This window comes from Ursus arctos, unplaced genomic scaffold (assembly GCF_023065955.2).
Source record: "Ursus arctos isolate Adak ecotype North America unplaced genomic scaffold, UrsArc2.0 scaffold_13, whole genome shotgun sequence".
NCBI lineage: Eukaryota > Metazoa > Chordata > Mammalia > Carnivora > Ursidae > Ursus > Ursus arctos.
Genome location: NW_026622797.1, coordinates 43,134,407 through 43,236,278, shown reverse-complemented (window position 1 = coordinate 43,236,278; position 101,872 = coordinate 43,134,407). Strand labels below are relative to the sequence as shown.

The 101,872-nt window shown below is 42.7% G+C and overlaps 1 protein-coding gene across 3 annotated transcripts; it reads left to right on the top strand.

Annotated features, from left to right (window-relative positions):
• The first annotated feature begins 31,555 nt into the window (after positions 1-31,555).
• DCBLD1 (discoidin, CUB and LCCL domain containing 1) lies at positions 31,556-101,077 on the top strand. Of its 3 annotated transcripts, none has more exons than XM_057311120.1 (16): positions 31,556-31,746; positions 54,221-54,433; positions 69,365-69,499; positions 71,355-71,406; positions 74,868-74,940; positions 75,413-75,493; positions 81,015-81,148; positions 86,191-86,231; positions 87,456-87,665; positions 88,233-88,357; positions 88,633-88,780; positions 88,869-88,976; positions 90,790-90,874; positions 91,105-91,154; positions 92,048-92,167; positions 94,924-101,077. In XM_057311120.1, the coding sequence occupies exons 1-16, from the start codon at positions 31,668-31,670 to the stop codon at positions 95,424-95,426; spliced, it is 2,157 nt and encodes a 718-aa protein (XP_057167103.1). In that variant the 5' UTR covers positions 31,556-31,667; the 3' UTR covers positions 95,427-101,077. The 3 variants fall into 3 exon arrangements, with proteins under 3 accessions (XP_057167103.1, XP_057167104.1, XP_026360474.2); XM_057311121.1 differs by lacking the exon at positions 75,413-75,493 and adding an exon at positions 72,152-72,202 and having other exon boundaries at positions 94,924-101,076; XM_026504689.4 differs by lacking the exon at positions 75,413-75,493 and having other exon boundaries at positions 31,557-31,746; positions 94,924-101,075.
• The last annotated feature ends 795 nt before the right edge of the window (positions 101,078-101,872 follow it).

The following is a 101,872-nucleotide window of genomic DNA, read 5'->3' as shown; positions in this document are numbered from 1 at the left end:
TGAAATGCAAAAGTGGGCTATGTAACATTCTGGTTCTCTGCGTTCCTTCCCTGAGGCTTGAGATGGAAATGGGATCCACCAGTGTGTGCCTCCCGCTTGGTATAATGAAAGATAAAAATCACAATGTATCCCAGAGTCCACAGTCTCTCATGTTCTGGGAAACAAACTGAGGACTTCAGAGGGGGGGGGGGGGGGGATTGGGATAGGCCGGTGATGGGGATTAAGGAGGGCACGTATTGCATGGAGCACTGGGTGTTATACGCAAATAATGAATCATGGAACGCTACATCAAAAACTAAGGATATACTGTATGGTGATTAACATAACATAATAAAAATTATTATAAAAAATCACAATATTAAGGTATAATTTGGGGTCTTTTTTTGACTCTTCTCAAATATTTATTTACCTCTAAGTGTTTAGGAGATTTCATTACTGTTGTTGTTACTGTTACTATCCTGGTTCACAATCTTTCCCCTGGTACTGGCCTGTCTAGAGCTTTTTCAGAAGCCGTAAATTCTAGAAGGCCGGTGTTAAGTGGTTGCTTTTTCTTTGTATGAGTTATTTATAGTCGTTAAAAATCAGCCCAGGGGCAGTGGGGAGGCTCAGTCCATTGAGTGTCTGCCTTCTGCTCAGGTCATGACCTCAGGGTCCTGAGATCGAGCCCCATGTCATGCTCCCTGCCCAGTGGGGAGCCTGCTTCTCCCTCTGCCTGCCGATCCCCCTGCTTGTGCTCACTCGTGCTCTCTTTCAAATAAATAAATACAAAATCAGCCTAGATTTCTGCAAGAAGAGCTGGCCCTTGAACAGCGTGAGAGTTAGGGGCACCCCACGCCCTCTGCAGTCAAAAATCTGCATATAACTTTTAACTCTACAAAAATTTAATTCCCGATAGCCTACTGTTAACCAGAAGCCTTACTAATAACATACCCAGTTGATTAGCACATGTTTTGCATGTTATAGGTATTATATATTGTATTCTTACTATAAAGTAACCTAGAGAAAAGAACATTTTAAAAATCAGCCCAATGAAGAGTTTTTAATGGCTTGAGGGACTTTACGCCATAATATTAGGCAGAAAGAAGTACATAAAACTGTATTATGTATTTGGAGACTGGCTCAACTATGAAAAACAAAACAAAACAAAAATGGATAGAAATACCAAAGTATTTTTCTCTGAGTGGTGTTCTGGTTTTTTGTTTGTTTGTTTTTTTAAGAAAATCTTCTGTTTCTTGACACTTGCTCTGTTTCGCATATTGCCTGCAAGTCTTCCGCTACAATACGGGTGTGTTACTTCCACCGCGATCTTCAGACGTTTCTTCATATGCCTTTCACATCATCCTCTCTTATCTGCTCCCCTCCCTCCCTGTGTCCATGGTCCCCACCTTCTCCCAGGTGACACTCAATAGCTGACTCACCTGTGTCGCCTAGTTGAGCTCTCAGTCCTACCATTGGCTAGAATTTAGGGCACCCTCATTCCAAAGATGAGGACTGCATGGAGTTAACTTTTGCTGGATTTCTCCGTCAATTTATGACTCACTTCCCACTTCTGAGCTTCTGCCCAGAGTCTGGGGTTCCATAAACTTCCGATAGACATCTCTAGGTTTGTATCTTCACAAAGAATGTGCTCCTGGACTCCTGGTTCCCAAGATGCACTCGCTGCTGGCTGAACGTCCTCCCGTCCCAGCCACCAGGCTCCAAGGCTCACATTTGTGTTCAGAGTGCTGACACCCCTCAGGTTTGTTCTGACCCTGGTGTCTATATAGATTAAGGACAGCCCACCACCACTCCTTCCAGGCACCCAGGGCCTTAACCCTTGTTCTTAATAAAAGCATTGCTTTTTATTTAATTCTCTCAAATGTTTGCATTTTTGAGACTTTTAATCTGATCGTAGGTTAAAAGACATTGGGGCTTCCTGGACAATATTTTCAGTGATTGAGACCGGATATTGGATGACCGCTTAGACATTTTACCGAAAGCCGGGCCTGGAGTGAAACTGCTTTAGTAATAGAGAGCAGAGGTTTTCAAACGCAAAGTCAGCCTCCTAAAATGTCCCTCTTCTCCCAGCCTCCAGATGTAGAGGAGCCAGAGTCTATAGAGCGGTTTCACAGTTCCTCCCTCAGGAGCTCTGCAACCTTTGTCTTAACTGCAGTTTCTCCACCCCCTGGGGCACCGAGGCCCAGGAGTCCCTTATCACAGGCATCACCAATGACCCTGCAGATTGCGCCCCACACTCCACCATCCCCACCACCCTCTGGGGCTAGAATTGCTGCTGTTTCAAACCCTTACCCCAGGCAGGAAATTTGGGACAGAGAAAAGAAAGCAACTGCCCAAGGACAGAGGGTGGGCAGAGGTCAGGGAAGGCACTGATGCAGGGAATGGATGGGAGATGGGGGCAGGGGAGGGGGGCAGAGGTGGGAAGCAGGGACTCTGACCCAAGAGAGCCGAGTCCTATGACTTTCTTCTTCTAATGAAGTCACACATTTTAAGAAATGTATGATCATAGTTGTAATTACTGAGTGACATGAGAAAAACTCCAACATTGACCTTATTCCAGATACTGAGAAAACAATAAACAGAGGAAGAAAAAAGAAACGCTAATTACATCACTTATATTATTGACCGTTTATGACTAAGTAGTCTGAGCACAAAACCAGTTAGCTTTGAAGACCAACTTCAGACTTAAAAATGTCCTCCCAATATATCAGAGCTCACGGAGGAAAGAGAAGAATGGGAATCTTTAAAATTTCTTTGCTTCAAAAATTATTGCAGTGGTAAAGAGAGGTTCTTGGTGCAGCAGGAAATGGGTCTTGACCCTTAATGCGCATGGAGAGTTTATGAGGTGGTAGCCATAGTAATAGGTTCCAGCACACTTTATTTCTCTTCCCCCCACAACACGTCACTAAAGCCAAAGCCCCCACCCTCTGTCTTCGGGAAATAGTCAAGTAGCTAGAACACGTACTCCCAGCTATCCCGACGTCCAATCCTGCCTCCACCTGTGAGCTAAGTGACCTTGGGAGGTCCTGCTGTTCTGCCTATCTCAGTGTCCTCGTCTGAAGAGGCAGATAACCGATTCAATCTCAAAATTCTAATACCTGTCACGTGGTAAGTTCTTAATCAATTTCTCCGTGTTTAAGAATTTTGTCACTTGAGACACTCAAGTTGTTCCAGTTAAATTAGTCATAATGATTTGTTGAATGAATACTCAACAGTTATTGGGTACCTACTATTTGCCAAAGATCCTGCAAGACACTATGAAGACAAGAGTGAACCAAACAGATAAAAACCCCTGTCCTTATTTGGGTAGGGGCCAGAGGAGGACAGAACAGATGCACACGGGTAAAACATGTGCTAAGTTATTATATGGTAATAAACTCTGAAGAGAAAGAAAGGGAAGGTTTGCAGGGATCGAGGACTAAGTTTGCAAGTTGCTATTTTAGATACTATGCCATTACGTAAACCCTATATAATTTTGTTTATTAAGTGAGATACAAAATTGTAATTTTAATTTGAATGGTGAGCTAGCCTTTGCTGATAAAAAAAGGTTATCTGCTCACAAATTACACACATTTGTACTAACGTTGCTTTCTTTATATATAATAAAAAGGTTTCTCAATCTCTTCACCTACTTTCAATGAGAGTACTTTGATCACTAACAAGTAAAGATTACAGCTGAGAGCAAAGTGCTTTCTTGAAGAAGTTCTTATGGCTATAATGATGACAGACACACTATTTAAACTCAGGGAGAATGAAGAACTAGCAAACCATGACTTCGGATTTAGCAAAGGTCTGCTGTTCCTCATTAAATCACCTGATCTGCGTTTGCAAATATTGTAACACACATGGCAGACAAAGGTTCCAATTGTGTCCTTTGCTACAAAGAAAGAAATTTGACAATGCAAAATGACTGCAAAGCCCCTCTAAAATGGGGGTTTATAATAATATAATTTTACATTTAGAATAATGAATATTTATTCAAATTATTATTACTCTTAAGCTGTTATGTTTAAATTCTTAATTATTGAATTTTTAAAATATTTTAATTCATTATTATTAAAACATAATTTATTATGTATTATTAATTGTAACAATAATATAATATATAATATACTTAAATATTATTAAATGTGTTAAATAGTGTAATTTAGTATTCGTGAACATATATTTAACAACATAATTTAAAATAATATAATATTAACTTTCCTATTTCAAAGACTGGCCTTGGAGAAGGAGGTGAGTTCAAACCCCAGACCTCAGAACGTTAGTAGCAGAACGCGGAGAGACTGGGACCTACGCAGAGCCGCAACATCACGGAGCAAGCGTGCGTGCTGTTCCCTGCCTGATTAGAGGGAGGTGGACTGCTTTGGGAGCCTAAACCAGGGTTCCTGTTTAAAAGCTAATCATTAAGGAAAAGAGAGTTGGCAATTAGAGTTTTGAAGATATGCTGTTTAAATTTTTTTTTTTTAAAGATTTTATTTATTTATTTGACAGAGATAGAGACAGCCAGTGAGAGAGGGAACACAAGCAGGGGGAGTGGGAGAGGAAGAAGCAGGCTCATAACGGAGGAGCCTGATGTGGGACTCGATCCCAGAACGCTGGGATCACGCCCCGAGCTGAAGGCAGACGCTTAACCGCTGTGCCACCCAGGCGCCCCAAAATTTTGTAGTTATGTATCTCAGTTCAATGTCCCTGTTTTGAAATACATATATGATTCAGAAGGGTCCTGTTTTCTTCTACCACGCATTTTGGATTGACACAATCATAGCTGTTGTAAAACAGACATAGGGCGCATCCTCTTAACCCACGCTTAATGAGTAGTGTTCATGTACCACACACTGAGAAGTGGTTCATGTGTATTAATTATCTCATTCTATTCTCTTAAGACACAGTAAAATAATAATTAACGTATCCATTTTATAGTTGAGAAAACTGAGGCCTGTGAAGTTTAAAAATTTCTTGGGTTTGCACAGATAGGACATAGAAGAATTGGACAAAAATCTATATTTATCTGACCCTAAAGTCCATAACCTTGACCTTGACCTTGACCTTAACATTATCATTAAACTGCCCTTAGCTAGGTAATGTTTTCAGTGGACCATAAGCATTCATCTCTTTGGACTGGAATATCTAACTAGAATGGTTCTAGGAGGAGATATATTTTATTTAGCACTCTCAATTTGAATATTAAGTAGCCCCCACCCCCTGCCAAAAACAAACAAACAAACAAAAACAATAATCAAACATAGGAGAGAAGTAATCCCTGAACTACAGGAGATTGCGTTCCAGTTATTGCTGTAACTAATCATATCTCAATTTTTTTATTTTAATAAAGTTCTTGGGGGTAATGGCAATATTTTAAGTGCATTATTATCCATTGTAGTAGTAATATTCCTTAAATAAATATTTACACTGTACTAGGTATTTCTCAGAATATGTGAAATATGCTACCTATTTTTCAAAGGAATTACCAATAGAGGTTGAAGACTGAATAGGGTTTGGGCAGTATACTAAGCTTTGGTTTGGAAACTAAAATTGTCCTTATGAACTTGAACTTGGGTTTTCTTATTTAACTACAGATATGTCATTAGATAACTAATCAGATTGTTCTTCCCTGGTCTCTAGAATTGTGAAAAGTTGATCCCCTTAAATCGCTTTAACATGTGTAAAGTGACTAGATCTCACTGGTCTATTCTATTGCAATCACGAAGACCACCATGTTCTCAAGATCTCCCTGCCCTGTGTTTTTGAAACTTCTCCCTGGGAGAACCCTGACAGCAAAGGAGAATTAATGAGTTAGATGGGGATGATGGCCATTGCTGGACTTAGGTTTCGAGTTTTGAGCTTTGAGTTTCTCATGGGCTCAAATTTTCTTTGTATCTCCAATTTTGGCTTTAAAATTCATGCCAGTTTAGCATTTTGCTCCATTACAAGTTTTAACATAAAAAGCAATGAAAAATTGAATGAACTCTGGGCCCACCTACTTCCAGACTTCTTTGAGATCATGTTTGCGTTTAAGACATTTTCAGTTGCTTAGTCTGATTCTTAGTCAAGACCTTCTAAATGGATACACTATAATACATGTAAGAAGAATGTAAAATGATAACAGATAAAAATGAAGCCCTTGCTTCACCAGAACCTTGCAGGGGATACAAAAATGTTTGTGGGTGATGACTACAGGTATCAAATGGGAAAAGTTTTAATGTCAAAAATGCAAACTAAGAAATCTATATTTTCCCTGGTTGCTTATTCCACCCACATGGGAAGGATAGGTTCTAATTAAGCCTCAGGAACACAGAGCTGTTATTTACTAGTAAGATTTGTCCCAGATATTAAGCAGTCTTACCCAACCACAGTGTACTGTCTTCAGCCAAGATGGCTGTGTGTTCTAACATTGAGTGTAGCATGATTGCACAAAGCATATCAGCTGCAGTGGTCATTATTCTGCTTTTCCAGTTGAATTTTTCCAGAATTCTCACTGAAATATTCACTCCAAAACCCTGGCCCAGTTCTTTTTAGGTTTCTTCTAAAGAGCCAAGCAATCCACTGCAAGTGATTTATTTCAAGTGCATTACAAGAGAACTATGACGTCTTCCTTATGCCATCTCCATCCTGAATCTCTACTTCCATCTGTTCCTCTGGAAATGGAATAGTCAGAGTTTCTCAGAGGAACAAGAGGGCCTGTAAATGAATCTCAAGTGACCCAGCTGGGAGGACTGTGGTAGGAGAGCTGCCTCCCTGTTCACCAGGACAAGCGCTGCCCTCATCAGGAGCGGATGCTCTGTCTAGATCGACAGGTGCAGTTTTGGCCCTCCCAGGGCTTGGGAACTGCAGTCCCAGTTCAGACTTTGGACATTTCTTTCTGTTCAGATCTTACTGCAGCACTTGGAAATGTCAACAAGACAGTCAGCTGAAATGAATTCTATACCAATACACAGTGTGAAACTCAGTTGCTTCCTGCTTAAACTGCTTTGGTGCCTTCCCATTTCCCTTGGGATTGCTAAAAATTAGACTCAAGTGGCTCTAACGCTTTAGTTGCCTAAGTAAGCAAACCCAAACCGAAGCCTGTAAATTCCTCAAGGTTAAGAAGTCAAAACCTTAAGGACAACCAATCATAAACGGCCAACTAGGCTTTTCCCAAATAAGGCAACTGCTTAATCAAATAATTCCCTTGCTTGGTTGTACACCTTCTCTCTCTGAGTCTTTTCCCTAACTCCTGTGGGCAGAGTGCTCCTAACCACTTCCAGTCCGGCACTGTCTGATTAGAATCTATATTTACTCAAGTAAACTCTTAAAAGTGTTAATATGCCTCAGTTTACCTTCTAATGGTTAAATATCTAAAATCCTTAAAATGTACATGTTTACAAAGATCTCCTCAGCCTACCTGTTCAGCTTCTCTCCCTCTGCTTTCTTTCCCCTACATCACCCTCCAATCAGCCACAAGTCCTTCTGGTTTCCTCTCTTTCTCATGGGCCTTCCCTCATCAGTCCTCACTGCCTGGAAGACTCACTCCTTTCTCCATCTGACTTGTCCTACCCACTCCTCATCTCACTTTCCCAGAGGCACCTTCACTGACCCCTGAGACTATGTTTGGTTTTCTCATCACATGGTCCTGTGGCTCCTTGAATGTTTTGTTTTGTTTTGTTTGTTTGTTTTTGCTTATATTTGGCACACTTGTAATTATTTGTTGATTGATTACGCTTTAATTATTTGTATAATAGCGATATTCTGTAGTAGATTACAAATCTCTTGAGAATAGGAGAGCTTTTCACTGCTGATTCCTGAACATTTTGGCCATAGGTTCAACCATGTGGAATGGACAATATTTGAACATCTTGACCTTAAAAAATGTCAGTTTCATATGCTTCAATCTAATAACCTGTTTGATAAATATTTATTTTAAAATATGTTAAAAATAATAAAATAAATAAAAAATAAAAATACATTATAAAGCCATACATATGGTGTTAGGCTTTCTCTGTGTGTGTGTTGTGTGTGTGTGTGTGTGTGTGTGAGTGTGTATGTGTGTGTGAGAGAGAGACAGAGACAGAGACAGAGAGATCAGCTATCAGTATAACTGTTACTAAAAGAATCTTTTAAGTTATACTAATTTTTTAAAATTTCATTGGGTTTCACAGAGATTTTGTGAAGCTAAATACAATATTTAGCTAAATACAAATTCCAAAACTGGGTCCTGTTTGAAATACAACTTCAGCAGTTTCCTTCTGCGGCTTTGATCTTAGGTCAATTTTCTATTCATCTGAGTTTTCTTCCTTCCGTGAGATTGAGCTCAAATAGTCAGCTCTTGTGCTCCCTGGAGCCTTGCAGGTGAGTTCTGCATGATTTCCCACTGACCCGTGGAAGGACCAGGATCTAGATTTTGCACTGCCCTCCCCAATTCCCATTCTGAGCACCAGGATAGATGGTGGTGGCCAGGAGCCCTTCCTCGAACTTCTCCCTCCCTGAAATGGATTTAACTGTTTAAACCCGTGACTGATTCTCTCCTGCAGCAGCCCCTCTCCAGCAATGCCTTGCAACGTCCCCTAACATTTATCACTCTGTAGAAAGCCTCTGACTCAAGCACAACACAAACATCAGTGGTACAACGACGCTGAGTCTGAGGCATCTGAGTTAAGGTCATTCTAAGGCATTTTTTTAAATATTCAGTTTTAGTCCCCTCAGAGATTCGCTGTCTCGGAGACTGTGGCTGAGGGGACTATTGTGGGAAGAAATCACGGAGGAGAAGGGAAGAGGCAGTAACAGGGGACACGACAAATACTGCATAGAAGTCTGTCACCCATCCCAAAGGTCCATTGTTATAAATTGGGTGGCTGGCCCGCCTCCAGTAGGCATCCAAGAGCACACCCTGTGTGCCAGCTCGGTGACGGTTGGTGCCCCGCTGGCACTGGCTTCCTGCCTTACGGACCCACGTCTAGCGAAGCCAGGTAAGGAAAGGCGATTCAATGGTACTGAGAAAAATAGGAACAGGTGCAAAAAGGGCAACCGAAACACCTTGTTACTAACTCTTAATTGCTGGGACGCCTGGGTGGCTCAGTCGGTTGAGCACCTGTCTTCAGCTCAGGTCATGATCTTGGGGTCCTGGGATCGAGCCCCATGTTGGGCTCCCTGCTCAGTTGAGAGTCTGTTTCTCCCTCTCCCTCTGCCCCTCCCCCTGCTCATGCTCTCTCTGTCAAATAAACAAACAAACCTTTGCTAATTGCCCAAGCGTGGGAGTACAGCAGAAACAATCACATTTGAAATAGAAGGCAAAAGACAGTGGTATGAATCATAAAATACCACCTCATGGCTGGCGGCAGGAAAACAAGGATGAAGGAAGAACAAACCAGTGCGAGCAGAAAGGAGAAGGTCCTTTGGGAGGAAGATTCATGAGAACTTCATACCCTGTCCCTCCTCAGGCCTCAGGAGCTGCTCTTCCAGGTCCAGGGCAACCTGCAGCCCCCACTCCCCCCCAGAGCTTGGGGTGAAAAGCTCTCCCAGGGACAACCTACTGATTTGAATTTCTGATGAACGGCGGCTCTGAGGAGCTCATCAACATACTCAGACCGCAGCCGCCCCCCCCCCCACCCAAGGACGAAAGTGCTGTGTGGCTTTAAAGGGGAGGCTTTCCCTCCTTCCCCAAGGCTCCACTCTTGGTCATACCTGGGCTGACAGCAACAGTAGGAAAGATAGAATGTACACGAACAGCAGACAGGAGAACCCTACCTCAGGAGCCCAGCCGCATCGTCAAGACCCACACTTCCTTACTCTTTACAGCTCAACTCAGCAAACATGTGGTCAAACCCATTTTACAGGCGAGGAAACCGAGGCTTGAGCAGTTAAATGATGGAGCCAGGAGTCAAACCCAGATGTATCCGATGCTAAATCTCTAACCGTCCGTAGAGGCAAAAGCTGTATCGGAAACTGGGGGCCTCTTTACTCTCTTAAATCATTTACAAGCTAATTGATCCATAGTTTATAAACCTGAGAGGAGTTAATCATGGAAATTTTTACATGTAAATTGGTTTTTCAAAATTTCCATACCAATCGTCTTCCTTTTTGCTGATAGTCTGCTGCCTCAGAAGCCTGACAGCAAGGATCTATTTCCTTTCTTAAAAAACAGCTTTATGGAGGGGCGCCTGGGTGGTTCAGCTGGTCGAGCGTCCCACTCTTGATTTCGGCTCAGGTCATGGTCTTGGGGTTATGGGGTTGAGGCCTACATCGGGCTCTGCAACAGCGGGGAGTCTGCTTGGATTCTCTCTCTCCTTCTCCCTCTGCTCTCTTTCTCTCTCTCTCTCTCAATTAAATAAATAAATCTAAAAAAAAAAAAAGAAGAACCTTTGTTGAAATATGATTCACCTACCATACAATTCACCCATTTAAAGTGTGCTACTGAGTGGCTTTTAGTGTATTTACAGAGTTGTGCAATCATTACCACCACCCAATCTGAGAACATTTTCATCATCCAACAAAGAAACTCCTATCCTTTATCCCTTCGTTCTCCCTCCCTCGAGCCCCTTTGGCAACCACTAATCTGCTTTCTGTCTCTGGATTTGCCTGTTCTGAATATTTCATATAAATGGAATTATACATGTAGCTTTTTGTGACTGGTTTTTTTTCACTCAGAAAACTGTCTTCAAGATTTATCTATTTTATAACACGTGTCAGTGGTTCATTCCTTTTTACTGCTGAATAATATTCCATTGTATGAATACGCCACATTCACTAATCCGCTCAGTAGTTGACAGACTGGGATTGCTTCCACTTTGGCGAGATTATGAATAATGATGCTCAAGACATTGGCTCCATTGTCTTTTAATTCATTAGACTCTCCTTTTACCCTAAAAAGGTTACTGTGAACTCCCATAAATCTCTGACAAATTACTAGAAAGGCAGAAGGCTAAAATCCCTAGGCAAGACAGCAATTTGTGTGTCATACTTAGGGTGATCCATTCTTCCTGGTCTCCCTGGAACTTTCCCAGCTTAAGGCTGTGTCCTGGGAAAACTATTGTTTCCAGGCAAACCAGGACAGCTGGTTTCCTAGACTGGGACATAGTTCAGAAAGCAATTCTAGAAAAGCCTGTCTTCTGAGATGAGTTTAATGGTTTCTGGTGAAGATATAGTTTTTAAAACTGGCTTATGCAGTAACTATCACTTTACATAGTTTTGTTTTAGTGGGAAACAATTATTCTTTTAATTTCTACATAATGAACAATGTCTGAAAATTTCACATATGCTAATTTTAAGGGTTAAGCATATATATACAAAATGCCGGAGAGATATATATATATATATTTGCATATGACATTTTTAAGACTATTTTTTGGAGCCGTTTTAGGTTCAGAGCAAAATAAAGAGGAAGGTATAGATTTTTCCCATATACCATCTGCCCCCACACGTGCACAGCCTCCTCCATTATCACCATTCCCCATCGGAGCTGTACGTTTGCTACAATTGATAAGCCTGCTTAGTTTTTAGATGGAGTACTAGTTAATTATTAAAAGACCTCCCTAAAAGCTGAAAAGCCTCGTGTCCACAGGGTGGCGGTGTGACACCCATAAACCCAAATAGAATTGAAGTAGAAGCTGTGTTAATAAAACCGAATCTTTGCTTTGCGCTGCGTGGTTTTATAAGAAAATGAGTAAGGTCAACCAACTACTCGTGAGATCCACGGCTTTGTTCTATTCTGGCAAATAGCCTCATGGTTAACCACTGAGGTCCCCAAACCATAAGTTTAAGACAAAAAATATAAATTTAATCGAATAGTTCAGAGATACTCAAGTGTTCAGTTTTTTTTAATTGCAGCTGATAGAATTACAGAATTAGCAGCCTTAGAAATCACAAAATTCAATGTTTTCTGCCTTTTACACACACACACACACACACACACACAAAACATTGAATAGGTCACGTTTTCAGATACTATACATGCCCATGGCATTTCGTAGATTATAACTTTACCCCTCTTCCTCTTCTTAAGCAAGGATTATTAAAATTTAGGTGAGTGACAGGAATATTATAAGGATAATATCAAGTCTTTATTTTTTAAGTTAGTCATTCACTAGTTTCAATACTTGATTTTTAGAAATAAATTACTTTAAAAAAAAAAAGAAAGAAATTACTTTAATATGGTATATACCCAATCTGGACACAAGTATGTTACCATTAAACTGAGAAAACATAATTCTAATACAACCTTCTACTGAATGCTGAACTCCCTCTTAGAATGTTCTCAACAGTTACCTCTCTGGGAAATAGACACAAAAACAATTACCTTTCCTTTGCATTGGCTTCAGTAGCATAAACCCAGTGTTTACAGGCCTGATATTTATGAATTACATGTATTTCTGCATTCACATTAAAAAAGAAATACAGAGGGGCACCTGGATGGCTCAGTCAGTCAAGCAGCCAACTCTTGATTTCAGCTCAAATCACGATTTCAGGGTCATGAGATCAAGCACCACCTCCAGCTCTGTGCTCCTCGGGGAGTCTGCTTGAGATTCTCTCTCCCTCTTCCACTGTCCCTCCACTCCCCTTAAATAAATAAATAAATCTTACTTTAAAAAGGAAAAAGAATATGGAAGAAAAGTTATGCTTTTTCCTACAAATAGCAACAACCTTGAAATTTGGAAACTGTTCTATGATTTGTTCACACCATTAAAGGTAAGGGTAAAGCAAAGTGTGGGCTAGTTTCTTTTGCATGCAAGAAAAAGACACCTTCTTTTTCATAAAAACACGGAAATTGCTGAGAAAACCAATCTTCCTGTGATAGTTTCTAACTGGCACGCGGGGCTAGCATTCACCTTCTGTTAAGAAGGAGGCACCATAGACTCAAAAGCTGAGTAAAGATAAATTAGCAAAGGGGGAAAAAGAAAATGCAGTCGAAAGATGAATCTAGGGACATGTATTCACAGTCTCGTCCTTTTTGATGTCAGGTCACAGTGTCAATGGAATCTAAAGCAGTCTGATCTCTAGAGGCTCTTCATGCTGGAATCTGTCTTTTTCTAGGAGTCTTTGGTCCTAATCTGAGTTGTCTGTCTTCTGTTTGCCCATGTTGACTCAGCCATTTATCGTGGAGCTGCTGAAGTTCAGACACGCAGACAGTGGGCATCTAATCTAAGAGGGAATAAGATAGTATATGTTTAAATACTTATCCTGTTCCAGAACTTTTGAGATTCTAAATGTCCACTTCTATGACTTTCCTAACCATAACCACCAAATAATAGTAATTAGATTGAACAGAGTCATTTTTGTTTGTTTGTAATACTGTGTTAATATCAACAGGTGCCTCCAGGACCGCAATCCACTGGGTTGCAGAGATTCTTTGAGGCATTACGCGTATAGCTAGGACTAGGAAGGCTGCTTTTCTGAAAAAATGTCTTGTCTGTGCTAAATGATACATTGTCTACATCATATTGCCTGGCACATGTGAAGTGATGGGTTGCTCCTTAGTTGACCCAATGACTCTCTCTTCTTCAAGAGGCCAGGGACTTCCTTCTTACAGAGTTTCTCAATAGCTCCTGAAGTTTATAGAATAACTTCCTGTTTGATAGAACAGGCAGAACAAGCACTCTTCTGATATGAATGATGCTTTTGAGAGCTGCGTCTTTGAAGTTTCTTACAGGGGTGGTTGCTCACCTTTATAACAGATTTCAAAGGCCCATTAAGATAATTTGCCTGTTGTCCACTGCTCTGGAATGCAAAGCCAGGCTTCTGAACTCATCAAGGTTTGTCCCCAGGAACTCCCCCTGGCATTGCCTGCTCGGACCACTAAGAGTCTGTGTTGCATTCAGAGGGGCCCTGGATGTCAAACTGGAATGGCCTGAAGGTGTCAGTCATAACAGCTGCCACTTACGGAATGCTTTACTAACAAGGCTAGCCTTCTAACCCTCCCAACACTGCAAAGCAGATGCTATCCACAGGGGCAGCTGAAGAAGCTGAGGCTGGGACACTCAGCGACGCGGTGCGGAGCGTGGATGGAACCCAGGCCTGGATGGAATCCTATAGCACACGGCCATCCCTGGGCTCTTCACACAACGGATGACGGTGGCTCGTCTGGGAAACACCTGCCTCTCTACCCCAAGAGGCAGAGTGGCAGCATGACACAGGTCCCCCCTCACAAGTTAGACAGCTGGACAGCTGTAGCCCCAGCCCTAGAACTATGAAGACAGAATACTTACCCTCCATGAAAATAAAATCACTGGGGTTTTTGCTATTGTTTTAAGGTACCTGGGTTTCACTTACTTACCTTTTTATGGTGGTAGAAAAGACAAAAAGCACATAACATAATGTGTACCATCTTAAGTGCTTGTAAGTGAACAGTTCAGTAGTGTGATCTGTTCTGCAACAGAGCTCTAGAATTTTTTCATCTTGCAGGACTGAAACTCCATACCCATTAAACAACAACTCCCCTTTTCCTTTCTGCCCCGACCCCTGGCAACCACCATTCCATTTTCTGTTTCTAAGAGATTGACGACTTTAGACGCCTCATACAGTGGGATCATGCAGTATTTGTCTTTTTGTACCTGGCTTACTCCACTTAGCATAATGTCCTCAGGGTCCATCTATGTTGTAACTTATGATAGGATTTCCTTCTTTTTAAAGGCTGAATAATATTCCATTGTATTACTATATTTTCTTTTTTTTAAATTGAGATATAATTGACATATGACATGGTATATAATTGACATATAACATAAGGTATACAACATGTTGATCTGATACATTTATACATTGCGATATGATTTCTTCAGTCGTGTTAGCTATTGCCTCTATCACGTCACGTTTTCTTTATCTAGTCATCTGTCCATGGACGTTTAGTTCGCTTCCACCTCTTGGCTACTGTGAGTAATGTTGCCATGAACATGGGTGTGCGTATATCTCTTCAAGATCCCGTTTTCAATTCTTTTGGATACAGACTCAGCAGTGGGATTGCTGGATCATATGGTAATTCTGTTTTTTATTTTCTGAAGAAACTCCATACGACTTTTTATAGTGGCTACACCATTTTGCATTCCTATCAACAGGGCACAAGGGCTCCAATTTCTCCACATGCTCACCCAAACTTGTTATTTCTGTGGGTTTTTTTTAATAGTAGCCACACTATTCTTTATTAAAGATATCCCTGACTCTTATCCTTCCCTCACGCTGCCCTATGCATTTTTATGTTGCTTGAATTTTTATAAATCTATTGCTTTTATAATTTTTAAGGCTGTAAATATACTTTTTAAAAAAATCTGTTGCATAAAGTTTGGCCAAAACCAACATTGAAGAGGTGTTTGATAGTTCTAAGTATAAATACGTTACCAAGTACTGAGAGAAATGAGGCCGTTGAATTGTGGATTTTCTGAATGGTCTGGAACTGAGACTAAGAGGTGAGACTGTGATCCAGATATCTCTCGACTGTCATCTGTCTTACCCATAGCCAATTAAGCAAGGCTAGCATCGTCAGGAAACCTACAGTCATCCAAGGCACGCATTAGAATGCCAAGTGAAAATTAGAACAGTTTCCTTTGTTAGACAGACAAATACATTCATTAATTGAAAGTAAATATAAATAAATATTGTAACATAAACAGTGAAACTGTAAAACGTGAGCTGAAACCTACTGGAGAGATAAGAGAGTTCTCACAGAATGAGGGCCATCCTTGGAGAAGCAAGTGTGGTCCACGTACTAGTGCTGGTCACATGTGTTGGCAGCATGTACCTGACCCCACCCACCCCAGCTCCTCACTGATGCTGACACCAGGGTGATTTGGCCATTGGATGAACCCAAAGTCTGTTGTACACATTATTTGAAAATAAGAAAGGATAAAAGTTGAGTACTTTTTTTTTAGGATTCTAAAATGGCCCATGTCAAGCCATCTTATGTCAAATTATCCTATGTCCCTGCCACCACCAGGCTATATGACTTTGATCATGTCACTTGAACCTCTCTGTACTACTTCCACTTCCAACAATGGGAAGATTAAAATAGATAACCATGCATTCTCTTCTAGAGCTAACATTCTAGGATTTTAAAGTATACTTTCAAAATGTCCATGGGCTCTCAGGATGACTGAGAGAGTCAGCCCCAACAGGATCACGAGCACAGGACGATCCATGGTAAAGCCACTCTGTACAGCTACCCCTCCACCTTCTTTCACTACCCAGTCCTGGTTTCTCACCCCACATTCCGGCACCTCCCTTGCCCATCCTTCCCTACTCCCAGACCTCCCCCACCCTACACTTGAATCGAATAGAAAGAATAGTTAGATACAGATTTATCTTGACTCATGAAAATTGACTGAGTACCTTGGAACCGGATGCCGTTAGCACTTAACAGTGTTTGTGAAAACCAAGAAAAGGGCTCTATACCTCTGAAAACATTTTTACCCCATTGTGTTATATTAAAAGTGACTAATACCTTGGAATTCTATCATACTTTGGAACTGCAGAGGCTCTCATGTGTCGTATCTTACTAAATACTCCTGATAAGCTTGAGAGGTAGGTTTCATTATATCTCTGTTACAGATGAGGAATCCAGCATTGAAAAATAGAGCAATCTGGTCAAGAACTCATAATAAGTGGCAGATCCAGACCTGCATAATCAAGATCCTCCAGAACAGGGTATATACATTTTTACCTCTCCTTTTAATTTCTGAAGTAATTCTCTTCAGGCCTATATAAATCCATTTTTTGAACTCTCTCTCTCTCTCTCTCTCTTTTTTTTTTTTTTGGAAACATTACCCAGAAACTCCACTCTAAGAATTTTTTTTTTAAAGATTTTATTTATTTATTTGAGAGAGAGAGAGAGAGAGAACAGGAACAGTAGGGAGGGGCAGAGGCAGAGGGAGAAGCAGACTCCCCGCTGAGCAGGGAGCCCGACATCAGCACCCTGGGATCATGACCTGAGCCAAAGGGAGACGCTTAACTGACTGAGCCACCCAGGTGCCCCTCCACTCTAAGAATTTTAACTAGAATGTTAATGCTTAGCTTCTTGGAGATGTCACTGATTTTTGGGGGGTTTTTTGTCTGTTTTTTAATTCTCTCACAATGCCATCGCCAGAGAAGGTGTTCAAAAAGTAATTTTTGAGAGGATGGTAGATGGAAAGATGAATAGATGGATGGATGCTTGGAGGCACTAACCAAACAACAAATGAGAGAAGGAATGAATGAATGAACTTAGAACCACTTATCTTTTCAATTGTTGATGAGAAAATATTATAACCTTGTTAAAGCCATTTATCCATTTATTTAATGAACATTTTAATCCATTTATTTGGTATTTTATCTCTTCAATTAAGCATTGAGAATTAGAAATATAAAATTGAAAATTACTGTTCTACTTATACTTGCCCATCCCCACTTGATATGCCAAGAATTTTGGTTACAAATCAACAGAGATCAATTATAAACCTCTTTAATCTACTGGAAAGTATAATATGACAACTGTCAAGCTTCTGTATCCATCCAGGACTAAAAGAACTAACCATCCCAAAAGCTTTTCTTATTTTGACAGTGGCAGCTATTGCTTTCATCAAAGTCTAAATAATTAGCTGACTTTTCCCCTACACATTAAAGAAGTTGAAAAGTAACATCCTAGAATTATTAAAAGTAAAAATATATCACTAGTGCAAAAGTAAGTTTTAACTGAGTGTATACCAATTTTTGCACAAAGCTGAATTGAGCCAGTAAAAGATTGTGGGAACAGAGAAAAACAGTCCTTACCAGCTCTTCTTGGACAAAAGAATGGGATTTCTCAAAATCTTGATAGTAATTTTACATAGGTTAAACCTAATTTTATCTACATTTAGAAATTTGTATCTATGTGATGGCCAATAGAGTCAGGATATAATAATTATATTTAAATAACAACATTCCCATGGCAAAAATCAAGGCTCAGTTTTGGAAGTTCTGAAGAAATACACTTGAAAATGTAACCATGGTTATCTGGTGAGGAAAAGAAATTAAGAAGACAGAAGACATTCTGTGCTATGCTTCTGAAATGTTTTCTCTTTTCACAATAATTGCATCTTGCATTTTAAGCAGAAAAAGTAATCTAAAATTTTGTTTATGCTTGGCTTCTGGAGTTTGTGTGATAAATCATTCCCAGAAGATTTCTAGTCTGTGTTATAAAGATGTCTACTCATATTCATATCAATTCCTTCTTATTCAGTTTACATAAAGACATAATCATCTCAATGAATACGATGCCTGCAGAGATCGGAGCACAGACACTAGAAGATGTGTGTTATTGCCATAGTGGAAACATTATTGCCAGCCACAGTTTTCACAAGGTCAAGGTTTCCTCAAACTGGAATTGAAGAAATTCAAAGTCATTATTATTCTAAGTTGGAAAGCAATTCTGCAAACCTAGCTATCTTTGTAACACAAATTATTACAGATAACTATTTAACTGTGTGTCTCTGATCAAAGTCTAAATTACATACTGCACAACACACACATTGCAAATTCACAACATTCCGTAAAGCAATAGAGCATTCAAAACAATGGCTTGAATTGGAGACACTTCTTTGTTTAAAGCACTTACCTGTTTAACTAGTTTCTGAAAAGACCTTGGAACCCATAATAATAACTTGGGTTTATTGCTTAGATAACTACAGAGAGGAATAAGGTGCACATTTTTAAAGAGTACAAGAACTTGATTTTATAAATCTACTAATTATTTTAAAATAGTAATATCAAATCATAACTCATTTATCAAACACTGGAGAATTAGGTGTGGCATATTAGCAATTTTTCAAACAGCTGTAGGTAACCATTTCAAATATCTTTTTTATTTTTTTTATTTTAATGTTTTTTTATTATATTGTTAGTCACCGTACAGTACATCCCTGGTTTTTGATGTAAAGTTCGATGATTCATTAGTTGCGTATGACACCCAGTGCACCATGCAATACGTGCCCTCCTTACTACCCATCACCGGCCTATCCCATTCCCCCACCCCCCCTGAAGCCCTCAGTTTGTTTCTCAGAGTCCATAGCCTCTCATGCTTCATTCCCCCTTCTGATTACCCCCCCTTTCTTTATCCCTTTCTTCCCCTACTGATCTTCCTAGTTCTTATGTTCCATAGATGAGAGAAATCATACGATAATTGTCTTTTTCTGCTTGACTTATTTCACTTAGCATTATCTCCGGCAGCATTTGCTGCTGTCCATGTTGCAGCAAATGTCTTTTTTATTTTTAACAACAATCTATGAAAATTGCAGCAGATATTTTCTCACCTAATTGAACAGAATCTATTGAGCAGAATCACCTTTGTCCGAAGGGTCAGGGACATCAGTTACTGTGCTGCAGGACACACTTCACCATTGCTAAGGTTTTTATATGCGATTTGGCTCCCTTGCTACCTCTTCTGTGGTCTGTTTTTCCCAGAATGCCTGCAGCACCCCCCCCCCACGCCGTTTCATTTTTTTTCTAATACACCACACCCTAGGAACTTAATAATAAGTGAAAGTAACCAGTGAAACCTGATAAGCAAGCTTGCTTAATCTGTACACTTAATTTTACACACAAAGCTGAGTCAAAAGGCTCTGATAGGAAACCCTGATACGGACTTCATTCCCCTCGGGTGATTTACCTTTACTCCTCAAGTCGGTGCCCTGCTCTTTGCCAAGTCCACGCTGTGCCTTGATCTAGGTGGGTGAGATCGTGGGAAAATAGGTCGCCAAATAATAAAAACAACACAGTTCAGGTCATTTATGTGCCTATGACCGCTACAGTCGCCGAGAGTGATCTCAATAAATAGTACCCCCTCCCCCATCCAGCTACAAACAATTTGAGTAATAGGGGAAAATTGGAACCTTTGCCAATAGACGTTGGTTGGAAGTGTGAGACCCAACTGGGTCTACTGACTAAATTATAGTCTTAGGAAGATTTTCCCACTCGATCTTCAACAGCCCTGAGCCTAAGCAGACCTGTGGGATGAGGGCTCCCTCCTAAGAAAAAAAGGGAAGAGCTGAGTTGTGCATTCCCACTGCATCTTTCTGAATTTTCCGTTCTACTGAGCTGATGTTTACAGCTTCAATTTCATGTACCACCAGCCTTCCATTACTTCATCTCGTCCTCCTTTGGTTACCACAGGTGCGGAGGACTGAACTAATCCTACTCATCCCAGGGCAAAGTCTCATCCGTGTCAAGCGTCCCTAAAAAGCCCTCTTTTGCGTATTTATCTATACACAACCTCTGTTTTCTTTCCCACCACAGGCAACAACGCTAACGCAGCTTATATGTTTTCTTGAGTTTGTATGCAACTGCGTAAAAAGTATTGTTGTTGGAGTATATATTTTAAAACTTTATATAAATGTACATACTCATGGTCCCATGCTGTGACTTTTCTTACTTACCAAGCTTTTAAGGCCTGTCTGTGCTATGATACATACGTCAAGTTCATTGCTTCTAAATGTGACGTCGTGCTCCGAGATGTGCAACCGCGACACTTCAGTCCTTATTCCCCGACGTGACGGGCATCCTGATACCTCCACAACCTCTTGCTTGTCCCATTACGGTCCCGACTGCCTCATCGAGCTGCGGGCACCGAGTCTGATCGCGCGCAGCCAGTTGACCGCCTAAAGCGGCTGCACCCATCTACATTCCCTCCGGCACTGCAAGAGGGTTCCTATTACCCCAAATCCGCACCAAATTTTATATTACCTTTCTATTTGTGCCATTCTCGTGGGTGTCAGCTGGTATCTCATCGATTCAAAATTCACCTTTCTCTCTGAATACTGACAAGTTTGGACAGCTCTTTACACACGTATTAGCCGCTTAGGTTTCTGTAAGTAGTATGTCATATCCTTTGCCCATTTTCTGTACATTCCCTGGAATTTTCTGAATGATTTGTAGGTACAAATGTATTCCAAATGTTGGTTCCTTGTCTGTGGAGGAGTTGCAAGTATCTTCCTTTAGTCTTTCACTTACCTCTACATTTTGTTCAGTACGTCCTTTGCAAATAGAAATTCTTCATTTTTTTCAATCAAATTCCTAAATTATTTTGCCTTATGGTTGTACTTTTGTTCTCTCTGAATTCTAAATGAACCCACACTTCTTAGGACAGTTCAGGGTAAGCCACTCACAGGCACTGTTTCCCACACAACCAAGTCGAGAAGATTCATACAATCTATTTTATTTATATAAAAATAGTACATTTTTGCTTCCAATTGAAGTTGTTTTGTTTTAGTATTAGGGTGGTACGGGCAGACAGATTTATTAATGACAATATACATTGAACAAAAATATTCCTCTTATCCTACAGTGAATATAAACCAAATTACTCTGCAGTAAGCTAACAAATGGGAAGAGAGGAAGTGGGCTGTCTGGACCTGTCCAAAAACTCACAAATCAAGCCCCTCCCCTAAATCAAACCTAAGGCCTCGGGCTTCTGGGTGGCTCAGTCAGCTAAGCGTCTGCCTTTGGCTCAGGTCATGATCCCAGGGTTCTGGGATCGAGCCCTGCATCAGGCTTTCTGCTCAGCAGGGAGTTTGCTTCTCCCTCTCCCCTTGCTCTTCCCCCCTGCTCATGCTCGTTCTCTCTCTCTCTCTGTCAAATAAATAAATAAAATATTTTTTAAAAAATTAAGCCTAAGCCCAAATCTTGAAGGTGAGGGTCCAAATGCATTTAGTCTAGAGATTGACATGGAGTGGCAAGGTCTTTTACTGTGGCCCTCCCTCCCGGTGGGACTTTTGGCACAGGGTAAGGTTTATCCTTACTGGCTTTGCTTTGTTTTGTTTGACTTTTTATTTTGAGACAAGAGTGGGTTCACACACAGTTAAGGAATAGTACTGAGAGATCTGGTATACTCCTTCCCCAGTATTCCCTAACGGTAACAACTTACCCAAACAACTACCGGGACCACCACAAGCAAGGTACTGACACTGACTCCATGTGTGCATGTCGGTGTGTTCTCCACATTCCAGTTTCGTCATTTCAAGAATGGTGTAGTACTGAGATCCTACGACCTGTGACCGAGGCTTGGAGATTCATCCAAGTTGTCATGTGTCTGTTCCCTGTTTTCACTGGGCAGTATTTCGTGGTATGGAAGTTACATTCTTTGTGAAACCATTCGCTCACTGCGAGACATCTGGGTTGTTTCTAGTTTTTGACTATTCTGAATAAAGATAGTATCAACATTTGTGTGTGGGTTTTTGTGTGGTCCTAAGTCTTCCTTTCTGTGGGAAATGTGATCGGTAAGTTGTAGAGTGGTGGTATGTTTAGTACATTGAGAAACTTGCAAAAAGGAACGCCTGGGTGACTCAGTCTGTTAAGCGTCTGCCTTCGGCTCAGGTCACGATCTCAGGGTCCTGGGCTGGAGTCCCGCATCGGGCTCCTTGGTCGAAGGGGAGCCTGCTTCTCCCTCTACCTGCCACTCCCCCTGCTTGTGCTGTCTCTCTCTCCACCCCTCCTCTGTCAAATAAATAACTAAAATCTTAAAAAAAAAAAAAAAAAAAGAAGAAGAAGAAGCAGCAGCAGCTTGCAAATGATCTTCCAGACTGGCTGTACCATTTCATAATCCCACCAGGCATGTCTGAGTGATTCAGCTTTCCGCGTCCTCACCAGTATTTGGTGGTGTCACCATTTTTATTGAGCTCTTTGGATAGGTGTGTACTGATAACTCATAGTTTAAACCTGCATTTCCCTCATAGCTAATGATGTCGACTATCTTCTCATGTGCTTACTTATCATCCAAATATCCTCTTTGGTGAACGTGTCTTCATGTCTCTCCCATTTTCTAATTGGACTGTTTGGGTTCTATACTGGTAAATATTACGAGTTCTTTCTTCATTCTCGGTACTGGTCCTTTGTCAGATACGTGGTTTCCTAGAGTTGCTTCCATTCTGTAACATGCTTCTTCATTCTCTTATCTAGTTTTATTTTTTTCCCCCAGAACAAAAGGTTTTAATTTTAAAGTAGCTCGACTTACAATTTTTCCTTTCAGAGATTGTGCTTTTGGTGTCAAGTATAACTTTCTATCTAACCCTGGATTCCAAAGGTTTTCTCTTCTTTTTTTTCCTAAGATTTCATAGCTTTTATGTTTGACATTTAAGACCATGACCCATCTTGAGTTAATTTTTGTATACCGTGGAAAACCTGGATTGAGGCGCTTTTTTTTTTTTTTTTTTGCCTGTGGACGTTTAGCTGCCCCAGCACATCATCTGTTGGACTCTCCCCTTATTTAGATCCTCTTTGATTTCTTTCATCAGTGTTCTGTAGTTTTCAGCATACAAGTCTTATACATGTTTTAACAGACTTACCTCATGTATTTCATTTTTGAGTGACTGTAAATGGTATTGTATTTTTAATTTTCACATCCACATTCACTGTTAGTATATGGAAACACAATCAATTTTTGTATGTTTATATTGTATTCTGCCATCTTGCTAAGCTTACTTATGTGTTCTAGAAGTTTTAGTAGATTCCTCAGGACTTTCTACATAGACAGTCATGTCATCTGCAAACAAGAATAGTTTTATATCTTCCTTTCTGATTTGTATGCCCTTTATTTTCCTTTTTTTTTTTTTTGCCTTATTAAATTGGCTAAAGTTGTCAGCATTATGTTGAGTAAAAACAGAAGAGCAGGGAGAGCAGACATTCTTCTTCTGTTCCCAATGTCAATAGGAAAGCATCAGGGTTTCACATTAACTATGATGTTAGCTGTAGGTTTTTTGGTAGATGTTCTTTATGAAGTTGAGGAACTTTCTATTTCTACTTTCCAGAGTAATTTTTATGAGTGACGGCTGAATTTTTTTAATTAATTAATTAATTTATTTATTTATTTTGAGAGAGAGCAGGGTGGGAAGGGCAGAGGGAGAGAGAGTTTTTTTATTTTTTAGAGAGAGAGCAAGAGAGCAGGGGCAGGGGTATGAGGAGGAACAGAGGGAGAGGGAGAGAGAGAGAGAATCTTAACCAGGCCCTATGCCCATCGTGGAGGCCTATGTGGGGTTTGACCTCATGACCCTTAGATCATGACCTGAGCCGAATCAAGAGTCAGATGCCTAACCAACTGAGCCATCCAGAAGCCCCTTTATTTAAAAATCTTTATTTATTTTTTTGAGAGAGAGCAGGGATAGGAGGAGGGCCAGAGGGAGAGAGAGAATCTTTTTATTTTTTAGAGAGAAAGCGGGGAGGGGGGTGGCTGGGGAGGAGGGACAGAGGGAGAGGGAGAGAGAGAATCTTAGGCAGGCTCCCTGCTGAGCACAGAGCCCGAAGAGGGGCTCCATCTTAGGACCCTGAGATGATGATCTGAGCTGAAACCAAGAGTCAGACACTTAATTGACTGAGCCACCCAGATGCCCCGTGAGTGCTGAATTTTGTCAAGTGTCTCCCCTTCATCAGTTAGTGAATGGTCTGTAATGCGAAGTCCTACTGTGACTGAGGAAGAGAGTTGAGCGTGTTCTGGTCTTCAGGGTACACCGCAGGAATAAAGCCAACTGGGTCTACCTTCAAGTAGGGACAGAAAATGTTGGCCGGAGAAAGTTGAATTGATGTTGTTGTTTTTCAAGAGCCCCTCTGCTACGGACTGACACGTACTGGCAGGGTGGAAAGGGTAGAAACTGTTTAGCTAATATTTTAACCGAAGTCTGCCAAAACTGTATCCTTCAAGATTTCATCTGGCAAGTTGGAGAAGACAGCAGAGCGGCTAAGGGCAGGGAGGGGGTGAGGAGGGCCAGACAAGGCAGCCTGCTGTCAGACTGCCTGGCTCTCCCTGGCAGTTCTGCTAACAAAGTGGCAAGTCTTTTGGATTCCTTTTAACCTGCCTCTCAATCTCATTCTATGTTCTCTGTTCAAATAAAAATTCCATTAACTAGAGAATTGTTGTCTAAATGAAGACTTCAGAATCAAACCCATAAAAGTCTCTCTGTTTACTTAGAAATTTCTGTTCTCAGAAAAGATTACTCAACTTCTTAATTTCAAGATTTTTATCTCTCTTTTTTTCCAACCTATGATCGTCTCCCTGTGGTCTGGAATCACAACTTTTTAAAAAAATCATATGACATAAACATTTAGATTTTTTAGGGAAAACATCCTCTTTGAAAAGGCAACGCCTGTCCCTTAAGCTGAAATTCGATCCTTCACCTATTAAACTAAATGAAGACCTTTTCTTGAGATGAAGCTTGGAAGGTAGGAGATAAAAGGCTTTAAGAAAAGAAAAGTGGGTACTAGTTTTTAATAGGAGTAGTCCCATTTCCTACTCATCATCAGGACTTTTTATTTTAAGCTTCTCCGAGTTTCTGCATTCAAGATGTTTATGGGGATATCCACGGAATTTACAAACCGCTGTGCGGAGACAGGGCTGCAAGGATCTGAGGGAAGGCCAACCACCTGGGCCGCGGTCTTCCTGCTGTGTTGCCTAAGAGAAACGCATCTCCTGCTGAAATGGACTGGTTCTGCAACAGCCTTTGTTTTCTTCCAACTCTAAAGTCAGATCACGTGGAGGGATGTAGGGGAAGGAAAGAAGATAAAAATCAGGACCTAATCTCTTAGCAAAAGTTGAGATAAATGGCCCAGGCTTTTGAATGGAGAGCCCTCATTAGTCCCAAGCTTCCTGATTTCCCTCCCGGTCCTCACCGGGAGGTGTCCGTGGATGCTCCGCTCCCACCCCATCCACGGCACGTGCCTGTTCTTTGAAATCCTCAGGCCCCGGGTCTGAGTACATGAGAGTCATGTGCGCAGGCCCAAAGATGGGGCCGATTCTTCTTGAAAGTTTTTGTTTTCTGTTTTTAGCTTCCAAGAATACTTTCCAGAGATCCCAAGGGATCACCTCCATTTCCCCAACAGCTCACATTAGCATCAAGACAGCATCCTGGATGTCCAAGCAGGAAGTATCACAGACTGTCTAGTCTAGCCTACTCCTTGTAGAGATGAGTAAACTAAAGCCCAGGCGGGCAGGCAGGGAGCGACTTTTACCTGGTCACAAAATTTGTGGAGCCAGGACTAGACCCAGTTCTCCTTGATCCTTGGCCAGGGTCTCCCCGCTGTCCCAATATCACAAGAGCATAAAATTTGAGGGCAGGGGTGGGCTGTCCTGGGGGCTGCTCAGTTCTCCTTTCCCTTCCTCTCTGCTTCCCCAGCTCTGACCAATTGTTGTTAAGCTCTTAGTGGTCATAGCCTAAAGGTCTAAAGGTCAGTTTCAGCCTCAGTATTGGGAGACCCTGCAGCCCTGTATCCCGGACTCCCTCCACCCGTAATGGCAACTTCTGACTCCTGCTATCCACTCCCCATTCATTCTTTGCTCTCCAAGTAATCTCTCCAGCTCTTTCCCCTGGGTTCTAGGCTCGGGTGGAGGGTCCAGCGGGGAAAAGGGACGGCACCTGAAGCCTGTTCGCTGAGCCTGAAACTCAGCCGCCAGGTCTGATTTCAACACTCAAGTCAATAGTTTGTGGCTATTATGAGTGAGTGGAGGGCCCTCTGCCTTTACCTTGGGGGTTCTGAATGACAGCTATTACAGACCTGCATAACTCCAGGAAGATATTCCCAGAGCACAAGGACCCTGGCTGGTGGAAGAGAGCCTCCCTCCCCTCCTCACCCAGGCAAACAGCCCAAGGCTCTGGGCTGCAGTTGGGTACTGTGATGACAGCAAAGCCTGGACTTCTCCTCCAGTATCCACCATTGACCGTCCCCTCTACCTCCACCTCACACCAAGATAGAGAGTGTGGAAATGAGCAACTGGTCAGTGATGGGCTCTTGCAAGCCTGGCAAATGAAGCTGCCCCACCATACCTCCTCTCTCCCCACTGAACGGGTTTGGTAAAAAGAAAATAAAAACTGTGCAGTTACCCATCTTGTGCCCCACACCACACACAGCACAGAAAACAAAAATGGAATGCGAACATTCTTCAAAATTGATTTTTTAAAACTATGCACATGTATTGCAGGCAACTAGAACTTGAAAATAGGGTTGCCCCTTGAAAGTTACACTATATCAATAAAGAAAGAATTGGAAACAGAATGAGGGAACATGGAGACGGCCCAATTATAATATTAGCCATCTACAGAAGAAATGGAAATTAGACAAGGCTAATTTAGGAGGCAGGTGTGACAGTGCTCCACTAATAATCTCTGCCACTGGAAGAGGGTGTCGCCTGCTCAGTCCAGCTGTTTGGTGCTGGTGGCAGAAATACCCACACGGGGGTGATGAAGACGCTTTCCTTGACCAAACTAAAGTCAGGCTTCTCTGAGCTCCTTTTCCAACGAGGTCTCATCCTTGGGCTCTCTTCTGCCTACTAAGTCAGTTTAGAGAGAACCTTCCACCATATTGGATTACCGTTGATATCTGATTAAGTTTCTCCTCCTCCACCTTTGATGTATGAGTCTTGACCTTTCTTCAGCAAGAACCCTGTTAAGTGGCTTTAGCAAGAATCACTCTATCCTTGATGTCTCTTCTTAATAATTTTCCATCTGTTTGTTGGCTGGAAATCCCTGCATATCTTTGCTGTATTCAGAGTGAAGCCCGATCTCTCTCTCCTATTGCCATAGTCTTGACCCCTGTTGCAATATTCCCAAATAAAGTCTTCCTTACTATTTGAATAAGTGTCAGAGTATCTTTTTTTTTTTTTTTTTTTTTACTTTAATAGGGGTAAGGGATGGGAAGGATCCAGTACTCCTACTTGTTGCCTTCGAACATTAGAACCACTAAAATAATCAGCCTTCTTTTTCTTTCATGTTCGCCTAACTACCTCTGTTGGTTTCTACCTGCCGAAGTTGTTCTCAAGCTGAAGAAAATGCCCGTCACCATTTTATTATTCTCGGTATTAATAAATTGGCATTGATGCTGGTTTATATATTTCTGTGATTAAGTTAACCATGGAGTGGTATCCCCAAGTTCAAGCACATTGACAAAAATCAAGTTTCTGGGGCTGCAAAAGAGAGGACCAGAAGGTGAGATTTGGCCACAGTGAGCTGCGGCCTTTAAGAATCCGTGCTAGAGCTTAGACGACACAGCTACCCTAATGAACACCAGCAGCCAGAAGTCAGCAGGGAGTTAGAGACAGGAAATAATGTGGGTGAGACCAACTATTTGGGCTGTTGCACTCAGAATTTAATCCTCCTTCCCTCTCACTGCCTATGTCCTAAGACTCCATCATAGTTTGTGTTTCTAACCTCTACCTCTCAGATCTACCAACGGCTTTATCCTGACTTGGAGATTTTATTAAAATGCAGATTCTGTTCAGAGGTCCAAGCAGAGTGGGGACAGGAGTCTGCCTTTCTAGAAAGTTCACAGATGTTTTGATGCTGCTGGTCCAGTGATCCCCCGCCCCTTTGAGCACAAGAGGCAGGTGTCATCATCTCTAGTCTTGGAGTACTGCCACAAACTCCTACTGGTCTTTCTGCCTCTTTCCAATCCATTCTCCACCCCACAGCCAGTGTGGTCTTCCAGAAATCAAATCTGAACAAGTTCCTCCACTTTTCCTTGCTTCCCATTGCCCTGGGTGCCCTCAGATCCTGCTCCTGCCTCCCACTGCTTATTCAGGCTCCCACTCCTATCTCATGCTCACTGTCCCAGCCCTGGTGAATTAGGCTTATTCCTATGAGCACCCTGTGATCTGTATTTCTGAACTTTCTCAGAAATTCTTCTCATTTTACAAACATTGTTTTCCTTCTAATTCCAATCTTCATCCCTCCCAACCCTTCTAGGCTTTTGAAATCCAGTTATATACCCTTCCTTCTGCTGTGATTCTATAATACTCTAGATTTCCATCACTGTACTTATGAACCTATATAATTGAAGTTTCTGTCATTAGATTATGAATAAAGAAGAGAGAGAGAAGTACCTGTATTTGTTTTCACTGTATCTCCATCACATTGTTTTGCATATAGAAAGGCTTAAAATAAATTTATGGAGTTGAATTTATTGAACTGGAAAAGGGAGAGCATTCAGGAAGTGGAAGCCTACCTAGGTTTCAAATTTATATCCCATTTGGTCTTCTTCATAGTCACATCAGGGTCACTATATGTTAAGGATAAAATTGATTAGGTTATCAAACGGAACCATAGTCTAAAGCTTTCTAACTACTTTCGAATAAAATGAGGCTTGCAGTTCTGTTTAAGTTCTGTCCTACCTAAGCAGTACAGAATTCATATTTTATATATATCAAACGAGGCAGCTCTGACCAGCTGTTCTCTACTTTTACAGAAGAGCTAGCAAATATAAACACAAATTGCAGTAAGATATGCAAAATAAGGAAAGACTGGATTAAATGTGGAGTTGCACTGTGAGAGACCCTTCCAGAGAGGTTTCACATGATAAGCAGTTCTTTAATCTTAGTATGTGAGATGCTGTAAAGGGGTCTTAACAACTATAATTTTTAACAGAATCTCCAAACTTTACATTAAGTTCTGAGATCCCATAATGCATGATTTTAAAAAACATAATGGAATCCTCTCAAGAGTAAAACAGACACACATGCTTAACATAAAAGTCTGTATGCTGAACTACATCAATGCAATGAGATTGATTTATTTCATTATATTCGAAATTATAACTGGCAATTTGTTGTATTTTCATATTTTTCTTTCACTATGCTTTGCTTTTATTTTTTCAAAGAAGGAATGGCATAATGAAAGCACTAGGATCTAGCTTGCCTTCTTGTTTTCTCATTGTTACCAGATCCTAAATCTCGCCTCTGATGTGGCGCTGGATCCTGGTGTAGAACAGATTACTTCATTCCCATGAAGGTATTACCTGAGATGGAAAAGGTCACCTCTGGGAGCCCACCTGGCTCACCCTGTGAATTCCTCACTGGTAAACAATACTCTCATTGTCTTGCCTCATTCATTCGCTCACAGAGCCACGCCTGTTGGAGGGCAGCCTCTCGGAGACCAGCAGCAGCCGCTCCAACTCACCTTCTTCCAAGGAATGAAGAGAAAGAAGAAACAGAGAAAGCTGGAGTTAGGCAGTAATTCAATGTACCAAAGTATCTTTCATGTTTTCTGTGTGAGAATGGTCAATATTTTTATGGGTATGAATTTACTTTTACTACAAATATGATCAACCTATTTATTGAGTACCTCGGCCATGCTAGAACTTCTAATACATATTTTATTTTGTCTCTGTGACAGCCAGGACGATTAGATATTATACTCCCCAACAAAACTGAGGCCCGGAGAGAATCAGTCTTAGTCAGTGGTTGATCCGGGATTCAGCCTTGGAGCAGCCTCATTTCTAAAGCCCAAGTTCTTTCCTCTGAGCTCTACTGCCTTTGAGAAAGCAAAGCGCCAAAGAAAAAAAACCTCATAGTTAAAAAATAAAGACAGAGGAAAAAATGAATGCAGGTATGAACAGAGTCTATCCGGGTATCCAAAGAGCACGTGACCGGCGAATATTGGCCCTCTGCGGGATTGCTGTCCTCGCCTCCCAGACCTCCTCTCCGCACCTGCTGGTGTAACTGTGGCTGCATGTTACCCAAGAAAACTGCAGAGCGCCCAGTGCAGGAAGCGCCGGAGAACTGCAAGCGGACTGAAGATGTAAGAGTCTTTACAGCACACATTTAATCTGTCCACGTTCATTTCCACTGCCACTTCTCTGCTCAGTTACTGGGTAGTAGCCTTGTAACTCGCCACTCTTCCAGCTTGCCCTTCCCGCAGCCCTTCTCTACACTCCCAGGGAATCAGATCCTGTGTCCCGATCCTCCGTGGCTGCTCGCTGGTCCGAGGATCAAGTTAAGCATCCTTTACGTGGCGTTCCAGGCCCTCCACGTTCCGGCCCCTTCTCTGCACGGGCTTTCACCTCTTGCCATGTAACCGTCTGTACAGCATGCTCCATACACCCTGGCCTTTTCCTCCCTCAGCTCCTTCGCACCCCGCGGCTGTTCTCCTGTCCCCCGCCTTCCGCTTTCCCAAGTCCCACTCACCGTCCCCGTCATGGCTTAGAAGACACTTTTTAAGGGAAGCCTTTCCTGGCTGATTCCTCCCCCGCGGTTTCCTCCCCCGCCTTCCAATTAGATCTTCCTGAATGTGCTCCACCAGTACTCATCATGTCACCGATTGCAATATGTATTATATACTTGCCCGATTATTTTTTACGTCTTCAAGTGTCACAAGGGCTTAGCACTGTGCCTGGCTGCCACACTGCTGGACCTTAATAACTTTTGAATGAATGAATGAATGGAAGGACTTGAACTGGATTTTGTCACCATCATCAACCTATCAGACAATATTTCGCGTCCCCCATTGCTGCGATCACTGGCATGCCCGCCCCTGTGGGGCTGGCAAAGCCCTGGTGTAGAGCAGCCTTTCCCACTCACCCACCGCGCGCTCAGGACCTCGGGGGAGTACCTGGGTACAGCGGGGCTCGGGCAGGTCTCAAAGCCAGGTGCCCTCCTGGCTCCCAGGTTCACGTGCACTGGGGGAGGAGCGGCGGAAAAAAAGCAACAGGGAGCCCTGGGTACCTAGAGGGGACCGCGGGCGGCGTCTGGTACGCCTCCGGCCTCGAGACTAGCCGCCGCCGGGGACCTCGACTTCCTCCTTTGGGGGCCTGCGCGCGGGGCTGGGCGGGGCGGGCGACGCCCCCGCCGGGCTGGGCTCCCGGCCGCCCCAATGGGATTCGGTGCGGGGCCGCGGCTGCGCCCAGTCCCGGCGGCGCGCTCGGCCGCGGAGTAGGCGGCCCGGCCGGGGCAGCGGAGGCGCTGCGCTCGCCGAGGGGAGGCCGAGCGTGTCAAGCTGGCGGCCGGAGGGGCCATGGTGGCCGGCGCCCGCGGCCTCCTGGCCCTCCTGCTTGTGGTCTCCGCCCCGCCCCGGCTGCAGGCGGGCGAGCTGGGTGAGTGGAGGGCGGCCGGCGGGGCGGGCCGGGCTGGGCCTGGAGGGACCCGGCGCGGGAGGAAATGGGGTCGTCGCCTGCACTCCGCGGAGTCCTGCTCTTACTGGCCGACGGCGGCTCGAGTATAGAATAAGTTACAGAATTCCGATCGTTCCCCCACCCGACTCCTTCCTTCTCCGCTCCACAGAAGCAACTTGACACCTCCCCACGCTCTCTCTGCTTTTCCCGCAGCCGGGCTCACTCTGCTTCCAGACTTCCTGACTCCGCCGGCCCGGTGAGAAGGGACATGGCCCAGGGGTCGCGCGCTGACGACCCCGGCCGCCTTCCTGGAGGGTCGTGTGTGCGGGGACGCTGCTCTCAAGCCTCCTTTGACAGGGCTGCTCGGCACTTGGGCGGCTGGGCCCTCCGGGTCCCCTGTCCTCCCCGCGCGGCTGAGACCCTAGCGTGTGCGTTTGCAGCTTGTAGGAATGGGGGGAGAGGTTCCCTCGAGGTTGGGGAGGAGGGCTGCTCTGCGGCTTCACACCTGTGTGCTGCTTGCGCCCCAAGTTGGAGTCTTATGGCTCGACTCTTTCCTGGGTGTTTGAGCGAGTCCACTCCCGGACCAGGCTGGTGTTTCTGTGGACGTGGCCCTTGGTTTCAGGTTGGACGTGATGAGTCCACAACCGAGTTTACCTCCGCCTAGCCACCTGATTAAAGTAATAAACCGTTTTTACCAGCCCAACAAATCCTTGTAAATTAGTTCTTTACTGATAGGGCAGCTTTCTGTGATTTTTTCAGTTGTTTTTTTCTTGCCCTACTTTTGCCCCTATACCACCGAGGATATTTAATGGCACTAACTATCCAGAGTATTTTGACAGCTCCCCCTCCCCTACCCCAGGAATCACAGTGAAACCAAATGCTGGCATTTTCTTCACTGAACCACGTATCCATTCCCAGTCTGAAACACGGATACTCAAAATGTTAGTACTGGTTCCTAAGTTTGCTTACATACCAGTTTCTTTTCTTTCTTTCTTGCTTGCATTTTAAAGGTGAAGTTTAGGCAAAATACGCCTTGGCACTGACAGAATGCTACGCATATCGTAAAATTTTAATAAATAATGTGTGCTTTTATTAAATATGTAGGATTTTGATCATAGGCGTTTTAAACGTTTAAAACATGCTTCTCATGTCACTGTTAGAAGATGGGACATCTATGAATGGGTCCGACCACGTGTCTCTGCCCTACTCTGGGCCGCAACTGTCATCCATTTTTCCAAAGGAAGTTTCAGATGTTGGACGGTCATCTAGGCTGTTGACTGGGTGCTTTGTCCAGTGGTTCTCTGGGAACAAGTGTGATTGCTTAGATTCTCACTGAGCTTCAGATTTGAGACTTGATAGCAGCTGACTGGCGGAAGATGTCATTTGAGTTTCTATGAAGCATCTTATGTGTTTCGGATGTTAAAAGAACCAATGAAGGCAGAGGTATTCAATCACACAAAAGAGTAAAACTTAGATTTGGGGCATTTTACTGAAAAAAAAAAATCTTCCAGGAACTCTGGTCTGATACTTCTCGAGTGAAGCCATAGTCGGTGGTTTTTTTGAATATTTTTCACATCTGTGGTTTTCTCAATCAGCCCTTGGTCACTTATTTTGCAAGTTTCCATAAATTTAAACAGGCACACCCATTTTAGGTCTTGAGATAGGCTCAATAGTCAAATGGTGGTCATAAGTGATATGAGCAGTCTTGGTGCTTAGAAGAGGGCAGCTCTAGCCATAACAGTCTGTTTTCAGTAAGAAGTTGACCTCATGGATTACATTTTTACCTTCATCATTCTTGGAGCCAGCTTAGTCTAGTGCTTCTTGGGTCCGAACTTGCCTCGTCACCACTATCTCTGGAAGCTTTGTAAAGCCCCAGCCCCATGTTATGAATCAGAATTACAAATGGGTGGGGCCTGGGAATCAGCACTTTAAAAAAAATTCCCCCAGGTAATTCTGATTCTAATCTGCTTTGAGATGGTGGAAACATTTTATAATGTTAGGATTATAAAGTGTTACCATCTATGTCACAATTTAATATTACACTTTTATTCATTGGATTATGTTTCAGGAAACAAATGTGATAATTTAATCTAAATATTTATAAGCTTAGTCAATGAAATTATTCCAGTTTTTTATGTCAGAGTCTGGAGTAGCTATACTGGTTCCTTTGTAGGGTTCTGTTTGCTCGAGGGTGCTTTTGCTCAATTTATTTTTTAAAACGTGGCCACTTCTAGTGTTTATAGCCTGCTAGGCCCCAGACGCCATGACTTGATGAGCAGAATTTGGTCTGATTTCTGCTGCTTCTTATGCCTTGCTCCTCTGGAGCAACTTAACTAAAGTTGGAGATTAACACAGATTGTTTCACATGGTTTTTGATCTTACATTACATCACATATAAATTTATCTTTAGTATTAATTCAATTAGTATAAATTCATAGGCTTGGACTTAGGTCTTCTTACCTTGATTAAAAGTTTTGAGAACAAAATATCCTAATTCATGCGATGAATGTGTGCTAAAAATCCCTGATTCTCTACTCACCAAAATATTCAGATATGTATATTAAAGATCGCCTCCTTGTGATTTAAGTATTAGTGAAGAATAAAAATAAGCATTCAGTCTCTAAGGAAACTTCTAAGCATAGAATTGGATACTTTAAAATTGCCTTAAAAATTCTTCCCCACTCTAATTTGCTACTATCAGAAGGTCTGTTCTTAAGTCATCACTCGTGCATATTTGGTTAGACATGGGACAGTGGATGTCTGATGTTTTGGAGAGGCTTCTTAAAAAGTAAGCACAAGTTTATTCTGGTACCTTCTGGATCAGTGTGTGCACTCGCCCCATCCTTTCCATCATCTCTGCAGTCTGGGATACTGTCTTCCCTGTTGAACTGGAAGTTCCTGAGGGAGTGACTGGGATTGTCCTTATCTTCCTAGTACCCGACAAAGGCGCTCAATGAATGTTTCTTGGGTTAAACTGAAAAATCTTTTCATGTTTAGGAGATATCTTCAAATTATTTCCTAATTAGTAGAAACTAAATAATAAAGAGTCTAGTGAAGTTTATTATGAATGTTCTTTGGTGCTTCCATTAATTAATTGTGTTTAGCAAGCCTGGCTCTCTCAGCTTGCTTATTTCTACATGTCTATCTATATTTCAAATAAAAGAACAGCAGAAAGAAGGGAACGTACCAGCAGACCAAAATGTACCATATCCTTTGGCTCTAGTAGATGTAGTTTGTAACACTCAGAAACATTAAGTTGCACCATAGAGTTCAGGAAAGAAAGAAGGTACGTTAAAGAATTCATTAAACAAACCAAAGGATACATTGGGATTTGAACTCTGAATAGTGTCGTGAACTGTATATATTAACTTTTTACACTATAAGTTGAACTCTTTAACCTTGTGGTTCTGAAACAGACTTGAAAAATCACATAGAAAACGTAACTTGGAAATAAGTTAGATATCTGACATAGGAATTATGGCTTTATTTTTAAGCTGCAAGGGGAGGTGAAATTAATTGCAACATTTGACAAAGGTTTTAGTCGTGTTAAGACAGAAAAATAAAACAAAACCAAAAAACTTGTTCAGGAAATATTTCCTGTAGAGTTTTGGACTTACTACTATGTGTGTCCTAAAGCATCAAGTCAACCCTATACATATTAGAATAACCAGTTGTTTTACATTTTTTAAGGAGATAATACACATAACCTATCTGGAATTGCACTTAGCACATAGTAAAAGCTCAATAAATGCCAGCCATCTTCCTGTTCATTACTATTTATTACTATTTATTTGACAAGTATGGGGGCCCTTTGTTTTGCCTTCCTCACTGCCTCTAGGACTCATTTTCTATCATGTTTCCCTATACTCCCAGCCATACTGGCTTTCTTACTCTTTCTCAAAGACATCAGACACTCTTTTCTACCTTAGAGCCTTTGCATGTGCTGTTCCCTGTGCCTGGAATATGCTTGTTCCAATGATCTACATGACTCGCTCCCCCTGCAATCTTTGTTCAGATGTTACCTTCTCAGGGAGAACGGCCCTAACCACCTATAACCCTCCTGCTATCCCCCGGGACTCCATATCCCCCTTCCCTGCTTTCAGTTTTCCCTGAAGCACTACCATCTTCCACCAGAGTATATCATTTAGACTTTTATTTAATTTGTCTGTCTTCCCCTACAAGAATGTAAGGCCCATGAGGAGCTTGCTTTGAACAGTGGCCAGCACTTGATGGGTACTCAGCAGGGGATGTGTGCTCAGAGAGGATGGGGGGGAGGGAGGGAGAAGGCACTGGAGACGCAGTTCCTGCCCTGTTGTTACAGACTCAGAGCTGACTCGAGCTGAGAATCAAACCCAGGACAAGACAAAGTAATAAAATAATATGTCTAGTCCAACTGTTATTTATGGACAAAAAGTCTGAAAATATGGATTTAAACTAGAGTGATTCATTCGTGTATATTTGAAGTTTGGTTTTGAGGATAAACGCAAAAATATTGCCAGATTTTCAGATTTTATCTTTCATTAGACTATGGTGTAATTTTGCCTTTTTGCAACTAAAGAGTCATGTTGATGTCATTTTCCAGATGTTTGTTCTCTATTTTGTATATATAAAAAAATAGTTGTTTGCCTTGGGGGTGGGGGAGTGGGAGAGACTTAATTGATGGGAAAAAAACCCACATGGTGATTTCTAGCCCAATGTAGAAATAAGTTCTCCTGTGAGCCCTAGTATGCTGAATGCACTCCAACTGTCGAACTTGCCTTTCAGTGGCAGTGAAGAAGAGAGGTTTTTGTTTTGTTTGTTGTGTTTTTATTCTTGTTTTTGTTTTTTATGGGGGAGAGGGAGGAAAATGGGGGAGAGTAGAGATGAAATGAAGCCTTTTATAGTCTCCACCAGCACCTGGTACAGTGCCTGGTAGAGAAAGGGCTCCAGGTAAGTATTTCCTGTTTCCACGCATACATGGTGTGGCTGAGGTTTGAGAGAATGAGGTGAAGGGTAATATTCACTAAGGTGTTTTAAACAGAACTGCATACATGACTATCATGATGACCTAGGAAACATTTTCTATGTATTTAGGAAAATAGCTAAATTCAACTCTGAAAAGTTGGGGAATCTCTGAGACTCCTTTGCAGACAACACCAGGAAAGCTGCCATGAATTAGGTGCTGGTAGTCTGGAGAATATTGGAGCAGGTGGTATACTGATTTGGACCGGGTGAGTCAGTGGTCCCCCCAGATCTCCAGCTGCTTATACATTGAGGGCATCCAGGGCCTGTTTTACCCCGAAAACCATTGGGGACAGTGTTTAGACATTTGTGACATTAACGTATTAAGCCATATTGTCATCTATGCCTTGACTGTTATTGCCATTTCAATTTGATCTATTAATCTAACTTTTATGAACTATCTTTCTGGGAGCTTTTATGCTGTATGAAATTATACCCAATACTTACAGAAATGTCTTGTGTCTTCTATGTGGTAATTTTAGCTTAGGTGGATTTTTTTTTTTTTTGGTAGGACAAGCTGCAAGGAATAACATTGGAACAAGGTAGTAGCGAAGTGATTTTGTTTTACCAATTTCTCCCTAATTTTTATAAAGCTACACGGGAGCTTTTTTTTTTTTAGCTTTATTTCTCGTAGGATAGGGCTTTCTTTTCTGACTGCTTTCACAGACATGTTTCCTAATGCTTACAAGCAGAACAGCTGTGGAACAAAGCAGGATATTGATAAATAATGTTGTACTGACCTATCATAATCCTGCAAGGAAGATGTTGCACAGAGAACCACTTAGGACAAGCTTTTGGCACACATACACATACACAAATACAACATATATCCCCACAACTAATGTACATACACACACACACACACTCTTACATACTGTCTACTATTCTCTTCTAGTAAAAATTAAGTAGACAAAATTACATATATAAAATATGCGCAAGGTGTAAAGAACAGCAATAAAACAATACCTGGACACGCGCTCTACAACCTAGTCTCTACATGCTTTTATATTCTGCTTTTTTTCAACTTAACATTTTATTAAAAGCTTTCACCATACTAATTGGGAAAAAATTCTACATTTATATTTATTTTTAGGATTAGCCTTGGGTTTTAAACTGAAAACTCATTTTCAAGTCATTTATTGCTACTGAGAATTATCTAATGGGAGAATGGAATTTTTGTCTTGGCCAACCAGCTATGGGTGTTGTCAAGATTTTTGTCTTTTGTGTGTTTCAAATAACCCTTGCTTGCTTTTGGAGTCAGAAGGACGTTGCTTGTCCATACCATGTTTGAAAAAACTATTACGTTAAATGTACTGTCAGAAAGGTAAAATGTGTTTTTGGTCCTTCTTGGATGAGATTCTTAATTTATACTTACAGGGGTCAGTCTTGTCAATGATTAGACTACTTGGAGTTTATGTTTATTGATAACCATATTTGTTTTATATGGTTTTATAGTCATCATTTTCTAGCTCAAATCACAACCACTATCGTAGCCTTTTAATTCAAAGTCCAGCATGTTTACATTTTACTGGAAGGGAGAAGAACAGTCTCTCTTTCATCACAAAATTAAAATCTTTGGAAATTAGAACTAATCTGGCTCCATTTCATGATTAAATGTGTTTAGTGGATGTGCCTAAAAGTTGTATATAAGTGATCTTTCTTTCTTTCTTTCTTTCTTTTTTGAGAGGGAGGGAGAAGGGGAGGGGCAGAGGGAGAGGGAATCTCAAGCAGGCTCCCCGCCAGCATGGAGTCTGACTCGGGACTCAGTCTCCCAACCCTGACATCATGACCTGAGCTGAAATCAGGCATTGGACAGTCAACCAACTGAGCCACCCAAGTGCCCCTAAATGATTGTTTATAGAGCACTCTATCCTTGAAAAAAGGGAAAAAACCTAAAACTTTATTTCACTATTATTTCTTTTTTTTTTTTTTTCAAGATTTGATTTATTTATTCGACAGAGACAGAGACAGCCAGCGAGAGAGGGAACACAAGCAGGGGGAGCGGGAGAGGAAGAAGCAGGCTCATAGCGGAGGAGCCCGATGTGGGGCTTGATCCCATAACGCCAGGATCACGCCCTGAGCCGAAGGCAGATGCTTAACCGCTGTGCCACCCAGGCGCCCCTCACTATTATTTCTGACAAAGAACAAGATGTCAAAAGTTAAGAAGTCCAGTAAATTTGAATTACCAGTGCATAAAACTTCCTACAGGAAATATAGATAAACATCTCTGGGGGGTCTCACTTAATTTTTTAAATGGCTAAGTGGATTTAATTCAGCCTTTTTATGGCTTTTCACAAAAGCAAGTTTACCTCATATTGAAATGTAGTTGATTAAAGTCTGAAGGAGGAAACTTTTGAGACTTGCTAGTCCATAGGACCACTGAGACATGAAATCTGTTTATTGGACTGCTTCCATTCTGAGGAGGTTAGAACAGAAGCTCCTTCTTTTGAGAATTACATGGACCATGATTTGCCTTTTTTCCCCCCTCAAAAAGCCCCTGCTTTGCCAACAGACTAAAATTGACGATAGTCTACAGATCGAGACTTGGCCCTGTACAGACTGTTGGTACTCGCTCCAAAGGATCTAAAGATCTTTGAGACCCTCTTGCCTTGCGGGTAGAAGATTCTTTCTTCTTTCTGTTTTTCATCTTCTTTCTTTTCCCTTTTTCATCCTTTTTGCTACAGTTGCTGTGCTATATGGCCAAGATCTTAAGAGAAACAATGTTTTCCCTCTGAGGTACTTAAAATCTATTAAAGACTTAATGGCATTTCTCCCCCCAAATATTTCATTTGTGTCTCTGAGTATTCTCTTACATTACTACCATGCCATGAGCACACCTAAAAGTATTACTAGTGCCGTCTTAATATCATCTAATACTCAAGTCATATTCAAATTGCCCCAGTTGACCTAAACGTGTCTTTTTACTGCTGCTTTGTACAAAGAAAGATCCAAACAACGTCCACATGTTACAGTTTGCTGTTCTGTCTCTTCAGTCACCTGTCATGAACCACTAAGCCCTGCCCACATGGGTTTTATTTTCCTGGCAGGAAATCAGCTACCGTGTGACACAGCTCACTCTTAAATTCAACCAACTGGCTTCTCCGTTCCGTATCTTCTCCTTGGTGCCCTATCCACTGTATTTCTCCATAAACGTGAACTTAGACCTTAAGACTTAATTGGATTCAGGCTAAATGTTTTTTTGTAAAAGTACCACAAAGGCGTCTTGTGCTGCTAATTGTATCTCAAGATGCATATATTATTGTTATTATTGGCCCACTTTCACCACGCTAATAATGCTCAGTGACTTCAAGAAGTGACAACTGTATCCCTCCATTTGGAAGTTGCCTTTTCCCCTTATGACCTGAAAATGACCTATGGAACAGTAGTCTCTTACTCAGTAAAACTGCTCTTCCTCATCAACATTTCATTCAGTGGTTTAAGCATCCATTGACTGTTGCTTGTCCGCTCATGGTTTTTTATGTAAATAAAAAGGGAAAACCCCACCTTCGTATGGATTTTGATTTATCAAGTGGTTTTCGCATCTAATTTAATCCCAACAGTTCGGAGCGCTCTGAGGAGAACTGAGATTCAGAAAGATGGAATCATTTCCCCGGGGCACACACACTTTGAGTGTCTCGAGTGGGACACCAGGTGCATGCGCCTTAGCATCCTAGATGCCTTACGATAGTCTCCTGCCCTTCATCTTAGAGGGATGCTTGTGTCCAGGGGAGAGCAAGGTAAAGAAAAGAAGCCTTGGAGGAACACAATTTCAGGAGGTTGTTTATGCCACACATCTTTAAATTGATAGTCTTTGGTTTTTCCTAGAGGTGATCACATTTGCCACAGAAATATTAAGACTTTGCAAATCCCAGTTAGTAGGCAACCATATGATTTTATCGCATTGTGATACATTCAGTGAGGCAGGATGTGCCATGTGCAAAGGCAGCGTGATTTGGGGGACTGTGCAATGTGATAGGCGTTTTGTAAGGTTTATTTTCTCCTCCGTCAGCTCTTCTGTTTCATCCTTTCGTAGTTGCATGATAAGATGCCATATCTTTCCTGAGAGTTGCTGTTTTCTGATCAGTAAACATTGACTGCTTTTTCCTTGTATATGGTACATACATGTATGTTCCCAGAAACCTTCTCATCCTATTTCTTTGTATATTTTCCACCATATGCTCAAATAATTCCTAAATTGACACTTTTTTCCAAATGTCAGAAATGATACCCTGGCTTAAATGTAGGTCCTAAAATTTATTAATGGCTGTCCTAGACTTATAAATGAAATTTAGAGTGAAAATCAGTGTCAAAGAATTGGGAATATAGACTTGTTCTAGTTTTAGGAATAGATATTAAAATAAAACCATATAAAACCAATATCTCCAGGATTTTTCTTTTTTTAAAAATTTTTAAAAATCCTTTATTTAAGTTCAATTTAGTTAACATGTGGTATATCGTTAGTTACCAGGGTAGAATTTAGGATTCATCAGTTGCATCTAACACCCAGTGCCCATTACATCAAGTGCCCTCCTTAATGCCCATCACCCACTTAGCTCAGCCCCCCTCCCACCTCCCCTCCAGCAACCCTCAGTTTGCTGCCTAGAGTTCAACGTCTCATGGTTTGCCTCCCTCTCAATTTTCATCTTATTTTATTTTTTTTATTTTTACTTTTCCTTCCCTTCCCCTCTGTTCATCTGTTTCTTAAATTCCACATATGAGTGAAATCATATGGTATTTATATTTCTCTGACTGCCTTATTTTGTTCAGCATAATACCTCTAGTTCCATCCACATCATTGCAAATGATAAGATTTCATTCTTTTTGATGGCTGAGTAATATTCCAGTGTGTGTGTGTGTGTGTGTGTGTGTGTGTGTGTGTACCACATCTTCTTTATCTATTCATCTGTTGATGGACATCTGGGCTCTTTCAAATGTTTTAGCTATTGTGGACATGGCTGCTATAAACATTGGGGTGCATGTGCCCCTTTGAATCACTATGTTTTTATCCTTTGGATAAATACCTAGAGTGTAATTGTTGGGTCATAGAATAGCTCTATTTTTAACTTTTTGAGGAACCTCCATACTATTTTCCAGAGTGGCTGAACCAGTTTGCATTCCCACCAACAGTGTAGGAGGGTTCCCCTTTCTCCGCATCCTTGCCAACATCTATCATTTCCTGACTTGTTAATTTTAGCCATTCTGACTGGTGTGGTGGTATGTCATTGTGGTTTTGGTTTGTATTTCCCTGATGCCAAGTGATGTTGAGCACTTTTTCATGTGTCTGTTGGCCATTTGGATGTCTTCTTTGCAGAAATGTCTGTTCATGTCTTCTGCCCATTTCTTGACTGGTTTATTTGTTCTTTGGGTGTTGAGTTTGATAAGTTCTTTATAGATGTTGGATACTAGTCCTCTATCTGATAAAACATTTGCAAATATCTTCTCCCATTCTGTAGGTTGTCTTTTAGTTTTGTTGATTGTTTCCTTTGCTGTGCAAAGCTTTTTATCTGGATGAAGTCCCAATAGTTCGTTTTTGCTTTTGTTTCTCTTGCCAAGGATTTTTCATTTTTAAAAAGGTTCACTGCAAGATCCCTATTACCAGGGATTCATTAATAAGGGCTGTCTAAGTCTCTTGCTACTCAGAGTGTATCTTACAGGGATGAGCAGAATAGTAATGACCAAGAACTTTTTGGACATGTGGAAGTTCCAGGCCCTGCATGTTGCCCGCAGAAGGTTGAGAAACAGCGTTCTGATCTGCTGAAACCTCCGTTTACAGAGCACACTTCGGAGCCGCCTCGGTGCTGAGCACAGCGGACCGGCTTTGTCGGAGGCGGCACAGTCACCTCGCGTTAGACTGCCCCTTCGTAGCGTGGTAAAAAAGTGCTTGCTTAAATAATTAAAAAGAGAGGGTGATGGAATTTCCCAGAAGTTTTACAAGACTCCCTGAATGAAACGTGGCTATTTTCCTCATGTTAATTTTGAGACAAAAAAAAAAGTAGGACTATAAAAAAATAAATATAATGTGGGTTATGATACTAGTCATGCTGCTCAGCAGTAGCGGGAGCTTGGGCAAGTCGTAGGGCCGTCTGCCTCAGTTTACTCGCTTCCTCATTGGGTGACTTTAGCAGCTGCAGCGTTTAAGCGTGGTGTTTGATGTCTGAGGTCTCAGGAGTTCAGGCGCGGTTCAGATGGCAGCTCAGCCACTGGGGCTGAGTTACTGGGCTTCTCAGAGCCTCATGTCTTCACGCACAGAACGGGGGTAACAACAGGAGGGCGTGGGGTGAAGAGGGAGCGCGGGCTCCACCCGTGCTGTACCGGCAGTGGCCTACCTTGTGAGCTCTGGGGTGTATTCTTGGATGTTCGAGATACTCCTCTCTGTCTGTCAGTCTGGATGTATGTGTATAAATGAAATGCTTCAGAATTCTAAAAAGGAAACTAATATTATCTGTCAAATATGATCGTCAGAAGAAGATAACATAAAGTCCCTTCGAATACACCCTTTACAATAAAGCTTAGTAAATGCTAAGTGTTAGCATTTTCACAATTTTATGAGTTCTTTTTTCCTAGCCCAGTAACATTTTGGTTCTTACTGAGGTTTTGAAAAATACATCTGGGAAAGTGAAAAGGTGTGTGTGTGTGTGTGAGAGAGAGAGAGAGAGAGAGAGAGAGAGGGAGAGAGAGGGCGAGACAGAGAGAAATGTTTATAGTTTTAATTTCTAAAACTCAGGTTAACTTTATCTATACTTGGTAATATTGGATTTTTTTTCACTCCAGAGGGAAAAGCCAACGTCCGGTTACACTTTATCTGAACCCTGGCGCTATGTGTATTTAACATGGAGCCAAGGTTAGAAAGTATACCACGTTGTAGAGACAGGAAAGGTTTCTCGCGTTTATCTTCACCTCCAGCAATTGCAGCTTGGACATTCCATCAGCGTCCTGACGTGACTGGTAAAGGTCAGTGGCTGCTTTTCTCTGACTCCCTTATCCTGAGCATCTCTTCGACAGAGATAAAATAGTTGTCTTAAACGCGTTGTGCTGCGCAAACAAGTTTTTTTCCCCTTTTTATCTGTGAAATTAAGAAACTTCTCTGAAACAAGGCATCCGATTTGTTACCAATTTTCCCAAAGCACTTGTAACTTAACAAAAGTGGGGAGAGTCTTCCTTTTGAATATCAGATTCACACAGTATAATTTCAGTACTGTTCTTAGAACTCTCAAGGCCAACATCCACTTCTTTGCATCTGAGCTGTAATCCCGGAAGCCCCATCATGGGCTCTCTGTGTGTGTCCCACTTTTGAGAGCCTAGCCCAGGAGTTGGCCTACCCGTGGGCCCTACAGAACGGCTCTACCCAGGAGATGCCCACTGAGGAGGGGTTCCCTGGGAATATGACCACCTGGGTCTCCTGTGAGAGCTTTACTGTACACTTGCAAGGGCTTCGAGATGTCCTCTGGTGAAGAAAAAGGTGAGATTCTGCAAGCTTATTTATCTGCAAATCTTTTTTGGAGATGAGGGCTTGACTTCCTTCGAAGTCTCCCTAGCACTCAGAAGCGCACAGTGCCCACTGTGGGAGACACTGACCTAGCAGTGAGTGGGCCCTAGATACATACTGGGGGCTGGGGACATTCTAATGAGAGTTTCTGACAACTTAGACTTTCCAGCACTTAACACAGCCTCATTCGTCTCTACCATGCCCAGTTGCTGTTGGGCTTTTTAAAGATGAGGAAAACTGATATGCACAAAATGGGTAATTTCTTATGATCGTAGAGCCAACGAGTGAGGGAATTTGGACAAAGTCAGCAAATCTAAAGCAATATTTTGATACTTTATTATGTATAGTAGTTTTAAGTTAAAATATGGCAGTTAAAATATTTTGAATTCTTGCTAGATGCTAGTCTCTATGCTCAGCACTTTACTAGGATTGTCTCAGTTAATGCTCATGATAAGCCTGTGAGTGGGGCACTACCCTTGTCTCTCTATCACGGATAATGAACTGTAGCTTGGAGGGGTAAAGGGACTCACCTAAGGCCACACAGTCAGTACTGGGCAGGAACCCAGTGTCATAACCATTGTGTTCAGTCACCTCCCAAGTATATGGAAATAACTTATGAAATTAGAAAAGCGATAGGTGTGCAAACCCTCTTCCCCCACCCCCATGACCCTGTCAGTGATCTTTAACTTTTCCTTAGGAATCACAGGACTAGAGAGTGACCAAGAACCAAGAGCCAGTTGGTTTTTACTTACAGCACGTTCAAGGGTAGCATTACATTAGGCTTCAAGATTTTTTTTTCCCGTTAGGTGTAAATGATGCTTCTTATGTGAACATTATAATGTTTGATGTCTTTTTTTTTTTTAAGATTTTTATTTATTTATTTGAGAGAGAGAGAAAGAGAGAGCAGAAGTGGGGAGGAGGGACAGAGAGAGAGGGAGAAGCAGACTCTCCACTGAGCAGAGAGCCCGACATGGGATTCGGTTCCAGGACCTTGGAATCATGACCTGAGCTGAAGACAGATGCCTAACCTACTGAGGAACCCAGGTGCCCAGTTTTTGACGTCTCTGCACTCTGATGGAAAGAGTCTCACAATATGTAAGGAGTCTTGGATAAGACCTCTCGAAATGACTTGTTTCATTGTCATGCATTCAGATGTATCTATTTGAAGTGACTTTTAGCTGATAGGGAACACTGTGTTGAGAGTATACATGGAGAGACTTTTGACAAGAAGTCCCTTGTGTTTCCTTTTACTTTACTGCCAAATATCTTTCATCTGCTGAGGCAAAAGTATCATCTTCATTAGATCGTTAGTCTCATCATTAGCATCTGCTTCATACGTGGTGACAATAGGTTTAAAGAGATTCTACAACAGTCGTACAGAACTCGGTCTTGTGCTTCGCGTCTGTCGTAATTTCTATCAGCATGATACTGTCCGTTTTCCTTTTGAGAACACTAACGTTTTTGAATAATTGAAGTTTCATCATCATGACGTCTGTCTTACTGGTTTTATTCTCACATAACCACATAGACCCTGCCGTCCTGGTTCTTCCTTTCCTTTTCAGGCAACACATAGCATAAAAAAGTTAAGCATAGTGGGAGAAAAGCAAAGTGTATGAGAGAGTATGACTGACAGTGAAATTAGTAATACCTTGGGAAATCGGTTCACGTTGCCATCAGACAAAGAACTCTGTAATAATTGCAGGCTCCTCTTTGTGGTTGAAAAGATTGTAGTCATCAAGCACTCACTTGATCTTAGACATGGGAAGAAATGTTCTCACACCCACACGTGGATGATTGTATATGCGTTGAGACCTGTCATAACTTGAATATTAGAAGAGCAAGGATCCAACTGTAATGAAATCATGTTTCTAGAAATGCTTTCACTCTTGTGATATGTCAGAGCACTATTTCTCAAATTGCAGGTTGTGACCCATCAATAGGCAGTAAAATCAATTCAGTTGACACAACCAGCATGCTTTCGATTTAAAAAATGAAATGGAATAAGACATATTGCAGTGCGTTACATACGATAGAAAGAATTATAACATTAGACTTTTTTTCCTGTTTCTTCATGCATATGCTTGTGTGCTTACTTAGACTGTAATGAAAAACCTACGTTCTAACTATGGGTCATAATTTTTTAAAAACTTTGAAGTCTGTTGTTTTATTGTATGGATCAGTTAATAACTATAGGAATTTTTGTCCTGTTTATTTCATATCATCCAAACAATTTTCCACAAGTGCAATTCAGTTGAAAGTGTTCTTTTGAAGCCTAAATCATGCTTTGTAGTATTACAGAACTTAGTTCCTACCAGGTGTATCTTAATTTCACTTCTCTGCTAGTGGAACATGATTTCTTATCAAAAGGGAAATAGTCTTTTAAGGAAGTTATTGTTTTCCTTTCGTAGTGGGTGGAATTAGAGTAGACTAAATAAACAGTTGATGTGTGGAGACAAGCGTCTAGGGTTTGTTTTAAGCTTATTTAGACAATACCTTGTATATCCATACTTCTGGAACAGCTGACATTAAAAGCATAGAGACATATGCTTTCAGGCATTTGGAGAACTGATATTGAGCCCATACTCTGTGTCGGACCTGTCACTTTACTCTCAGGAATTCCTTGTTAACATAACCCTCTCCTCTTGCCTGTGAGCTTCTTTTGAGTGGGAACTACATTATACTAAGTTCCCAGCTGTTTGTTTAGTGAGTTTTTGTTTTTTGTTTTTTAAAGATTTTTACTTATTTATTTGAGAGAGAAAGAGAGCACAAGCAGGGGGAGGGGCAAAGGGAATGGGAGAAACAGACTCCTCACTGAGCAGGGAGCCCAGCATGGGGCTTGATCTCAGGACTCCGAGATCACAACCAGAGCCGAAGTCTGACGCTTAATTAACTGAGCCACCCAGGCACCCCTGTTGAGTGAGTTTTTAATGACAGTTTCTGCGATTTGGTTTAAAGGGACTTCTTCTAGTCTATACTTTAAGGCTAACGCTGAAAGTAGCCTATGTTAACAGAAAATATTAGGTAAATTTGGTATTTTTAATTGTATCATTTTTCTGATTTATATGTAATGTTTTCATATTGTAGAGAATTTAGAAAATAAATGTATAAATAAAATGCAAATCACTTGTAATCCTACATCATAACACTTCAAACATTTTCCCTTTATATCTATATGTGTACACGATATTCTGTTTTTTAATTAAATAGAATTCTAAAACATGACTTTAACTTTTCCTTAATATCACATTGCTTGGAGATATCATAGTTTGACCAGCCTTTTCTAATTTAGATTGTTGTCAAATGTTCAGAGTTAAAATAGTTAAATTGTGGGTAGCGATCACTGGGGGAGCTATAAAATACTGAGGACTTAGAGCTTTTTTCAAAATCTAAACTGCATCCAGTTTTGTTTTTGCAAGTTGTTTTGAGACGGGGTTTGGTCAGTCTCACGAACCAGGTCTGGCTCCAAGCAGACCCTAGGATTTCGGTGCATCATGGAGTGACCACGTGTCACATACCCTGCAGAGGACAGGAGCTTTCAGCCTAAGGAGAGAGGAAATGACGCATAGTTTAGTCATCATGTGCTTTGGCCCTTTGGCAATTAAATTACAGTTCAAAGGAAGAAAAAGATAAACATTGCACCGTAGCCACTTTTGAAGAGTAGACAAGTTCCCTGTGGCAAAGCGTCCTCCTTCCCCCTTATTTCCACGGCCTCTCCTTTGACATTGGTAGGTGACAGTTGACTCTAGTCTCGCCTGTGCTACCCTCACTGCCCATCAGGGCTCCCAACACCATGTGAAGCTTAATCCTCCACACCAAGGTTGTATTTTTTGCCCTAAAGACTGACCTTCATTTCTTTCCATTTTAGTTTAAAACAAAACAAAAAACCTGTGCACTCTCAGGGCACCTGGGTGGCTCAGTGGATTAAGCGGCTGCCTGCAGCTCTGGTCTTGATCCCAGGGTCCTGGGATCGAGCCCCACATCGGGCTCCCTGCTCAGCGAGGAGTCTGCTTCTCCCCCTCCTGCTACTGCTCCCCCTACTTAGGCTCTCTCTCTCCCTCTCTTGTCAGATAAGTAAATAAATAAAAATTTAAAAACCTGTACACCCTCATCATCGTAGTTACAGCAACCATCAACCTCTCCCTGTCTTCTCTTTTTTTTTTTTTAAATCCTGCTTCCTCCCTTTTTCTACTCTCGGATCTTAAGGCAAATCCCAGACTTCATGTCATCATGTCTTTTCAGCTCAAATATGTCATTTGGCCTCCCTAAAAGAAGACATTTGTTACATAACCTCAATACCATTATCACACCTAATAAAATGAATACTTCTTCCCTGATAGCAATCCCCCTACTTACCTTCTTTAAGTGGTTTTGTAAGGTTGGTGTTTCAAATCAGGATCCAAACAAAATTCACTTGGTTGTTGTTTATTTAACTTTCTTTTAATCTGAAATAAATACTTTCTTTTATACAATTCCTCGTGGAAGAAACTCGGTCAGTTGCACCTAGATTGTCCCAGCCCGGATGTGGCTAATGGCTTCCTTGTGGTGTCAGTAAACTTGTGGGTTTCCTATAGCCTGGAAGTTAGACCTAAAGGCTTGATGAGATTTGGAGTCAGTTATTGATTCATGTTTTGCTTTTTGGCAAGAGTGTTCATAGGTGTTGGTGCATAGAGCACATTTTATCCTGCTTGGAAACACATCGTATCTGATGACCTTACTTGTCATCATGCTGGGATCCATCAGTGAGTTTAGCTGGTAACACACCTGGTACTGGCATTTTAAAGTTCTTCCTCAACCTTCTACCCAGTGGTTCTCCATCTGTTTATGACCATGGCAGGAGTCAGTTACCTCTCGTTAGGGAACTGTTCATTTTAATAGGAGAATGTCATGGAAGTATCCAAAGGGAGGTCTGATAGGGAAGCCGCTCAGATGTTTTTTTTTAAGATTAAACACAAAAATTTATTACAAAATCAAATAAAGAAGAGAAATAAAAATGTTTTTAAAATCCTAGAACCATTGCTAAATCCCCACCATCAGTAAAGTAGCCTTAAGGAAAGCCGATATACATTGTATTTTCTCATCTGTAAGCTAGAGTATGTAAAGGAGCCCCCCTCAGACATATTACCCCATGCTCCTCAGACAAATATAGGAAATGTGGGCAATGAATTTGGTACAGAGAGATTTTTAGAATAAAAGTGGCCTTCTTTATTGTTTGTCATTCCATATATACCTTTTCAATGCAAATGTGGATAATATTTTATTTAAGCATAGTTTAGTTGATACAGAATAACAAAATCCAAATGGTATAGAGAAGTATAAAATAGAAAATGAAAGCATCCTAGTTTTCATCCCCCGTCAGCCAAACTTAACCAGACTAACACATTTTTTTAAATTAAACTTTTTCTGAGATAACTGTCAATTATATACAGTTGCAAGAAATAATAGAAATGTTGTGTACCCTTTACCTGGTTATCCTCCATGATAACATCTTGCCAATCACAACCAGGAAATTGACATTGATATGCAAGAAATGGAACAGGAACTGATAGATTTTTAAAGAATTTTTGGCATCTTTCTTGTTGGTGATTCTTCACTAGAGTTGGGTGATGAGAGTCCGCTACCTGAGCGTTAGGATGAGGTCATGGGAATATTGCTTCCCTACTGTCAATCATTTGCGTGCATCTGGTTTATACAGTCCGTGGTACAGTGGGCATTTTCTCTCCCACCCAGTTCTCCATTCTCCCCTTTGGCATATTTCTAGTCCTTTTTTTCCTCCAGCTTTATTAAGATATAATTGACATATGATGTTGCATTAGTTTAAGTCTACAATGTGTTAATCTGATACGCTTACCTATTGCAAAATTATTACCACTGTAACATTAGCTAACCTCTCCATCACCTCACGTAATCACCATTTCTTTTTTATGGTGACAACATTTAAGATCTACTCTCTTAGCAACCTTCCAGTATTACTATTATTATATCTAGTTTTTTTGAATTCATCAAAACTGTGGAAGGACAATAAGGTGAAAATTCCTGATGTAGTTAATACCATGGAATAAATGTATTATATTAGTGCTTGCCACAGAAAACCCCATAAATAGTCTCCTTCCATAGGCAGGGGTGAAATTACAAACTTCCGATGACAGCTTGCTTTTTAATAAATTAGGATTCAGCAGTTCCTTTCAGGTTTTTCGGCAGAACAAAGACTCCTAGAGTATCATTCTGATAGTTAATGGAACAGAGAAATTTTTCCAAGGAGGCACAGATCCCCCAGGCAAAGTAATGATGGGAGTGTTGAAGACAGACGCGCTCACCTTCTGCTGGTATCGTCGGGTGAAATTAGTTTCCTCTTGGGCTTTAGAGTAAAAGTGATTGGAAAGAAGCATAATTACAGGGTTGAATAAATGTGATACCCTGGGATTTTCTTTTGTCATGACATGTCACTTAAATAAAATCGAGACTGCAATGATCCAATGAAAGTTGATTCACATATAATTACGCCTCGTTTTATATTTAGCTGTGCTTTCGAGAAAGAGTTCACTTTTTCTTCTCTTATTAAAGCAGAGAATTTCACAGTAATAAGAAAAGAGGCATTTAAATGTTTGACCAGGGGGTATCTTGGTGGCTGAGAGAGGGTCGTGTGCAATGTGTGTGCGTGACTGTACACTAGTTACCCTGGCGTTGCCCTGTCGGCGTGCCCCAGATCACTGCCTTCCAAGGTGGGGCGTGTCACAGAAACGAGCGGCCAGGATGCGGCCGGGAGCTAGGGCATTTTTCTCCTTTAAAGGGGCAGCCACTGTATCACTAGCCCGATGAGAATGCCTGTTGGAGTCGTTGCCATGTCTTCCAGTCTTCAAGAGAAACTGTAAATTGGATTTTTTAATGAAAGCCTTTACGAGCAGGCAAATAATTCACATTTTAAATCAAAGCCCTGAGCACTGTGTGCTTCTGCACCATATGCTTCGCTCTAGTATAATTTTCACTGAAATTTCAACAGTTTTGTACTTACTGCCAGAGACGTCATGAAGTATAGCTGTCACCTCAGCCTTAACCAAACTTACAGCCTTTGCCCCCAAACCTGCTCTCTCTCTGGGCTTCTCATTCGATATCTATTAGCCTTAGTGTTCCAGTCATTTCTGGACTTGGAATCTCAGTGGGTTTTTTTTTTTTCTTTTCTTGTCTTCCCCACTAAACCAAAACCCAAGTCTGTCGATTTTTTTTTTTTTTTAGATTTTATTTAAATTCAAGTTAGTTAACATACAGTGCAGTATTAGTTTCAGGGGATAGAATTTAGTGATTCATCAGTTGCATACAACACCCAGCACTCATTATATCAAGTGCCCTCCTTAATGCCTGTCACCCAGTTACTCCATCCTCCCACTCACCTCCCCTCCAGCAAACCTCAGTTTGTTTCCTGGAGTTAAGAGTCCATTATGGTTTGCCCACCTCTCTGTTTTATCTTAGTTTATTTTTCCTTCCCTTCCCCTATGTTCATCTGTTTTTTTCTTAAATTCCACAGATGAGTGAAATCATATGATATTTGTCTTTCTCTGACTTACTTTGTTCAGCATAATACCCTCTAGTTCCATCCACGTCGTTGCAAATGGCAAGATTTCATTCTTTTTGATAACTGAGTAATATTCCATTGTATATACATCGTCTTTATCCATTCATCAGTCAATGGACACCTGGGCTCTTTCCATATTTTGGTTATTGTGGACATTGCTGCTATAAACATTGGGGTGCAGGTGTCCCTTCAAATCACTGTGTTTGTATCTTTTGGATGAATACTTAGTAGTGCAATTGCTGGGTCGTAGGGTAATTCTGGTTGTTTTTGTTTGTTTGTTTAAGATTTATTTATTTATTGGAGAGAGAGGGAAGGAGAGAGAGAAAGTGCAAGTTGGGGGATGGGCAGAGGGAGAGAGAGAATCCCAAGCAGGCTTCAGGCCCACTGTAGAGCCTGACTTGGGGCTCAATCCCAGCACCCCAAGATTATGACCTGAGCTGAAAAGAAGAGTCGGGTTCTTAACTGACTGAGCCACCCAGGTGCCCCAGGGTAGTCTATTTTCAACTTTTTGAGGAACTTCTGTACCAGTTTCCAGAGTGGCCGCACCAGTTTGCATTCTCACCTACGGTGGAAGAGAGTTCCCCTTTTTCTGCATCTTCTCCAACACCTGTTGTTTCCTGAACCATTGCTTTTTTTTTTCTTTCTTGTGAATTTCCCTGTTTTTCTTTCCCTTCCCTTTCTAGCTGCCTCATTCCTAGCCCTTGTACTCCTCTTCTGATCTGGATTCACCCCACATCCTAGGTCCTGTAGCATTGCCCATCCAGATTGATCATCCTTTTTAAAATACTTCTTTCATTATTTCTCTTCTTAAAAACATCTCTGGGTCTCTAGAGTCTTCCATATAAATTGCACAGCTTCTCCTTAGACGTGCCGGTGTCCCAGTAGTTTTATCTTAGTGTCCATCTACATTTCTGCTGGTATTCTCGGTAAAGTTAACTCTTATCCCCCATCTATCCGTCTGGCGGGAGCTGCTGGGAATCTGTGGCAGTTTCTGGAATATGGGTGGATTCCTATCCTAAGACTTGTCTGCTGAGATGGGGTAGCTTTTTGGAGTTCTATGCCCTGCCCCCCTGCCAATTTTTTTTTTTTTTAATTAAGCCTCCATTATCATTTGGGCTGTAAGCCTCAGGGTCAGAAAAGAGTGAGATAAAGGAAAGCCCCAGGCCAGTCCTCCTGTAGCTCAGGAAGAGGCTGGAGGAGGAAGAAGGCTGCTTTGGGCTTTAGATTCCCACTACTCCCAAATTGGGGCTTCTCTGTGGGAGACTTTGGGATGCAGAGGCCTTGTTTTGTTACTCAGAGAATTCCTTCTTTGAGCAATTTCTGCTTTCTCTCCCTCCAGTTAAGGGCAGAAATTCTTGCCTTTATGTGAAGCCGTACTAGCCACAGGGATTTTGCGATTGTAAAGCAGTGTGTATGCTCATTTCCCTTGCAGCCCACCCAGTTGTGCAGGCCACTCGGTATTTGAGTGAGTGACTTAGTCACTTTAATCTGCTGGAGCAATTTGTTGGTCAATTGATGAACTTCCCTATTCAGAAAAGTCTTAAGAAAATTTCTTATCTTAGTGAAGTAGTGATAATTCACTGGAATAGGTTCTTTCCTGCCTTCCTTGGCACTTCAAGCTCCTGGTATGGCACGCAGCACCCAGTATCATAGTTAGCTGAACATGGGACCATCTCCCCTTTTGCTCTGAGTTCTGTGAAGCCACCATTGCTGCTTTTTTGTCTCCAGCAGTACCAGGTCTGGTATGTGCCAAGCGCTCAATGCACTAGACCCTGGACATTCTCTAATGACATCCTGGGTCTGTCAGGAACCTTCCAGTCTATGATTGTCATTAACTGTGACATGAATGTCGAACAGCTGGAAGCCCCTAGTTATATGACAGGTTCTCACTCTCCTCTCAGCCTGTGTCTCAGATTCAACCAGCAGCACAGGGCGAATGTTCTCTTGTTTAACAATACAGTGACCCTCGGAAGTAAGTGCCATTATTTTTCCACCACCAATTATTGCACGGCATTGGCTTGCTACTAGAATAAACCACAAATGGCAAATCTGTGAATGCCGAGGACCTACTGTGCACGTTTGCATGGGTAGAGAAGTAGATGATCAGAAAAAGTGGTATGATTAAATAATACGTTTGCTGAGGGCTTTCCATTCTAATATATGAAACACTTTGGTCAGAAATATTCAGATGATTAAACTGGGAAACAAGATGAAATAACCTGAAATAATAAAAAATTTAATCTTCTTTTTTTTTCTATTTTTTTTTTTTTTTTTTTTTTTTTTTTTTTTAGCTTTTCCCTCTACAAAGAAGGAATAACATACATGACCTGGAGATTATACAGACTCTGTCAATCCTCAGTAAGAATTAATATTACTTCTTTCATTCTCTTTTTCTTTACCAGGTGATGGCTGTGGGCACATAGTGACCTATCAGGACAGTGGCACAATGACGTCTAAGAATTATCCAGGGACTTACCCCAATCACACGGTTTGTGAAAAGACTATCAAAGTACCAAAAGGGAAGAAACTGATTCTGAGGTTAGGAGATTTGGATATTGAATCCCAGACCTGTGCTTCTGACTACCTTCTCTTCACCAGCAGTTCCGATCAGTATGGTAAGAAAAGAGGTCTAGGTTTCTGTGAGCATAAAATAATTTGAAGCTTGGGAGGGAGGGCAAGTTGTATGTTGATGAGTATTATAGCCTGGGAAGATTAGAAGAGAAGCTTGCTTTTTGTAAACTCCTAGGGCAGCTCACATGGACGCGCTTGCTTCCTAAGCTACAACAAAGACATCTAAGGAGATTTAGCCTTAGCCTCGTGTGTGTCCCAGGAGCTTTGTTTGAGTTCATGTTTTGCTGGGAAGAGAATTGGAGATGTATGGCACTTGGCTAAAACATCTGCAAGTCATTCATTCATGTGACACATATTTATTGCGCTGCGATTGTGTATTCAGGAACTCTGTGGGACCGAGCAGCGAAAAGACCAAGTTCCTCCTTCGTGCAGCTTGCATTGCCCGGGGGGGGGGGGGGGGACAATCAAGTGCATCTATCATAGGAGAGGTGGTGAGAAAGACAACTAAGAATAAGGAAAACAAGGCATCCTGAGGTTGTGTAGAGCCTGTGTAGAGTGGGTTCGTACTACTTCACGTGGGGTGGTCAGGAAGACTTCTCCAGTATGGGGACATGTGAGCAGAGACCCGAATGACGCGAGGGAATGGACTGTATGTGTATGTCTGAGGTCAGAGTTTTCTGGGTAAGGGAAGAGCAGATGCAGAGGACAGTTTCCAAAATAATCTTTTGAAATCAGGCCTTTTTTGTGTGCTTGGGTGTGCAGTTAGCACCTTAGTCTGAAATCAGCATGACAGTGACCCTGTGATCCCAAGTCCAAGGAAACAGCTTAGGTTTAGACAGTTCAAAAATAAAGACGAAATGTTATGTACAGGTTCTTTTGAGGTTAGAGGTTTCCGGAAATTCTCTTCGAATATAGCTCCAGAAACGATACCGATTTTGTCTGCCTACTGGCTCTCAGGCAATTTCTCAAACACACACAACTTTCAATGTTGTCCTTACTTTTGCCCGCAGACGTGTTTCCTCTCTCCGGCTGCCTCCTCCCAGCGTGGAGGCCCAGACTGGCCTGGAGACCACTCAGAGGTCTGGGCTTATCTGGCCCCCATGGGAAAAAAAAATCGAGGATTTTTGTATCCCTGGGAATATTATGTCTGTTTTAATGATGGCTGAAGCACTCTGACAGATTAAAGATAGTCGATTCCATATAATTGGTTGCAACATTTTAACTCTAGTTTGATTCAGATGGGAAAAATGAGGGGTGCCTGGGTGGCTCAGCCGGTTAAGCATCTCACTTCAGCTCAGGTCATGATCTTGGGGTCCTGGGATGAGCCCGGAGTGGGGCTCTGTGCTCAGCATGGAGCCTGCTTCCCCTCTCCTTCTGCCCCTCCTCCCACTCATGCTCTCTCTTCTGCACGCACACACACACTCTCTCTCTCTCAAATAAATAAATAAATAACATCTTCATAAACAAACAAACAGATGGGAAAAATGGGAATTCAAGGGATGCTTAAGGCCCCTGGGAACGCTTGCTGGTGATCACATGTGTATTAATTTGTGGAAGCACTCTTCAGGGAATCCCTCATCTGCCAGGAAACGTCATTCACATTCAGAGGAGAGGATTGAGTGTCAGAGCCCTCCTGGAAGATGTGAGGCAAAACACTGCGGGCCAGAGACTGCTTTCCCACACTGGTGTCTCCCCGGGACCATCTACTTCCCTGGAAGATGAGCAGTTAATCCCACCCATTCCCCAGAGCGCCAGAGTGGTCATCTCTGTTGCTTTCAGCCTCTCTCAAATCAGAGGTGAGGTGAGAAGAACTAGAAAGGGGAGCAAATCATCCCAAAGCAGGATTGGAGCATGGATGTTGCCTTCCCACACCACACCGCGAGTTCACTACATCATCTCCGATGTGTATTCGGGAATATACAGAAAAGAGGAAAAGCATAGGATTAACAACATACTAGGAGCTAGGTTCTGAGGTGATCGTGGTCGGCTTCAGGGCACCGATCTCCACATTTCTAGATTTCTCGAATTTTTGACTTAGACCCTTTACTAGTAATTGAGTAATGAATTACAATTCACCTGTAGCAGTAAAGCCAAGTAAATTAATTTTTCTTTTTATATTTTTTTCTATATACCAGTTAGGTTTATCTTTTAAAAACAGAATTTGTGCTCATTGTAGAAGTAAACATAGTCAGCATCTCTTGTAATGCCAGGCACATGATTGACCCTTACATAGATTTTCTGGAACCCTTACATCCACCTAGAAGGTAAATGTTATTAACTCCTCTCTACAAATAGGGAAACGAAAGCATAGTGAGTGGGGTTTTTTTGTTTTTGTTTTTGTTTCTGTTTTTGAGTAACACGCCAAAGATCACACAGCTAGTTAAGGGATGAAAGGATTTATATCCATGTCTTTGTGGCTCGAAGACCTCTGTTTCCAGATGTCTGCTCCTCTGTCCCAGTCCCACAACTCAAAGAAAACCACAACAGATTCTCAGCCCAATATTATAGCATACAGCAGTTTTGTCTAAAATGCACGTGGAGTTCATGTTTTTGGCTAGGGATGTTTTTAAGATAAAATATTTGATGATGCTCAGAATTTTTCTTTCGTGGCTACTTTAAAGATTTCCTGATCAGTCATGCTAAGACAAACCCCGCAGACAAGGGTAAGAGAAATTAGCAACAAAAGAAATACTTAGAAAGAAAATTAGGATACTTTAGTCCTGTAAGAATATTTTTTAAAAATTAAATGCTTAGGGCCAGATATAGAAAGTGTATACATGCATATGCTGTGTGTGTTGCGTATATGTTTGTGTCTTTTGTAGCTTTGGAGAGCATTCTGAGAGGAGCCACTTGTTCATATGCACGTACTTTTAGTATTTAATCCAGTGATTTGAATGTAGTAGGTCTATTCAGTGAATAAATGACTTTTTAATGAAGTGAATGAACAAGTTTCATTGAACTGGTTCAAGGAACCAGTTAACTAAAACATGTTACAGTTACTTGGCATATTAAACACATATTTGTTTAAAAGACTATTAATATGGAAAGCTGCTTATGATATAGTGTTAGGTAAAATATGAATGTATGCTAATGTTATAACAATAGAAAAAAAACCTTCCAATAAAATAAGACAACATAACTTTAGCAGAATCGTAAAGTGAGGCTTTAGAACTTTTAACTCCTCTCTACTTTCTATTTTTTCTTTAACAAGCATATGTTAATACAGAACAAATAGATTTCCTTTGACCCAAAACACTAACTAGACCAGTGCTCTTGGTTAAAATAGTCCCCTGGTCACTTTGAACTTCCTTAAGGGGCGCAGGCATCTGCGAAGGGGGGGTGAGGAGGTAGGAGTGCTTTGTTATTCTGTGATTCCGCGCCGAGGCTCAGGGTGGGCGTTGCTGCGGGGCTGTTGCCAGGTTCCCTGGGAGAGTGGGACGCCAGTCTGCAGCCAGTGTAGCCGCAGGAGGGAGAGCCGGAGGGTTAGCGCAGGGTCCCCGGGAATCCACCACACTTGTTTGGGCAGGCGGTGGTGGCGGAAAGTGCCTGCTGAGGGGCAGCCGTGGGGAAGGGCGTTGTGTAATACCTCTTCGAAATCCCCATAGACGATGGCTCTGACCCTTCCATGTGTGGCTGAAATAGCCCAAGAGTTGTAGTTTATCCAGCTCGATTTTTTTCATTAACCAGTTAATTATTAAAACCCATGCCAAGAGATGTTAAGACTCAACGCTAACAGAATTTTGAATATGGAGTTAAAGTTTTGAAAAAGAGTAATGTTTTCTGGCATTCGTGTTTGTAAGCTCTGCCAAGAATGGAAGGACTTGGAATGTGATTGCATTAACAAATTGTGACTATGCAAGAGTTGTGCACTTTTAATCATTGCGTGGTTCGTTTATAATGATTCATCCCCATGCCAATTTTGTTTTAAATGTTTGGTTGATATACTTTTATAATCGACATTCATGGTAGTAAAATGCACTATAAACAAGTGTAAGCCACACCAGCTTTCCCAGTAATCAGGCAAAATATACACTCGATCTCATTGCTTTTAGAAGGCCTGATACAGATAAGGTGGGATTATTAGTCTTCTGATTGTCAGGTATTGTAATTATAGTTGATATTTCAGATTCAACTTCAGTTAGAAGGATTACATATATATTTATTACTGAGTGAAGGCACTGACTCTTCCTTTCAAAATACCCTGGAAACGGCCAGGAAGCAGCAAAGTTGCCGAAGTATATCAACCTTACTTTGGAAAATGTGTTTTTTTAAGAACAAAGTAAGTTTTTTAAAGGTATTCTTTTTTTTTTTAAAGATTTTATTTATTTATTCGACAGAGATAGAGACAGCCAGCGAGAGAGGGAACACAAGCAGGGGGAGTGGGAGAGGGAGAAGCAGTCTCATAGCGGAAGAGCCTGATGTGGGGCTCAATCCCATAACGCCAGGATCACGCCCTGAGCCGAAGGCAGACGCCTAACCGCTGTGCCACCCAGGCGCCCCTTAAAGGTATTCTTAAACACAAATTTTACTTTTAAACTCACAAAACATTTTGGATCTAAAATATATATACCGACTTTCAAGATCATGTGTGCTAATATCTTCCCCCCCCCCCAAAAAAAAGTCTTTAATAAGTGTCATAGTTTGCTTAGTAGAGGTTGTTTTCACTGTAACTTAGGGAATTCTGGGTTTTTGTTTAGGAGACCAAAGAAGCTGAGACTACCTTCCAAAGAAACATTAATGTCCCTTTTATATTCTAGGATTCGAGCTAGGGTCAGGAAGCCTTTCCTTGTCATGACTCCTCCCTTTGCCTTAACCTGGGAGAGTTCCTCAGGTTTACTTTGTCTCTTACATGGGTTTGAAGAGTCCAACCATTTATTTTGTAGAATGTCTGTTGCTTTGGGTTGGTTCGATGTACGCTTGTGATTAAATTCAGTTTATGCATTTTTTTTTTTTTTGGAAAATAGAACATTATCCCTTTTTAAAGTGATCTTTGAAAGGCTTGTTTGCAAAAATTTCCAGCATTAGAAATTGTGAGGTCCTGTGTCCCCTGAGGAATGTGGACTAAGTCTGCATTGTTTTCTTTGTTTCTCTTTTCACGCTTTCCTCAGGTGGACTCTTTCTGGCATTCAAAACTACATCCATTTAAGTTACTTCACCTGTCTTCCCCAAACAGTTCTGCATTGTTCAGAGAGGTCAGTGTAACAGGAGACTGTGGAAAAAATGCAAATTTAAGGTGGCACCTTCTTTACAGAGGAAGTTCACCTTATATTTGGACACATAAGGCCATAGAGATTTGACTGAGGGAGCCAACGCTATCGTAGGATTGAACAGGTTCACTTTTAAGCCTGAATTTGAAGATTAGAACAAAGAATCTGGGGCGCCTGGGTGGCTCAGTTGTTAAGCGTCTGCCTTTGGATCAGGGCGTGATCCCGGCGTTCTGGGATCGAGCCCCACATCAGGCTCCTCCACTGGGAGCCTGCTTCTTCCTCTCCCACTCCCCCTGCTTGTGTTCCCTCTCTCACTGGCTGTCTCTCTCTCTGTCAAATAAATAAATAAAATCTTTAAAAAAATAAAATAAAAAATTAAACAAAGAATCTATTCAAGTAATATATCTTCAGATTTAAAATTGTTCTATAGTACAGTCCCGATTGCTGCCTCAGTACTGATTCTCAGTCTCTGGCCTTCTATAGTCATGATGTAAAATAATAGCAGGTTAGTTATATAAACATTAAAATAAAAGTAAACTATCTTGAACTTTGGGAAAAAGTAGATGCTGATTTAGACACTGTCAAACCAAAATCGCTCCATTTAAAATATGAAATATCTAACTTTTATTTATGACATTAAAGAGGGAAGGCTGTGAATTCATACCGAAGGCCATTCTTCTCAACTTTAAAACTCATCCCATGGTGAAGTTCTGTTTCCAGTCGTGCTGACCAGAAAGGGCCTGCTCTCAGGGACCCCAGGGGAATTGTCATGTCTGTTTTCCTGATGTTTCAGGAGGATTGACTGGACCGTTTCCTCTGAAAGTTGGCTTTCCCTTGATGCGTGGGGCTCGGGGTTGTTCCTGGACCCGCTGAAGAACTTGCTGGAAGATTCTGGGTGGGAACCAGGTACTGGCTTCTCAGATCTCAGAGGACCTCGTTCCCACAGACTTCCCCACCTGTATCAGTGCGGATCAGTGAAAACAGGCCTTCAGTGTGGATCGAGATTAAGGCTGTCATTTCTGCTGAGATTTTTCATTTGTGCTTAAGAGTGCAGACTCGGGAGTGAGACTGTCTGCCTTCAAGTTGCTATTGTACTGCTCATTTATTAATTGCTTAGCCTTGAGCAAATTATGTCATCTTTCCCTAGCTCCAATCCCCAATCTTTAAAATGGGCTAAATAGGGCGCCTGTGTGGCTCAGTCAGTTGAGCATTTGCCTTTGACTCAGGTCATGATCCCAGGGTCCTGTAGGGCTGCCTTCTCAGTGGGGAGCCTGCTTCTCCCTCTCCCTCTGCCCCCTCCCCCCGGTGCACGCACGCGCTCTCTCTCTGTCAAATAAATAAATAGTCTTTAAAAAAATAAAGTGGGCAAAATAGTACTATCTACCGTATTTGGAGAATTGAGGCACATATGTATAACTTAAAAAGAATGATGCTGGCAAAAAATAAGCACTCAGCAAATGTTAGCCATCATCACCCTCACTCCTCTCCACCTCCCCTTCCTCCCCCCTTCCTCAGTGGCCTTGCACACAGTTTATTTATTCTTTCTCTAAGAGGTCTAAGAGCAGAGAACACATTGGTCCCTGCTCAGTACCCTGAACACTTACCTTGCACCAAGCAAAGGCTGAGCTGCAGCAGGGCACCCTACCCTCCTGCTGCGTTCCTGGTTGCCTGAGTTTGCCCATATCGTTCCAAGCACGTGGCAGGGGCTCCCTGAGCCGGAAATAGCTCCTGGGACAGATTTTCTCCATCCAGCCTCGTGAGACGAGCAGAAAACACATATCCTCCAAGCTCACAGGTCGTTTTGTTCAGTGTGGCTCTCTTATTTCACTGCCAGCCCATGTCTTTGTATCTATTTCTTATGGAAGGAGCATCCTGGTATTTCCCGCTCTCCTTTCACCAGTCTCTGTTCCCGCCAGGCTGGCCAAGGTTATCTTGTTGAATATAATTATAATTTCTTTCTTTTCTTATTTCAAAAATTATTTATCGTACCCTCCTATGTGCAGAACCTTGTCAGCATGGCATTCAAGGCTCACTCACTCTTCTCCCCATCCCCGTTTCCAGCCTCATCTCTGAGTCTCCCCATGTCTGTGCCTTTTCCTGAACACATCGTACATAGAGCTTCATGCAGTGGTATTTTTATTGACAGTATTCCGCCCGTAGGTCTCTTTTCCTTCCCCTGCATTTCCTACCCCTTCTAACACAGACACACAACACATGCACACACACACACACACACACACACACACACACACACACACGATCCATTGCTACTTACCCCAGAGCCCCAGAGCCTTCTCTGATGTCCAGCAGCTCCAGTTACTCCCTCTGTTGGGCTTAAACTGATTCTCTAAGCCTTTACTACTGGAGCACCAATCTCAGTTTGAGATCATATGTTAGTTTCTCTACCAGATGCAGGGTTCCCTGAGCAAGGAATTGCATTTTATTCATTTTTTCAGTATCCCTGGGTGCTTAGCATACTCTTGCATTTGCAGATGCTCACTGAATATTTAATGAATCTGATTACATGGAGCTTGATTTTGGCAAACGTACATTTAAAAATCCACATTTTGGGGGCATGTGGATGCCTCAGTTACATGTCTGACTTGATTTCGCTCAGGTCATGATCTTGGGGTCATGAGCTCAAGCCTCATTTGGGGCTCCACGCTGGGCATGGAGCCTGCTTAAGATTCTCTCTCTCCCTCTCCCTCTGCCCACCCCACCCCCATGCTCGCACACGTGCTCTCTCTCTCTTAAAAAAAAATCTGGATTTTCACAGAAGATTAAGTATCTTTATTCACACTGTAGGGAGATTAGTAAGATTCCTCAATCTATAAATATCTCCTTTGCATTTACAAAAAGACTTGATTTACATAAAATTTTAGGACCCTACTTATTCTGTAGAAAAGACCATGAAGTGCTGTAGAAGGCTCTTACACTTGAGCATTCAACTACATGCTGTACACGGGGCTTAGTTCTTCAGACTAACCCATTTAACTGTCATGATAGCCCTGAGAATGGGGCCTGTTATTAACATCCACACCTACGGATACTGAAGCTCAAAGAGGTCAAGTAACTTGCTTATCACTTTCCTAGATCTGGGATGTGAGTGTGGGCGTTTGATTCCAGAGACTCCACTCCTGAACCCTGTAATGTCCCAATTCTTAAACCCTGTAATGTCCCAGAAACCATCAGACCCAGTGGCTTGTGTGTAAGAAAACCCGAGCTATAGTTTTGTCTGTCATTTGCTGGAAGAGATGGAAACTTCTCCAGGCCTCCCCACCGGGGTATCCTGAGAATAAGCTGGAGTTCTGAGAAATCACTCCCATGAAGAGTACTAGTATAAATTTAAGGTTTCAGAGAAATGCTTCTTAGTCAAAATGCTGCGGGAGGCATTGTGGTCAGGGATAGGAAGAAACCAGCTTGCCACAGGAACCTAATCGTAAATTGGTTGAATTGGTGGTGGTCTGCTACCTGATTTGAGATAGAGAAGCAAGTTCAAGAATTGTTCCCTTCCATTTCCTGTACTTCCACCTCCACTCCCAATATTTTTTTAACTATTGTCAGTGACCTAGAAATACAGCGATGTGAAGCCAGCCATTAATATTTCTATTACACTAGGAATAAGAGAAATGGGAAAACTAGGAAATGATACTAAGTACTCTGATTGCAACAAGATTGCTGTGATAATTTTCAGAAAGATGCATATCTGGCATACTGCGTTAAGATCTAATCATTATGCCTTGTCTGTTGATTTTTTTAAAAAAATCCTAAATAGGGAAAAAACACAAGATTGGTAGCATCTATTTTATAAGTGGTTTATGTCTCAGACATATTATGAAGAATGCAAAATTCTCACAACTTTTAAAAATGATAATAATAAATAGCCTTTAAAGAAATTCCTAGCTTGTGCAGAGTTGTTTTGGGCTTCAGAATTACATTCATTCTCCTCCGATTGGGTCTACTTGGGTGGACACTCTTGAGAAGGACTGATTTTTGTTTATTTGTTTGTTTGTGTTTTGTTTCATCTTTTATGCCATGATAGAACTCAGAAAGCATCTTAGACTTATATTGGCCAGACTCTTCCAACCAAGATGTGTCTCATTGACATACTATAAGCCCCAAGGAGAAAAATCTGTGGGCCTCCTCCTCCTCCTCTTTTCTCCCAGACCCTTCCCTGGAGACACCGGGATTTAGTTTCAGTAACTGCCATCTTTTGTTGGGAGAGAAGTCATGGCCTAGGTGGGTTGTGAGCTCTAGCGTGAAGGCGTTTCTTGACCTGAGTCCCGGGGCCCCAAGGAAAGCCACACCTTTGTCTTGGAATCTGCCTGGTTCATTTATCATCTGTCACTGATTTTTGCCTGGGAACCAGAGACCAAAACTCTCCAGGGATACCGCTTACATTCTTACGTGACTATCGTTTTAATAGCATAGTCTAGGAATATCCTTTTTTAATGCTAATTCCCCTCCTTTTCAAAGAAAATGGCCCTGAAAATTCTGTAATTTTGTACGATGACCCTATTGCAATTGGCGAGCAAGGACAAACCATGCCATTTGCCTGCATTGAGAAAACAAATGGAAAACAGGCACGAGTGTAAAGGCATTTGCAGCTTCAGCATTTCTACAGATTGCTTTATCAGCACGCCTCGGAGCACAAATCTGGGCCGCGCCAGCCACCACTTTCCTGGCGGCTGGTGTGTGCCGTGTGGCGGGGACACTCCCTGGAAGGACCGCTTAGGCTCATCAGCACGTTCTTATCTCTCCTGAGAAATTACATGTGTGTTTCAGAGGGTGTTCATAAGGTTAATGAAAGTTTTTAGGAGGTTGTCTTGTCGTTGTTTAATTTGATTTATGACAGACCTCTCAAGAGTCAGGTCTCTGTTTTTCACCACTGAGAGTATGCGTCAGGATGGGGAGGGGTCTCTGGGTTTGTGTTTGTTTTTGGTTTTTAATGGCATGCACCCCATTTTTTTAAACACATCCCTCTCACAGACGAAACAATAACTTAGTTTCATCCGTTTCAAGATGAAAAGCACACAGCCGCCCCACCTGGCCTGGAGCAGTTATTAACCAGACTGTCATTGCCTTGTAATGTGGCGTCTCACACAGTCCGCAGAGAATGTCGTAGCAGCATAAATCCCAGTACGGAATGGACTGTCAGGTCGCCAGAGGAGCAAGAGGATTCTGGGCTTGGCTCGGGGCAGACAGTTTATTCTTCCTTGTAGGACAGTTTTCTTTCATTCACGCATGGAAAGATAAAGGGTTTCCCTCCCAGCTGCTCATGGAACAGTAGCTCCAGACAAGGGGTGTGTTGAGAGGAACTGGCCTACTGTGCTCAGCGAGGGCAGCTCCTACGGTTCCTGGCCTTGTCTTCCTTTGTCCGAGGAATCAGGGCATTGTCTGCTAGGTCTCCGTCTCACGTGTGGTGCCAAATGCCACCACGCTCTTCCATTTGCTATCACTGATAGCTCTTCCCACACTCCAGGGCTACCAATTTTAGTTCACAAAAGGTGGGGGTACTTATTTTTCCTGAGTTGTTTGCCTGCGTGATGAACTGCCTTCCCGCTGTGGCCGGGCCCGGTGGGAACTGGGGACGGCAGAGTAAGATGGAACCCGCCTTCCTGACGAGGAACCCGCCTTCCTGACGAGGAACCCGCCTTCCTGACGAGGCTCGAGGGGAGGGAAGGTGGAAGTTAGCAAGTCCAAGCGCGGCAGAACACACAGCATGGCCGGTCGTGAAGCAACCATCATCCAGCACTGGGAGTCCTATGTTTACTGTTCTGCTACAGTTCTTAAGACCCCCTCCAGAAAGACTGGGGTTCAGCCTGACTATGAATTGAGACAGGTTTACCCGTCCCGGAACACTGCCTGGGACCGAGACCATAACCAGGATCTAAGTTAGAAGTCACCGAGCTGTCCTTTGGGTTTCCTTAGGACCGCTCTTTGGGAATGTGTAGATGTAAGTATCGCCCCTTTTTAAAAGCTGTGATGGCAAGTCTAACAGTGAAATGTATTGTGTGGCCCGGCGTGGGTGGAGGAAGGCTTTGTCATGAGAAAAGCTATAATCCTCCGTTGAGTTTGGCTGAAAACTGAAAACGTTGCTTGGGACAGGCTGGTTCGGATCATTCAGTGCCTTCCCGTTCATTATTTTTCCCTCTCACTGCCAGTTACGTTTTTCCATTTTCATCTCTTTTCCCTTTTAACTCGAGGAATGCAGTTATTAACTTCCATTCTGTGTAAAGGAATCTATCTGTCAGGCCTTCAGACAGGAAATAATTGGATGTTTTGCCACAGCCCACAGTGGGTTGCAGCCTCCCCGCTGGCCTACCGCTGCCTCCTGCTTGTGTAATGCTGCGTTGATACAGAGAGGGTATCTCCTCTCCCGTCTAGGATTTAGTTACATTTTTGCAGTTACTTCAGGAAGAATGGGAGAGAGACTGGTGCCTGGGGAGGTAAAGGTGATTAAAGCGGTGTGTGTGTTTACATTTTATCTTTGAGGAATATTTACATTCCTATCATGACTTTGGGAGGATACAACCAAATTAGAGTTTTACTATATTTATGTGCCTTTTTGGTGTAGGAAATTATATGTATTGCGTGACAGCTTCGCGTGATGACATACACGCTTATCTCTCTGTTTAAGATATATGCAGTGTTGCAACCATTCCTTTCAACTGTTCCATAAAAATCTAAAAAAAAAAAAAATTCCAATTATTCAGCCATGAGAAAGAAGGACATCCTGCCATTTACAACAACAGGAATGGACCTTGAGGGCATTATGCTAAGTGAGATAAGTCAGACAGAGAAAGATAAGTACTGTATGATAGCGCTTATATGTGGAATCTAAAACAGCCAAGCTCATAAAAATAGAGAGTAAAAGGGCGTGGTTACCAGGGGCCGGCAGTGGGGTGGGGTGGATAGGTTGATGTTATTTAAGGGTACAAGCTTGCAGTGAGTAGTAAATATGGCCTCATCTAATTCACAGTATAGTGAATATAGACAACAATATCGAAATTGACCCTTGAGCAATGCAGGTTTGAATTATGCAGCTTACTTACACATGAATTGTTTTTACAATACAGTATCGCAAATATGTTTTCTCTACCTTATGATTTTCTTAATATTTTATTTTCTCTAACTTACTTTGTTATAAAAATACAGTAAGTAATGCGTATAATGTACAAAATATGTGTTAATTGACTGCTTGTGTTACTGGTAAGGCTTCTAGTCAACAGGAGGCTCTTAATTGTTAAGATTTGGAGAGTCAAGAGGGGCGCCTGGGTGGCTCAGTTGCTTGAGCGTCCGACTCTTGTTTCAGCTCAGGTCATGATCTTGGGGTCCTGGGATCGAATTCCCCCCGCCTCCGGCTCCATCCTCAGTGGGGAGTCTGCTTGAGATTCTCTCACTTCCTCTCCCTCTGCCCCGACCTCCACCCCATGCATGGACCTGTGCTCTCTCTAAAATAAATAAATAAAATCTTGGAAAAAAAAAGGTTCTGGAGAGTGAAGTTATCCATGGATTTTCAGCTACACGGGGGTTGGCACCCCTAACCAGCACATTGTTCAAGGGTCAACTGTATAATCACCAAATTTACAAAGAGACTAGAACCTAATTATTACAACCATGAAAAGAAGTAATTATGTAACGTGATGGAGGTGCTATTTATCCTTACAATGACAATCATATTAAAGTATATCAATGTATCAAATGAATATATAGTACACTTTAAATTTACAGTGTTACATATCAAATATATTTGCACTAAAAAAATCCAAACAAGTTCTCACTTACCATCAATTTAGACTTGCTTATCTCACTGTTTTTCTTAGGACTCATTGGAATGCTATAGAAATTGGAGGAGAGATTAGTATCATTATCACCCTTTGGAGAGGAGTATATACGTTATTATTTCCTCTTGGAAAGGATAAATGTGGTTAGAAAAATATTCTGATTTACCAGTAGCAGCTAGTTACTAGTTATTTCATTTTTATTCTTAGATTTGCAAAGCAAGCGTCCTCACATCTCTGTGTAGAGAACAAAGGAATTTCAAACATGTATAACAAACTAAGTTGAAAAGTCAAGTACAGTAACCTCACTCACTTTAATTTTGAAAAAATGCTTATCACTCTACTTTACTATACAGAAATGGACTTAGTGTAAACTGCTTCTCTACCATGCTGTGAGCACTGTTAAAGTTCACAAACATCCATGCATTTATTACACTAATGATTCTTTCCTTTCTTGCTTTTCCACATTTCTCTTCCTGATTTCTTTATGATATTTTAAAATGCGAAGATTAAATCTTTCCTGCATCTTTATGATCAGGCTTGGCTTTTCAAAACTGTTGCAAGTAGAAGAACATTTAACTTCATTTCAATTCTAACAATATTTGGAAGGCCGCCACATGCCAGGTATTGTAAGCTGCGGGGGATAAAGTGGTGGATAGAACGTTTCTAACCCCATGGAATGCAGTCTAAAAGGAACACAGACGTTACTTATTTGTTTGTTTTAATGTATTCATTCATTTATTTATTTAACTACTTACTACTAACTAATTCTACAGCTCTCATTATATGGTAGGTACTATTCTAATCAGTTTGCTACTATTTCATGTAAATAATTATATTAGATGAGTATCTCTAAAGAGGCAAGTCATCATTTTTAATTTGGATTTCACTATAATTTAATAATAGGGAACAACAGAGATTTGAGGCATGAAGGTAAACACACAACATTTCTTTTTATTCATTTACATCTTCCAAATGTGAGACCTGGACAGGACAAAAGAGAAATCCGGTCCCATAGAGCAGGAGAGGAGCGCTTAGTTGGTTTCCTGATCCTCTCCCAGATCTTTTTCTTTCCTTCCTCCTTCCTTAACCTGTTGTCGACACTGCTGTCACTGTTGACTGCTACCTGATGTTGCCGTTGACTCTTTCCATACTGTTTAATTTGGGGAGAAGTTAACGAAGAGTACCTGTCTTCAAACTTTCTTACTAATCCCTATTTTCTTAGAATTATGTCTTACATACATGATTTTCAAGATGACAGTTTACAAACTAAACTTTAACTTGAGTAGTAGGAAGGTCTATTTTTCTTTTTTAGTTCCAAATCTAATTTTGTCCTTTGAAAGTTCATGGAGCTTTCTATTGCTTTTCAAGTAACTTATTCTAGAAATGATGTATTATACTCTTAATTGCATAATTTGTACTACAGTACTTCAAAAGCCTTTAGAAATTCTTCTGCTTTTTTACAAACTTCATTTTGTAAGTTAAAATAAATTGCATGGTACCGGGAGAGAGAGATAAATGTATAAACTTCAAGAGAATAAGATTGTTACCATGCGTTGGACAGTCTTTTAATTATGGAAACCTCCTTGAAAAAAGAAAATTCGTGAGTTTCTTCTAGCAAATTTAAGAGGCCCCTAGAATATCACTTTTGTGATAACATTTTCTTGACTACCTATTGTATTTGACCTTTGTTAGTCTTCTTTTACAAAAACTGAAACCGATCTCTTGGGTTGTTCACGATTAACTAGTTCCAGCCCATTGCTTACCTAGAGTTTGCCACTCCCCCCACCTTGGCTTGTCAGTGAGCCCACATTTAGGCACTAATTGTCAGTTCCAGTAACAAGCAAAATTTCAGTTGGGTAAAGGTTGCAATCTTACAATGTGTTGTCTGCTAAATTTGACCTTTAAGGGAAAAAAATAGCATATACCAATTCTTCGTGCTGGTCTAAATTTTGAATGTGCCAAAAGTGTGCTTTGTTTTTAGGACCATATTGTGGAAGTATGCCTGTTCCCAAAGAACTCCTATTGAACACGAACGAAGTTACTGTTCGCTTTGAGAGTGGATCCCACATTTCGGGGCGGGGATTTTTGCTGACCTATGCCAGCAGTGACCATCCAGGTACAGAAGAAGACTCAACCCAGATCTGTAAACTTGTGTCTATCTAAGAATTCTTCTCGCTACTTTTATCACCATCTCTGGACAGAATTGTGACATTGGGTATAGAATATGTGAAGGAAGAGAGGAATGCAATGTCTTCATAAGCAGTTAGATCTGAACTCCGAATACTGTTATTGAGCATGTTAGCTTGATCAACTGACCCATGTGGAAGAGGGTTAATCTCATTTTCATAGAAATCTTGGATGATGCATCTTTAGGGCTATCTTAAGGTCTGGTTATTCTCTGGAGCCCTCCCCCAACCTTTCTCAGCCTGGGGCACAAGCCTTTTAACCAGTGGGACCTCTGCCTTCCACCCCCCACGTCCACTCACATACACCAGTGTACCAGCATGGGGGACGCATGAGAGTGTGAGTCACGTGTGAAGTCACCATCATGGTGTGCCTTAACCATGGAGCTGACACTTGAGGAGGAGAGAAGGGGAGTATGAAAACTGATGAGGGAGGAAAGCATGGCCTCCTGTCCAGCCGTCTTGTGCTCCTAAGTGATTACTGTACATGTGCTCCATGTCTGCCCAGGGTCACAGAAGTGCCCGGAGTTTCTGCTCTCAGTCCCAGCTGGCAGAAATGCTCTAGGAAGCGGGTGCACCATCCATTTCCCTCTCAGCCAATCAAATCTGGCCAATCCCAGCAGACCCCAGCAGGACTAGTGTTCACTGTATGTTGCTCCCTAAGAACTACTGAGAATATTAAGGAAATAAAGAACTATGGCCGCAAGTGTGGAATATTTTGGAAACTATCCTCGGTTGATCTAAATGCATTAAAATCCACAGCATCTTAGCCTCCCCATTGCTGAGTGTTCATTCAGTGATGTATTCCAAAGAGCATTCTTTTTTTTTAAGTCCTCGGTCCTGACTGATGAAAGTGGAAAGGTTGTATTCTCGGTAAACATGTGGTTCCACGGTCACTCAGATGCTGCTAGCTAAATTGCTAAATTAAAATGTTCCCAAACCTTCTCTATGAACCACGTCAGGCTTTTGAAATTGTTTTCCTTTTGCCGAGGGCGGTTATTATACATAGGATCTTTGTAGGCATGTAGTGGACAGTAATGAACCAGTGTTGGTTTTTCTGTTTGAAATAGTTCCTGTTATTGTTCACGGGACAATTGCTGAAAAACCAGGTTCAGTGGTAGAAAAGAGAAATGGAGGAAATTGGTTAAATCCTGAAGACAGCGTTCTGAGTTTTGATTTATTTTTAAGCGGAAAAATTCAGATAATAACTAGATAGTGGATAAATGCTTTTTAAAAATCCTTTTTTGGGGGTGCCTGGGTGCCTCCGTTGGTTGAGCATCTGCCTTCTGCTCAGGTCATGATCTCAGGGTCCTGGGATCCAGCCCCACACTGGGCTCCCTACTTAGTGGGGAGTCTGCTTGTCCCTCTCCCTCTGCCTCTCCCCGCCACCCCCCCCCACCCCACTTGTGCTCTCTTGCTTACTCTCTCTCTCTCGAATAAATAAAATCTTTTTTAAAATGTTTAAAAATCCTTTTTTATGGGGGGCCTGGGTAGCTCAGTCGTTAAGCGTCTGCCTTTGGCTCAGGGCGTGACCCCAACGTTCTGGGATCGAGCCCCACATCAGGCTCCTCCGCTGGAGGCCTGCTTCTTCCTCTCCCACTCCCCCTGCTTGTGTTCCCTCTCTCACTGGCTGTCTCTACCTCTGTCAAATGAATAAATAAAAAATCTTTTTTAAAAAAATCCTCTTTTATTTAATTATTTAAAATTCTTTTTTTTTGTTTTTTTGTTTTTGAGCATGAGTGTCCTTCCATTCAGTCTTCTAACTGCAACTGTCTTTATTTATGACAGATTTAATAACGTGCTTGGAACGTGCTAACCATTATTTGAAGACAGAATACAGGTAAATACAGTGTCCAAGCTGTGTGGCAGGTATATGTTGGACATTATGTTTTCTTTCACATTAAATCAGATAAAGTACCTTATTTGTATTTAATTTTTAAAAAATCATTTGTAAGTTATGAAGAATACTTGAAATGGTTTCTTATATAGCAGAGATCAAACTTTGTGTCCAGGGCCAGAGAGTAAATATTTTAGATTTTGGAGGCAATGCAGTCTCTTTTGCATCTATTCATAGTTTCTGTTGCTGCTGTGATGCAAAAACAGTCATGGACAGTATGTAAACAAATGTGTGAGGCAGTGTTTCAATAAAACTTTATTTACAAAAACAAACAGCCCCCTGGATTTGGCCCATGAGCTACAATTTGCTGACCCCTGAGTTCTACTACAGTGCCAATGAGCCATAGCAGAATCTAGAATGTGTTTTTTTTTTTTTTACCTGGCCAGCATTTGGAAGTGACTTTCATAATTCCTTCACTTTCAGAGGGAGTTCATTTTGTCTTTCTCACAAAGAGAAACCTGCTGAGACTAGATGAAATTTTTGATTCCAGCTTCACTTTAACTGGAAAAATTACTTACTGTCTTTGATGTACATTTCCTCATCTATAAAGTAAGAGTAGTCTGGAGCAGGATTTCTCAACCTTGGCACTGTTGTTATTTTGGGTTAGATGATTCTTTGTTGTGAAGCTCTGTTCTGTGCATTGTTGGATATTCACCGGTATCCCTGGTCCCTACCCTCTATGTGCCAGTTGTGATAACCAGAAATGTCTCCAGATGTTGCCAGAGGTCTTCCAGGGCAGGTAAAATTCACTCCGTGTTGAGAACCACTGGTCTAGAGGGGACTGTCAGTAACACCACTAACAACAGCTGTAACTCCTTAGAGTGCTTTCTTCATGCCAGTCATAGCTCTCTGGACTTTGCATATAAATACCTCGTGAATGTTCCAGCAGGCCTGCAAGGTAGGTTCTGTCTTACCCTGAAAACAGAGGCACAAAGTGGTTAAGTAGCTTGTCCAGGGCTGCCCACTTCGTCATTATACGCAGACAGTCAGGCACAGGAGTCCATGGTCCCGACCACCTCAGACATCCTAAGAAATGAGATTATTTTAATGCAGAATCGATTCTAGTGTTAACTATTATTAAGTCTAGTAGAGAAACAAAAAAGAAAATAACCAATAATTTAAATAATTAGACAATAAAAATTAAAATGACTAATGATTACATTTGCCCTGTAAAGTTGCCATTTATTCATTATGGACAACTGCCAACCTCTGAGATCTTTTCAGCCATACCTATAGAGTCTCAGTGGTGATAGGGCCTCTGGGCAGCAGCGGTCATTTCCTGTCCTCCTACAGAGAAGAATATACTCAGGCCCGCGGGGTGACATTACGGTGCCAGATCATCTAGGCTACAGCCCAGCTGTTTCGTAGTGTTTAGGTAAGATGAGGTGTGGTGACTGGTACAGGTCCACATTCCCTCATCTATGATTGTGAAACGTAGAAAGCTTTAAAAGTCAAAGGTCGTGGGGCGCCTGGGTGGCTCAGTCAGTTAAACATCCGACTCTTGGTTTCGGCTCAGGACATCATCTCAGGGTCATGAGATCGAGCTCTGCCCCAAGCATGGAGTCCGCGTGAGATTCTCCCTCCCCTCTGCCTCTCCCGTTCATGTTCTCTCTCTCTCTCTCCCTCAAGTAAATGAATAAATCTTTTTAAAAAAAATTCAAAAAGTTTTTATAACTCATTTGGTGGCAATACCTGATTAGTGCAACCTTAAATTCATTTGACAGCAAAATTGAACTAACTTGAGTCTACTTAGTCTGTATGTATTGGACTTAATATGACTAGTCATGTATTTGTTACAGAGCTATTAATGTTTTTGATCAATATATGTAGCCATTAGATGAAAAAGGTCTGAGAATCTAATGTGTACCATGACTATAGCAGATAACACTATTATAGAACTGAAATTTGCTGAGAGTGGAACTTAAATGTTCTTACCAAAAATATATGTGTTACGTATGTGTGTTTATATATATACTTAAATATATACATTTATATATTAATATATATAAGATGATGGATATGTCAGTTTACTAGTTGGGTAACACATGCCAAATCATCATGATATACACTTGAAATATCTTACAATTTGTCAATTATAGCACAGTAAAACAGAAAAAAAATATATGTATCTTTTTTATCTGATTGCAAAGGCATTTTATAACTAATGTAGACCATCACTGTCCAATACTAGCCACGGGTGGCTATTAAGGACTTAAACTGTGACTGGTCCAAGTTCAGGTGTGCTATGAGTACAAAGTAAACTGCAGATTTTGAAGATTTAGTACAAAAGATAAAAGACTAGAAATATCTTGTTGACAATTTTTTTGTTCATTACATGTAGAAATGATAAAATTTGAATACATTGGGTTAACTAGAATATATTATTGTTAGTTTTGCCTTTTTTTCTCTACCTTTTTAATATGGCTACTAGAATATTTAAATTTACATATGTGGTTTCCAGTAGGTTACTACTGGGGAGTGAGTGCTAGTAGGCTGAATCAAGATATTACAGAGTCAAATGGCACAGAAAGCGAAAGTTTCTCAAAATGCTGTTCTTGGAGAGAATCCAGAGATAGTCTTCCTTTTCTTCTTTATATACATAAAAAACACGTTGTTATTTTATATATTTTAAACATATCTTTTTATAAAAACAAGATCATGCTATGTATAGTGTTTAGAAACTTTATTTTAAAAAAATATCTCTTGGAGGGGTGCCTGGCTGCTCAGTTGAAAGGGCATGTAACTCTTGATCTCTGGGTTGTGAGTTCAAGGCCCATGTTGGGTGTAGAGATTACTAAAATAAATAAATAAACTTTTAGAAAGTAAATAAATAAAAAATTTAAAATTTAAAAATATGTCTTGGACACCTTTGAATCAATTAAGATGCATTCGGGAAGCTCATTGTTTAATAGAGTTTATAACGAGCCCTTATATAAAGCAAATTATTACTGTGTAAAACTTGCCTTCAGGTTCACATTTTAGATTAAGCTGTGTTTTCACAAGTCAGGTTTCTGATTTGTCACTAAAACAACATATTCCCAGGGGGTCTGGGTGGCTCAGTCGGTCAAGCGGCTGACTCTTGATTTCAGCTCAGGTCCTGATGTCGGGGTCCTAGAATCAAGCGTCAGACTCCGCGTTCCGTGGGGAATCTGCTTGAGGATTGTCTCTCTCTCTCTCTCTCTTCCTCTGATACTCCCCCCTGCTCACACACGCGTGCATGCTGTGCTCTCTCTTTCTCAAATAAATAACTCTTTTTAAAAAAATTTTAAATAATAAAAAAATAAAACAGCGTGTTCCCTCCTGCATGTTCTGTGGAGGAGAAAAAGTACATTTAAGTATAATTTATACTTTTTAGTTTAAGTGTAATTTAATAAAAATATCAATTCTTTATTTTCTTTTTCCAGCAAATTCTGCCCAGCTGGTTGTCGAGACATAGCAGGAGACATTTCTGGAAATCTGGTGGATGGATACAGGGATGTAAGTAATTGAGGGTAATTTTAGGGCAGGGAGGAAATTAAAAAGTGTTTATTGTTCTGCCTAAATTCATCATAAAGTCAAGTTAAATAAGATCTAAAACTCTGTAGATAAATGCACAATTCTCTATTTTTCTGAGAATAAATGAAATAATAAGTATAAAGACCAAGGTTGTTCATGCATGCATTCCTATTTTTAGCATTTCCACTTAAGCATGGTGTAAGTGAAATGATAAATAAAACCATTTTCAACACCTATGAGTATAATTCATTTATTTTTTTAGAAAAGGTCATCTAGAGGGGTTTTTTGGGTTTTTTTCTTTGGTAATTTATTTCTTTATTTTAATGCTTCAGTTGGTTCGTGTAATAGCCAAGGACTTGACCATTCACATCACAGAGTAACAACACTGTGTCTGGGACCAGGGAAGCCAGCGGCACCGCACTTACGCACTAATTCTTCCTTCCTTGCACCCCAGCTTCTTCTGCAGACTGGGACTCTCTGGTTGCCTCCATGGTTCCCAGAGAAAAATACATTCACAAGAAGTCATTTGTCTAAGGTACATGTCCTGTCTCCAGATACACAGCCCTTTATGTCTTACTATTTGCAGATCTCAATCCCTGGAACTTTGGCATCTGATTTTTGAATATGAACATTGCTACTTAAAATAGTTGAGTTTACAGTACAAGGGAATTGGCTTGAGTTATTAGAAATGTGAAAATCTGTGTAGTGATGGAACTTTGCTAAGAGTTATTGACGTGTGTCTTCATGCATCGAAGAAAACATGCATGTTCCAGGAGATTGATAATTTCACCTCCAGCAGGGGGAAGACAAACTTGGCTTTAATTTTTGATTTTAATGCATCCTGATTCTGGAAGCAGCATATTTTGCTACTTTGCTCTTTGTTTTCTTTTGCATGTATTGTCTTTATTTACAGGATTGACATAGGATATTCATTTGGCCTATAAATTGCTTGAATCTTAAAATGATTTATAATACCTCAGTTTGAGATATACTTGGCACAAGCTATTTCTAAATGACTTCAGGAAATTAACTATGAAAAATAAACAGTTGAGGTGTAGTTTTCCCCCCAGCAATAGAAAGTCTCTTTGTTAGTTTTCCATCCCATGCAAGAAACTTAAAAATTATGTGTGATAAGAGAGATAGCATCATTTTTTTTTCTTACTTTAGTTGTTTATCTTGCTTCCTCTTGACAGAGCTCTGTGTTTTAGGACAAGTAAATAAATGGCTCCCTGCCTGGGAGATCTGAGTACATGATTTGTAGGTGCTAGCAAACAGCTTTCCTGTTTGACTAGCTGGGCTCCTATCGTTTGCTTCCAGAATGACTTGATCTGGAGGGAGAATGTGTATTTTGAAAACTAATCTTTTCAAAGAAGTCTCACTAGTGCCTTTTCATATATGTTGACATGGTGGCTTTAGGAGATATCTATTGCTACGTAACTTATGACTCCAAACTTAGATTAAAACAACACATGTGTTCTCTCTCCTGTTCCGGGGGTTGGGAGTTTGGGTAGCTTAGCTGAGTTCTCTGCCTCACAGTCTCCCAGGGGTGCGTCCAAGTTGTCAGCTGGGGCCGCATTCCATCTGAGGCTCCACTTCGCTTCTCAGCTCACGTGGTGTGGGCAGCATTCAGTTACTTATGGATTGTTGAACGGGAGACTCCAGTTTCTTCCTGGATTTTGGCTGGAGGCTGTCCTCATCTCCTTGCCATTTAGGCCTTCCTGACGCCACTTCTTGCTTCTTCAAAGCCCCCCGGGGAGAATTTCCAAACGAAGGAGTTTTCTACTAAGACAGGTTACAACCTTACGTAATGTGATCCTGAGAGTGGCATCCCATCACCTTTGCTATGTTTTATTAGTGGAAGACCACAGCTCCCACCTGCGTGCAGAGGGATTACATTGTGGGGGAATGCTAGGAGGCGGGGCTCCTGGAGGTTATCCTTGAGTCTGTCCTCCATGATGTGTTCATCTTCGGAAACGTGTTCAGTTGCAACACATCCTTCCTGGAATCATCTTTGCAAAACCAAAGCATATTCTGTAGATCAGGATGACAGAATCCGTACAACAGGTTACTAGAGAAGCAGTTGAAGAAACAGGTGCTCTATCTCAGGAAAGAGATATGCTGTCTTAAAGAACAATGACAGAAAAGGCTTTGGTTCATTCTATGTTGTTCCAAAAGGTAGAACTAGGATCAGAGGATGAGAGTTCTAGAGAAGCCAGATTCAGTTGCGTATAAGGAATAATTGAGGAGCGTAAAATGGGATGGGAAGTCTCAAGAAATGGTGAGCTCTAGTCCCTGGAAGTGTCAAGTGTAGCTGTTACAACCATTTGTCAGATATGGCCCGTATACGTCTGGGAAGGTGCTGTGGGGTGGAGAAAGTGACCGTCAGGAAGTGTCAGTAGAGAACTTTAAAGGTGGTTCTGTGACTCTGTCTCCTTGACATCTATATTGATACATGCTTACCCTGCCAGGTAAGTAGGATGGGCTTCTCTTTGAGATCTGCCTCACCTGAAAACCAGAAATAAAAAGCCCCTAGAACAGCTTCTGTCTTGGTACCTTCTCCCAAGCGTGCTGACTGCACCATCTGTATTTCAGTGGAAGACATCCCTTAATAACTTGCCCCAGTAAATTCTCCATTCGCCTCAAATATTCAAGAAGGACTATAAAATAAAGGAAGACAGTGCACAGAGTGTGCTCGTGGTTTAGCAGAAGGGGAGAAACCAGGCCTGTTGTACACCCACAAAAAGCCAGAGGGAAATACGTTATAATGGCACATGACTGTCTCCAGGTGATGGCAGTATGACTGCCTTTTTTTTTTTTTTTTCATATTTTCCAACATTTCTGCAATGGATGCATATTACTTTTGTAAAGAAAAGTTTGTCAATATGGTAATTACAAAGACTGTAGCAACGAACAATTCATATGATAGAATGTGGAATTATATTTTTATAATTTAACTATCTTTTAAAGATTTTATTTATTTATTTGTCAGAGAGACAGAGAGATTGAGAGAGAGGGAGAAGCAGACTCCCTGCTGAGCAAGGAGCCTGATACGGGATTCAATCCCAGGACCCTGGGATCATGACCTGAGCTGAAGGCAGACGCCTAACTGACTGAGCCACCCAGGCGCCCCATAATTTAACATTTTACCATCATTTTAAGACATGTGCTTTATTCATGTTTTCTTAAATGCAACCTCAAGCGTTTAGTTTTACATTAAACTTTATTTTAATATTTTGTCTACACTTTTTAATACAAGTTGGCTTTTCCTAAAGGAAGACTTAAGAAAATGCTCCAATTCTGGGATGATGTGATAACTGCTTTGAAAGTTGATACACTCTTATTTTATCCTGTTTGGCCATCTTTTATGGCTTAGTGAACTTCAGAAATGTTTCACACCATCAACCTGCAATTTCACGAGCCATGCAGGTGTTCTTCTAGCTCTCTGTTGCATTTCTTTTCCTGAAGAATTATATTTAAATTATTTCATTTGAGTCCAAGGCAGTTCACTAACACGGGCCAGTGATGTGGCTTTCCTATATTTACATTTCAACGAGGCTTAGACCTCAAAAATAGCTAGAAAATCAAAGTATAAATTATGCTGCTCTTCAAAAGGGAATTTTTAAAAGTTCAGTGAAAGTAAATTTTTAGAATTGATACCAAAAAGCCCCAATTTAAGTAAACATCAATTTTATTTAAGTTGGTTGGGTAAGAGAGGGATTTTAAACAATCCTGGAAACGAATAATAATTTTATCACAATACTGTAATAGCCAGATCTGGTGGCTATTCTCTTGGAGTTGTATCCTATGGCCCACATTGGATATTATGGAAAAACGTGAGCTGCAATTGAACAAATTCCATAAAAAGGGTATATACATGCCACTGGGGTCCCTCAATACTGCTTACTGTGGAAAATGGGAACATAATTTGGCCAGTGAAGCTGGTATTAGGTCCTATTGCTCGTTGACCTGTGAAACTGGCCTTTTGTAACCAAGGAGGCCTTGGACATGCCAAGTCCAGTGAGAGCTGTCCACCAGGCACAGCTCCTGGATAAAGACCATTCCATCCCCAGAACAAATTCCAAGGAAGATCAGTGATCCCAGAGATAGTGGGATTATCTGCCCAGTAGACCACTGGACCAATTTGCTTTTCATTTGGGGGCTAAGAGGGCTGGGCAGGCGTGCATGGACCCTATAGTAGGTACATAGGGTGCCCATTAGAATTACAAGGTGACACCCATTAGAAAAGATACCAGACATCATGCAGTCCAGCCTTTTCATTGTACAGAGGAATTGGGGAGCCGGGTCCAGAGCAGTAACATGACTTACTCATATGTGATAGAATTAGAGGTAAAGCTGGGATGATGAGCTAAATTGCTGAATTTAAATTCAGGGCTTTTCCATTACCCCTGGCAGCTCCATTGTGTACCCCAAGAATCTAAAACAATTATAACAAACCTATTTAAGAAAAGAACATTCCAGAAACACACACACACACACACACACACACACACACACACACTGCCTATTTAGTTTAAAGAGCACTATCTTTTTCTCATCTTCTAATTCTTTTTTTCTCCAAATTCAACGAGGGTAGTATGTGCATCTGTCTTTAAGGATGTTCATGTTTCTTCTCCGTCAGGAACTCTTCCCCTCTTTCAGCTATGATAGCCATTATTGCAAACCCGACTCATTCCCCCAAATCGAATCTAGTTTAGGAAATAATACACTCCCTAAATCAAAGATCACAGAAGTTCTCGATTTCATGGCAACCACAAGTATTACAAAATATGGTTGGTCTCCTTGGTGCCCCAGATATTGTAACCTAAATCCAAGAGAATTTTTCCATGGCAGATTAAGGCAACGGCATTGTCATTAACACGAAGAGAAACTCCCAAGTCCAGTTATTGAGACACAATTTCATGAGCTGCTTTTCTCATTTTGGCATTAGCCTCATGAAGAAGTGAAGCATTGCTAAAGTTCATTTAGAAAATGATGTTTCTCAGCTCTTCAGTCCTGGGCTGACTGCCTAATCACCTTCCCACACAGTCTGTACCCAGGGGACCTTGGGGCCTGGGCACCCCGTGGAAAAGTTCCAGTCCTTCCCCAGCCCGATGTCCAGTGGGCCAATTCCAATCCCAGGGCCACCTGCTAATCGGCTGGTCAGGTGCTCCTGCTCGCTTTGTCACTGCAGACAGCAGTCTTGGAGGACTGGGCAGGTGCCAGCTGTCTGACCTTCCAGAAGAGACTCAGGAAATGAGACAGAGACCGTGGGCCCTGGGTTGCTCATCCTCATAACTCTAAGACCTCTGTGACGTTTTCCATTCCATTTAATGTTCTGTGGCTGACATCACTCTTTTGTTTTTGGTGCCTTGTTCAATCTCTGAATTAATTATCAAACAAAGCCGTGATATGGAAGGTTCACATTCTCAGATGAGCCTTGTTACATGTATCTGGGAAACCAAATGTCAGAAGCTGATGAGTTATCTATTTCTGCTTAACCAGCCACCCCAAAATTTAGTGGCTTAAAATAGCACCGCGTTATTTGCTGTAGAGTTTGTGGGTCAGCAGTTTGGGCTGGTCAGTTCTTAATCCCCCCTTGCCTAGAAGAGCTCCTGCAGTCGTACTGTGCTTCAGGTGGGGCCAGAGGGCCAAAGGTGGCCGCGATGACACGTCTGGCAGTTGGTTGGGCCATGTCATCTGCAGCAGAACAAAGCAAGTTACGTGGTCCACTGCAGTCAGTGGGAGGGATCTACATGGGGGCATGACTGTCGGGAGGCGTTATTCATGGGGGGGGGGCGGCGCCACGACTGTGAATTACCTACTTACCTCTCGAGTGGATGGGTGCCCACGTTGGCGTAAATGTGACCCTGAAGTCATTTGGAGATATATAATAGTTTTTCCCCTCCTCTTCTACTTTTTATTTAAATGAATTATAGTGTCCCAATGTCATGGGTCAGATAGGGATCCTGACCACAAGTTATAACAAAACGGAAACCTCCCACCATATTTAAATGTGTTCCTGAGTAGCTGTGAGTGATGGCCTTGCTGTGTTTCAGACCTCTTTGTTGTGCAAAGCCGCCATCCACGCGGGAGTAATCGCAGACGAGTTGGGCGGTCAGATCCGCGTGCTTCAAAGCAAAGGGATAAGTCGATACGAAGGAATCCTGGCCAATGGTGTGCTCTCAAAAGAGTAAGTACTTTGTCCTTTGTTCTGAGTGGAAGGTAACCGGAAAGGTGTAATGAGTCAGCTCACAATTTTGAAGGGACAGCGGGCACATGCTACCAGGGGTTTGTCAGCTGGGAAGAATGTGTGTGCGTGCTTAAAGCAGCATTTATGGTGTGGAGGGTCAGTGCAGCAAGAAGAAAGCTCCCTGGTTATGCCGACAGATGTGGCACATATCTGCAGTTCTGGGGCAAAGGAGTGTTTCTACTCTCAGGTGCGTTAGTCGGAGGAAATAAAGGCTGTCCGTTTTCAGTTTTTCCAGTTTAAGTAAATTACTGGTGATCTGCAGTATTACCAAAGGTACTGAAGGAGATGGGGAGCTAAAATTAGCCTCCATAGAACTACCAAGCTCCCCGGAAGATCCCTAGAGACAAGCTCTTAGTCATGAGTAATAGTTGGGAAGTGAAAAAAAAGGGCTTTTGTTAACATTTACCTCTCTGTTTGCTGGTATCCTCTGCTCTTTCAGCTTCATGAGAAAAAAGTATGTCAATTGTTCAATTGTTTTCAACATTTCAACCTGAGCTTTTAATGCTTTTCGGTTTCCTCAGCTTCTGGAGTGGAAAACAAGAGCTGTTAGAACTAAATATAAGCCTGCCTCGTGGTCCAGGAGCCCACCCATAGAAGCAGGCAGCTTGGAGTGGGCCAGAGGGGGCTTTCTTTGGGTGGGTGCCTTGTGAAAGAACGGTGATCCTCCAGCCGCTGTGTCTATCTCTTGCTCCCTCCCTATCTGCCTCAGAAATGTCTTCCTGCTCGCATGACCCCGGGTGTTTTGGACAGGTTGTCACATAGTCTTGGTCCTAAGAATATGGCACAAGACAGAGACTACAGGCATTTCAATTTCAGGATCCAAAAGTAGGAAAAAGGAGGTCAGGGCCTGTATCCTCTACCACTCCCTCGTCTGTGCGCCGATCACTGACCGCCCCCCACAACCCCCCACCCCGCCATTGCCGTGGTCCCTGCTTGTGTGCAGGAAGAACACAATCACGTTTCCCTGCTCTGTTCTCGCAGAGGGTGTGGACCATCTCATCTGGTGAAAAGAAACCACATAAGGGGGTTGATAGGTTCCCTAGTTAGCATAATATAGTGACTCTGATGTCATTTTGAGAAAGTCATACAGTAATTTTTTTCCTTCCCCTTCTGCTTTTTATTTAAATATATTACAGCTTAGTTTAGCAATATTGTGGTTCAAATGGGGATTCTGACTCCAGGCTATCATATTATTTTTATAGGAAAATGTATCTTAAGTTCCAGAGAATCAATTGACGAACTCCTAAGTAAACATAGGGACTAAAACCCATTTCTGGGTTGGGGTGTTGGGTTAAGCTCGCAGGAGAGGGGATTTAGAAGCAGTGACTGAAGTTGGGGGAGAAATTGGTTAGGTCGCCTTCATGAAGGAGGCAAGCCTTGGGTTTGGTGGAAGGCAGGAACTGGGCACATGGGGACGCGGGAGCAGAGTCAAGGCCCAGGGAGGGACACTAGAGGAGCTGAGGCGGTCAGCACACCATGCCCACGTCCAGGGCCCTGGCCGGTGGGTGGCTGAGGAGAGAAGGCAGAATCTGAGTCGGGGCTGCAGGTGGGGTAACGGGAGAGGGTGTTCCAGGCCAAGTCTTTCACAAGCCATGCAGGTGATGCCATATGTAATCCGCAAGAGGCAACCATGCACTGAGATCGGGGGCAGGCTGCACTCTGATGGGCAGGCTCACCGCTCTGTCTTTGTGTTCTCTGCTCGCTACGGATAGGACTCCCCGCCACTTTCCCCCTGGAAAGGACTTTTAGCTTTGAGAGGCCCCAAAGTGTTCTTTTCATAGTATGTGAACATTTCAAAGGCAAATCGGTCCCAAATGTAAGATCTAAAAGCTTAGTAACAGAGTACCTTCAGAAAGTAAAATCCTTATTCAAATAAATAAAATTTATATATGTGTGTATTAGAAATTCATGTTTATATACACACACATGTATTTTATACATACATGTATGCTTGTACACATATGTACTATATATAAATATATGCATGCATGTATTACATATACATACATACACACATATGTCTGTACATATATTTTTTCACTTATGTATTTGCCTCAAGGTTTTTGGAACATAAATATTATATCCTGATTTATAAGAAAAGTGATTGCTTAGACACAGTAAGCTGTGTCAGCTTGATCTTGACATTTGAGGATCTGTTTCTGTTGACATTTTTTATGGTCCGATATATTGATACCAGGGCACTATTTCAGGAAGATGCCATGCTGTGGCCTAGATTTGTTGGGAGCCCCATCTCCAGATAGGAGCAAAGAATTGGCCTCTGGTTTTAAATCTGTTTTTTGGAATCTCTTGCCTATGTTTGTGAACATTTCAATGCTTCTTTTGTAGAAAAATAGAATCATTGAAAGTTGAACTTGTACTACTAGGATTTTATTTTACTTTCAAAAAAAATTATTTAACCTATTGAAGAGGAGTAGAGATGCTCTCAATTACTTCCAGGCTTGATACAGATGAAGTCACTTTATGTAATTTGAAATTAAACGTTGATGCAAAGAGTCCAGAAATCTCAACCATGAATGAATCACGAAGAGTGTGAGTCCACATCCCATGTAGTTATTTGAACAAACTGTTCAATTTTTGGGGGGGTGTGGGAAGAGAAAGTCTAGAATTATATCGAGGTCCCTTCTATCTTCTAGCTCTGATTTTGCTCTGGCTTTTTGTCCTGAGCAGAGAAGAGTGAACTACATGCAGACATGTCTCTTCCACCCCTCCCGACTCCCAGATCTTTCGGGGGCAGTTGTGTTTATCTGTGCGGGTGTGCTGTTGGGGACGCAGTGTGCGCGCGGTCATTGAACTTCTGTTCCCACACATGATTGTTTGGTGTTCAGGAAAAAACACAGAAGGAAGCGCTGCCCCTGAGGAAGAAGGAGTCCCCAAAGTAAATATCTAGGTTTCTTCTGGGATTCATCCGGGTCAGGTCACTTCCTTGATTTGAGGAGACCAGAATGGAATCAGGAAGAGAGCCTGACCTCACACCGAGAGGGAAGGCTCGCACCACCAGCAGGGAAGGTTTTCTTTCCGTTTACATCAGCCTCTTGCTTGCTTCTGGAGCCCTCTGGGAGGGCTGGCAATTCCAGTCATCTGAATTCATTCACCCTGATGTGGGACTGCCTCAGAACCCCAGCCTCCAGGGGTGTCTTCATTGCTGGGAGAGGAGGCTCATTTACCAATGGAATTCTCGAAGTGGTTGTATTTAGTTTAATAGAGGGCAATGGAGAAACGCATTCCCCTGATCACGGAGAAGAGCCAGGCAGGCGGAGAGCGGTTAGGAGCAGAGCCTTCCCTGGCGGTGTCTTCCCCGGGTTAACTCCACAGTTATCCTTCTTTCCCTAACTTCTCTTTTCCAAAACAAAATAAATACGTTAGTGTCTCATGGCAGCAGGAGCGAGTTGGGGCCCTCCGAGTTACCGCAATACCAGGTAGCTTTATTTGAGCAAAATTTTAAGTGGAATACTTAGTGCGGGAACGTTAGAAAAAATGGAAGAAGCAGTCAAATGGAGGCTCTAAATAAATTAATCAAACTCTGGATGTGAACAGTGTGCACCTTTCTTTAGAAGTTAGGAGAGCTGGATCTTGACCCTGGTTTTGCCACGAGCTGTGAATTTAGGCAAGTGCTGTGACCCCAGCGGGCCCGCACTTTCACGGGAGAAATGCTGGCTGCCTGCCTTGTATTCAGTGCAGAGCTTATTACAGAAGCTTCTATGGAATGGCAGGGCCATGGAGTCTGAGCTTGAGAGTGGACAACGAATGTGAGAGAAGAAGTCCGTTCCGAGGAGTTGCACCACCTGGTACTTCTAAACAACACCAGCCACAGAGCTTTGATGGGAAGGTTCTTACAGTCTTGTCCAGACTCTTTCTGGGCTCTCCGTGGATTTCACCGTTCAGTACGCCCTCTGTCCACGGTTGCAAGATCGAATTCAGAGTTAAACATTCAAACAACAAGCAGTGCTCTCAGAGTGTAAAGTAATTGACCACCACAGTGACATCTACGTCTTTGTGCATTTCTCTAGTATCATTGTACTGAGCACTATGCATGTCAGATTCATCTCGAGAGCTCCAAATTTTCGACGTAGTTTTACACTGTTGAGTTGATAAGGGATTTACAAAAAGGTAAATATGGTCTTGGGCCTTAGGAATCTCTTCTCCACGGAAGGAGACAACTGCAGAACGAGGCCAATATGATGTTTGCCTATGAGAGTGCCATGAGCTGTAGAAATCCTAGAGTCCACAGGCCCAGGGATTAATGCGAGCGCAGCAGTCGGACTGTCCCACAGGGGTGATGCCCAGCTTAGGCAAGGTCAGTGAGATGCCATGAGTTTTCTCCCTCTGCACCTTGTCATCCAGAAGCAGGATGGTTCATAGCTTGGTGTCGGTTGCTACAGTGGGGAGGAATGTGACTGGAGAGAGACTTAGCTGAGGCTTCCCCGAGCAGGACCCCCTCAGGGAAGGAGCGAAGCTTGTAGAAAAGGCAGCGAGCAGATGACATGGTCATTCTTCTTGAAGTGGCCGGTCTTTTTCATTTCTCTCCATGGTCCTTGACTATTGACAACGATGAGGATGCTTCAAGGCGGCTACTAAAGCGAAGGGAGTATTGAGGGCAGTCATTCTTTCCGCCTCCATTGCCAGGTATTAATTAATTGGGTCTTAAGGTCGGTCCTGGGAATGTATGTTTACTTTCCTCCCCCCCACACCATGTGGCATGATGGCAACTACACAAGATTTTGACCCAACAGCGGGGACTCAAGAGTCCTGGCCCTGGGTGGCCTTAGGAACGTTGCTTCTCTTCAGTGGGCCTGAGTTTCTCTATAACGCCAGTGACAAAGATGACAAGAGCCTTGCTGGGGTGCGGCGAGGATCCCATGAGGTGTGGGAAGGCTCCATGGCACCTGGGCTGTGGGGCTGTGTCAGTCAGTGCGATCCACGGAAGCAACTCACCTCCTCCTGTTTGTGTTTATTATTTGCAGTGGTTCCCTGTCCGACAAGCGATTTCTCTTTACCTCCGATGGTAAGGATCCTGCTTTCCTTAAGAATTTGGTATTTTAAAGTCTTCAGCGGTAGTTTATTCTCCCATACCCCTCCGATGATATAGTTTAAAGGATTTTATTTTTCTTTTTTCCCACAGGTCACACAGCAGCAAGTACGCTGTAACTTAAATATACCGAGACAGTAACTCAATTAGCATGAAGTAGAAAATATTTTTTCTTCATAATCTAAGCTCTCTCAAACTTCTGCCAAAAAAAGAATGAAAATTCAAAATGACACTTACGTGAAGATAAACTCCTTTCTGTTAGATTTTAACAAGAAAAGCTTTTTTTTTTTTTTAAAGATTTTATTTATTTATTCGACAGAGATAGAGACAGGCAGCGAGAGAGGGAACACAAGCAGGGGGAGTGGGAGAGGAAGAAGCAGGCTCCTAGCGGAGGAGCCTGATGTGGGGCTCGATCCCATAACGCCGGGATCACGCCCTGAGCCGAAGGCAGGCGCTCAACCGCTGTGCCACCCAGGCGCCCCAACAAGAAAAGCTTTTAAATATTACAGTTTGATTTGTGGTTATCTTGAATAAAGTGATTGAACATGAGTGTGTGAAACAAGGGCTTTTTAGCCCCTCCATCACGAAATATATTCTGTGTAAATATTCTCTCAGCATAAAGTAAAATATTTCCAGGAGAACAATATGAACATGTCTTCTTTGTCCAGGAGAGGAGTGTGGCCTGTATTTGCTAACCTCCACATTGTCTTGGACATGGTAAAATTAAGATCCTAAGGATGACGTTGAGTACAATTTACTGATCTTCAGAGCACCCGGATGTCTGTCCTCTTCAAGGACACAGACAATAGAGTCCCCTCTGATCCAGTGAGAAGAATCCTCAGCATTTTAAACCTTTAAGACACATTGTACTTTGCTGAAATGAGGGTGAATTTAGAAGTCTAGAAAGGAAAGTCAATAGTGGGAACAAAGATGTCATTTATAGGGGATGTGACTTCAATGAGATCCATTAAGAAGAAAGGCAGCAGTTGCAAGAGACAACAGCATAAATGAGTCAGATGAAAAGTCTGGGTCATTAAAAAAACTAGTAATTAAACAGTTGATTTGATATCAGAATGAAAATAAATCAACTGAAATTCTAGGTGAGATGGAGTACTTTTTTTTTTTTTTTTTTTTTGCTTTCATTTTGTGTTTATATCTGAAATACTTTCTTGGCTTTTTTTTTTTTTTTTTTTTTTTTAGGTTGCAGCAGATCATTGAGTCTGGAACCGGACACACAGATCAGAACTTCTTGGCAGTGGGTCAGTGAGACGGGAGAACAAGTTCACTGGTCTCCCGGCCAAGCCCAGCTTCAGGACCAAGACCTGTCATGGGCTTCAGGGGACAGCGGCAAGACCCGCAGACAGCGCGAGTGGCTGGAGACCGATTTGGGAGAGAAAAAGAAAATAACAGGTACGGTTTCACAGATGCAAAATGCCGGGCAGTTGAAATTATGTTTCTGAGCAACGTAGGCGCCTCTTTCTCTAGCTCAGAGTACTCTGTGTCTTTTCTAAACGTGACAAGCCTCCACGTCATCTTGATGGGAAGAACCTGTGTGCAGGTTGTAAGTGTGGAGGTATGGATTAGATGAAACTTTTTTGTTTTTAAGATTTTATTTATTCATTTGACAGAGCCAGCACGAGCAAGGGGAGCAGCAGAGGGAGAGAGAGAAGCACGCTTCCTGCTGAGCAGGGAGCCCGATGTGGGGCTTGATCCTAGGACCCTAGGATCATGATCTGAGCTGAAGGCAGATGCTTAACCGACTGAGCCACTCAGAAACCTTTTTATAGCATGTTGTCAGTGTGGAAACACTCAGCTGTGGTCAGGTTTCTAAATGCAAATAAGAAAAATTTGCCTATAAAATGATTTAAGATTTCAAGTGAGGGAAAAAAAAGAAAAGAAAGAGAAAAGAAACCTGGGGTTGTAATACATGCTATATGTATTTTAAACTCTAACCTATCAGTAATATTTTCTTACAAGGAATTATGACCACAGGATCCACACAGTCGAATTTCAACTTTTATGTTAAGAGTTTCGTGATGAGGTTCAAAAACAACAACTCCAAGTGGAGGACCTATAAAGGGATTGCGAGTAATAAAGAAAAGGTAAGAGAAACTTTGGAGGAAAGACCTGAGTGGCAGAGTGGGTCTCAAGATATTTTTATCAGTGTGTTTCCAGAAAACAGATCTGCAGCACCACCTTCGTTAGGTAACTCAGCCTTTGTTGGCAAAGCCTTGTATCTACGCTAGCAAGCGTGTCTGCAGAGCCACAGCAGACCTGGGTTCCTGGCTTTGGTGTCCACAGCCGGGTAGGACTGGGGTGGGAAGGACGGAGGAGTGAACGCCCAGCCTCTTCGGGTAAAAGTTACTTGATTCTACAGGTGTTTCAGGGCAACTCTAATTTTCGGGATCCAGTGAGGAATAATTTCATCCCTCCCATCGTGGCCAGATACGTGCGGGTTGTCCCCCAGACGTGGCACCAGAGGATAGCCTTGAAGGTAGAGCTCTTCGGCTGCCGGATCTCACAAGGCAAGTCAGCGAGTCATTCGGTTCTGCTCGTGCCCTGTCCCAGATGGTTGTTACTAACGTGATTCTTCCACCATCTCTTCTGTCGCAGGTAATGACTCGTTGGTGTTTCGCAAAACAAGTCCAGACACTGTCGGTTCCACTGAAAGAGAAGATGAGACGATCACAAAATCCGTCCCCTCTCCGGAAATGCCCACAGGTAGGGCACTTACCGTTTCGTGGTTTCCTCAGGAGCGTGACCGGACTCCACGTGATTATTACAGTAGCTTCAACAAAAACTCATTTCGCATTCATACGACAGTATGAATGTCTGGAGTCAGATGGCCGAGAGGTAGCAGCATATGTGTAAAATGACGCAGCATTGCAAGTAGAGAAAGTAGTATTCACACACCACGTAAAGATTTTACGGGAAAATAATAGCTCTCTGTACAATGGAATAGTCTGCGGCCGCGAAAAACAAATGTGTTTAGTAATAGAGGAAGCTCTCTGAGATAAGGGACAAACTTAAGAAAATACACAAAGGACAGGACAGTCCGTAGAGCACTCTACCATGTGTGCAAAAAAGGGAGTGAAGAGGGGCACCTGGGCAGCTCAGTCAGTTAAGTGTCTGCCTCCCGCTCAGGTCATGATCCCGGGGTCCTGGGATCGAGCCCTGCATCGGGCTCCCTGCCCAGCGGGGAGTCTGTTTCTCCCTCCTCCTCTGCCCCTCTGCCTGCTTGTGCTCACTCTGTCTCTCTCTCTCAAACAAATATTTTTTTTAAAAAAGGGAATAAAGAATGAATATATATAGATAATCATTCCAGTATCTCTGGAAGAATGTCAGAAACATAATTTGGCTTCCTGAGAGGAGGAACAGAGGTAGGAGGGAGTAATAAACATTAAAAGTACATTTATTTTTTTCAGAATATAAGATGATTTATGTATTAATTTTATAAAATTCAGAAAGATTATAGGTCTATAAGTATGGAAAAAAGTCATAAATTAGCATCCACAATCACCATATTCCACTGTATCTAATCAACTATATTTATCTGTAACTTGGAGAAAAAAATGGTAGCATACCACATATTTTGTTCTGTAGCATATAGTTTTTCACTTACCATTGTATCATAAGTATCTTCCAGTGTTACTAATTAGCTGAAAAACACAGCTGCTAATAGCTTTATAGTATTTTTTCATATGGATATACCATCACTTAGTTAACCATTCCCCTATTGTTGGATGTTTAAGTTCTTGGATTTTTCCCAAATTTCCACTCTGGTAAACGACGCCACTGTTAATTACAACTTTTGTTCCTTTCGAAGGTCCTTATGCCCCCCATTTCATGAACTGCACATTTCCACTCCTGATCATTGCTTTGTTTTCTTCTCAGGGATCACAGATAAAGAAGGGTGACGAACTAATATTTCTCCTTTAGTTTGCATCGTGTCTATAAGCTTGGGGCCTGCTTTATTAGCTGTTAACGTGACTTCCTTTTTTAAAGTAGGAAGACATGGCGCTCTGTGCAGCAGAGCGGAAATGCTGTCCGAGGTCATCAGGCTGCATTTCCTCTCAGCCCAGCGCTCCAGCGCCCTGGTAACCGGAAGCCCAGGGCTCTTCTCCCCTTTCCCCTCAGCTGCTGCTGCTGTGCACGGGCAAAGCTTCCCACCATCTGGGGGGCTGGTTCCCTGAGCTCATTACCTCCGGGCCAGCTGGGTGGCCCAGCTTAAAACCTTCCCCCTCAATTCTGATTTTGGAGTCTAATGTTGTCCAGACAGCAAGCCCAGAGTAAATGTTAATCCCTGAGGACCATCAAAAATTGCCTTTTTGGAAAAAATAAAATTTATTTTCCTAAACTTGAGCCAGGATTTTGAATCCTCTCTTTGTGCTGAGATCAGGAAATGCCTCGCACATATTCACCTTCCCCATATATTAAACCGTTGAAGAGCTTTCAAATTAGTGTTGAGTTTCAGACTGTGAACGCTGGCTGCCGTCCGTTTCCGTTGTAATGTGGTGGCTTTCCCCCTTCCTAGGAATAAACAGCACCGCGGTTGCCATCCCACTGGTACTCCTTGCCCTGCTGGTTGCCGGAATGGGAATCTTTGCAGTCCTTAGAAGGTGTGTGACTTGACATTTTGAAGTTTCTTCTCTAATTATGCAAATAATGACAAAACCAAAATTTTTTTTTTTTTTTGGGTGTAGAAAAGCAGCGTTACTTTGGCCAAGATAAAATGTTAATTTATGTTTTAAAAATAAGTTGGGTAGGGGTAGAAAGTATCACGTATTCTCCTATAAACAGTACTTATCGCTTAGAAACCTTTTCAAGTAGGATTCTTTTGTCTCTGTAGGAGGAAGAAGAAAGGGAATCCATACGGATCAGCAAAGGCCCAGAAAACAGGTTGGTTTGCAGAAAACTCTTCCTACGGTTTTTATACTGTCTTAGAGAAGGGACAGGATCTGCTGATTAAAAGCACAAGGACGTCTGTGACCACACTTACTTGTTAAAAAAAAAAAAAAAGATCTATAGCCTTTAAGTTATCAAGCCTAAAAGGAAAGGAAGATTGTGTCCTCTTTATTTTAGTTGGGAGTTTTCATGGCCTGTTACTTTGACTTCTGTTCAGCTTATCCCATCATTTATCAACATTCTTTTTTTTTTTTTTTGGCCACTGTGTAGGCCACCCCACTGCTGGTCACCCGGGAGAAGTTATAAAAGCCCCACTTTCACAAAGTACATTGTCCAGCACACTGTGCCTCCCCAGGCTTCCACGGTATTTCCCATCCTGGGAGAGCAAAGAGGAACCAGGCAGGGTTCAGGTTCGGGTTGCAGAGAATCCTTAGGACTACAGGACGCCCGTGCAATGAGTCAGCCACGGCCCAGAGAGAGGACAGGGGGGCAGGACCCCTCAGAATCTTAGGGGCACTTTGGGACTCCACCTCCGCAAGCTCTCGACAGCCAGATGCGTTGACTTCTCTGAGACACGAGTGTCGTGTCTGTGCAGATGAGAGGACACCATGCCCACGTGTGTCACGTAGGGATGATCTGGGATGTGAGGGGCACACAAATACATCCCGAAGGCAGGTGGAAAGCGTGGTCAGAACGGTGTTCGCTGTTGTAACGACCGCAGCATGCTGTTTCTACCACCTGTATCTGAGGAGCCGGGGCCACGCGTTTCACACGGAAGGTCAGCCGGCAGGAGGCAGCCTGACCCCCGACTCATGGAGAGACACATCGTGGGCAATGTGCGTTAGGCTTCTGAGATACTAGTTTGTTCTGTGTTATCTTTATTCCAGACTGTTGGAAGCAGATCAAGTATCCCTTTGCCAGACACCAGTCCGCCGAGTTCACCATCAGCTATGATAATGAAAAGGAAGTGACGCAGAAGTTGGACCTCATCACAAGTGACATGGCAGGTAAGCGTGCAGCCGCTGGGACGGTGCTCTAGGGTCTGAAGTGCTGCCTCTGGGAGGGGGAGACCAGGAGGGAAAGAAGGTGAAAACCCTTGTGTTCACTTGGGGCCCCATAAGTCAGTGATGTGCACAGTGCTCTTTCTTAACTCTGCACCGAGTTGCAAACGGACACTGAGGTCTCTCTCAGAAGCCCGTTCACGCCAGGCCAGTCACCGACAGGAGCTAGAGCGGAGCTACAGCAGTGGCCCCCGGTACCACGACAATCTGGAAGCCCTGAAGTCATCTGTCACTAAGGTTTTGGTGAAGACACTAAGAGGGACTGGAAAGCACAGCTCCTGCCCTTGTGGAAGACGAGCTAGGAGATAAAAGAAGCCGCCCAGTGTTAGAATGGCCTCTGTGTCCTCAGTAGCCCTCCCTGAGAGTCAAGCTTCTCAAACGGTTCTTGGGGAAGGATCCATTTGGTTTTTGCCTTTTAAAAAATTATTTCTAATCCATCAAGAACTAATACTTTTGTAAAATACAATACAGTTGACCCTTGAACAGCAAGGGGGTTAGGGATGCCGTCCCCCGCCCCCCGCACAGTCAGAAATCCATGTGTAACTTCTGACTCCCCCAGAACGTACTACTCATAGCTTTTTGCTGGTCGGAACAACCTACTGTTGATTCCATTCTTACAAATAACATAAACAGTCAGTTAACACATACTTTGTATGTGTTATGCATTATATATTGTATTCTTACAATAAAGCGAGAGAAAATGTTATTAAGAAAATCTTAAAGAAGAAGAAAATACATTTCCAGTACTACACTGTACTGAAAAAAAATCCACCTGTAGGTGGACACACACAGTTCAAGCCCCTGTTGTTCAGCGTCCACTGTATAAATTAGGAGTAATAATGACATTTAAAAAAAGACATACAAAATATAAAGTCTAATTCTTTTATTAGATTCAGTGGACATAAAGTTACCTCCAAATTGCTGTGAGTTTCTAAACACTTGCTCTGAATTTGTGTACTTGTCTTTTTGCAGACCTGTCTCAGTTCTCAGATAGGTAGGCATCTGCAGACCACACTCTGAGGAGCACTGCTTAGCTTCTCGCTACCCAGAGTGCATTCTGAGGGCCAGCAGCACAGGGAGCTTGCCAGAAATGGGGGCTTTCAGGCCATGCCCGGGCCTTCCGACCCAGAAGTCCCCAGGTGGTGCATGTCAAAGTCAGGAAGCTACCAGGGAAAGGCTGCTGGAGCCGCTTCAGGGCAAAGAGAGCATCTCTCCACCCAAAATCCATCTTCTTATTCCTCCTCCCACCCCCCACCCCTGACAATTCTAGTGCTACCTTGTAGATAAAACAAGGGGAGGGAAGACCCCCTTGTCTAGCCTCTTCTTCCTTTCATTGTTCTTTAGCTTCTGGTGCAGCCTGTCCTCCTCCCCCACTGTGTGGTCCTTCTCGGGCATCTTGACCGTGGGAGCCCCTGGGTCTCACTCTTCCCCCCACTTAGCCACAGTCTGTCTTCTCAGCAGCCTCACCATCCCCTGCTGCAGAGCGCCCAGTAGAGAGCCCTTCCTTGCATTTTTTTTCTGTTCAGCTGCTAAGTGCAGACTTCCCTCCCTGTCCCCGAGAAGTCAGCCATTCTCACCTGCTGGACCCCTCTACCTGTGAGTGTCAACAGTTCCTCAGTGGGTCCAGAATTGAATCCATCGTTCCTCACCCTCCCCATGACTGCTCCATACATTCTCTTTCAAGTGGCTTCCCGACTATGTATCCCAGGCTTCTGGGCTTAACATCTGGGAAGGGGCCTTGGCTCCTCTCTTTCCTCACACCCTACACTGTTGGTAATATATTTCTCTGAATCGTGTCTCCAAGGGGTGGCCTTTCCAAGGCTGCTGCCAGATCCCTAGTGTGTGAATTAGACTTTTTCTTTTTTTCTCACTTTTGTGATCTTTCCCTCTTTAGTCGGCTTCCGGGTTACCTCTAACTGTGCCAGTCTCTTCTTTACAATCCTCAATAGCTTTCTAAAAAGTAAACCAAACTTGCTAGCAAGGCACTCAGTGTTCTCCATGGTGGAGCCTCGGGCTAACAGCGCACACCTGGGACCTGAGTTCGACTTCTGGCTCCACTGGCTGCTAGCTGTGTGATCTTCGAGAAGTTACTTCATCTCAACCTGCTTCTCTTTTCCCGTTGGTGAAATGGAGTATAGTCACTACCTCATTGTACTTTTTTTGAGGATTTCACTCATTGATATCTTAGTATCTTAGAAGAGTGCCCGACACAGTGAGGACTCAGTAAATGGGAGTTTTATCGTTATCATTGCCATCATCATTAGTCCCCAACCTACTATTCTGGTCTTCGTGTTCCATTACATCACCCCATGTCCCTCATACTCTGCCCACATCAAATAGGTTTTTAATCACCGTTCCCGTTCCTCATAGTACTACCTCCACCTCCAAAATCTGCCACCTCAAGAGCCAGCTGGAGAGCTCCATGAGGTACTTTCCCTCGCACCCCGCGGTGTGGGGAAGCGTCATCTCTGCCTTCTCTAGGTTCCTGCGATGCGCAGAGTAAGGCTGCCTAGGGCCCTGCGTGTGGCACCTGCGCCTTCTGCACCTCGGGCTTGCGCACCCCGCCCGCTGGGCGCACCCTGCCCGCTGCGCGGCCGGCACTGGGCCGAGTTGGTGCCGCAGAGCTCCTCCCCCGCAAGCACCGGCTTGCCCGGGGTCCGCGTTCCGCGCACATGGCGTGTCTCCTGCGCTTCTGATTTCAGATTACCAGCCTCCGCTCATGATTGGCACCGGGACCGTGACCAGGAAGGGCTCCACCTTCCGCCCGATGGACACCGAGGCGGACGAGGCGGCGCCGAGCGCCGAGGCCGGCCGCCACTACGACTGCCCCCTGCCGGCCGGCCGCCACGAGTACGCCCTGCCCCTGCCCCACCCCGAGCCCGAGTACGCCACGCCCATCGTGGAGCGGCACGCGGCGCGGGCGCACACCTTCTCGGCGCCGGGCGGCTACCGCGTGCCGGGGCCCGGGCCGGCGCACACGCCCTCGCTCTCGGCCGGCAGCGCGCCCTACCAGACGCCGCCGCGGCCCGCGCCCGCCGCCGAGCGCCCGGGCTACGATCAGCCGGCCGCCGGCGGCCCGGCAGCGCAGCGCGCCCACCCCGACTACCAGGAGCCGCGGGCGAAGCCGGCGGCCAGCGCCGCCTACGCGGCCCCCCGAGACTGCCTTCGACCCCTCAGCCCCACGGCCATGACCGCTCTCTTGTGAGCACACTGTGAAACAACCTGCTGCGGTACCGAGCGGCGGGCTGTGTGCGGCCCAGGGAGACGGGAGACGGGGTCGAGTGTGCGTGTGTGTGCGCGCGCGCGTGTGTGCCGGGGTGTGCCTGCGATTTCATAGGATCCTGCGGTGGAGTCCTGGGGACTCCTCTCATACTGTTTACAAAGTAGTGCATCTGGTTTTGTTCTTGCCCTTAGGGCAAGAGTCTGTTGGGTTTCGCTGGGCTAGGAAAATGACAGTTTTCAGATGGTATTTTCATTTCTTACTGTGATATTGAGCTGCTTTGATGTAAAATGTGCAATCTGTACAGAGTTGTATTTAACATGAATTAAAGTAACTTAAGTTTGCTTTATCAGATTTTACTTCTGCAGAGGCTAAGTGGGAGAATGCAGCTGTTGCAAAAACGTGTGTAGTAAATAGTATGTTCACTCTAAGTATTTTATCTGATGTGTTTGCAGCAGGTCTGTTTAAACTTAATCTTGTTATTGTGGCTCATTTCCTTTCCTTTGATAACTAGAACTAAAAGCATTGCTAACATTCTTTTGGAAGGAATGAAATTACTTGAAGTTTGAGAAACACACCCGGTGGTTGTTAGCGATTATGATTGTAGATTACAACAAAGCACAATGTCACACCTCGGCAGCTGCAGGTCCCTTAGACTCCACTTGGGGTGGGATGTGCGGTGGCCAGTCAGGGCGCCCACCGGCCAGGGCAGGAGGGTCCTGCGGGCCGCGGGGGGTCTCCCTGTCTGGGGGTCTGGCTCTCGGGAAGTACTGGCCTTGTCCCACTTTGCTTCCTCCTCACCTCGGGGCCAGCAGATCCTGTGTGGCTTTCCCGCGCAAATCCACTGTTTCAAAGTGTCTGCAAAGCCCGGGGCGACCAAAACTGCTTTCCCAACAAACTGAATGAAGGTGGCATATGATGACAGCCTGAATTACTGTGTCAGATGCTTTTGTACCTCAGATTAAAAATACTGCTGAGGTCACACGCCCACACTTTTGATGACTTTATTCGGAAATAACACATTGTGACTATGAAACACAAAGTTATTTGACATATGTTCTTACAAAAGGGACCGAGGCCAAATCTACACAGAGCTTTTCTACTGAGATGGTTGGGAACTGAACTGATTTTGTTTCTTACAAAATCAGCCTGTCTCTAATTCCAGATTAGCCCAGACCTCAGCTGTACCTCATGTTCACTGCTTTTTATCTGTTTGTTTTGAGTTCACTATGGAAGATTTGCCTCTTTTGCCAAAGAGGAAAATGTGTGTTTAACAGAAAATGTGGACCAAAAAAAATCCTTTACCTAAAAAATGCATTATGATTCTATTTGTAGGACTATGACTTTCTGTGAAACTATAAATATTTAAAATAGGGTGCTGGCTGGAACTTCACAGATTTTTTTGGTTATTTTAGAGGATAAAGAGTTTACGTTGTGGAGTTTACATGGTTTTATATGCATACTAATTGTAATAATAAACTATGCCAAATCACAGTGCCCCTGCCTCTCACTGGTGTCCTGCTGGCCAGGCTGTTGAAGGCATGTGAGAGGCTCAGCCTTCCTAAAAGAGCAAGTGGTTACTGTGGAAAGAGCTGGGTTTAGAATTAGGTAGGTCTCGGTTCCAGACCCTCATCAGCCACACACTAGCTGAGGGATCTCGAGCCAGTTATTTTGGAAATAAATGAAGAGCGACCACGCAAGCGAAGTCTCTTCAAGCTTGCTGTCGCAGGGGAGTCTGCCACCATCACTTGCATTTTGCAGAGAGGCGGAAAGGCAGCAGAGGGGTGGGAAGCTTCATAGTGGAAAAGAAAGGAGGGCTGCAGCTGTGCCTTGATTGGAGGCTGCTGGCCTGGAGAAGCTGTAGGTTGGATTAACTAGATAATTGGTTACGGATGCGTATTTGGATCTCTCTGCTTGGCCCTAGGTTGGAAGTGGGGACAGAAATTAGAGAAGCTGTCAGTAATCAAATCTTAGTGATTTGGAGTTGACTGTTGCAGACATTCCTGCTCAGCTTCCTGGTCTGGCTTCTGCAAACCTGACCTCTCGCAGGCTGCTTCCTGGGCTGGTTGTGGATAATGGCTTGCTTTCCTGCGCTTATTGCTGTGGGTTGTAAGTCAGAGTTCTGTTTTTATGTATGGTCCGTCCATTATCCATTTGTATAGTCAATCTGTCTATAGCCTTAGCCTCAGTTTTTTCTTGTGTAAAAATGATGTTAATGCGGTTCCTCCAAGGCTTACAAATTAAGAATTAGTCGGGACAGGAGCCCCTGGGCGGCGCAGTCGTTAAGCGTCTGCCTTCGGCTCAGGGCGTGATCCTGGCGTTCTGGGATCGAGTCCCACATCAGGCTCCTCCGCTAGGAGCCTGCTTCTTCCTCTCCCCCTGCTTGTGTTCCTCTCTCGCTGGCTGTCTCTGTCTGTCAAATAAATAAATAAAATCTTTAAAAAAAAAAAAAATTAGTCGGGACAACATTTATCAAAGTTTTTGTTATATAATTGGCTGTTTGTCTAATCTAGGCCCTCAGTGGGCTGCAGGTAGCCTTCTAACATTAAAATATTAGTCTGTAAGAATAGACTTCTTTACAGTGAATTAAAGTTATTTTCATCCATCACATTTCTTCCCCGTACTCGTGATCTAATCAGGACGGAGAGAGAACGGGACTTTGTTCGGAACAGCGCTTCCCCGGGTGGCCTCACTGTGTAGATGGGGTGGCTGAGTGGAAAGGTCTGATAAAACCCTACACTGCCAAGCTTAAAGTAGAGGATAAGAGCAGGAAAACGCTATGCCTTTTTCAGTGTTTTGCAACATGAGTCCATGTGATAAGGTGAGAATGAGATCATTCTAATTGTCTGGTGTCTTCTATGTTATCAAATCCTATCGGGAGGCAAAGATTGCGTTCTGTCACTTCTCACAGTTGTGGCTGCAACACTTCTCTGACAAACGAGACTACACTGACCACGGAAGCTGCTGAAACTGCTCTGGGTTTTGTTCCTGAGAATTCATTTGTATTCATGTTACTTGGGACTCCTGTGTCTTGAATCCCAGGATTCCTCTTTCTCCACCATGACAGATTCTCAGCTGTTTTGCGCTAACTGCTTGCCTCTGCTGTTTTCTTTATTCACTCCTGGAATTCCTGTTCGATGTTCAGTGGACCTCCTCATTCCATTTCCGTCCCTGTCTCTTAGTCCCTCTTATTTATCGTCTCCTTTATCTTCCTGAGCTGAGTTCTGGGTAAACTCCCGAGAGACAACGTGGCACAGTGGCTGGGTGCACAGACTGGAGATTGCCTGGAGGAGAAGCCATCACCTCTCTGTGCCTGTCTCCTTGCTTGTTCCGTGGGGACAGACAATACTATCCACCTGCCTATGCCTGGTGTGAAGACTGGTGGAAGCTTCTCAAGCATTGCCTGGCCCACATGGAACACTGTATAAGATTCCGTATTCTACTCCAGTTTACTAATTCCGTCTTATCTCATCTGCTTAATTGAGCCACTGAGGTTCTAATTTCAATTTTTTAAAAAATGTCTAGGTCTGTGGATTCTTTTTCAAATCTGCCCTTTTTCTACAGTATCTTCTTGGGGTTTGAGTCCTTCTTTTAATCATTTGAAACATTCATTTTATGTTCTCTGATTGTTCTGTTCTCTTCATCCCACTTAGAGCAGGAGCTGCTGTGCAGTGGAAGGCTCTGGCAGCGCTGTTCAGTCCAGCTTTTGCACAAGACACATTCGGAGCTGGCCAGCGTGGTACTCGTTAATTACGCGGGGCTGGGGCTGTCGGGCACCGGAATGTGGCTGGACTGACTGGGGTATACAGTTTTTATGTTATCCAACTGTATTTAGAAGTAGACAGCCACCCGTGGCTGCTGGCTCCTGTACCGGACAGGGCAAATGGGCGATCTGCCCCCTCCGTCGCGGTGCCACCCCTCGGACCTTTGTTCACCCACTCCAGCCACAGGAGCCTCTGGGCTGTCGCTAGAACCTGCCGGGGACATACCCCTCCTGAAACCTTTGGACTCGCCGCGCTCTCTCTTTCTGGAAGGTTCTTGCCCCAGATATCTGCACGGCTCAAGCTTTCACTTCAAGTCTGCGCTCCGACCGCATCTCCCGGAGCTCTTCCTTCCTCTCCCTGTCTGAAGACGAGCGTTCCTCCCCACACAGCTCTCCTCTCCTGCTTTACTGCTCTGGGTACCATGGATCCCTGCCTGGCACGGCCACGGGGTTTCCCGGCGCTCCCGCTGGACCCCGTCCCGCGCAGGAAAGGAGGTGTGCGTTGTGTTCCCGGCGGGTCCCCAGCACCTGCAGCGCTGCTCCGTTACTCTTGGCTCGGTGAATGAACGGGCCGAGTTCTCGAGGCTCTGTCCTGGTCGTCGTTTCTCCTGACTCTTGTTCATGGTGGTTTGTGTCTTTACATGGTTTCAAATATTTTATCGTGAGCCCTTCCGTAGCAGGGCGTTTCCCTCCTTGTGAAAACCTCATGATAATGGCCTTTCTGAGTGGTTTTGCGCTTATATCTGTCAGGTACACCAGGGAGGGTTGCCAGACAAAACAGAGGATATCCAGTTAAATTTGAATTTCAGATAAACAGCAAATAATGTTTTTAGCGTTGAGTATGTTCTGTGGACTATATGGGACATATGTATACTAAAAACTATTCATGTCCTGTATTTTTATTTGCTGAGTCTGGCAACACTAACACTAGGAATCTATCAGCCCTGCACCAGTTTTTAGTTTAACTTTTGGGTCGGTGGTTCCTAGAATGTGCTGAAAATGTAGACCCAAAGCCGCGTGTGAGGCACAGGCCCCGGGTTTTCATTTCCCAGGGCTGACTGCGCTGGTCACCCGGGCCGTTCATCCTTTGTTGCCAGTTTTATTGGGCAGGTTTGTTTGGGTTCACCCTTTCACTGTTCCAACTCCCTGTCATGCCGAACCCCAAATCGCGTCTCCTATCGTTTCAAGGAGGTTACCTACCCAGCACCTGAGTAACCAGCACCCTCCCACCACCCCCAGGATGCTCAGGGCCTCAGCGCCAGTGCTGGTCACTCTGTTTCAAAGTATCTTCTTTAATTCTGATACCCGGGTATTTCCCTGTATTTCTTGAGATAAGTGGGGCCTTTAAAAGAATTCTGATTTGATTTTACGTAACACCCCTAGGAACTTACAGACAGGTTTTCATCTCATCTTGCGGGAGTGATGCCTCCCCAGCAGGCAGGAGATGGTGCAGGATTTAGAACCATATAGAGCTCAGGTTTAACCTGGGATTTAGCCTTTAACTAAATGATTTCAAGCACATTATTGGTGCTCCGTCAAACAAGAGGCCATTAGCCTCAGGGGGCTGTAATGCCGGGTGGTCTACAGGAGCAAACCGAAGTCTAAACCTGGAAGTGCCTCAACGTTTCGGAATTGAATGCTAGGGACAACCAGAGACAAAGAGCCAACTAGGATTAAAGCTGTAGCCAACCAGATAATTTCCTTTCTTTGCTCCTACATGTTCTCGAAGCCTTTCCCCTGGCCTCTTCGGTGCAGTGCTCCTAACCACTCCTGGTCTGGCGCCACCGGATCAGAATCTATAAATGCTCAAATAAATTTAACGTTTTTAAAAATGCCTCAGTTTATTTTTTAACATTGGTGATTTCTAAACCCACTTCTTATTCCCTAAGGCGGAAATGATTATACGAGGGCTGCTGTGAAGACGAATTTATATCCGTTTTACTGTACATAAGTACGGTAGGTGAGCAATAAATATTAACTCCTCTCTCTGCGCCCAGTGTGAAGTCTAAACCGTCCTCCAGCACCACTTCCCTTGGAGTCCCTTTCAAGCAGAGGTGGCCTTTTCTCTTCAAGAGTTGCACTGGCTGCGGCCAGGGGGCAAGGCACACCTTCCCCCCGACACCCACTTCCCACCCATTCTCACTTTCTCTCCTGCTTGCAGAATCCTCTCCGCGATACTCCTGCCCCCTCTTATTCCCGCTGTGGCAGCTGATGTCCCCCAAGCCATGCTCCCATTCACTGAGGCCTTTTGCCTGGCTCAAGGTCTTCTCCATCTTTCCCTGTGATCACACTGGAAATTCAGCGTCCGGCGGGGGTTCTGATGTCTCCTCTGGTAACCTGCCCTCCGCGGATGGCCGCACTCCTGCGGTCGGCAAGAACTCCAGCTCGGAGACCTTGCTAATTCTGTCTGCTCCAAACCTCCTGTTCTTCGGATTCCTCACCTTTCATCCTACTTACGCACTGACCTCATGAAGATATTTGATGCCCAGTCATCAAACCTTTTAAGTTGCATTTCCTTTCCATCCAGCACATGAACTGTTCTCAGCATTTTCGCGCTGCTGTCTTTCCAGGAACCCCAAACCTTGAGGCCCCAATGACAGAAGTCCCCCTCAGCATACCACCTGCTCTTGTCCATCACGGCAGCAGGAAAACATTGTAACTGTTCACA

Coding starts and splice junctions, on each gene's coding strand:
- DCBLD1 (XM_057311120.1), top strand. CDS start 31,668: ATGGTGGCCGGCGCCCGCGGCCTCCTGGCCCTCCTGCTTGTGGTCTCC. Junction 69,500..71,354: donor TGCCAGCAGTGACCATCCAG/GTACAGAAGAAG, acceptor TATTTATGACAG/ATTTAATAACGTGCTTGGAA. Junction 88,781..88,868: donor CGGCTGCCGGATCTCACAAG/GCAAGTCAGCGA, acceptor CTTCTGTCGCAG/GTAATGACTCGTTGGTGTTT.